At 39.9% G+C, this 144,179-nt stretch overlaps 4 protein-coding genes and 1 long non-coding RNA gene across 8 annotated transcripts in view; 2 read left to right on the forward strand and 3 right to left on the reverse strand.

Annotated features, from left to right (window-relative positions):
• Positions 1-3,570: 3,570 nt before the first annotated feature.
• LOC148427587 (contactin-3-like) lies at positions 3,571-65,351 on the forward strand. Of its 3 annotated transcripts, XM_088407623.1 has the most exons (24): positions 3,571-3,762; positions 3,853-4,033; positions 9,200-9,336; positions 13,156-13,291; positions 20,989-21,164; positions 23,548-23,643; positions 23,722-23,925; positions 24,536-24,638; positions 24,917-25,101; positions 26,164-26,300; positions 27,822-27,951; positions 28,835-28,985; positions 29,242-29,369; positions 36,033-36,202; positions 37,192-37,309; positions 42,997-43,155; positions 47,945-48,094; positions 50,708-50,778; positions 51,558-51,792; positions 52,763-52,872; positions 54,206-54,392; positions 56,390-56,502; positions 57,684-57,852; positions 60,682-65,351. In XM_088407623.1, the coding sequence occupies exons 3-24, from the start codon at positions 9,282-9,284 to the stop codon at positions 60,777-60,779; spliced, it is 3,081 nt and encodes a 1,026-aa protein (XP_088263749.1). In that variant the 5' UTR covers positions 3,571-3,762; positions 3,853-4,033; positions 9,200-9,281; the 3' UTR covers positions 60,780-65,351. The 3 variants fall into 3 exon arrangements, with proteins under 3 accessions (XP_088263749.1, XP_088263748.1, XP_088263750.1); XM_088407622.1 differs by having other exon boundaries at positions 3,571-4,033; XM_088407624.1 differs by lacking the exons at positions 3,571-3,762; positions 3,853-4,033; positions 9,200-9,336; positions 13,156-13,291; positions 20,989-21,164 and having other exon boundaries at positions 23,557-23,702; positions 23,796-23,925.
• Positions 65,352-75,175: 9,824 nt separating this feature from the next.
• Positions 75,176-78,350, reverse strand: irx7 (iroquois homeobox 7). Its single transcript, XM_088407008.1, has 2 exons — positions 78,020-78,350; positions 75,176-76,297 (listed from the first exon to the last, which is right to left on the reverse strand). The coding sequence occupies exons 1-2, from the start codon at positions 78,224-78,226 to the stop codon at positions 75,596-75,598; spliced, it is 909 nt and encodes a 302-aa protein (XP_088263134.1). The 5' UTR covers positions 78,227-78,350; the 3' UTR covers positions 75,176-75,595.
• Positions 78,351-78,715: 365 nt separating this feature from the next.
• LOC148427589 (uncharacterized) lies at positions 78,716-100,499 on the reverse strand. The gene is made up of 10 exons (XM_088407023.1): positions 100,152-100,499; positions 97,831-97,892; positions 97,052-97,267; positions 94,401-94,457; positions 94,094-94,195; positions 91,757-91,768; positions 87,491-87,577; positions 86,810-86,882; positions 86,639-86,734; positions 78,716-86,561 (listed from the first exon to the last, which is right to left on the reverse strand). Exons 1-10 carry the CDS (start codon positions 100,282-100,284, stop codon positions 86,386-86,388), a joined length of 1,014 nt encoding a protein of 337 aa, XP_088263149.1. The 5' UTR covers positions 100,285-100,499; the 3' UTR covers positions 78,716-86,385.
• LOC148427590 (uncharacterized) lies at positions 98,929-108,273 on the forward strand. 2 transcript variants are annotated; one of them, XR_015864293.1, is made up of 4 exons: positions 98,929-99,221; positions 105,226-107,130; positions 107,421-107,690; positions 107,958-108,273. It is a non-coding gene; the product is annotated as an uncharacterized LOC148427590 (long non-coding RNA). The 2 variants fall into 2 exon arrangements; XR_015864292.1 differs by lacking the exon at positions 98,929-99,221 and adding an exon at positions 99,827-99,882.
• The window catches only part of plekhg5b (pleckstrin homology domain containing, family G (with RhoGef domain) member 5b), a 48,496-nt gene continuing 10,608 nt past the window's right edge, over positions 106,292-144,179 (reverse strand). The window contains 19 exon segments of the mRNA XM_088406875.1: positions 106,292-106,798; positions 106,801-107,101; positions 107,322-107,479; positions 107,557-107,672; positions 107,874-108,006; positions 108,079-108,198; positions 109,127-109,264; positions 109,344-109,493; positions 109,924-110,034; positions 110,125-110,325; positions 111,451-111,546; positions 112,517-112,690; positions 114,984-115,175; positions 122,466-122,632; positions 123,471-123,607; positions 124,676-124,767; positions 126,447-126,507; positions 126,590-126,689; positions 128,518-128,659. Of these exon segments, the coding sequence (XP_088263001.1) occupies positions 106,292-106,798; positions 106,801-107,101; positions 107,322-107,479; positions 107,557-107,672; positions 107,874-108,006; positions 108,079-108,198; positions 109,127-109,264; positions 109,344-109,493; positions 109,924-110,034; positions 110,125-110,325; positions 111,451-111,546; positions 112,517-112,690; positions 114,984-115,175; positions 122,466-122,632; positions 123,471-123,607; positions 124,676-124,767; positions 126,447-126,507; positions 126,590-126,689; positions 128,518-128,659 (3,096 nt within the window).

Consider the following 144,179-nt stretch of genomic DNA (forward strand, 5'->3'; position numbering starts at 1 on the left):
CAAAGTAATTAGTTACGTTAAAATATTAATGTATTTGAAATGTATTGCGTTACAGTACTATGCATTACTTTTATATTACTCTCATCACCAGAACTGGAAAAATGGATTTGCCATTCTAAATGTAGCTCTTTACACATCCAGCGAAAGTTTGGTTTAAGCCTAAAACCAGTACAAATCATTTTTTTCTGTATTGTATTGTAAACCCTTAAAGACAAGATACATTTTTTTGCTATTTGAATCCCTTTCTAAAATAGCTTCATAACATAGTGATGCTTTGTTTATTCTGTAGGCAAAGCCAGTTTGTGCATGTCAAAATTTCAACGTTAATATTGAAATTCAAGTTCAGTCGACTATAGGTTTGGGACAGATGTCACAAAAATAGAAGGCTTTGGTGGGACTAACGTTAGCCGCTAGCCTGCATCATTGTTAAGGTGTTTAATGTACTGTTTTGTATGTGTCATCTTGATACACATTGATCAAAACTATGTATGGACCAATATTGTCCATATTCAACCTGCCCTTTCATCTCAGCTGTCGTCGATCAGCAAGAAAACATTTTGCCCTGGACTTGGCTCCTCCAAACTCGCTGTGTTTTGGGTGAATTGGGAGGGGAGGGGGAACACCACTTTGAAGCTAAAAATGTGTTGTAATGTACTGTTTTACTCTCATTTGTAACAAGCACAATAAAACTAAATTCAGCTACAACATTACAGCAAAAAGTAAAGCATTACAGTAATTACATTTTTTTTGTAATTCATTACTCCCAACTCTGTTCATTCATTCTTGCAGAATTCTTACGCTCGCTCTTGTTTTTCCATATTTTCTCCATCTAACCTTATTTTCTTTATTCCTATATCCGAATAGAAAATCTGGGAATGAATGGAATGGTTCTCTGTGCCGATTTTCAGTCCCTTGCGCAACATATTTCTGGATTGTAGACTGCGTAAGGAATACACAGTTCACCTCAAGTGATTGCAGTTTCAAAGTCTCTGGCCTAAAGAAACACAGAGTAGCCAAAAACTCACGGTTCACTGTTTTCGATAAGCATCCACTGACATCTTAGGGTGAAACAACTCATTTCCCACAACAACAAAAAAGGAAATAAAAAGAAAACCTTCTATCACGTTCTGCCTCACTTTAGTAACAGTCTGCCGTCTACACACCTGTCCTGCTCAATCCTTAAATCTCCTGTCCTTAAATATCCATCGATCCACTTTTTTTAATCGCTTGTCCTCACAAGGGTTGCGGGCTTGCTGGTGCATATCTCAACTGTCTTTGGACAGTAGGCGGGGTAACGCTGAATTAGTTGCCAGTCACCTATCACAGAATTATTGGTCTTTTGTAAATCAATGTTGCTTTTGCATAAGTCAGTATGAATTCTTGATTTGATTTGCTGTACAGGGAAGAAACTTGCTGTATGATCCACAGTCTCTCACTTGGCCCTCAGCTCAACTTACATTGATTATCTTCATCCCAAACTCAGGATCCTTTTATGTGAGCAGTGTTTTGTTGGTATAGCGTCATAGAGAAGCCGGCTGACATTTCCTTTAATTATACCTGTTATTTATTCATGCCCTTGAGCATGGACGCTTGTTGTGAAAATCTTCCCCCCAGAATATTTTAACACTTTCCTCCTGAGCCCTGTGGAGTAACCAACTTGATCACTGGCGTTGCTGTTAAATTAGGATCGAGGACTTGTACTGTGCTGTGAATGGTAGGCGCACAAAGAATTGGTTATAACATCACATACAGTGTGCCCATTTTATATATATATATATATATATATATATATATATATATATATATATATATATATATATGTATCAGTGGCGGTTGGTGCATTTCACACTTACACCTTCAGTGATGTTCAAATAAATACCCTTCAGAAACACACGCACATATTACTGGGCTACAAAGGCTATTTTCCGTAGCATTTAAACATCAATAAATCCATATCGGCAAATAAAACTTAACATTTTATGTGATACTGCCAAAACTTTAAATTATTAAGAATAATTGAAAATCATTTTCCAATGAAGTTTTATGAAATCCACCAAGAGCAGGCAAGCTTTAACTAGATTGTATGCTAAATTATAAATCACAGTTTAATATAAAAACATCGTTTTCTTTACCATGAATTGAATATGAACAAAATAAAGTTACATAAACATATTAAAAATGAAAATATAATTAAATAAAATGGTGGCACTCACCAAAACGGCTTTCTCTCACCTCTTTCAATACAAATTCCATTCTTCTTTCTTTCTTCAGAAAGACTTCAATGGCTTGTAAAGTTTGTCTGTGTTATATATATGTGTTTCATTTTCAGTAATAAATCCTTTTCTATAGACATGGAGGCTAATGCTGAAAGTCACGTCAGTCCAATCTATGTTTTGCTCTCCTTCAGCCATTGCTTGTTAAAAATAAAAGCGAGCAGATTTGATTTTTCTGCTAAATGTTCGTGCACTGTACACTACGCATTTAATGCAGACCAGCCAAACAACACGGCATAGCAACATGTTTTTGTGTTTTTTTTTAAATAACTTAATTTAACAACTTCAAATTTTCAACGTTAAACATGGTTGATTAACACAGCACCACCTCCCTGCTGTGAGTATCCAATCATGTCACGTTCAAGGTGATGCTTCGAGACGGTCACCTTATGACTTGATTGGCTATTGAAACTGTCTATTAACTATATGGGCCCATTCACATACATCTTTGCGTGCTGCACAGAAGCCCACAACTGTCGATTGCAAATGCCCTCAAATGGGTCTGATTGCAGATAGATTTCATACAGCCTGGCGACACAAATTAGCAGAATTCTAATTGGCTAAAAACCCTAACAGTGAAGCATACAGTGTTAGTAATCGGTGATTTCGGTCGCACATGCATACATGCGTACCACTAATGTGCATGCCTGCAATGTACAACACTGTTGTAAGCTTGCAATGTCTAAAGTTAATCAGAAAACATGCGGAACAAATTTTGATGACAAAATGGCAATTTAAAAGGTCAAATACAGGTAAAATACCAGAGCTTCTTGGACGATGTATATGCACTGTGCTCTTCGAGCTGGGCTGCGAGGTATGTCATCATGATAACGGCGATTTAATGTCTCCTACTTACACCACTCCCCAAAATAAGTTGGCACTCGTGTTCTTCTCAATCGCTAAAAAAATCACTAAATTCACTAAAAACCATTAGCAATCTAATGTTTACACGTAGCATACTGCAATTTTGTTTTCATATTTGTTTTGTAAAAGTAAAAGGTAAAAAATACAATAAAAAGTAGTCCTGCATATTTGATTTTCATGGAGATGTAAAGTGAAACATTAACTACTCAAGTATAGACTCAAGTATAACTGAAAACACAATTGAAGTTTCCACTTCTGTGATTGCCAAAGACTGAGAGTGTCGATAGTTGGTGGTAATGATGTGAGATGACGCAGGATGGCGCAGTTTCACGCCAGGTGCCTGCCTTTCCCATCAGCACCTTTGGGTGGGTTCACGTACACCCATGCTTGTGCTGCTGCTGCTTGTGCTGCCACTCCGTTGCCTCGCTGCTGTGCTGCCTACCTCTTCCTTCCTCCTCGCAGTGCGAGCTGACTTGATGCGCATAATAAATCACCTCTGCAAGATCGCCCCCCCCCCTCCGCTCCCCTCCCTTTTTTTTTTTTAGTCCAAGCCCGATTTGAAACCTGCGCGCGTTGGATTGGAGACCACGGAATGATTCCAATGTGATACAGCGCCACAAGCAACGTGGGTGTTGTGCGTACGTGTGAGCTGTGCGTTTGCGTGTTTTCCTTTTCATTTTTTTTTAATTCATTTTTGTGCGTATGTGATGAGGAGCGGAGGAAGAGGCAGGAGCTATGAAGCTCGTGCCATCTCGACTCAATTTCACCTGTATGAACGACCTTGCCATTGTGACCGAAATGTTCCTAAAAGGCTTTCCATGGAGGATACACGTGTCATGCATTCCCTGAGAGCAGAATCTGCTCGCTTCACGTCTCAAGACACTCAAAGATAAGCGGTAAGACACGCGCGCGCACACAGAAAAACGGCGAGAAAACAGTGAAACCTGAAAACGGTGAAACCCGTGCGCGTTCGTGGCTATTGTAATTGTGGGTGTACGTTCAATTATTTACACTTTGGGGTGTCTTTATATTTATTGCACCGACTGAGGCTCGCCAGCTCTTGTCTACCTTCCAGATTTGCCTCAATCGATCAAGTCACAGGCTCATGAATTGCATCATAACGATAATACAGTATCGAATAGTTTGTAAAAGGCTAGAATATGATGGCATGCCCCCATGCTGCCAATTCCTCCACATGGAGTTCATTTTTGTGTTGATTTAGAAATGCACGTGTGAACCCTTTAGTATTTGCATTCACTGCTGTTGTTTTATTCAGCTTTGTATTTCTTTTTATGTCAGATCGTGGAGCATGGAGTTATATTAGCAGCTGAGTGGTTCAGGCTACTGGGGGGGACCTGGCGTGATGGTACACTGACTGCAGCCTCACTTGTGATCACTCTGTCAAATACGTGGCAGGAGCCCAACAGCAACACATTTCACGCCCAACTCAAGCTCAGCAGATTGCATTACAAATTATTATATGCTTGGTGCAATGAAGGACCATGTCGTAAACTAGTGGATCTGTTGCAAGTGTTGGCTATCGAAATATATTCCATCGCAATGATAATTATCCAGTTTTGATCGATACTGTCGGAACTACTCAATGGTATTTGCTTAACACCGTTGTTCTTTTTTTCATTGAAGAGTTAATTTAATGAATGATTGTGAGTTACTATATTGAAAAATAAAGCAGTCCCTTGTGCTATAATTGATAATAATACTGTTTTAATTGATTAATATCCATGATGTTATCGTCAATCTTGTAATATTTGCATATTTTCTGCGCAAATACATGGGTGAGACAGAAAGTGCAGCAGCAGGCACCATCCCATCACCTCAGATTGCGCAACACCCTCCTAAATGGATTGAGGAGGCTTGTAATTGGCAAGTGCCTGTTTCCCTGTCTCTTCTCCTTCCAAATATAATGTTATGCATTTTGTGCATTTTGCCATTTGTGCAAAACCTTGATTTCATGATTTTAAAATAGTTGATGTTTCAAATTAGATTGATGGCATATTCAAGATAAGACGAGCTACTGAAAATGGAATTCGTGGTTTGGGGGAAGAGCATGGGTACAGAAGGAATTGATTATACGGCACCACTGAAATTTTAGTCTTGGGTTGAAATTGTTCGTCTTAAATTTCTCTTAGGTCCACATTCATACTTCTTTGATATCTATTGAATTTGATAGCCCCCATTATACTATGCAGAGATACCTGACTGATTAAGTAAGCCTTTAAATGGAACAGGAGAGATGGGGGAGAGTAAGCAAAAACTAAATCAGCCTAATTTTTCCAGTGCAGTCGTTTTGACTGGCACTTTGTATTCAGAAATACTTTTGGTAAACACACACACACACACACACATACTTTCAGTAGGTAATTGCATACTGGTTTGCCATCATGTCATCTGAAATAGCTGTGATGAACAGAGCTTAGGCCTTCAGAGTCAGTCGACTCCCACTCTTCTAGCGGGGCTGTTTGATCAAGTCTCACCCTACCTAGATGCTGGCAAAGAGGTGGTTTTTGTGTCATCGGAAGGAAGGTATACACTTCTTGCCAGAGAATTATTCACACCATGAAACTTTCACACCGCCTTGCATCGCCATCATCGTTAGCACCATCATGCAGCGTAAACTGAGAATGCGAGTGGTGTGTGCTAAGCGTTGGCAACCATGCAATTGTGACATGCTTCGTGAATCATTAGTCTGCTTCTGCTAAAGCTAATTTCAGTAGCTGAATTTGACATTCGCATTAGCGTTTAGTAGAGGTGCATGTAAAGAAAGGACCGCGTTTAGCCACCCTTATCAAAACCCCACTCCAAGTGAACACATGCAAATTAGGCGGGGAGTGTATTACCCAGTGTGCCCTCCACGCATCACTCCTCAGTCTCTATGTGCCAACCGACTGTACATTGTGCTCCCATCGCTGACTTACAGCATGCAGGGCTCTTTTCAGAAAGGAAGGAAGCATAGAAATCCAATTTGGCTGACTGAGAAGAGGAGGGGAAAGAAAAAGGCCGAAGCACACATGAAAGGTGGCAAAGAAAATCCTGGCTGAGACTCCACGTGTCTGACTTGACATCCAAGGCAGCTGACAAACAATTAGACCCTCTATAAGTAGTGCTGTGAACCGGGCTCTCTCGGGATTAGACCACAAATGAGCCGCACATCACGGCGTATGTCTTCTAAATGGAAAGTGAGTGCATGTGTAGAGGCACAATGTTGTTGGCCTTGTGTGTGTGCGTGTCTGTGTGTGTTCCCTGACATTTTAGCAGATTGGTGTTGATTGTTCTGTGGGCCTTAATACATCATGAACCCCTCCTCAAGACATTAATCCATTCTTTGTGTTCCAGCACCGTATGAGAAAAATGAGTGGGCAACCTGTTAAGTATAGGCGCTTACCAAAAAATGCACACCTACTTGCTGTCTACAAATGGGCATTAACCGATTTTTATGAAATTGGTTGTGTGGAATACCTCATTGGTCTTGAAGCAGTCCAGGTAAAATGAAGTGCACTATTTGATACGCTGTCGGTTTAGCTTCAACTCGTTTGTGATTGCAAACGCCGTGACATCAAACCTGGGAAGTTGCGTTGCATACAGACCTCCACCATTGAGAATTTGGCTCAATCCAACAGGTAGAAAATCACGGGTTAACCCAATCGCAGTTCAGAAGTAATAAATAATCCTCTACTCAGTAGTTTACCCAGTAATAAAGTAAGGAAATTCCGCCCATTTCAATGACCGACCATTCTTTAACATTCCTGTTATACTTCAAAAACAATGTTTCACAACTTTTGAGACAAAGCAAACATTTTAAATGGACTTGTTTCATTAATTCCGGGACCGAAACTCAATGCATTCATTCATTCCTAACCACAATTGACTCCAATTGTTTTGTTCTGTGTTTTTAAGAATGAAAAATAGCAAAATACTGCAGAGAAGACCAAACAGAAAAGTTTATAAAGAAGTTACGTAGTTTTCCAAAGTGAAATGGACCCATTCACTACCGCTGACGGCTATAGACGTCACAAGTCCATTTTTTACTGGGCCGGCAGTGGATTGAGGGCTGTACAAGTCAAAAATGTATTTTAACCAGGCGGGTAGTTAATGAGCTAATGTATGTACTTTATTATTTATGTGGTGGATATGTGCCTTTAAGAGGCCTGGCCTAATAAGTGGAATCAAAGGCTGGAGTGGAGTTAGCCAAATGAGTGTTTTCGTTTTGGATTTGCATAATTTACAGAATTACCCATGCAAAAAACAGCTGACAGTGCGTTAGTGACCAGGCTGTCCTTGCGAGGCCATCATGGTAGATTCATCGCTTCAATTTTTCTTCCTTTCACTTGACATGAGTGCCGGTGTATCTGGAACTTGCTCATGCCTCAAATTGCGGCTCACAAAACAGAAAAAACAAGTTAACTTCTAAATTGGAACACCTGTAAATCAACGTACCGCTGTACACTGTATGGTATCGTATGAATAATAATAATTCCTCCCATTGTTAATCACGAGTTCCCACGTCATGTTTTGTTCTTATTGTGGAGAGTTTTTGTTTGTTTGTTTTGTTACTTTGAATGTTGTTGATCATTGATTCACCCGATTCATATTTGTTTTCCTTAATAAATAATTTTTGAGACCTGTCTGATTCTGGCTCAGACAATTTATTCCACAATGGGCAATTCATTTGTGGATCCCCTGGGTGCATTCATACTTGCAGTTCATGAATGAATGGGGGCACATTAAAGCAAGAGATTATGGAAAAGTTAACCGGGCATAAAAAGTTTACACAAAATAGAGCAACATCAACAGGATAAAAACAAATAAGGACCAGACAGTGTAAAAGCAAGAATAAAATACAGTTAATTACAATGAATAAATAAAACAAGTCTCTAAATAAACATGATGTAAAATCAGCAAGACCTATGTTTAGGGGCCTCTCTGCGATTGGAACCTCCATTTTTGCTGTAATAAATCATTTTCTATCCAGTCTGGTGAAACTGGATGATTTCCCGCTGCACACCTAATGATCCTTCCTAAACATTTTGCACAGTGGTTGTGACTCACTTTTTTAAAGGCACATCTTTAATTGAAACAAGCAATTCCAATGTGACATGAATTGGCACCAACATTCCACATTAACATGCCCTCTTGCTGAAAGGCACAGTTCATGGGCCAATGAAAATGTTGCCATATGCCAGCCATGCCCTCTAGGCTGTTTGAATAACGCTGATGGCTCTACGCCCCTGGAATTGGAATATGGATCTCAGACAGAGAAACACTCCAAAGGCATTACTGTCATAGTTTCACTTGCACACGTTAATTCCACAATCAAACGGTTGCTTTTTGTAGACTATCAAACATCGTCGGAGCTGCCAGGGTCCCGCTTGCAGTCGTCAATGTGCAAAAACAGAATCTCGCGTCGGTGTCTACACCCCACTCTCTCACCTTAATACAGTGTTCAGGCTTTTTTCTTGCGTGTATGTGTGTTTGACATTTTGTAATTGCATCATTACTCACTCCATCTGCCCCCACTCCACTCCTGCCATAAGCAAGCGCATGGCAATTTGCAAACACATGCTCCAAGCAGACAGACACTTGTCCTTGATTACGGACCTAGGTGGAGTGGGCTCCTCATGGGGCCATCCGGGTCCACAACAGGATGTGGGGAAGACACATTCTGCCACCGTGGCTAGGTCTACAGTAATTGATTGGATAGTACCCCATTGTAAGGGCCAAGTCTCCTCAGGCTGCCAGAAAGTGAATCCATCCGAGTGACAGATGAGCTGTGTTGTGGGTTGCTCCCCTAATAGTCTAACATTACCTCAGGTTCCATATAGCTGCGGTATCCCCCAATAAGACATCTCTGGGTGCAATACGGCCGCAACTGAGACAGAAAATACACGGTGATGCATATCATCAAATTTGAACTTCTATTTCATTTTGGTCATTCTCTGTGTTTCCAGATTAGGTCCCAGAAACACACGAAACTGAGCGCAACACATAAAAATGATTGGCTGCTGCATTTGGCATTTTAAAGTAAAATGATCTTTTTGAAACAGGTCAAGCGTCATCTCACCAGGATCACAAGTGCCATTTCAAAGCTTATTGGATGAAAGTGTCATTTGCCCTTGGTTGCCAAAGATGATGTTGCCATGGAAACAGATTCTACTTTTATCGATCATCGAGTGTTTGGCAGGTAAGCCACGCTTGTATTTTTTTTATAGTAGTAATGATTCTCTCCCGTTTAGACATTTACGGCTGACTGATGCTTACTGGGACATGAAAATCACGTCATTCTCTGAGAGGTTGAGCCAACTGGCTTAACTCAATGTGGCGGGGGGGTTCCTCTGTACTGATTCACAAGAATTATTCATCCACTCATCTTCATTCCATGTCGCTAATGAGCAGATATTTACTTTTGTGCAGTATTCTAGTTTCACCTCACACTGACAAATTACAATATCTCTTATGCTCAATTAAAAAAAATATATTTTGGCTGTTCTTCTTATTGTGAGGGCCTATAGTATAGATTGTTTCGGATTGAAATGGAAATTAAAGATATTACACTTAAAGATAAACTGCAGCCAATGAAAGTACCATCTATATTTTGGTGTGAAACAGCCAAGCAAATCATACATGGCACACCTATGTGTAAGGGCATCTCAAGATGAACCTAGTGAGGCTATTATAAATAATGTCTGTAATATCTGTCAGGATAAAGATATTTGCATTTTTTTTTAATGAAATAATGCCTAAGATACAATTTTCCTATTTTCGAGATGCTTTTTCTTTACTGCACAGACTGCAACAAAATTAACAGTGTGCAAATGTAAATAAAAAAAAAATAGTATTTAGAAATCATTGTCTTATTTGCCAATATTCTAAGATCCCTTTTTTCAAATGGAAAAATCAAATAATGCCACAGGTGAATAGAAAGTTGTCAAAGCACCCTGTATTTCTCCTGTAGGGCGCCAGAAATTGAGACTTTGGTATTAATTCAGTTTTAATTACTTTTTGTTTACCTGATGAAAAACAAAAATGACCACTCAAGACCAAATAACACACTTCAATCAATCAATCAGTCAATCAAGTTTTATTTGTAGAGCCCTAAATCACCGAAGTCTCAAAGGGCTTCACAGATGAAAAGAGGTCATGTGGAGGCTTCTTTCAAGAAAAGAAGTCAAACAGAGACATATTTTCGGTGTAAGGTACACAACAGCATCCCCTGTCAAAGCTCCCAGAAGGGGAAGGAAAAACTCAAGAAGCCCAATTAGGAGAAAATCAGAAACCCCCCCTTCCAGGCCCACAGGTTGAAGTGGATGCTGCATGTACCAAATACAGAGAAATAGATACACATTTCAGACCAGTACAGGTAAACAATGTAGATTACACTTCTATTTAACTATGAATGACCGACTTTTATAATTATTTTGATAATAATCATTTTTTTTGTTCAATACCTGCTGACATTCTAATCAACTGTTCATACAGGACGAAGTGGTCAGAACCACAAAACATACTTTTGAGTCAGCTCGGTTTGTTCACAATTGATCCATTCAAACGGCAACTGTCAGGCTGTTAGCATGAAAATGGGCAGCATCATTTCTATCTGTTTGCATTTTAAAGTCAAGCCAACTGCTCTCGCAAGTTAAAATTGTTCAAAACTTAGATGGTGAAATAAATATTTTGGATTTTTGAAAAAGCAGTGAACATTTACTTTCAGGCCAGATTTTTGTGCACTGGCAGCTCGGTGAAAAGTGGTTAGCACGTCCGCCTCACAGTTCAGGGACCCGAGTTCAAAGCCACCTCGTTCTGGCCTTCCTGTGTGGAGTTTGCATATCTCCCCAAGCCCATGTGGGTTCTCTCCGGGCAGGCGGGATATCGAACATGATAAATTGTCCTTAGGTGTGATTGGGTGCTTTAATGGTTGTTTGTCTCTGTGTGCCTGTAATTGGCTGGCAACCAGTTCAGTGTCCCCTGCCTCCTACCCGAAGTCAGCTTGGATAGGTACCAGCAAGCCCGCGACCCTTGTGAGGATAAACGCTCATGGAAAATGGATGGATGGATGTGCAATGACAAAGAAAACGGCACCCTTTTAAGATGTTCGCCCCATAGCCGAGGAGCCCAGAAATAGAACGCTACTTCATTTTGCTTGGTTCTAAAAACAATAAGCCGAGTCTCAGGGACCTGATGGTTCTGAGAGTCTCATAGGGGACTTAAACGTTTTAAAACTATTTAGGTAGCGCTGTGTTTAGAAAGGTGCTGCTGCTTTTGCACGTTCAATTAACCCAAATAAGGTATGATGCAGTGCAAAATCCAGTAGCTTTCTAACACTGACAATTAACATTATTGTCTTTTTCAAGGCAAATGTTTTCACAGTGCTCTTTGATTAGATCTCATTGGGCTTTGCTGCTAGTCTCGTTGTATAGTAACACAAAAATCAATGATGCTTTTAAGTATCAACGTGAATATGATCGTATATACTATCGGGGAGCTCTACAGTGGTGTTTGAACCTCAAGGATGCTCAGCCACTAGTCAGAATGTTAATCATCTAGCAATTTGCAAATAGCGTTTTACTACAACAAAACAGCAATGCTAAAAAGGTCAAATTGAGTTCCAATACATAACATTTTCGCAAGGAAAATCAATCATGGAAACATAGCCAGACTTTGCACCTCTTCAAACCTCATTTCCATAAGACAAGTTTCATTGTAGTTCACAATTCAGACTGCACCATTAACTTAATGAAACACTCCTTCTGGTCACAAAAATTACAAATATCATTCACCCCAAACTCTGCTCACAATATTTACTGTTAATGTTTAAATTCAGATTTTATTAATGCAAATGCATGTCACGATGAGCTTAACGCATTTTGACTTTTGAAGACTACAACGCAGCTAAGGTTTTCACTTTCACATTTTCAGAAAGGCCTACCATATTTTTTTTTGTTGTATTCATTTTTTTTAATTCATTTGTTGGGAAAATAATTATACTTCATGTTATGCGTAAATGACATATTTATACAAGCAAGAAAAAACTGCCTATCATGTGCCCCATTTAATGCACATTGTGTGGGACACTGTACAGTGGACCCCCGTGTACCAATGTCCCTGATTTACGTTATTTTCATGTTGCGACCTGGAATACTGAGTTTTTTCATCCCCTCTTTACAACATGTTCCTGGATTTGCGACAAAAACAACTGTCATGACCCTAGAGGGTTGGCTGTATTTGTGTTGTTTTGCCTCCATCTGCTGGCGTTTTTAGGTAATTGCACTTTTTTACTATTGCTGTCTAACTGCTTCCATGCAACACGACTACAATGCTGGTCTGCTATTAGTCAGTCCCCTCACGGATATGCTGGTCTGCTATTGGTCGGCCTCACTCGTTTCAAAATGGCGGAACGGAAACGCTTTTTTTGATTGTGAGTGGTTACAAAACCGTATTTATAGCGCATTTTACTGCTTAATTCAGAGTTGAATGGGTTAGCCATGGATCCCAAAATTGCTAGTAATGTTAAAGAGAGAAGTAAGAAAATGATTTATATGGAAACGATGCTGGAGATAATCAAGAAATACAAAGCTAGCCTAGCCTAGGCTACCCTTACTAGGGAATATGGGCATAAAAAGCGGCACTCAAAGGTAAATAAATCCTTTCTATATGATTTATGATGTTTTTTGATTGTATACATGTATATTATATATACTGTACATAGCACTTACTATACTATTTTGGTACCAGTTTTTAATATGTATGTACAATTTTCATGTTAGCATTAGCTATTTAACATGGGTTTGGATTGCCCGTCATACGACGAATTCGCCTTACGACCCCAACCGCGGAACGGATTGATGTCGTAACACGGGGGCCCACTGTATTACGATACCACCAGTTATGCAGACTCAAAAGCACTATCTAACTCGAAATTCCTGAAAATACTGTAACTATTAACAATGAGTTCAATAACATCCCGTATAGCTAACTCAACATCCAGTCTTACTGTTCTTCACAGATAGTCTGGACAGCGGGTTGTATCATGGCCCAAGATGGAGAATGGAACCAGGTGATCTGTTTATTCCGGTGGACTCCATTGAGGAAGAGGCTACTCTGACTTGTGACGCCAAAAGTACCCCACCTCCTCAGTACAGGTAGGAGTACATTCTATTTTGTAAACTATCTGTCAAATTACATCACTAAAATCAATGTTGAAGGCAGGATTAGAATGTTTTCATTTATCCAGCTCTCCTGGCTGTCAGTGGCACAAGAGGCTCTAGTGTATGCTTCGTCCCTTCAAGCGCTATCGCACCGCATCATGGAAATGGTTCATCTAAACTCGGCCGAGTGCGCTCAGAACTTAATTTGTCCTCTGTGCACCCAAGAATAATTTACAAGATAAACTAAAAGCACAGATTCAAAGTTGAGATATTTCACACAGGATTTGAATTATCCCTGAGTGAATTAACGCTCTCCTGAGTATTCTGTCAGCGTGCTATGCATAATTGTTATAAATTAAGGCATTTTGTTTCTTTATCTATTTCTTCTCTCTCGTTAGACAACTAATGGACTTAATTTTTGGACCTGTCACAGTTTTGCATGTAAAGGCTGAAAGCATTGCCTTTTGATTTTTGGAGGTGTTCATTAGAAAATGAGTTTGTCCCATTACCCTAATTATTGAATGTAAGAATACGACCGATGTAAAAATGCGCATCTGTGTGTCAAAACTCAGCTTATGCGGCTGGAAGATACATCCTTCCACGAATGTCATTGAATTAAAAAAAATAAATCTAATTTTTAAGTTACTTTTTAAAGCATGCACCCATACTTTTGGCCTTCATCTTTGGGGGAAAAAAAAGTCATGTATTTGGCAAATTACTGTACTCTTTCCTACCTCACCTTTAATACAACTTAAATGTCTGATATGATTGTTACATATCATCACTTATGTTGAATCTGACATCCCCAAGTTGGCCCCAAGCTTGTTTATGTGTTTTATTGGGTTTTTTTTGTCGTTTGTTTTCTTTTTTAAAACAGTGTCCAATCCAACAACCTAGTGAAAACTGCTTTCTTCCCTCATTAAAGTTTGCTTTAAATATTTATTACACATTTGAAAACCGCAACTTCGTTTTTGTGAGACTCCCCCATTTATCCTGACAGTATACTCTATGGCTGTATACTAATAAGGACTTTAGTAACAATACAGCTTTAATCTGAAAATAATACAACCTCCAAAAGTACCTCTAAATTGATGAATTGGTTATTGTAACATTATGACTTCCTTCCTTTTCATTTCTATGGCATTTAGTTGTATACATATTAGTACTGTAGTGAATTTATGAGGGGGTCCTTTCTCCCCCGTAAGGGATCTCCAGACCCAAAATGCTTGAGAACCAATACGCAGGACTATAAACCGCGCTGTGCAATGAAATGCCGCAGCACAGATGAGCTGAATGATAGTGGAAAGCATTATGTAGGCTCATTATTTCTCACTGTGTGCCCGAGACGAGGTATCTCCATGTAGTGATTAAAGGTGAATGGAGCACGTTTCTGCGTGGTGTCTTGTCAAGCTGGCTGTGCAAGATTTTGCATGCCCTCAGCACCTCTCCACTTGGTCTCTTGAAGTGTAAATGGGCTTCTCTTGCTTCGGCGCCCGCCCCGCTTTCCCTTTTTTTTTCCCTCATTCTCTTCCTTTCCATTTGACAGTCCTGTCACTCAGGCACCCAGATGAAGTTTCCTCAATAGGAAAATAGCAGCAGCAATCTTCTTTTGGGTAGGGGGAGGCAAAGTGAAAACACAACTTGCAGGAAGGGTCTCTTTGCACTAGGTCTAAAAGTCATTCAAGATCAGTTCATTCATATAAAGGGAGCAAATTTATCCTAAGGTGACCCCGAATTTGCTCAATAGTAGAACTAACTTTAAGGTGCAGTCTTCTGCTTGCAATTGAAACATCAATTCAGTAAAGTTTATGTTCTCATCAGTACAGTGTCAGTCTTAAAATGTGCATTGTATATTATTGACTTGCAGTAGTACATGCATGCATACTTTTTGGGAATAAAACTGTCCTCATTGATGAGGCCTACTTTATTATTGTATTTTACATTGGTCATGATTGGGGTTCTTGGAGAGCTGAGTATTTTATAAGGGGATAACTGGGGTCGAGGCAGTTTGAAAACCGCTATTATTTAGACAATTTTAAGTGGTACACAAAGAATACCTAGGTTGAAACTTTTATTATACAGTATAAAGGGGTGACAGAGAATAGCACTGTATTAAGTACAGGAACAAAACTTTAGCTGATCAGATGTCAATAGAAAAAATCTGGCTTCTGCAAAAATATAAAACAGGTCATTTGGTCTTTTCGCATGCCATGTTGAGGTCAATCTCTCGGAAGTAAGTTATCTTGGGGTGACATGGCTCGGTGGTAGACTGGTCGTCTCCCAGCGGAAAGGCCGTGGGTTTGATCCCGACCATCAAGGCCATGTTGAAGTGTCCTTGAGCAAGACACCGAACCCCCAGTTGCTCCTCATGATGTGTCATCAGTAGGTAAATGACTATTTAGTGTAAAGCGCTTTGAGTACCTAAGGTAGAAAAGCGCTATATAAGTCGAAGTCCTTTTACCAAGTCCGTTTTAAGAGTTTAGTGAGTTAAATGACCGACACTGCGGAAAAAAACCATCTTTATTGGCTATTATTTTGAATTATGATTAATTTGGGGCATTTTTACAAGTGAATTTATGTTGAGTGTTCACAGTATTTAATTGGAGTGAGCCAAAAAAATAGATTTGCATCAGAATCGCGATTCTCTTTTATTACTATTTAGATGATATACAAGGTCATTAATTCGATATTAAAAATAAAACAGCTTCCTGTCGGCTTCCGCACTACGCACACATTTCATGCTTTGTCCATACTCTCAATTTAGCTGCTCATTTTCACAAATATACTGAGAAATATTAATATTTTTCATTTGGGCAACAGTTTTTCCACATATTTTTGAACTGCAATTTCCTGTGAAATGACAATGTATCTTGTTCTTGTTTTGTTTCATAATGTTGCATACTATAAAATAGATACAGTCTATAGATATCTTCAAAGAGTAGCAGTTGTCCACGTCATTTCACTTTGAATCCGAAATCGATTCTGAATCAAATCCGGGACCCCAAAATCAGAGTTGAATCGTGAGACAAAGATTCCCACCCCTGATAAGCATGCATTGACATTCAGCGGTTTGGATTTATCCCACAGAATTTCATTTATTTTGTAAAGGTTTTGAAGGTGAACCTTTGAAAGCTTCTGGAATACTTGTCCTTATGTTCGCCACACATTTCATTTCCCCTTAAAGGTCGGAAAATAGACCAATGCGGATAAAGAAAGAGATGGGGTTTTTTTACAGTGGGAACACACATGTATGTTAAAGGGGCTGTTCTTGATCTTCTACTTAGTACGTTTTTGGATGGCGGCTCGGTGACGCAGTGGTTATAACCTCCGCTTCACAGTTCAGGGACCTGAGTTCAAGTCAACCTCGCTCCGGGCTTCCTGTTTGAAGTTTGTGTGTTCTCCCCGAGCTTGTGTGGGTTCTCTCACTCCGTCTTCCTCCCACACTCCAAAAACATGCATGCCAGGTGTATTGGACATACTAAATTGTCCTTAGATGTGATTGTGTGCGTGAATGATTGTTCTGTGCCCTGCGATTGGCTGGCAACCAGTTTAGGGTGTTCCTCGCCTACTGTCCGAAGTGAGCTGGGATAGGCATCAGCAAGTCTGCGACCCTTGTGGGGATATGCGGCTCTAGAAAATGGATGGATAGATGGATGCATGGATGGATGTTTTTGGATAGCTTGAAGAAAGATGTACAGGGAGAGATTTTCTTTGAATTTTGTTTTTCAAGAACATAAAATTAAACTTTTTGAGTGTCTCTTCTGGCTCAGGTTGCACATGTCGTATTATATATTTTTTAGCATTACCACTTAGTATGAAAGAGATGCATTAGAAGGCTCAAAGTAGTGCAGAAGCCATTTCCGCATTATCATATGGATGTCTCTCACCAAATGCTATTTTTGGTCATATTGAGAAGTCCAAGGTGGAATAATGTCATCATTATGTAAATCTAATGTAACAGAAAAGAGGTGGTTACAAGTGATATTGATAATGTCTCGAATGCTATTTGAAACCTGAGTGTTCTGTTCCTCTTTAAAAAGCAGAGGACAGCTTTGTGTATGATACGCTAAGATTAATTTTTAATGGTCCCTATGGAGAAACAGAGATTGTTGCCTCAGCAGGCAGTGATAGTTGAAAGACAGATTCAAATTGATAGAAAGTGAATACAATTGCAAGACTGCTTTATAAATTAAACATGTCCAAGTTGCAAATCTTTGGCCTAATTGAGACATACCTCCCCTGAATGGACTTGAAATAATGGGGGAAAAGTCCTTAATAATTTGTCCTAAACTGAATTTAAAACAACAATGGATAAAAAGGAGAATAGTCTCGCTGAAGTTGCTAGGGCAACCGCAGATTACCTTTATCAATGATCTTTGAAGGTGCTAAAGGCAAACTATTCACTGAGTAGGAATACCATTTTGCAGGGTAGAATAGCACCAAATAGCATATCTCCCTACTTTTCTTGTTGCTGGACCAGCCGGAACACCTCTCCATTATCGTGTTATTATTCAGACGACTTGTGTTGGTGTTTAGTGTGTACATTTATCATCTGACATTTGGTCCATTTTACAAGATATTCCAGAAAGTTATTTAGGATTCCCTCAGTCATTCTAATACGTGTGAATGTGAGTGCTCAATCCAGTGTGGCATAAATTGCACTTCACAGGGAGAGCGTTGAACCCAGTAGTATTCTTTTTAACACTTTACCAAAACCTTTACAGTTCTCAAATGTGCATATTTATTAGGAGTAGGAATGTTTGACTGTCTAAGGATTCGATTCCGATTTTAGGGTCTCCGATTGGATTCAGAATCGACTTGATTCAAAACGATGCGATTCAGTTAAAAAGGATGTTTGCCCCAAAGTGCAAAGAATCATCATACTACAGTCTGCTTTGCAAGATAGAATATCAAAGGGAAACATTTGATTTTGCATTTATTGAGTTTTGATTTTTAAGGAACATGCTTGAACACTATGAAACAAAATGAAGTGCATATGTGTCACTAAAAAAGGTAGAACAACATACATTATCATTTCACAGGAGATTGCAGTTCTAAAATATTACTGTTAGAAATAACCCCGAGACACGAGTGGTTTGAGGACCCCGACACGACACGCTGGGTTCAGCTTCAAGGATTTATTAACAAAAATCGCACGGCAAGCGTGGGGAAAAAGGTGCAACAAAAGGAGAGACCGAACGGGTCTAAACGATTAAGTAGTCTAGCACAAGGGGACGAGGTCAGCAGGAGGACAATCAAAAAACTAGGAACAACAAAAAGCCCGGAGGAGTAGCAAAAGGCAAACGAGCAACGAAGCAAAAAGCACAAGGCAAAGTACAAAACATAATGCGCGACTGCGGAGACTCGGGACGAGAAAACACTGGAGCGACTTAGGCTTCAATGAAGAGTGGCTCATGGAATAACCCGGCGATTGTCCTCCTGCGCCGGCCGTCTTAAGTAAGGCCTTGATGACAATGGTCGTCAGGTGCGCGGCCAGTGACCCCGCCCTCTCGCCGTGGCAGGAGGACCTCGACTACAACAAAAGACATGATAAGCCAGGGATGTGACAATTACGTGGAAACAACTGTTGCCCAAATGAAAAATGTTGATGTTTGTCAGTACATTTATGACAAACAGGATATGAAAATGAGCAGCTAAATTTTGAGTATGGGCAAAGCATGAAACATGTGCAACTGCGAGAATATCGGGAGCATTATATGTTTAGTATAGTTAGTATTTTCATTCGTTTACATGTACTGTTTGTGAATAGTTTGTGTTTGTGTATTAATTTAATTACATTGTTTCGTATTTTGTTTTATTTTATTTTGTGTACATGAAGTTTTGTGCTGTGTTGATTGCGGACCATTTGTTTTCTATTCTGTTAGAATGTTTGGTTTTGGTTTGTGCATTTAATTCGCAATATTTAAAAGTGCATTTACTGTAGAACAGGGATAGGTGCCTGTTAGGACTGAAAGAGTAAGATTAAAGACGTGACTGAATGTTATTCCTGTCCTTGTTAATCTATTTAGTGGGAAGGCAGCAGAAATATTTATCACAGAAAAGCCACTTTTAATGCTTACACAATCAGCAAATCTGTGATGGTCCAACTCCAGCAGCAAAGTGAAATGTTGCACTCACATTTGTGGCTTTCGTGCTCATGAGTTTGCAAAGCGCGAAAGGACTGCTTGAGTGCTTTCAATAAGAACGGTTGATTTCCCTCCGTTCTTTGTATTTGTGCATCAACTCTGTGCGCATTTTGCGCACCGGCTTGACTGCGGAATGGGCTGCATGGTGACGTAGCCACGCCGCTCCTCCGATGGAAGCCGACAGGAAGCATAGTGATTTCATTTTAAATACAGTTTAATATCGATTTAGGGACCTACATCGATTCAAATCACGGTAAATGAGAATCGCGATTCTGATGAGAACATATATATATATATATATATATATATATATATATATATATATATATATATATATATATATATATATATATATATATATATATATATATTTTTTTTTTTAATTGTTTAGAAAATATCTATCTTTAATCTTCCATTTCAGAAAAATAATATGTCATCATAGTATAAAACTAAAAACAATAAATTCTAATCCTAATCCATGCATTGACATCTGGCTGTTAATAAAAATAGTTATAACTTTGTGATATAGGGGAGATTTATTTTTTTAAATAAAGCATGACACTTTTTTAAAATAAACATTGATGACATTTTTTTTAAGACAAAAAGATTGTTTTCATAAATATTAACTGTGTGCTTGAAATGGATATTGGTTGGCATGTCTGCCTCACAATAAAAAAATACTGGGTTCGAATGACCTCCAATCGGGTATTTGCATGTTCTCGTCATTTGCGTGGTTTTCGTCCCTGCCACGTTGCAAAAGCCGCCACGCAAGTTTGGAAAACTCAATTTATCGAAGGGGACTTGGAATGGTTGTGCATACTGTATTTGCCTTGTGATTGGCTCTTGAAAAAATCAACAGGAAAGTGGACTCCAGCTCACCTTGTTGAGGATAAAAAAGCTGAATATGGGGATTTTCTCTGAATTTTACAACTGTATTATCTTTCATTCCCAATCTACTGTGGCCATAATACCTTTCACATCTGTCACATTTACAGTATAAAGTAGTTGCTTAAAGAGAAGCATCAAGATTGTGTTTGTCGAACTCATGGTAATAGCCGAACCCAACTTCACATTAAGCACAGCAACCTAAGCATGAGTCCATATTTTTGTTCTTTTGTTCAATATTCAAGTGAAAAACGTTCCCTATTCAGCTTCTGTAAAAACAGTCCTTCTCAAGTAGTGGGTCTGGCCCCCTGCTAGGGTTGGGGCGGATGACCCCGGGTAAAAGGCTTTGGTTTTTTCAAAGTACTGTAAAGTGTAATTGCAGTAAAATAATGATTGGCATCATTTTCTTTTTCAGCTTGTGCTGCACTTGCAACCTGTATTTTCTTTTGTTATTTTAAAAAAGGATACTGTTTTAGGTATACTTATACAATTTTTATAGGTAATAATCTCATATATACACATACAAAAGCCTTTTCTTTTATTCCTAAAGGGCACTTTGCAGAATATAATTGAGAAGCACTACGTTAAAGCAACTTGCTTAGTTGTAGGAACTGGATAGTGCATTTTTTTCAGGGACTGATGATGTCTTTGCCCCCACAGATGGTCACTGAATGGGACTTTCATAAATCTGAGCCTGGATCGACGGCGGCGTCTGTCAGGAGGCAACCTCATTATAAGCAGCCTGGACCGCTACCAGGATGTAGGCGTCTACCAGTGTATGGCCTACAACACTGCTGGAGCAATCCTCAGCAGGAGAGCACATCTCAAGTTTGCCTGTAAGTCACTCTCTGTCACTTTGTGTCACTCGTCACTCAGAGGTGGCGCGGGTGTCGCATTGAGTCAGCAAATAAGGCAGAGGCACATGCAGCAATTATTTGCAATATTTATCAGACTGCAACCACGGTAGTGTGAAGCCACATTAAATGTTAAGGTGTATGAGGGGGCTTGAGTGTGAAAACCTTTGATTCATCATTTTAAAACTCATGATGAGGAAACAACTCAGATGACTTGTTTACCCAATCCAAACTGTGTTATGATGGAGACTCGTCGGTGACGAAGACAGCAAATAGCATTTCATGTCCAACAATCTACATAGGGTGGCAAATACCATGATTTACCAAGAATAAGTTATAATCCTATTTTTACACAATGCAGTTATGTGATAATGAAAGGAAACGACTGTTGGAAAAAGGATATTTACCTCTTATTAAAGACTCTTCTCATGCAGCTCACCTATGCTTCAAGCCATAAAGCTGTGCGCCGTTGGTTCTGATCAGTAAGCTTTTAGCACATCCCCTTCTGAAGTTTGGTATTATATGTTGAAAAGTGATTAGTTGGAAACATGAAAATAATTTGAATTAGACCAACCTTGTTTTTGCAGAAACAATATTGTCATTAGAACTTCTTAAAATTCACCGACGGGGCCGCTGAAGAGTGGCTTAACTGTTTTTCAATGCAAATGTAGTGACTTGCTGCTATTAATCCACTGTTGCAATCGTCAAGTATTATAGTAAGCAAACTGTATAATTTCTATGTGATGTTTGCAGACATTAGAAGCAATGGTTGTTTAACAAAACCAAATGATTCAAAATTAAAGGAACTTTCAATAGAAACGAAACCTAGCCTATTTTGCATAGCTACATTCACTTGGTATTTTTTGTGAGTTAATGGGAGGGAGGCTGAAAATGAAGATGCAAGGTTGTTTTCTTTGTTGGTCCAAATTTTCATCCTTCCAAGATTACTTTAATCACAAGGGTAAGTTGAAACAGTTCAGTTAGTGGTGAATGAAAAGCTGAATAATTATTTGATAGCAACATTAGCACAGAACCAATTGGGTAAAAGCATTTTCTCCAAATCTCATTGTAGATTCTTAGTCATCCAGGTCATTTTAATGTGTTAAGGTTGAATCAAATCAACTGGACTATTCTTGTTTGTGAAAGGCGTTTCACCCTTTCATCCAAAAACCTTCTTCATTTTCAAATTTTTAAGTGTGACGTCTCCATACATAAACATCGAGATTGTGCCCATGGTGGCTGGCCGCACTACGGTTGTTGTTTTTGTCTGGCGTAGCTTGTGACTCACCATTTTGCATGTCAACTGGCCGTTCATCAGCCTGGTGGCAAAACAGCTCGTTAAACGGCAGTCTTCATGGGAGGGATGTTAGTACACAATTATTATCAGACGATAGGTGATGGCGCAATCCTCCTTTCTCCAGAGATATAAATATGCAGGGAGACTCCACACTTTTAGAATCGAAGAAGCCTTAGTTGTTAGCTGTAAATATCGTGACTTAAGTTTGTTCATCGTCATTATAATGGATCTACATTAAAAAATAATATATACCGTTGTGTTTGTGTGTATACAGTAAATATATAACATCACATTCATTGCCAAAATGTCCTTCACAACTAACTTGGGCGATTTTGGGCGAACTGTTGTCGCAAATACAGGACGAGACACAAAAATTGGAACTCCAGCTATTTTTCAAACTTTACATTATTGCTCCCATTACCCATCAAAATCGCAATTTAGGATCTCCAGAGTTAACACTTCAAACAGGGCGATCTTTATACACGATTTATTTTGTGCACCAGTAAAAAAGAACATATACGGAGATAATCTTTTGAAATTAAAAATAAATAAATCATGTTTTATTCCTCACTAAAGAATGGTTCGGTGAACGCGGATATGAAACTGGTAGGGAATAACGCAATTTAGTTCCTAGGATCACTAGAACACGCAAACCCCTCCACCACTGCAAGGTGGCGGCTCACGGAGGGTACTAATCTTATTTATCGACCTGTATAATATACAGCACAGTATATTTTATTGGTTTGCTACATGGCAAAAAATAGTATAGTGAGGTATGGTATAGTATCATTTGGCATGGTTTGAAAATTTCTTACGTTGGCTTCTGTCTACAATTTATGAGGGCATTTGAAGTTTTTGGTTGGAGTAAAGTCTTTAGTGTGTCTATCTGTCTCGCTCTTCCTCGTTTATGTGTTGCTCAGGCGTGGCTGAAGTGCACTTCCTCCACAATCCTTTAATGGATTTGTGTCGGTGTGTTGCTCAAAGCTTTTACCCTGCCTCAGATCCACTCATACAGTCTGGATGTCAGATCCTGTCATCATGTCCCTTTTGTCTTTTCTCCCACCGCAGACTTGGATCATTTCAAAGTCCATACCAGAAGCGCTGTGTCCGTTCGAGAAGGACAAGGAGTGGTGTTGCTTTGTGGAACGCCCACTTCCTCAGGAGGTTAAAAAACAAACCGTGAGATCAAATGAGCACGGCAAAAATGTTGTATCATGACCAATGTATGCGCTCCTGTCACAGATCTTACATATGCATGGGTCTTTAACGAGTATCCATACTTCGTCCAGCAAGACAATCGCCGCTTTGTCTCTCAGCAGACCGGAAACCTTTACGTCGCCAAGGTGGAGCCATCCGACGTGGGCAACTACACTTGTGTCGTGATGAACAGCATCACAAAGGGCAAAGTTCATAGCTCACCTACATCTCTCATTCTCAGGACAGATGGTAAGGAACAAAGTCGTCGTACGGCGTCATTCTTTGACTCTCCTTTCAGATCTGAGAGCTTTTTGTGTTTCTGCTGTTGTTTGGCACTTCTCTCGAATTACTAAGTGCATATGCTTTTAAATAAATACTGTAGTCGCTTGTCCTATGTAGGGCAGAGAAACAATGGTCGTCATTTGCCTCCTTGCTCACATTAAAAGCTCTCCCTGGTGAATTTACAGGCCCAGTTCTTTTCTGGTGCACTTTCACAAAAATAGTGACTAAAAATTGGCCTTGAAATGAATTAAACATAAGCCATACATCGCTGGACCATTACATTGAGTGTTCCGGTGACTCGACCAGTTACTTTCCACTCACTGCGCAGTACATGTCTTCAATCCTGTCACAAGTTTAAAATAGACACAATGTCCGGCATTCAAAATCTATTCCGCTCACGACCAGATTTAAATTATTCCACATGACATTGTAGTGAATGCTCTCAAGCAATTTTCTACATTGTGGTCACCCATGTGTTTTTTTCTCCCTGTGTTGCTTTTACAGCCTGTAATTCAAACCATATTACTTGTAAGTTCTCAATAATGGAAGAATGTGATCTTGCGCTTTCTCTTCACAGGAGTGATGGGTGAATATGAGCCAAAAATAGAAGTTAATTTCCCAGGCAATGTACCCGCCGCAAAAGGATCAACAGTTACGCTGGAGTGTTTCGCTCTCGGAAAGTAAGCTGGATTCCTCAACGCTTGTTTTCGTCCTTCTCCATTGGAGGAGAAACTAGTGGATAAAGAAAAGTTACTGTGGCAATTATATTTCTTAAAAGGTAGCATTTAAGCCTTGACAGGTGTGAAAACTTGAGATGTAAATCAGATTTATTTTGTTTGACGGTTTCTGGCCCATTTCCTTCGGCTCTGTCAAGCGCTTTAGTGCATTGCTATTAAACAGTCAACAGTCTCAAACTTTCAAGGGAACTTAAATTTGAGTCTTTGCCGTCTCCTTCCAGTCCTGTCCCAGAGATCACCTGGAAGAGGGCCAATGGAGTTCCATTCCCCAGCAAAGTCAAAATGAAGTATGCCAACGCAGTGCTGGAGATCCCCAGCTTCCAGCAGGAAGATACAGGAGGATATGAGTGTGTGGTTGAGAATAAGATGGGCAAAAATACAGCCACAGGTCTTCTGACTTTCTATGGTAAACTTCCTTTAATTTCCCATCAGAAGCCAACTTTCCCCGAGTACAGTAAATCTACAGAGATTTTCTTTTTTTCTTTTTTTTCTGGCAGATAGAGGAGTCATAAGTATGTCTCAAGTCCTTAACCTTGTAATTTCAAGCAGGTCTTAACCCTCTACTGGGTACAGTGACCACTTTCGGACGATTGTCTTAACAGGCAAAAACAGCTTTTATTAGGATCAGATTTTTCTATTTTTAAGTCCCATACAGGCAAGAATTTTCAGGAATTTCGAGTTAAATAGGGGTATGTTAGAATACGAACGCATTCGGCAGTTTTGCCTATTTAGACTATAGGCCAAAAGCGTCCGCTGTGCGCAGTAAAGGGTTGAAGTTACTGTGGCAAAATTCAAGCAAGTCCTCTCTAATTTTCAAGCAAGTTGCCAAGAAAAATTAGTCATTTGTATATGCGGAGTCACAATATACCGGGAAGGCACACGGGAATTTGGATTCGGGTCCCTGAACTGCGAAACAGACGGGATAACCACTGCGGCACCAAGCTGCCCTCGTGTGTATTAGTAGATGTATTAAATTATTGGAAAGAATCCCATTTTTAAGAGTGGCTGATAGCTGTGTAATGTTCTTGCTTTAATTTTGTAATAGGGTCAGAGTGAGTTACAGTTAAGAATTGTAATTTGGTCATTTAAAGTCCTAAAACCTATTTTTACTGATATCGTCTGAAATACACGTTGTAATCTTCTCCTATAATAGGCCCTGCTGAATTTCATTTTATGCCAGTTATGTGTGTTTTATTTTGGCCAGCATACGTTTGCCTGTAAATTTGAGAGTGTAGTCAAATGGTATTGACGTGGTGCTGAACACGACCAAAGTGACTTGTGCCAATATGGTGTGCAAAGAAATGGGAAAAAACAACAAAACAAACGAAAAGCCTTACGTGCAAAAGCTTATGCAAATTGCAAAGAGGGTATGCTCTATCTGGGCATGCTCTCATTTGACCTGTTTTCATTGCCGTGACACAATTTTATCCCATCCAAATATCGAGGCCTCGTGTTTGTGTTCTCCCAGCCAAGCCTCAGTGGATTCAAACCATAAAGGACACGGCCCTGGCCATAGAGGAGAATTTGGACTGGGAGTGTCGGGCCAGTGGCAAACCTAAACCTATTCACACGTGGCTGAAGAACGGCCAGCCGCTGCTCTCCAGGGTAAATGCGCATCTTGTCTTCACCATTTATTTTCCGCATGTCTTAATGTTCCCCTTCAACCCATCCTTTGATTTTTTTTTTTTTTCAACCTCATTGCTGTTTTTCCATGTGCATTTCGGGGTGCAATGAAAAGAGATTGTAAACATGTCACCGAGTGATGAGCCTCCGTTCCCTCGGCAGTTCACACAAGAATAGATCACTTAGAGTGCAGCGCCGTGGTCCCTCGTGAGGTTACTTCCATTTCATCTGAATGGAGTCACTCGTAGCTCTTCGTTATTAATGCCAAATATTTAGGAGTCGTTTGATTAAGGGACAGTGATCTTAATCTAATTTGAAATACACCTTGCTACCACGGCCTATGGAAGCCGATGCAAGAAACGCAGCTTTTAGCTTGATTGTCTTCAGCATTATAGAGATTTATTTATGAGTGTTGAATAACGCCTACTGTAGGCCTAATTTAATGAGATTGACCTCAACACAGCCTGTCTGATAGAAGCATTTATTTCAGGTGGGGATGTTGTTTCTTCATTTAACTGAATGTATTTCGCGGTATTTACAAGATAAGCAAAAATTATTATTAAAATCTGGATACAGAATCAGAAACGATCAGAATCGATAAGAAAGAAAGCCAGATCTTTATCGACGATGTAGTTTTGAATTAAGTAGAGTTGCAGTGCAGATCGCGTTTTCACATTTTACAAACACGCTAACGGATAAAATGAACAATTAGTGGTCAAGCCATTATGTCTTCCCAGTAAGACTGTCCGAGGATTTCACGACCACGGAAATGCAGGCCAATCACGTTATAATCACATCTGTACGGAAAGATGAAACAAAAATGGGAAATCACGATTACATTGTGCCTTTAGTCTTTATACTGGCTTTTGTGATGGGGGGGCAAAGATCAATCATCGAGATGATCTGGAGAGATGAGTGATCGTGGGATAGGGTTGAAAATCGGGAGTGTCCCATGTAAATCGGGAGTGTTCGCAATTATGCATTTACATACACCATCGCTGGGTGGGAAATTTAACCATGCTGCCTGCATAGACACAGGAACCACTAAATCGTCGATAAATATGATTATATAATCTACTTTGTATTGTATTGTATTGTATTTTGTGTTTGCTATGTTAGCTGAAAATATGAACAATTTTGGAGCTGCCTGTATTTTCAATTGAAAAGCACACGATAGCTAGAGCCCAAACATTGCTCGTAAGGCGTTTCTTCTAACGAGATGTGTTTAATGAAGCCGAAGACTCACCATGGATTATTTCCGTGCAAATATTTCAGTGAGTGAAGCTGCTGAAAGCGGGACCGGCTTGCATATTTGCAATCACAGAATACATGATTGTGGGAGTTCAGTGGGATCCATTTGGCAGACGCAAATGTGTTTTATTTGTTATTCTGCTATTGATCTGTGCCCAATCAGATGCCGATTAAGATTTGCCAAAGTTCGCTGAGCAAAGCAAAGGTTATCTTAAGTGACAGGCAATAATTACTTTCTTTCATCCCTCACAGGATAGGATCCTTGTGAAGGACGGCACTCTCTCCGTATCTGTGCTAGCACTTTCCGATGCCGGAATGTACCAGTGTGTGGCTGAGAATGAGCACAACATTATATATTTTGCTGCTGAACTAATGGTTTTAGGTAGGGTGGCATTTATCTCTCCCTTAAATCATCAAATCATTTTCGCTTCAAAATTTAAAGGTCATTTTACTGACATTCTCAAAGGTTGTCCGGCTTAGTGGATAATGGGGTCTGTCAGGAAGTTTCGTGGAGGTCAAACACATTTAAAATATATTTTCCGATATTTACCTGCCAAATGAGAACAGAAATGTCACAATATGATTATTTCAAGGGCCACGCTAATAATTTGTTAGAGGAACCTTTCAGTTATTCAATTTCACTACATTGAACAGACATCGGCGGATTTCATTTCATGCACAGTGGATCCTATGAAGTTGAATACGATTCATTCCGTGATGCCGATTTACTTCAATTTTTTTCTCGTTTCGAAAATATTATCCCCACAGAAAATAATGTACTTAATTGATTTACTTTCATGCAAGTGTACAGAAGGTATTCATTGTAAAATAAAATTATGAATATGTAAATCTACTCACACTTAGTAAAGGAGAAGAATCAGGGACGTGTTTCCAAGTCGATACTGTCACTAACCGGCGGTTTCAATCAGAGCATAGGAACACATCTACATCATCATGTCCCCTTTAACCTATTGACACTCAATATTATTATTTGTCAAATAAAAAACAGGCAGAACCTATTTATAAGTATTGAATTTAAACGCTCATATTATACACAAGTATCTTGTGGGATTCTCATTTAGCAGAATTCCTACAAGATTTGGCATAGGGATAGTTGGAATTCCAAGTTTAGATGAACTTTTGGGTATCGTTAATGAGAAAATTTGTGAGTTAATTCTCAATCGTACCACTGTTGGAACAAGGCTCCACTCTGTTTTTGGCTTGCAGCGGCCATTTTCTGAAGTCTGCTTTTTGTTCCCTATCAGCCTCTCCTCCAGACTTTACAGGAACTGTCTTGAGGGCTTTGCTTAAGGCCAAGGCAGGAAGCACAGTGACATTGGAGTGTAAACCCCAAGCATATCCCTTGGCCAGCATCTTATGGAAAAAGGGAAACCTTCCTATTCTCACTAACAACAGGTAAGTACAGAAGCTTGTTTAGTGTTTCGATCACTTAATCATCTTGAAAATATTCTCTCTCGCGAGGATTCTGAGAAATTCCCTGTAGAAATACAAAAAGTCAATAAAGCTGATTCTGGCATGCGAGAAGGGCCCAATGACTAGCCTAAGATCTTGGACTCCAGTCGAGACTTTTAACTTCATTACATGATGAAATCATTCGGCGTTAATTGATGTTGGCTCAAAATCTGCTGTGTGTGCCGTTACACTTTCCTAGGATCACCCTTTCACCAGATGGAACGCTGAGGCTTACCAATGTGAGCAAGTCTGACGCGGGCAGCTATACCTGCTTTGCGAGGAATAGATTTGGCATGTCGAGTACAACTGGAAGGCTCCTTGTCACAGGTAAACTCTGATCAGTTGCAAAATGTTGGTGAATTGCGCAGATCGGTAGGGATTGTTAATGGTACCATAATTCCCCAATAGAGATTCACCCCAGCACAACAAATCTTCGTAGATATTTTCCACTTTGACTTTTTACTGGGCGGTGATGAATGTTAGCACAGTTAGTGGAAACAAGACTGTAAAAAATAAGTTAGTGTTGTTGGGTGTTTTAGGGGTGTCCTCGAGGGCCACTATTCTGCATGTTTTGGATAGTTTCGTCCTCCGGTGCATCAGATTCAAGTGATAGGGCTTGTTATCAAGCTTCCGCTGAGCTTGCTGATTAGCTAATCGCTCCAGAACGGCAACATGAAAAGAAATGCAGGATGGCAGCCCTCGAGAACCGGCTTTGGACACCCCGGGTACTGGGATGGGGAGCATCAACCACAGTCTTCATCTGGTGATACATTATCCATTAAGCATTTGACTTTTGCAGGTTACTCTATAACAATACCAAAATGTGATACCCCTTGATAATCCTTTTTCTTTTCTTTCTTTCTTTCTATTTTTTTAATCCTGCCATGTATTTATACGTTCAATCAATCAGTCATGCCTCACTACACGGTGTGTGGTTCCTGCTTCCGTCTTAAAATACACAAAACATTTCCACGTAAAAATGTTGTGGAGACCTTATTGTCTTCAATTTAAATTAAACCATCAATTATAAACTCATCAGGAATGCAAGTATAAGTGTGAAGTTTAATGAAAGATGATAATTGTTTATTTTCAATTTGCACATACCTTACAAAATTCAAGCTGTAAGATAAGGATGCTTATATAATGTAATAACAATTATGCTGCAATTGACATCCGATCTGATTCATCCACTAATCGCAGCTACGATGGGTGACTAGGCATATACTGGCAGCCATTTGTGGCAGTCCTATCTCTGATACTACACAACCCTTCCCCTGGAAAATTAGGAATTAATGAGAGTTCATGGCGTTTTTTTCTAAATTCAGTGGGCCCCCGGTTTACGAACCCCCTGTTTAATGTATTTTTCATCTTACGACCTGGACCGCGGCGTTTTTTTGTCCCCCTCTTACGCACAAACCTTTCGTCTTACGGATCATCCAACGTGCCGGTCAGTGTGCCCGCACTATTGTTCTCACTTTGATGCATCAATGACAACAACTTATCATTTGTTTTTGGTATTGGTCTTATATGGTCACAGTCACGGTCTCAGTCACGGTCTCATTCACGGAGATGCCGATATGCTATTGGTCGATTAAGGTCACAGTCACGGACGGTCTCAGTCACGAAGACGCGGATATGCTATTGGCCGGCGTCACGTCAATCGCAGAAATTCCGAGATGCCATTGGCCGAACGCCTTCATCTAGCTTGATGGCACAGCTGGTCGGTGTGTTGAGAAGACTTTGCAAACTTTATCTGTTAGACATGGCTTCTAAAATTGCAAGTGGCGGTAAAGGAAGAAGTGAGAGGATGATGACAATAGAAACGAAGCAGGAGATAATTAAAAAAATACAAAGGGGGCGCACGTATAGTTAACCTTGCTAGTGTGTATGGACGTAACCGCTCGACGATCGGTACAATTCTCAATAACAAGGAAGCTATGAAAGCAAGCAAGTCTTCTAAGGGCAAGACTTTCCTTGCCAGGGGACGGACCTCGGTCAACAACAAAATGGAGAGGCTTCTACTAGTATGGATTAAAAAGAAGGAAATCGCCGGTGATATGTTCTTGTTTAAGAAAATTTCTGGTTTAAGAAAAAGAAATAAAAAATTCTGCGGGTTGGTCTCTGCTCCCCTCCGCCTCCACCCACCACCAGCTCAAGTCACGTCGCCCCAAAGGTAAATGTCATTTTTCCTTTGTATATTTATGTTATTAAATTTAACTGTACAGTAGATTATGTTACTAATTCTTAATATGTGTATAAAGTCGTGATGTTTTTACCTAAGGTTTTTGCACGCGTTGCACGCATTCACTAATTAACATGGGTTTGGATTGCCAGTCATACGACCAATTCGAGTTACGAGCCTAGCCGTTGAACGGATTAAGTTCGTAACATGGGGGCCCACTGTATGTGGAAAGGTTATTCACTTTGATAATCTGTATAAATGTCCATCATCTATGACGTTATCCGTCTACCTGTTTCCCATTTATTTTTGATATTCACCGATTAAAGTTTTTTTTGTGTTCTTTCTTTGTGCCACCGTGTCATTAGTTCATTCTTAGCCTTAATACCACACATTGACTCAATAGTTCAATGTTCTGCAGGTTTCCTGCTAGGTTTCTGAATGTGCTGCATGCTGTTGTCTGCAGTGAAAACCTGTCAAGCCCCATTGTTCTTTTAACATTTTGCCAGGCTGTAATGTAATAGGTGACACAGGGCCATTGACCTCGACATTGATTGTAGCAGAGGGATATTCTTTGTCTTTGTTTGTCATTTTCTTTTTAATCCTTTGGCAGGCTCTATAAGGTGCAGCTTGAGTGCAATTGCTCTCTTTGTTGTCCTTCAGTTCATTTCAGTAGAATTGACTTGCCTTTTAAAACTCAAGAGGCAAATCTAAAGGAACAAGAAAGTATAACATACTTTACATCAGAAGTGCTCAACTACCATTCCACAGCTCATTTATCGTCGTTCCTTATCCTCATAAGTGTCACGGTCATGCATGAGCCTATCGCAACCGTTTTTACGCAATATGTGAGGTACATCCAGTACTGGTTGCCAGCCATTCGCGGGGCACAGAAACATTTATACACACAAGCACACTCAAGGACACTTAGCGTCCAGAATACCTACTATGAATGTTTTGGAAACGTGGGAGAAAACCAGAGTACCCCAAGAAAACCCACGCAGGAATGAACAAACACCACACGGAAAGGCCAGACGCGGAAACAACCGGCCACTTAAACAGATTAAAAAAATGGTATATATGTCAACCCCCCACCATTTAAATGATCTTACAAGATGCAATATTAGTAGGGCTGAGTCACTACATGATTGAGAATTATGATTGTGACGAGGTTTACTTGTGGTTCCAAATGTGACAAATCTAAAGGCTTCAATAAACCTCAATTCATTCTCCTTATGACCCATATACAAGAGGACATAAAAAAATAAAAATAAATACAAAAAAATAGCCCCATGGATCTAAAGACATTGGACTGAAATGGCCGTAACCAACCTGAGATTATACTACTGGACAGCCAACCGCTGGATAACAAAATTTTGGCTGCAGTTTGACACGTTTTCTTGCATATCTTAAACGAGAGGCCAACTTACATGGCCTATTGTCACTTTCAGCATTACTCAGTCCCTCTCATTGGATGACTTGCTCCTCATCACACGTAAAATGTTCTTGGTAAAACGTCCTGAAAAATATGGAATCAATTCAGATGTTGTTTTTGTCTGTAAACATTAGCTTTAATCAAATCACATTTTCCCTTCAGTGTTGTTTTCTGGGTGCATTTAATTACAGTTGGAGTTTTTGCTCTAAATCATTCAAAACCTAGATGGTCCGTGTACGTTGCGTTCATTCTATTTTCAATTCTTCTTGGCAAATCAACAAACAAATGCTGCGGTCAAGCCAGCCTCCACTCGAGTCGACAAAGTCAAGCCAGGCTCAGCCTAATTTCTTCCATCCTAGACATTACATTAATGGTCCACCGATGAGCAGCGCACGTCGCCTTCATGAGCTGTCTGTTATTTTTACCTTAGTATGCTGATTTGAAATGAAGTTGTTTTAATTCATCGTACGATTCATACTTTTTCACTCATGTGAACTGGTCGCATTATAACTGACAGTTTATTTAATGTCATCTCTAACCCGAAGTGTACATTTCCATGTCAGTCAGGCAGTAGCCTTTCAATTAGCAGGTGACGTGCACCACTAGTCTGCACATTGCCATAATGCCTAGGATGAAAGAAATTAGGGGCGACTGTCTTAACTTTGTCTTTTCATGTGGAGGTTTTCCTACTATCAACTATCACCTGCCCTTAAAGGAAAGATGTCATTTTTAAACACACATTGATTCTCTTCACATTGTGTGTGTGTGTTTTTAACCTCCAAATAAAGTGCCCTGGGAAAAAGCCCTGGGAGAGGAGATTCCTTATCGCAGATATAGTCACCATTAAGTACATAAAGAAAGCACAAGGAGAAGCCGTAATCAATTTTAATCTCAACAAATCTCAATAGAACCAATCATGAATGATATTTATTATGTGATGCGGGCTTTGCAGAAAGATATGCATTTATGATAATTGCAGACACTTTTAGGGTTGAAAAGTCTGTGAGGCAAGGCTGTACAATGTCATCACTGTTATACTCCTACAGAACCCCTTACTGTTCTGCTGTTAAACAAAAGCTTAATGAATAAATGACAAGGATATAACTACCGGAAGTGATAGTGAGTACAATATTTCAGTATGCGCATGACCTAACAGTGACTGTGAGCAATAGAGAGCATATACAGGAGGTGTTGGCTGGTTTAGATGTGAGAATCTTCTGGGGCAGCAGGGGCAAACTGAAAAAGGGAGAATAGAGTAGAGTAGAATTTAGGATTGAAAGAGACAGAAAATTAAACTGTTAGTTGGATGTTTAGGGATAGAGAAGAATGGCGGGACAGAGATAACACTAAACAAAATTAGAAAGTGATGTAGGATACTGGAAAAATCAATGTCTGACACTGCGGGCAAAGATTGTTGTGAATGTGTTAATGGTTGTATGTGTGAACGGTGTTTGTAAGTGGTGGATTCTGTAATATGGGAAGGGTGCAAGAATTGCAACAGAGGTGATATGAAAAGAGTCCAAAGAAGCTAATCAAAATATTGAGATGAAAAAGACACTCAGAGCGAAAACAATGATGAGATATCTCAGGGAGAAGAAAGCTCAAGTGAGAAAAGTATTTTCCAAGGACGCTGTATCAAGTGTAGAGGTTGCAAGGAAGAAGATGTGTATGTGGAATTCAAGAAAAGCTTGATTGGGAGTGGTCAGAATTTTATGGAGAAGTACTGGGCGCATTGGGAGATAAATACACCAAGTATGCATGTGTGTATGTCAGTCAGTCAGTCAGTCAGTCTTTTTAAATCGGCATGTATCTTTTTGAAAAAAAAAAAGCACCCTCCAATTGCTGTCAAGGCTTTTGGTTATATTGGATTCATTTGAGCTTTTGCCAAGTTCTTTATTTCTGCCCGCGTTGATTTTGATGAACAAAGTGACTCACACATGAAGAAGATAAAAGAACAAACATTTCGTTATGTCTCTTCAAGGCAATATTTATCAACAGGGCAATTACACAAAATGTCTATTTTTTTTAGAAGTGTTAAGTCGGTCAGACGTGGCAATATTAGTGTTGGCAGGTAGCTTGTTATCGCATTATTTTTCTTTCGAAGACCGGCTGATCAGTACCTTGCTTCATGTATTACAAAGTGTGCACTTGTATACAGCTGCTGTTATATCACCACTGTTTTTTTTTTAGTTTAAGACAGTCAGCAACACAAATCAAATGTTCTATGCAGGGAAATAGAACATAGAACACTTTCATGAAATACTGGAGGCCGTATTTGCTTTGGAACCACAAAATCCATTTAACTTTCACAATAAATAGTCTGCCTGAAAACAATATTTGAATACCTTTTTCAATTCAGGTATAATAAAAGTGGGTTAAAAATAAAACTTGCAAATCTGATTCCAGTATGCACATGTTTAAGCTGGCCCCATTGATGAGTGTGTAAACATGGAGACAATGAATGAAAACAGTTTCTAATTGAAGTTAAAGATTTATTGTATAGGTAAACATACACCGAGGCATCCAGCAACTTAATACAGTATTATTACGTAAGCTTAGGCCAGAGGTACCAGGATTTTCAAAATGAAAAACCTCAAAACTAGAATTTCATAAAAATCAAATATAAAGGGGCATCGCTGTGAGCATAGGGATGACTTCAAATCGGGATAATAACCCACCTTGAGGAAAGTAGAAGTACTCTGAGCACTCCGGTGCATTCATTGATTTGAACTCACACACTTCCATTTGTCTCGTATGCCCTGTCTGAGTTTGAAAGCAATCAGATAAACCACCTTGAAGGAGAAGATTAATATATGACATTTGTTGCCATTTCCTGGTGGAGCGCTGACTAATTAAGCGAAACCGTCTCTTCAGGGCAGGACTTTAACTACCCGTAAGACACTCGGTCTTGCTTTGACCTTGTGGAGTTACAAGAGTTCCATTTTGTATGACGGAGTCATCAAACTTGATGACCGTGCCACGACTTCATGCTTTGATGAAAATGACTTTTTTTCTAATGTAGTACAGAAGGTACATGGTTCAAATTTTCTAGCAAAGGAACATATTCTCTATGAAAGGGTTCGCTAACCTTTATGAAATTGAAAGCTACTTTGATACTGATCAATGCAAAAGGCTACCGGTTTTTTTTTTGCACTTCTGAAATAACGAATGTGCTCAAATTGTTTTGTTTTTTTGTGTTATGTTAACAAATAATCACTGATATTTACCAATACGGTTACACCAATTATGGCCATAATATGATTTGCTGCACCGGGGTGGTTAATGGGGAAAAAAAAAAGAAAAACAGTCTGACACGCTTCTTCTGAGGTGTAGGTCTTTGTGATCCAACTTATTTTTTCTTTGGATTTTTCACTAGATCCAACCAGATTTACTCAAGGTCCAGTAGACATGGAAATCATCGTAGGCGAGAGCATCGTCTTACCCTGCCAGGTGACCAGCGATCCGGTTCTGGACGTTTCCTTTTCATGGGCCTTTAACGGACAGCTCATTGCAAACGATGATGGTCACTTTGAGCTTGTGGGCGGGGTGAGTGACCTTCGGTCGTCATCCTTTTCAGAAAGTGTGAATGGGCAGTTGGAACCTCTTTCCCACCCTTGCTTTCACTTCATTATATGCTGTTCGTTTGAAGAGAAAGCTTGACATTGCGCTAGCCCTTGAAAGAAAAAAAAGGGCTGCTCATGTGATGCTACTTGTTTCTTCTTGAATAAAATCGATAAGCACTGAGCTAGCCAGCCCCTTAGATTTCAGTTTTCTCCAATGAGTGAATTTGTGTCAAAATACACCTTTTGTTGGTCTGCTGTTCATTATTATCGTTCTCATGCAACTCGGCTGCTCTTTCCCTTTGAGGAGTTGTCTGTTGCTTGGAAAGTGGAGACAAATCATTAATGGTGTCTTTATAAAGAAGGAGAGTGTGGCAAAGCCCCATACAACAATACGTTTTCAGAATATCCTCACATGCGTCGAGAGTAACCATTCTGTATGTGTGTGCATGTGTGTGTGTGTGTGTGTGTGAGAGAGAGAGAGAGTGTATTCCTTATTTGAACAGAAACTTCCAAAAAAAAAGCTTGATTCTCCCCAGCACAGAGAGACGATTAACTTAACTTTGCTACTTCAAGGAATCTCATTTCCATAATTAAGACATGTTGGCACAGTTGCCACAAACTCTTTGCCAATGCCAAGAAGAACAATCCCCCCACTGATTTACCATTCGTCCTCACTAATGTATTCTGTCATATTTTCACTTTTGTCTATAACCCAACAAACCTGCAATGGTTCAAACATGAGCCATGCAACAAGGTAATGATCATTAATGATATTACTGTATATTACTGTATTTGTGACCTCTCTTTAAAGCAGACATTTAAAGTAAAATATCTGCAGCATCTGCATAACTTTTTTGGAGGGGGGGTGCTTGCCTCTTTTATTGCCACCACCCGAGGTCTACCGATTAAACTTGCTTGTCACACGCTCGGTAATCTTTCACGCAAAATAAAGATTTGTTTCTTCCTTGCCAGAGAGCTGCAGGAGATCTGATGATCAGGAATATTCAGCTAAACCACACGGGCAAATACATTTGCGTGGTGGACACAGATGTGGAAAGCCTCTCAGCTGTGGCTGTATTGATTGTGAAAGGTAAGAGAATGTCTCCACTGCTCTGGATGCACTAATTAAAATAGGGTTCAGTACGAAAGGTCTTTTTGGAAGCGCTGGAAGGCAGAAATTAAGCATCCCAGCCAACTTTTAAGTGTGTGATAGCTACAAATTGAGTAAGGACAAATATTATTTATGCCCTGCGTGTGGGCAAACTGCTTTGCGGCAAAAAAGATAAAGCACAATTTACCTTGGCGGTGACACGTTTCTCTCGGGGTGTGTATCGTTCACTCTGGTTTTCTAAGATCAAATAGGTTTATTTTCATCAAATGAGTAGATAGAGGCTAAACTGCCTACATTGTCATCAAGATTACTCCCTAGGTTTTTGTGCAGTTTTTGTTTTGACTTTCACTCGACTTGATGACAACAAATACAACAGGCTTGCTTGTCTGCCAACCGTCTTTCCTCTATTACAGCCAATTGTCTGCACGCATGACTGTAAGCGCATCATTTGTCATAAACTACATCAGGCTGTACAGACAATTTTTTGTTAAGTAGCTGATTGGTAGGGCAGTTGATTGAGAAGATGTTGGCTTCTCAATTGGATCAATGTGCCAAATCGCAGCGCAAATTGACAAAACACAAATGAGTTGAATGCCAAACAGGTGGAGGGAGGATGGTCAGTGAGTGAAAAGGTTGGAAACATGCACCTGCGGGCCCATCACTAGCCCAAGATATAAGCAAATTAAGCAGGCCCCTTAGGGTCACATTTTTTTTCTTTTTTTAAATGTTACATCCACATGTGTTTTTTTTTTTTTTTTTTTTTGCAAATTTTGAGATAATACACAAAATGTATGCACAACTTTTGCACGTTACCAATTGTTATTATTTTGCGAATACCGAGAGAGGATACTGCATGAGTCATCATACGAGAAGGTCTCCACTACAAGATACTCAGCCAGTTGTCAACAAACATGATCTTTACCAGATTATCAATTGAGCTTTTGTGGTCTCAATTGTGTCACAGCAAAGAAGATTGTTTACGCTGGCGACAAGAAGACCACCATGTTGTTTTCTGTATTGGAATGCAGGTTGTTCCTGGTGAAGTCCTCACTTTAAATCAACTTCTTCTTGACCCCAAATATACCGACATCTATGTGCTGCTTTTTTTGTACCTACAATATTGTGAAAAATCAACTCATGCCCAGCGAAAAAAAAAGCCCTTATTAAATCAAATCAATTCAAATAAAAATAGGTGGATGGAAACCCACGTATAATCTTACATAATTTCTGACCAAATTGTTCAACTACAATGGTATTTTCTACCTTGCTTCAGGTATTTTTCTTCAATTATATCATTATTTATATATTTGCATGCTATTTCTTGATTTATTCTATTGGTATCTTTTCTCTATGTTTGTCATTGCACTTTTTTCACAAAAATAACAAAAAAGATTGTGTTTTCAGGAAATAATTGGGTTATTACGTTGGTACGTTTTGTTAACCAAGATAGCATTCTGTGTCCCAGTTAGTACTTTATCACTTTGAATATTCAGTAGAAGTCGACAGGCAGCTCCTGTTGCTGAATTTGCTAACATTTCTGATAAGAACATAATTGGCTTCAGTTTGAGGCTTTGTTTATTGATTCTCTGTTAACCTTATAAACCAACTCCAGTTCCACATCCTGCATTTTTAATGTCTCCCTCTCTCTTCACGCCTGATGCAAATGATCAGGTCAATGAAAACATGACAACGATCCTGATCATTTTAATCAGGCGTTTTGAAAGGAGACATTGAAAACAGGTCGGATACATCACCTAGACGTTATAAACTCTACTGATAGCATTTTCAGTAACATTGCAACCTTCCTAAACGCGTCAAAATTACTTTGCCACCGTAATATTATTAAAAGACTGACTGATCAAAACATTGATTGCCACCTTTAGTTTTGACCATCAAGATGATTGATGCAGTTTTCATTTGTCAATTGCATTCAAATAAAACCATGCACTTGCGCAAACACAGAGTGTTCTTGATTTAAGTCTGGCAAAAACCTTTTCTATGGCTTATAGCAGTAGTGTCTTTGTTGCTATTGTTAGCTGTGGCTGCATTTCCAGCCGCGTGCTTTGCATTTATTTAGTTATCTAATCTTGAGCTGTTTCCGTGCTAGACAAGCTCCCGCTCACAAAGAATGCATCTCACTGTATTTTTATCAGGTGCCATCTTGGCATTTTTTTAAAGTTAAATTTACCATTCACCAGACTGAAAACTCTCAGTTGTTCTTCTGTTTACACGTCTCCCTTCTCCTTTTGAACTTTCCCTCCCACTTACGACAGGAGCCCACTCAGAATCAGGTTCTGTCAAACACAACGACAGCCAATCAGTGTCCACTTCAGGATGTGTTTGACCTTTGTTTTCAAACCTTTAACAACTCAAGCACAAAAAGCCCAAAGCATGAAAATGTGTCTAATCAGCATACAGAAAGCATCTTTTAGCTGCACATGGACAATTCTTTTCTTATCAAGATAATGGGCATTGTTGACACTACATGGCATGTACTGTATACGGTACATATACTCATTAATACGTTCATTCATTTTTGAGGATGTAGGTGTTTGTAATTTAAAACAAATGTCCAGTGTCGGGTTACTGAATCATTTGAAAGGTACAGTAAATATTTTGGAGTCAAATTGCCTTAGTTGTAACAGCTAAGTGAACAAAATAAGGCTCGTTCTTAAAAGAAACAATGAAATGCATGTTTATTGAAGTGAATCCTGCCTGTGACACTGCATTATTTATACAGAAGATCCTGCTGATGGCAGCTGTCACCAATGTGTCATTCCACACGCATCAAACGGCTTCAAATGTTACGCAGCAAACCATGAAAGTTAGTGGCAACCAAGCGATGTGTCATTTCAGATATGGATTTCCAGTACAGCTGGCAGCGGATATGTTGTGCGGAAACCATGCCTTCAACCTTGCGGGCAATAATAATGATAACAATAAGAAAAAGTAAAACGCTTTTCATTTGAAAAAAAAAAAAAGATTCGAATGCAAAATATCTTTACAATGCACACAATTGGATAATTACTCTCTGGAGACAGTAGAAATCGGCAGTAGCTCACTAAAATATTAATTTTACAATCTAACGTTTTAAAAAAAATCTACAGCAGAAAAAAAGCCATAATTGAAAGCTTTTGAGTACATCCATAGCTATAAAAATATTTTAGGAGCATTATTACACATGCTAACACGCTCAAAGTGCATTTCAGAGCACAAGATTAAAAGATTTAGAATATGGCCACAGAATTGTACTTAAATTGAGTAAATTTGATTCAGCAGCGGAGTGACAATTATTCATTCATCCGTTACCTTGACTGCTCGTGCTCATGGGGGTCGTGGGAGCACTGGAGCCTATCCCAGCTGTCTTCAGGCAGAAAGCAGGGTACACCTTGAACTAGTTGTCAGCTAATCACAGGACGGTCAACCAATCGCGCTCTCAAACACATCTAATTGCAATTATGTGTGTCCTGCATCTGGTACCTACCATGCATATTTTTGGGAATGTGGGAGGAAGTACATCGAGAAAACCCACACAGGCACGGGGAGAACATTCAAACGCCACACATTCATATCCTAACCTCTGCCCTGTGAGGAAGAAGAACAATACAGTATAGTCGACGTTAAGAATCAGCAGCCTTTTAGAAACTGAGACCTACTTCCTTAGTACTAAGTAATACAAAGGGCCACCAGTATATGTGGAGACAGCGATCATGTTAATAATTTCTCACAAGAATAATGGCACAACTGTAGTAAATATGTAAAGCATATCTCGATATTTTTTGTCACCATTATATGTTAATTTCAGTACAGGTACAAGTATTTGGAGGTTTCCTGATTTTTTTTTTAACTCAATTTTATTTCAACACAGCACAAGGTGAAGTTTTGCAATATTGTCTCTCATAGCACTGAAGGTCAATGATGTTTTCACTTAGCACTCCAGAATGATTAGTGCTCCTTCCACAGTCGCTCCTAATTATTCTAACCATGTGAGTGGTTTTGATACCAGTCTAGTTAGCACTTCACAAACACTACACTGTGGCATGTCGGCCATTGGGAAGGTCATTGTTTAAAGGCAATAACAACATATCCTATAACCGTTGTCTCTGTCCTCAAAATTTGGTGGTTCGTTGATCAGCTCGCACAGGTTGCAAGGTATGTTTATTTCTGCCGCATGTATATATATATATATTGTTTTGTGAATTTTTATTAGCAGACAGGTCTGGCACAACTGTCAGAATGAACCGACTGAGGCTGGAGGTAAATTGCAGCAACTTTATTGTAAAAACCAAGACAAGATTGTGCAAAGCTACGGTGGTGCTTGGTGCAATTTTGTCACTGCTAAAGCACTGCAAATTAGTTCAAAATGAAAGAAATGCTGTAACACCAACCGACATCGCACAGGCAGTTTCCAGACGAGTAAATTACAAACAAAAACAGGCCCAAACAATACAACAGACAAGTGGGATACAGAAATCTGTGAAAAAAAATTGTAAACATTTATCCTCCTACAAATGTATTCCAACATAATACAGTATTTACAGTTGGACTCCGCTAATTTGGGGGAATTGGAACCAGGCCGGCGCGCATGGCAAAAATCTACTTATGTGATATTAATTGTTTTTAAGTGTTATATCATGATTTTACCAGTCCAGTTTGCCTTGGAAATAGACTTTCCTAAATGTAGGCCCTAAACTGAAATGAGTTTGACCCCTCCCAATCTAGAGAATAATCTCCTACTTAGCACTCAGTATAATACTTTTTGGGGGACAATTCTCCATTGTTTTTTTTATTAGCATGACCATAAATTCATATTTTTCTTATCAAGAGCAGCTAATGAATTTGACTAAGATCACGATCTCTGCTTAAAATAAAAGCGTATGCCACCAAGACAGAAAACACAAGTATGCAAATACTGTAGCTAATTGAGGATGCAGACTGAGTGTACAACTTCAATATACCACAGAATCTATTGTTTGCTTGTTAAAAAAGATTTAACCCCTTTAATAATTAGAGTCTATAATTTGCTTCTGTTTAAGAGCCACTTTACAGCGTGAGCCAGGTCTCGGGGCGTTGTTATTCTGCGGTGCACCTCATAGCTCTCCAGTGGTCTATTATTTCTGATGAGTTGACACCTTCATTAGAACAGGAAACATTAGATGAGGATGAAACACTTCCCTAAAGAAGGAGTAATAGAAATGAATGATTAAATGCGGATCCTTCTCAACTATGAGACCCTTTTTCATCTTTACCTTTTTTTTTTTTTTTTACGTGGCTCCCGGCATCTACTCGCATCTGCTGTTTCATCGATCAATTACCAGGAGGACCATGAAAGGGAAGTATTGCAGCTTGAGTGAAGATTGGGGTATAAATTGTGAATTCAATTTGAATTCTTTGTGAAGGGCATCGCCTCTCTTCGAACTCAAAAGTATTATTTAAATATTTCCCATTGCTAATATCGATTTAGAGGTGTTAAGACTTTCGGCTATGGGTTGACAGTCACTGGGAGAAATATTTTATTCATGCCAACACATTCCTCAGAGCTGTGTACATGCGCGCATGTAAACCCGTGTAGTGTAGTACTGCCTTTTGCCGTGCTTGTGCGCATCTCTCATTGCGTGTGTGTGTGTGTGTGTGTGTTTGTGCGCGCGCGCGTGTGATTGAGCCAGGCCCACCCAGCCCGCCAGAGTCTGTAACAGTGGAGGAGGTGACAGATAACACAGCGCAGTTGGTGTGGACCCCCGGACGAGACAACGGGAGCCCCCTCATCAGTTACATTATTCAGACCAGGACCCTTTTCACTGTGGGCTGGCAAAGGGTTAACACTGGTAGGAAACCCTTCAAGTAACCATTCATTTAACTGCACACATTTTCGGACAGCTTGTGGCCCTCCGTCGGGAGATTCAAGAGGACAGTTGGATGTCAGCTGCACAGGGAATGGTTCTTTGCTTAATCGGTGTGGCGGTCTGGGGGTTTTGGCAGAACCACCTCACACTTGTCAGTCAAAGTCTTCTCATCATCAGGTTGTCACATTATTGTTTAAGGAGCCATATTCAGCAACTAAAGGGTTCTCTCTAAATCTGGGGAGACATATCCTGAAAATCAGGAAAAACTTAGCATTTCACCTACCTTGCAAACCAACAAAGCCCTGTTGGTCAAATACCTTTTGAAAATTGTTCTGCGTGATCAGAGGTGGGCATCTTACATGTTTTGCTGGTCCTTAAGTTGTCGCTGCGCCTTCCCCTTTCAGTCATTTTTTTTTTTCATGTCGAAACTTGTCATTTTCGGTCACTTCCGTCGTGACACAGCACTCATTATAGCCTGGCGCTAAACGACGTTAATAAATGCAATAGAAAAAATAAACCACATACATTTATTACATAAGCCTTTTGGCTTATGTAATAAATGTCAAAATAGTCAAAATAAGTTGAACCCTTTAAGCTGCAGTAAGTCATTATGCATATGTGTGAACGCAATTCAAACTAGACTGCAATTGGCAGACATGCCTATCGGATGGTATTCTCGCGCTTTGCAAGATATTTTAGCTCCGCAGGTGCCTTTGTCTGGCCATTTAATTTAAATGCTTGGCCAACCATTGTAGGTGAGGGTTCCATTAAAAACGTTCACATTTGTCTAAATGCCATCTGTCACACACACACTACAAGTAATTTTACTGTGCAAGATTATACTGTGTTACAGGATATGTTAAGCAGATTTTGTCTGCTCGAAGAACAGTCAAGGCCAACAATTGCAAATAATTTAACCTTTTTATTGTTTATGCTCATAAATCATTGGTGGTCAACACCGAGTACAGTCAAGATTAATCAGGGCCTGAAGACTTTTACGATGAGATGTGAGCTAAGAAGAGCCTTGTTTTTGTAATCCCCCAAATCTAAGACACACTTTTTTTTTCCCCCAAAATGAGAGCCAACAGTGTAGCTGCAACCTATAAACGGTAAATTAAAAGTGTGATTTTTTTTCCAACACCATTCAAAAATGGTTGATCTGTCAGCCACATAAGCCGAGTTTTGACGAGGCACAGACGAGTGCTTTTAAATTGGCCGTATTCTTATTTACATCAATTACCGCGGTGTTAGCAGCAAGTACCTGTTGCAGCTAACGGCACCTCACGTTAGCTGAGGTTGTTATGGCATTATTGTCAATCAAAGAAGTGAGCAGGCCGAACCACCGTCTGAGTCCATCCTTGTTTACAAACAGAAATATTACTAAAATGGAGAGGATCATGTAAACTTTATGACGTCTCCAGCTGATTCAATTAAGAGTGCGCCAGTTAGAGACCACGGTAAGGTATTCTTTTTTACTCGTTTATTCATCATGGTCTTTTGGCATATACAGTGATCCCTCGTTTTTGGGAATCCCTCACGTGATAAGTGAAAAACCGGAAAGTAGCCTCGGCCCCATCATGTTTGGTCAGCTACAAGCTTCACTCTAATTAGCTAATATAACTGTGGCTTTCCATGAGACTACAAAGGGCGGGGAGGGATAACAGCACAGTTACTGTATAAGGTTTAATCATTTAACGTTTGAGTAAAATATGTGTACTGTAGTAGTTTGACGTCCGAGGAGTGCCCGTTGCAATTGCATTTATAGTTGCATTTATAGTTAACTCATTCGTCTGGCATGCGGGAAACCTTAACAGCACTTCCCTCTGCATTACGGCTTTTTTTTCTTTTTAATCCGCAATGCACTGAAGGTGTGATAGGCGAGGCGCAAAGTAGCAAGGGATCACTGTACACACAATCATAAACTTGATGAAACATGAATGCTGTCCAACTACCGGTATTAATGGTAAAATGAACTAAAGCCACATCACGTGGAAAATGAAAAACAACTGCTTCAAGCGCATCCGACGTTACCCTGGTGAGACGTTCACTGATCACTCTCAATTCAGGAAATAACTTAACGTGCAACAAATATATAAAATATGGATATGAACACAAGAGAAAAATGAAGCGTTTACAAAAGATGATTCCCTTATTTTTCGGATTATAAATCGCGATTTTTCTCATAGTTTGGCCGGGGGTGTGACTTACTGTATGTATACTCTGGTGTGATTTATGTGTGAAATTATTAACACATTATTAAATCATTTCACATGTTATTTTCACACTAAACCGCAAGAGGGCGCTCTAGATTTGTGTTGATAATTTCAACATTGCCGCTAATTCATAAAAACAATTGAGAAGGGCTGAACTAAAATGGCACGATGAGTCTGACGTAAGCGACGTAGAAGAGGAAACGACGCATCGTCTACCTCCCGAGTTGGGGGAGTTGTTTAAAAGTGACACAGAGGATGAAGATTTCATTGGATTTAGTGATTTGGAGTGAAACTGATAGTTTGGTAAACTTGTTAGCATATTCTTTATGCTAGAGTTATCTGAATAACTCATATATTCGTCGTTACTGACATTACCAGTCATGTCAGTCATGTAATCTTAGTATACAGTACACTTATTCAGCCTGTTGTTCTCTATTTTATTTTTGTTTTAAATTGCCGTTCAAGATGACATGTATGTTTTTGGTGTTGGATTTTATCAAATAAATTTCCCCCCAAAAAAGCGACTTATGCTCCAGTGCGACTTATATATGCTTGTTCCTTCTTAATTATGCATTTTTTGGCTGGTGCGATTTATACTCTGGAGCGATTTATAATCCGAAAAATACGGTAATTGTTTTTTGCTATAGTTTTTACATTGTTGCCAAAGTGTCGATGAATCTTATACATGGTAACATAGAAAATATCAGATTTTGACCCCAAAATTAAGGATGCATCTTATTCATAGGTGCATTTTATATTTGGGGAATTAAGGATTAAGGATGCAGGGTTAAATTGAGTTCCAGGAATTAAATAATTTTTCATTCAAAAAACATGTCATAAAAGTTTAGATAAAAGTATCATTTGAAATACTCGAATATAAGTTCTTAACAAGCCTTTAATGCAGAATGAAAAAAGAACTCTGACTGAGCGGTAAGTGTTATGTTATGTTCAATTGAGGTTCCCAGGAATAAGCCAAGGTTATTTTGAGCAGGAAACAGCATACATACGAGGCACATATACTGTACAGACAAACAACCATTACTCATAGCACATATTCACCCACGTATATCATTGAGTTTCTCATTTCTTTCAGACTGAAAGGAAAGGAAGTTTGCAACACAAAAGAGAACATGTTAACTCCACTCAGACAGGGTGAAGGTTTGGATTAGAATACAGAAACCCGTGATCTCAGAGGTAGATGTTGCCACCATACACATCACTTGGCTGGCCTCTCATTTCAGCATGGTTAGTTGATTAGAAGTACTATTATCAATTCAGAACACATGGGATTTTTTTTAACCAACGGGAGTCTTTGTACCCCCAGGCCAAAATGCATATGTAATAAATGTGTTTTTGTAACTTAAATTAAAATGGCAAATTCTGGGGCTGGGATCCGTTTTGATGACCGCATTTGCGTTTCTGTCTTGAAAGCTTGTTTTTTTGCTATACATTGCAATGTGATTATGACAACGAACTGGCCCTTGTGATTGGAACGTTGGATGCTATCTCTATCAGGGACCTTCAAAAAAATGTGGTGATGAAATATCATCCAAACCAAGACTGCATTCCAGCGCCTGGTACTGTGAAATCTAATCTCAGTACCTTGCTTGTTCTAAGGATAGAGTTGAAGAACTTTGTCTGTGTTGAATCCTGCCGAGGAAAAAGATCCAACGAATTTAGGAGTAGCCTGAAAAGACAAGGAAATAAAAAAGATAATGTCCCTGGATTGTCCCGGGTCTAGCTGCGTGAGGCAAAAATAGAGAAAAGCAGAGCTTGAACTCTGCCTACAGGTACCTAATCGGGTGAACACAGCCTCACATAATTGAAGCTCATAAATTCACAGTTGGGGAATAACCAGCTGCTCTTCTGCACTGCAGACTAATCAATCTGAAATTCCAGGTGACCGTTCACCAGTCCAGACTCCAATCTGCAGCTCGCCTCTCAATCATCCAAATTGTTTTGAGATTATGGAACACACAGTTGGCCAGAAAACCTCCATGTCCGTGGTCATTAAAAGTCCTTTTCCCTCTCCAGTATAATGTTTTCAACATCTCATCAGCATCAGTGGAGATCCCCCTAACATTAGCACCATAAAATGTTGGTAGTATTCATCAAAGTTTTATCCCTGATGACCAGTCAATAATAGGGCACAGGCGGACAAGCAGAAATTCACCACATTCACATTTACAGCTCCATTGAAATTAACATGCTGTTGATGGTGTATGTTTTAGAAAAGGGGAGAGGCTCAGGGTCCTTTGGGTAAACCGACGCAAGCATAAGAACACACAAACTCCACATAGGATGGCCTGAGGTTCAAACCTGTATCCTTTCTGTCTGTGGGCCTAGATGTCGTGCTAAAAATCATCCCCCGCCATGCTGCCTGGATGTTCACTAGAACAAAAGTTGTTGATAACTTCACTAAATTAGTCAGCTTTATGCTTTATTATAATTGAACGTTATTCAACTTATGAAAGAACTCCATCTTGTCTTATGGAGATTTGCTGGACTTTCCTTGACAATTTCCGTGAAGTATTCACCTTAATTGTGTGTTTTTGTAGTTCCAGAGACAATTGATGGGAACACGTTGACAGCCACTGTGGTGGACCTGAACGCCTGGGTGGAGTATGAGTTTCGGGTATTGGCTCGAAACAGCGTCGGCGTTGGAGAACCCAGCCCTGTGTCAGTCAAGACAAGGACAGAGGATGCAGGTACTTCATCTTTTTTCATTTGGCAAATTGAACTACAAAATACGGAACATTTTTTAAGTCTTTCAGTTTGTTCGGTTATGAATATATGCAGTTTCCTTGTCGATTTTTGTTTGCCTCTGAATTTGCTTTATAAAACACATCCTCCACTGCAGTGTTTTTCAACCCATTCTGAGTCACAACACGTTTTTTACAATGGAAAAAACCTTGCGGCACACCACTAACCAAAGACGTTACATAATGATTTTCTGTACAGTATGCATAATTATAATATCATTTCTCAATATTTATACTTAGTGTGAAACTTGAGCCTGTTTAGATGAACACAAAGCTGATATCCTGGCAGGAATTGAAAAAAAGACACACCAATTTCTTCTTCAACAGCTCTCAGTCTCTTTCTCTCTCTCTCTTTAGTTTTTATAGCAGTTAGGCTTGAAAAGCTCAGCTCACACAGACATCTTTTGGAAAATGGGAGCAATGTCAGAACAGCTTTGTTGGCCAGAGCAGGGAACTCCTTGGCAGCAGTCGACCAAAAACTGTCCAAAGGAAGATCAGCAAATCATAGTTTTAAACCACCATCCTGTTTCAGTTCAGTTAGTTCCTCCTGCTCTTGTAAGTCATGCCCTTTCCCGAGCTGTATGCGTCTCAAACCCAGTCAGAGCATTCAGTGGAGGCTGAAGAGAAATCAAATGTAACTTCTCCTCTAGAATTTTCAGATGTTTACCAATTACCTCTCACAGGGCAGCACTGTGATCTTGCCGTTTCTCTGCGAGTGGGAACATCTCCAGGTTGGCACTTTGCATCATGTTGTCAGGAGTGCACCCTTAAACGTAATCCATTTAATTGATCTGCGCTTGTAAGGATGACTTCATGTCAGCCTCGCATCCGTGCGTTTAATTCATTCAGATGAGGAAGTAAATATGCCAGGTTTGCGCGCCACTCATCGCTTGCAAACAGATTTGAGTAATCGCTAATCAGACCTCCCATTTCTCCGAAACACTTCAAGTTCCTCCCGCAGTTCCTACACACGGGTCAGCACCTTGCCGTGGGACAGCCATCGGACACCTGTATGGAGCAATAAGGCATTATGATTCGCTCCCATTTCTTCACACCACGACACAAATATATGTCTTCTCAGAGGTCGTGTCTTTACAAAGTTCACAATGTGCACCACATCGTTTAACGCAGGAACCAGGTCATCTATAATAAAAAAACAGTGCGTCATAATGAGATCGGTGTTTCTTCCCTTCGCTCCGCTAACGAAGCCTTCGTTACGCCCAAACATGGCTGCAGCTTCATCAGTGCAATCGATTCTGCAATGTTCCCACATAAGTCCTTCCTGGTCAATCTATTGCAATGTGACCCGAAAAATTGCCTCTCCTGTTGTTGTTTTTCTGGCAGTGCCTTGCAAAGTTTTCTCTAATGGCATCTCCATCCATAAAAAGCACATTGGCCTAAAACATCATGTCTGTAGACTCAAACGTGGCTTTCGATTTCTGTAGACATGTCATCAATAGGTCTGGCAATCGTGTTGTGAGACAGCGAGACTTTAGCAATGTCTTTAACCGCATCGAGGCCGAGCAGCTCGCTGACAATGGCTTTGCAGGCGGGTGGTATTAATGTCTGCCGCAGTGTGGGACATTTTGCATTTAGCAACAAGTTCAGCAACAAGGTAACTAGCTTTGAGGGCTTTCTCATTTATCTTTGTAGTTTTTCTAAAAAAAAAAAGCTGCCTGTATAGTCCATCAGCTTGTTTTGAAGCAGCGGGTGTTTTGTTTGGAGATGGCCTTGTTTGGCACCATAGAGCTGTTGGATAGCTTCTCGCCACACACAAGACAAAATGGAGTAGGTTTCGTCTCATCCCTTGTGAAATTCCTGACGATTATGACATTACGCTGCAAGTCATTATTTATTGCGGCTCCGACACTCAACAATGACATAATATTTGAAGATAATGATTAATAAATGTTATAAATGATAAATGTTATAAATATTTGAAAAAAAAAGCAATGTTCGATCATTTCTCACGGCACATCCGACGAGCTCTCATGGCACACTAGTTGAATACACTGGTTGAAAAATACTGCTCTCTGTTGTACCTATATGAAGGTCTGATGTTTAAATCCGTATCCTCCAAAACCTCCACTGTGCTGCCTGCATTTTACTATAATAAAAGCTACATATTATTTCATTAAATGAATCGGCTTTAATTTGTTTGATTAATGACCCCTGTTTTAATATGGGTATTTGTTTTGTCGTACTACTCGTTGACTTATAACAACCACTCAAGCAATCATTTGTCATAGGCAAACCTTTGAAATATATTTTGTTCAATTTTATTTGATTTAAACTGAATGGGATATGAATTCAAGAATGGCAAACATAGAGTTTCTCCATGGCGATACAGTATTCAGATCTTAACAAACGTCTTGAGTCTCATCAAATCATATTATGGGAGTCTGATTCAATTTTGCCCCTATGAATGCATAGAAAAATTGTATTCTGGTTAAATGTTTACCCTCTTGAAGCATTGGCAGATGTCTTTGTTCTCTGAGGGCTCTTGATCTTTTTCAAGCGCTCCGTATGTAGAGGTGTTGACAATTCTCTATCGTGTAGTCCCTGATGCAGCGCCTGGCGATGTGGGTGGAGGAGGCGGAAGCAGGTCAGAGTTGGTCATCACATGGGAGGTAAGTCATTGATCTTAGGTTATTCATTTTTACTTCATAGACCCAGGAAATGTGACACCAACTGCATAAGGGGTGTTCAAGGCTTGAGTTTGTTTACCAGAAAAATGTGTGAGCGAATCCTGAGCGGTGTGACCAACTGAAAGAGATGGTAGCACCGATGCCACCCGAGCAAAAATTAATGTAGAGCCCTGAAATGTGTGATGTACCCATACATGTATGTGAAAAGACAAACGGAGAAATTCTGTTTATCTACTTTGCAATAAGGATTGTTATGTTTTTAGGATTTTCTTTTCAAGTGTTGGTATTTAAGAGTCGTAATTTGTACTTCCCTTGTAAGACAAACCTGATATTTAGCCCTACTGCTATATTCTTATTATTATTTGGAGAGAAAAAAAAACACTCAATAAGCTTTCTTACTCTTGTTTTAATCACAAGATCCAGTGAGCTGAATGTTGATTTAAAAAGGCGAATTCGGTTTAAAAGGAAAATGTTCAGACCTGTTAAAAAACCTGTCGAGCGCTTCATTCCCATTTTTATGACAGGAGGGCTCATGTATTTGCCAAGCACTGTGTTTATGGAGAAAGAACATTTTCATTTGAAAGATACACTGTTGTGAGCTTAGACACTTTTAAAGCCATTTTCTTCATTCCATATTGTCAGGTGGGTCTCAGAAGCAATTTGAGGGTCACACGATCCGATGGCTTCAGCCCAAGGGCGGGATGAACGGGAGTGGTTTGTATATGTTTTAATATCACGATAGTTTTGTGTTTCAATCTCAGCCTGTCCCCGAAGAACTACAGAACGGCGAAAGCTTTGGTTACATCATTGCTTTCCGTGCTTTCGGAGAAGTCAGCTGGACCCACGTGGCCACCTCTGCCCCAGGCGCATCCCGCTATGTGTACCGCAATGAAAGTATTGCACCCTTCTCTCCGTTCCATGTCAAGGTTGGCACGTATAACAGCAAAGGGCAGGGTCCCTTCAGCCCCGTGGTCACCATCTACTCTGCAGAGATAGGTAAGCCGAGGAAGACCGGAAGAAAATGTTTGCGAGGAAGCCAAACTTTCTGAGTGCTTGGAGAGAGCAAAGATCTTAGGAGTGTTTTGAGAAAACCAGAAGGCAGGCAGAGAAAAGTATTCATATTTTCCAACACAAAAAAATGGATTGGAAATATCACATTTTTAAACTCCAACTCTGCTGAAAATCGTATTTGAAATGCTGCCAAGTAGGCCACCACCGATATGGAATATAGCTTTTTATAGGCTGATTCCGATTGATCATTAATCAGCCAATTGATTTTTAAAAAGTCAAACAAGTACAGTATGACTCCTTTCCTTCCAATGCATGGGTCGCCTCGGTATCCATTCCTTCTAAATAGCAGGGGTCAAAAGTAGATGTATCGTAAAACAAAACAAAAAGTCCTTTTTGGTTCAGAGACGCATGGTACAATCAATGAAGTTATAAAGACCTTCATTCTTGCCATATGTGTTTGTGTTACAGGTAATAGAATGGGTATCATATTAACCACTTTTAAGCTTCATTTATACTTCACCATGCATGTTCTTATGTTTTTTTCCTTTTAACCAAATTGTGACTTTAGGCTGTGCGTAAAGTGACATCCAGGTTCATTTCTTTGTTTTTGCTTGTAAAAATGAAAATGTGCTTTGTTTTGAATGGCAGGTCTGCAGATTGACCTCATCAACAAATTTTATGATGTACTGTATATATAAGGATACAGGGTTATTGTTTGCATTTATTTGGAGTATATAATGACACCGGTGTTACTAGAAAACAACTCTTGTGAATGGCTAGGTTACATAATGGTATATAAAAATGAACATAAATGGCAAATATCTACAATTCAGCCAATGTTTGAAGCACCAATTTGATCGGGCGGCCAATGACTAATGTAATGAAAGACGTTTATTCTATTGCGCTGATCTAAGAAGGCAGTGACGCTATGTCCGGTTTCTATTGTCTGCTTCAGAGCCAAGTGGGCTGCCAGTGGGAGTTTGGGCCAGAAGTGTCTCAGCCTATGAGATCCAAGTAAATTGGCAGTCTCTCTCCTTCACCCCAGAAAGGGTTCTCGGCTATGAGGTACATTCTACTCCGGAACGGAAATGGCATTCAACGTAATCCAAATATTTCTTGTCAACCTGATGGTTTGTTACCCTGGAAACGGTTGGTTCAGCTGAGCTGCTGGTACGGCTGAAATTATATAGCGCTTTGTACCAATCCAGGAGTCATCGTGACAGCCTTTGCACCGAAACTAAAAGAAAATTGCCAGCCCGCACTTTGCATGGTGGCTGCCAATTACAGGGTTACACGGTTACACCGGCTAGCTTGTCAAAATGCTGAGAAGCCCCATGTAAAAGTGTTCATGCTCTCAAAGATTTTGGTTCGGCAACACTTCAAATTGGTTGCACAAGTGTAGCAGCTTTGTTTCCAGCCACAGTACCTCAAAATTGTGTCTGGAATTCCGTGCATTGCATGTTTCAGTGCATGCAAACAAAAAAAATCGTTGGCTGGAGGACCTTGTTCTTAAGGGTGATGTTTAATCCAAAGGTGCAGAATCCCATGCTGACATGAATGATGATGAATCATATACTCTTTGGATTGTAGAAAAAAAAAGACATTCATTTTTCATTAGTCTCTGGAGATGGGATTCAGAAGTCTGACTTCTAAACACAGATTCTCATTTTTAAAAAATGAATAAACATGAAGTGAAAATGAAATGTCCATCTCGTAAATTTTCTTTTGGTACCATTTCACATCTCAAAAAAGATGAGCGTACCAAAGGGGCAAACGTTAGTTTTATCACAGTCTAAATGTATAAAAACATCAGGATGTTTATCATTTAAGTGAAATGCAGAAAGCTCTTTTTTAATAATACTTCTTTTGCACTGGACTGTATGTATCCCAAATTCAAATCACCGAAAAGGTCATGTAATTTCTGGAAAAAGAATGTTATTGAAATGTTGTTTTGATTAAAAAACTAGTTTCGATAATTGAGTTTCGGGCCGTTAGAGATTTGCTTTGGGGTTGTGACACGACCCAATTGGACAACTGCTTCCATCTTATTTAATGGTTTAATATCTCAGAAATGTAATGGCACAGTTCTGTGTGTTTGTCACGGTCGTTTTCTACCCAGACATAGTGCTCGTCTCTCCGCTGGCAAAATAAAACGTAAAGTAAAATAAAAACTGCCCGATCAAAGGTCTCAGCGGATCGCTCGAAAGCTGTGATCTCTCTTCAGAGGATGCGGTCGGTTGTGTTCGTTTAACAATACCACATGCGGACAAATCCAAAACAAACAGTCTTAATGGTTTTGCGCCGCCTGTAAAATGAAATGCTTTCCTCCGTTTTTTTTTCCTGTGATCTCAAGTCATCATAGTTTGATTCAATCATTGTCTATCCGTGCCCCACATAGGTTGTGTACTGGGAAGACGACACAAAACCAGAAACCATGGGAAAGGTTCGCGTTCCGTGGAACCTCACCTCGGTTACAGTTAGCGGCTTGGCAGGACACACGCAGTATTTCCTGACCGTCAGCGCCTTCAACACAGCGGGCACCGGCCCCTTCCTTCCCGCAATCAATGTTACCACAAAAAAACCTCGTAAGTCTTCGAGACACCCTGCTGCTCTGCCGCTCGATTTTGTTTGCGCTCGGATGATTATCTGGAGGTACAGACTGCGGAGGATGCCGCGTCTTCTGTTTGTCCCTCTGTGTTGGTGTTCGTTGTTCTGCGCTATGTCGGGAAAGACAAAGTCAATTACTGAGTACATCCGTTGCATTCCCGGTGCACCGACTTACTCAATTTGCCCATTAGAAAAGTGTCCGATTTGCCTGGACTTTCCCCATTCACTCTTGTTCCCCGCTGCTCTGCACTCACATTTGAACAGTTTGGCCTAGTTGACATCTACCATGACTTTCATCACTGCATTATTCCTCACTCTGTTCCAGGTTAATAAATTGAGCTGTTCTGGTTATTTAAATAGTACATCTTGGCCATGGAAAAAGAGCAGTAGCACACATGCGCACACCTTGTGCATTAGAAGTTTACTTTAATTATTTCACGTACATTGTATATTGCACATGTACGTGTGTGTGTGCATGTGTGTGCGTGTGTGTGTGTGTGTGACTGCAATGTTTGTAGCGGTTGAATCTATTTCTGTTGTGCCTGGTGACAGTTAACATGAATTCCCGCCGGGATGAATCACCATAATTATTACCGTATGTCACACTCATTCATTTATTGCTGTGTCTTAATTAGTGCTGTCAAGAGATTAAAACTTATTGAGGGATTAATTAGTTAGGGTCTGTAATTAATTGGTCTGATCCATCTCTTTTTAATCTCACCTAAAATTTCCTTAGAAAACCAAGGTTTTTCTTTTTTTTATACATTGTGTTAATGTGGCAGATCAAAAGAGTGAAATACAACATCAAAAGGTGACTTCCATCAGTTTTCTCTAACATACCAAAGTGTTTGTCAAAAGATAAAATGGCTTTATTCCTACAATGTACAGTATCTGTGATTTTATGTTGAAGGGGAAATGAACTCAAAAGCATTCTTTACAATTATATGTTCTATACAGACCCAATAGTTTCAAAACGATATTCTGATTATTATTACATAATCAAGAATATTACATAATCAACATAATGGGGATACAATGAATTAAGCAAGAAAATCCATTTGTTTTTACCCATCTCAGGGGGGCAGGCATTTTGTCATCGACAGTCAACAGAAAATGACCTCACAGTTACTCAGAGCTCTTGTGATAACCAAATCATTGTGAGAATGAAATGACTAAACTCAGAAAAGCTTTCGAGCTGTTTGTGCCATTTTCAATCCACAGCAAGTGAGAAAATGGCCACCTACTGAGATCAATAAAAATGGGTCAATTTCACTGCTTATTCCCCTGATGCAATATTAATCAGAATTCTGTGGTCAGAGCAATGGGGATACAATGAATATGTTAGTTGAAAAAATATGCTTTGACTTCCCCTTTAAGTCATTGTAATATGGGCTGTTTGAACATTAATAATGCTCTTAAATGTAAGGAAATTGAAAATTGTCCTCATATAAGCTCACTTTCAAATGTATTTAAAAGCAAACAATTTGTAATGATTGTAGTTTAAAACAAGAGAATAGAAATGAAAATGCTTAGCAAAGGAAGTTCAAGCATCCATCCATCCATCCAGAAGGTGGCTTGACACGCTCCCAAGTTGTGTACCAGTTTTGATATAACTTTCCATTGGTTCCAGCCGGCTGGGTCTCGTGCCTCTTTGTGTTGCGATCGCGTAGTCTGATTCCTCCAGTTGATTTGTTGCCAAAATATTTTAGTTTGGGATCACACAACTTGCTCGTTCACTCACTTGCACTGCACGCGAGTGTGTGTCACTAGGCTTTGAATGTAAACATTTTCAAGTTCTGACAAATATACATTTAATAGATGTATATTGTTCTTTAGGGTCTGTATCGCAATGATTTCACTCAAGCAAACATGGCGTTTTATTTATTCTCTCTTATTTGATCCTTGCCTCATTGGGAATGCAGTATGTCTCGCCATTTGTGAGGGTTTCTAACGTTACAATTGTATGACGCCACAGCGCCGTCCCAACCGCCGCTGGATATCGAATGGACGCTAATTGGGTCCCGACTTTCTCTGTTCTGGGAGCCTGTGGTGGCACTGGAGTCCGAGTCAGAAGTTACAGGTTACCAAGTGAGTTGTCAGAAGCATGAACACTGCCATTTGCAATGCTCGACAAATGTTAAGGCTTGCACCTAAGCTGAGGTTTAGGCCACAGGGAGTGTTGCTAAATTAACATGGGTTCTGTTTCTTGATTTTGGCGCAAGCCGCATATGTTCAGTTCCTTCTCGGTATCTGTGTTGTTTGTCTCCTCGTGTGCCTTAACTGGTGACTAGTCTGGGCAATAGGCAGCCTTTTGCTTGAAACCAGCTGGGATAAGTAATTTAATGGATAAAATCTGTTACTTTAGGTGATTAAGTGACAAAGTAATCCATTATTTGAGGGAATAATGTACGAAAATAATCAATGACTTTCTGTAATTACTAAACTTGATTAAAGTGAAAGTATAGTGTCCTTGGGATTGAAATAGTTAATTACACAAAGTATATGATTACTTCAATACTAAATTAAAGAGTGTCTTAGTACTTAAAGTAGCAGATTACCTAAGTACTTAACACATTCACTGCTATTGACAAATCTGCTTGTCATTTCCATTTTTTCCAACTGGCATGGGTGGAGGAGGCTCTCACTCCGCTCCACTGTAAATATCTTAAAGTGGTAAAAACATTACTGATGCATAAGTAGGTGAAAACAACGGCCCATTTTAGATACGCAAACAACGCACTGTGCGAGTCCACCGGGAGAAACGGTTGGAATATGAAACTTATCTTCTATTGCCAATTATTAAAGATGGGGACAGAAGTGAGAGTTATGCTGTCATTTGGTGGATTCAGTGTGTGTATTATAATTGAACACATTTTCATTTAGGTATTGAAAATGTCAAACAGTTCCTTAAAGGTTGGCAGTGAACGAGTTAATGACCTCCTTTTGTTCCAGCCATTTGAGCCCCTCCTTTGGCCCCTAAACTGAAAAACATATACATGAGTACCCGGTATTGTACGTCTGGACTCTTAAAACAAAAACAAACAAAAAGACACACAAACAAAACAAAACAAAACAAAACAAAAAAATATATATGACTTTGGGATCCAATGAGTTCATTACATTGTCACATCAATGGTGGACAAAGATTTGAAATGATATGCCTTGGTCTGCGTATTGTGTATCACAAAATCCTTCCATTTGACTATTTATTTCAATAATTGCGTAACTAAGTTAGTAGCATATAACAGACCTGACATTTTCCTTTTCAGTTGTCTTACAGGAGAAGTCAGCTGAAAAATGTAAACACGTTCACAACAACCAATTCAACAGCCGAGGTGACCCTCCCTGAGGTCGACGATGAATACATCATTCACATTCAGTCCCTGAGTGAAGGAGGCCTGGGCCCTCCTTCAGATGCCATTCGAGTCCACCAGCTTAGTAAGCGCCGACTTTCACCTTTAAGTGGTTCAAGGAAACTGCCTTTGCGCTAGCCTGAAAGGGAAACATTGATTGCGATGCTTTTATTTGCCTACAACAAACGCAAGGTGCAATTCGGTGATTTCTGTCTTGTAACGCAACCTGACCGTGACATGAGGATAATCTGGGTCCTCATTCTCAAAGCTTTCTATTTTGCTATTGCGCCGCCCTCAAAATGATGTCGGTTCACACCTCTTCAGGGAGGAAATTTGCTCCTGAGTTCAAACAGCATTGGCTTCGGTGCCCTTAGCGAGCTCAAAACGCTTTAGATTTGCCTGAATATTGCTGCACAATTCATCTCTGTCGCTGCTTGACTTCCCCCATTACCGCATGGAATTACTGTCCTCGGGGTCTTGCCTTCAAGTGTGGATGCTCATTTGCATATAGTAAAGCTACCTCACCTAACAGCAAATGAGAGAAAAGGGGAGCAGAGACCACCCCGCAGAATTTATTTACTTATTTTCTTAAACGAGAACTTTTCTCAAACTAGAACATATCACGGGCGATTTCCTTCTCTTTAATCCATAATAGAAGAAGCCTCTCCATTTTGTTGTCGAGCGAGGTCCGTCCCGTGGCAAGGAAAGTCTTGCCCTTAGAAGATTGCCGAGTGGTTACGGCCATACTCACTAGCAAGGTTAACTATGCGTGCGCCTCCTTCGTATTTTTTTTATTATCTCCCGCTTTGTTTCAATTGTCATCATCCTCTTACTTCTTCCTTTACCGCCACTTGCAATTTTAGAAGCCATGTCTAACAGATAAAGTTTGCAAAGTCTTCACAACACACCGACCAGCTGTGCCATCAAGCTAGATGAAGGCGTTCGACCAATGGCATATCGGCATTTCTGTGATTGACGTGACGCCGGCCAATAGTATATCCGCATCTCCGTGACTGAGACCGGGACTATGACCTTAATCGACCAATAGCATATCGGCATCTCGGTGACTGACACCGTGACTGGGACAGTGACTGGGACTTTGTAAGAGCAATAGCATATCAGCGGTACCGTGACTTGCGAAAGTAGTTAATTTTGTTTATGCAGCAAAGCGAAAAAATTAGTGCGGACTCATTGACCGGCATGTTGGATTGTTCGTAAGACGAAAGGTTTGTGTGTAAGAGGGGGACAAAAAAACGCCGCGGTCCATGTTCGTAAGATGAAAAGTTTGTAAAAGAGGGAGTTCGTGAACCGGGGGCCCACTGTAAGTATATATATATATATATATATATATATATATATATATATATATATATACATAAAATCCTGATTGCTAAATGAGTACTGCAAATTTACAGTGTGGCATGGGAAATACGTTTATAGACGCTCCCTATCATAGATGCTTTGTTTCATACTGTAGATTAGATAGAAAGCCCGGCCCGCGAGCAGCGATTGCCGTTCAAATTTTCACTGACCGCAGCCTCTGCTATCAAATCAATAATATGCGGTCCACCAGCACTATTGACCAAAGTAGAAACTACTCGTGTCCAAAAAAGCTACCATATTTTCTCAAAACTCAAACCAAACACAAATTAGCTTTGTATGATCTCATCCGCTTGCCATACAGTACATGCCGAGCTGAAAGAATCGTGCGTAGCAGGCTATGACACAAATCTTTGTTGACAGAAATGTTTAAATGCAATATGTACAGTGAACCCCCGGGTTATGGCGTCCCTGGTTTACGTTTTTTTCACTTTAATAAGTGGAATACTAAATGTTTTCGTCCCCTATTTACGGCATTTTCCTGATCTACTGCATCAATAACAATTCCAAAATTCAAACTTGGCTGTCAGTGCGCATGCGTATGACTGCGAATCGCACCACGCTCATAAGGCACTCCATGCATCACTGCATACGTCACCAAGATGCTGGTCCGCTATTAGTCGGTGTCACGGCATCACTAAGATGCCGGTCTGCTGTTGGTCGGCGTCACTGTCACTAAGGTGCCGACGTGCTAAAGAAATAAAATTTCATTTTTCCTTTATATGTTATTGATGATGTTATTTCGTTATATACAAGTATGTTTTATATAAGTAGTACTTACTATATTATTTTGTTAATAATTCTTAATATGTATATAAAATTTTGATGTTTTTTTACCTGGGGTTTTGCACACATTAGCTAATTACCATAGATTTCTATTGCCCACCATACGACGATTTTGCCTTAAGATCCGAACTCCTTAACGGATGAATTTAGTACGGCGGGGGTCCGTTGTATTTTTGCAGCATTGGAAAATGTTAAGAATGTTTGTAATCCATGTTAAAACAAAAAAGCACAACTGTCGCTTTTGTTACAATGATTCATTTTGCAATAAATCATTAAAATAGCTCTCCAAAGCCAAGGTATGCACTTGGCTGTGATTCACGTCGACAGCAGCGAATCACCTGCAACTACAAACCAATTTTATACCTTGATGTGCTTCGCTCATAAAAGAAGACGGGCTTGCATATCTTGATAAATAGGTTGCAACACAATTTTCCCATTCAAATTGGTTCTTGTTAGACGCCGAGCGGAAATGTGTGCTCTAATGAATCAAGCCACAATTGACTGTTTAAATGTGTTAAATGACAAACATATACCGCCGGCGGCTCGTCTTACCTTTTTATGCAGAACAGCACATTACCAGAGTACCTAGATAAGCCAGCCCAAAAGAAATATGTAGAAAATCAGTCGTTTCAACCATCTGTTTTTGCCTCTTTTCCGGTTATATCACTGAGATTTTGTATGGAAAGAAGAACTGATCGGCTCAAATAGCTTTTTAAAGCTGATTTTCTACCCTCCGCATGTTTTGCAGGTATGAGCGCTCGTGGCTCCAGAGCCTTGAATACGAAGGCATCGCCGCCCTCCCTGCTCCTCGCCATTGCAATATCAACGTTCAGGTCGACACTGTGATGCGTTTGCTGTTTTGAACACTTTTACCTGTTTTATTTTTTTCCCGCCCTTTGCAAAGTGTGCTAGTTTTACGAGTGTGAGGTAGAGGAGCACAAGCACTGTCTGACTCCATTTTAGCCTTGTTTCTTCTCTACTCTGGAATGATGCAGATGCCTTACTTTTTCATTCACGTGCCACAGTAGTTTCAGCCTTCCTATGATTACGGTCTCACACACCGGCTTTCAATAATGAAGATCTTTGAGTATCTCGGCAACCCACGATGAGAAGTGACGTTTTGTATTTTGGGCCTTTTCCTCCCTTTGTCTGAATTGGCGAGCCGCAGCGCAATCCTTGGAAAGCGGCCGTGCCTTTCAAGCCCGTTTTGAGTCAACTTCATCTTTACTTGCTCGTTGGCGGTCCCGTCCCAGACTCCAACTCATATACGTCTATTTACCTTGCACGATTTGATTTTGGAGCGCTCCGTTTAGCATGAGAGCTCCTCAAGGTTTTTCACAGCAGTCCTTGTGTTTTCCTGCAAACTGACGGATTGCATCTGCAGAGAGTTTTAGTCAGAGAGGTCTACAAGTACCACGGCAGTGCGAAAACAATCAGACTTATACTTTGGTTCTGGTCATTACAGGTGAGAGGATTACCGCATCGCAAGGTAGCAACTCGGTAAATAAATTAAAAGATCGCAATTGAACATAATTACTAAATAATTGACTAAATCATGCGCCAGTGATTTCTTTAGCTCGTCTGCACTATGGGCTAAATGCCACTTAATAAGCATTTATTTTCTGTTTTGTCCAGTAAATGTGTTTCAGATTGTAATCATATTTTTGGTAGAATGTGGATATTTGCTCTCATATGTGGAACCCAAAAGAGAAATTAGACAATTAAGCAGGCAGGTTTTTCCATTTAGTTATCATCACATTAAACTAACTTGGACAGTTTACATTTCCAACACTGGCGAAAAAAACTGGCGAAGTACAGCCTAATGATCAATTAACCGATTCACATGCCTTAGCACCACCATAATTCTGTATAATACCATAATTTTGTTTCAAGTTCCAAACCCTCCGACTTGAACAACCTTCATTCTGTCTGTAGTTTAAAATCAACCACTGTTTTCTTTTTAGCAGAGTGAGAAAGTTTTAAAATTCCAAAATAAAAAGTTTAAAATCTTTCTAAGAGGTTTTACCCTTTTTACCATTTTACTTGGTTTAATTTTAAACTTTTCAAGTTTTTATTTTTGAATCTTAAAATCTTTTATCTTTTATCTTTTATCTTTTATCTTTAATCTTTTAAGTCTCTCACTGTCTGATAAAAAGAAAACAACAGTTGACTTGAACCCTCCTGTTATGTTCCGGGTCAAAGTGACCCATTTTAAACTTTGAAGATCAAGAAAAAAAATTGTTTTCCTCACGAAACGTTCTATTTGAGTAAAAATCAACAAATAATATGAAAACGGTTCATCTTACATATTTGCAACCACACACACTACTACATAATTATATAATATAGATACTGTCCGGGTCAATTTGACCCAGCAATCAATCTGGAGGTCAAAGTATGTCAGAAATGCCCGACTCTTTCCTTCTTCGCGACTGTAAGACATGGTTCACACAAATCACTCACACACAGACACACACGAGCGCACGCGCAACTCCCCGGGCGTTATGACAATGAGAACCACGTACGTTCTCACGAAACGACGTCGCCCACAATCAGTGGACGTTCAAAAGGGAGTGGTAAATCCTACAAGAGTCTCTGCGTGGGCGTCCTATCAAGATTTCACCCAGCCAGGAAGACCCTCACTAAATGAGCAGCAGAAGCAAAGCGATCAAAGCCCAGGAGCCCAGATGGTCTCTGGCTCATCCACAGTTAACATTTCAGCTTACTCTTGCGAAAATGTAAAAATTCTCCAGAGACATTGTGGCTCAAAATATAGTCCTGTCTGTCTGAGCATCCCACAAACTGGCTGTTTATCCATCATTTGACTTATGGATCCCAGCCAGGATGAGGAGCCCCGAATACGCATCTGCATGAGCATTCTTCAGCTCCTTTCACTTTTTACCGAAGACACACCTCCTTTGTAGATTAGTCATTTTCAAATATTTTCTGCATTGAATGTGGCACGACCATCTGAAAAGCTGACTTCATGTTTTATATTTTGTTTACTGCAAACAGTTTTGATGCATGTCTGAGGATGAAGGCGGCTGTATTTAGTATTTTTGACATGAATGTCTTGTTTGAACAAATAGGAATAACACTTTCCATTATCTGGTTCAGAAGTGATAAAACATGACAAAAACATTTTGAACATTTTTTTCTTTGTAAAAAACGAGTACATTTTCCTTACAGTTTAACTGTTAGAGGTAAGGAAACATTATTACTCTTAATAATGATTTAATAGTTAGTAATTGAGTTCATAATAATAAAATATCAACAATGTTTGTTAGGATTTTGGAATTCTTTTGGGTAACTAAACCTGACTGGGTCAAATTGACACTGGAACACCATTGTTGTTGCTTAAAAAAAAAAAAAGGACTGAACAGGAGGGTTGAATTTCATAAGAAATTGTAAAAATAACACATAATGGCTGGACAGACCTATAGTATCGGTTTGTGGAAACAAATACAAAAGTGATGACATTTGGGCACATTACACCTGACAGCGGTGATTATCATTAGGTGCATTTTTTTTTTTTTTTAGTTTGACATTGCCGCTTTTCACTTTTGAGTCATTTCCTAGAATAGTGACATGCATTTTGGATGATTTTCTTTTGCGAATTATGATGGAAATTAGCCCTGACTTGACCCCCAAAGGATGAATAAATGACAGCACAATATTGCATGTCTGCGGCAAGACTTTGGCACACGGAAATGTCGCATTTCCATTAATAGTCAAGTTTCGCGGATAATACAAGGCCGCGAAAACACTTCACAGTTGTTCTATTCCCTTTCTCACCTTCCCAAAGAATCATGAGGCCATTTATCTTTCAATCACAGCCGCTTGCATTGTTGGGCAATGTGTGGAAAGACTTTCAACAGCAGATGCAAGGGAAGGCTACGTTTCACATGCCAATTATTTAATCGAAAAAAAAAAAGTACTTTTGCAAGCATTGGTTAGTTGTCAGCCACGGATGTAATGGCACTTTCAGTACCCTGTTGATTTGCCCGAGCAATTTGAAAATGTCTCTTTGGGTTCAGGGAAAAGGTTACAAGGCTTCTCCGCTTTCATTCCTGACATTTTTGTTCAATTAATAAGACGTACACCCAGCAGATTAATCAATAGTGAAATCCATCTCGGCAACAGCGTTAGCCACCGAATCAGTGTTTGCGGTCCGCAGGAGAAGTTTCAAGATCTGCCAACGCAACAAACAAAAATTACGGTACATGCCAGTCCGATCATCCCAATGGAGCTCGCCAGCAGCTTTTTAGGAAAAATGTATGTTCAGCTGTGTTTATCACTTTGTGAATCTGTCCGTTGTTGTCTGTTGGATTGGCTCCTTTACAGTATGTGCTGTATTTGTCGTCTTTGTTTGTTGTATTCAAGCCAGCCGCAACCTGCCTCATCTTTGAAATGTCCTTTGAATGGCCCGAGAGGTTCCAATCGGATATATGACGCGGTCGTGCGTTCAAACACTGATTTGATGAATGGACAATGCCGACAGGTGTGGTTTTTGAGAAGACGTTCAATCAGATGAATACATTTGAGCGGCGCCGGATGGAAGCGATGGCCGAATATGTCGGTCATTATAAGAAATCTCAATTTGGAATGTCATGGTTCACCCAAACAACGTCAAATTGCAAAGCATATGCTTAAAGGACATGATGTTCGCATTGTGTTTTTTTTTTCCCCGTATGCAGTTATTTTGTGTACATTATTACATTGAGGAATGGCATTTTACTACTGTTTACACGGGAAACATATCTCAGTTTTTTTATGATTATACAGTATATTGAAAATGGAAAAAAAAATATGTGTTCTGGTACTGCAAAGCAATGGCGATATCTTTGTTTTTGTAAAGTAGCAGTGCTGTGGCGATGTTTTAATGACTTAAGTGTAAGCGCTGCCAAGCCCTTGCGCTACGTTTTTTTTTTTTTTTTCTGACCTTGATTGTTTGAAGTATTGTTTTCTTTAGCGATTCTGCGCAAAGGTCAAGTGTTGCTTTAAAAGAAATAACATGATGGAAAAATTCTGTACATGTTGAGATTTGACGCAACGTCCCGCAACTGAGGCGAGTCACTCGGAAATTGGCGGTCCAACTTGAAAAATTCATGATCCGAAAGTAACGTTTCTTAGGCTGATGCCAACACAGAGAGCCTTTCATTTTAGATCTGAGGCAAAAAGCAGCAAAACTGATTACAATGCGACAGCATATCAAGCGACACCCCCCCCTCCCCCCCAAGGAAATGCTTGGCCTTTCTGTTCACTCTCGAATGTGATCTCTGTGAGATCGTGGCAGTCGCGTTTTCACATTGAAAAGTCAGTTGCTGATCTTGATATGCTGAAGCTGTGCATGTATAATATTGTTTGGTGCATTTGTGTTTTCTAAATGAGGCAGTTAATAAAAACAAACAAAATCAACTCAGATTTCCGACTGGAATTGTATAATACACCATACAACGCTGTAGAGATAATGTTTCATTTTCAGCATCAATGGCTTTATTGTCTTTTACTGCAGGTCAAATATAAGTAGTACCTTGGGGGGGGCAAAAACTATAAAGTGAACAATATGAGGCCATTTTTGCCATTTTTTTAAATTACATGGCACCTGTAATATCCTATTCATTGGTGGAAAAAAGACATTGATCTGAATGTGGCGTTGGTTTAGAAACTGATCTCATAATATTTCATGACATGGAATTCAATGCATCTGCATTGTAGCATTTTTCATTGTTTGGTTTATTTCATTCTTTGAAGGAAGACTATTTGGAAAAAAAACCCACACAGTTTGATAAATAAGGGTAAATAATAGCAAATGAATAATTTGGGAGATTAAAAAAATGTTTAAGAGTCGTATGTTGATTAAAACTGAAATTGACATGCAGGTTCCAAAATGACTTTTGTTTGTTTGTTTTTCTAAGCACATAGTTTTTTTCTGTCCAATTTAGTCAAGCCAAACCTTACCTCTTGAGAGAAAACAAAGTGGGTCTAGAAACCCTCCCACTGATCGCTGTTCATTCCAGTTCAAATCAGACAACGCTATCAAATGCGTTTATATATTTTGTGGGCAACGTTACTTTTCTGTCCTTCTCGTAACGTTCAAAACGGTGCGCAGGAGAGATGATTTTTTTTTTTTCATTCGGTGTTAAACTCAGTGTTAAGTAACCAGACACGGTGACCCTCATGACACCAAGAAGCACCACTTTCTTAGCGCAGCAACTGAAGTCATTTGCTACTGTCTCTCTTCAACCGGCCACCTTGAATTTACGCCACTTCCATGGCTGACATCACATTCACTCTTTTTCCGAATTAATTCTTGCAGCTGACTTTGGAAATGCGCTTCATAGCAACTGTAGCCAGATTCATTTACTGGTACACAGATGAGACTGGTTCCCTCGCTACAGTTTACCCTCCTGATAAGCAAATTCCACTACGCTGTCGCTGCCGATTGGGGTTCAGTTCGATTTGTTTGTTGACTTGATCATTTTTTTTGTTTTGCAGCCACAAAATTGTTTAAAACAGCCGACAGACCTAAGCCAACAAAAATGCGTGTTCCCTAGAATAGTCTTTCGCCGGCTTATGGTTTAATTTATGGTTTAATTATGGTTTAATTTGACCATAATAGATTACTTTGTTGTTGATCTGTTTGTCCGCCATCATTTCTCAGAGGAGTCAGACCCACCCGGTGAACCTTGGCCAGTACCAAAATGGAGCGGCCGGGAGATTAAAAATTTTAAACTGGCAACAGAACCCACAGTCAAACCTGCAAAAGAAGCCACGGGAGAAATTCAATCAAAATGCTTGAATGAATGGACTTACGCCGTTGTGGTGTTGAACAACACGTTTGTTGTTTTGGAATTCATGAGAAGCTACAATGCAGGCGTTAAATAAAGATTTGCGCTTGGTTGATGGCGCTCTACAGTCCTGAAACAAATGTATTTGAATACCAAAAAAAATAAAAGGTCAATTTTCACAAATACCCTATGTCCAAATTGACTCATACTAGAGCAAGTACACAATTTGATTAAGGTCCGGAATTGCTGGAGTCCACATCGTTAGCGCTTCAACAAAAGAATGACACGGAAGGCTACTGTGAAATATCGATTTAGGCAGTGTTGCAGAGATGCTTTTACGATAATAAGAAGTGGAGAACCCTGTTGGGAGATCAATGAGGAGAGGAAGTGAGGAAAAGAGAAGTTTCTCCCCACACACCACAGATCATCCATAACGAGCCGGGGCGTCGATACTTAGCAATGGCTCTTCACCTTCTTGTATTGACCACTGCACCGCCATGTCAGGAAACTTTCTTTTGCAACGCAGACAGTAGGAAATGTTTAGTAACATCTGCACACCCTTGCTTTTCTACCCCCATGTATTGCTGACTTGCATCTTGAGTTGATTCACTCTTCCGGGGTATCGGCCGAGACGTTGAGATCGTGTATCGCCTCTCATCAATGAAGATGCTGGCAGTAAATCGCATCCGTCTATTTGGCTCGTTCTCGTGATAGGTCGGATGCGCCAGAGGTGCAGTACGCTCCGCACTGTCGCTAGCTGGCAGACGAATAGCCATGAACACTCACATTTAGAAGGGTCTTGGCCCATTTGGTGTCCGTGCCTTCAGTGAAGACCGATACCAAGTCACAATTTTACAAAGTGTGCAGAAGAAATCAGGCTAAGCGGTCAACTCAAAACAAACTTTGTACTACAATTATAAGACAGGTTACGGTCTCCTGTAACCACACTGCGTAGTTTTTGTTTTTTGGTTGTTTTTTTTTGGTCAGGCTCTCCTCTTATTTCCACCCTCCACCATCCAAGCTCCTGTTGCCTTCATGGCCCCCACGCACAATCGGAAAGAAGTAAAACTTGTCAAATATTATACAAGGAAGCTACACGAAATGTTCCGAACGTCCAACTACTACTTACGTTTTTGCTAGTTTTTCAGTTTGTGTTGCTCTGACCAGCCAATCAGAGGACACAAAATGCTGACATCAACGAGGGCGTCTTTGAAAAGAGGAATTTGAAACGTGATTTCAATCAGCAACACCCTTGCTTGGGAAACGACACATCTCTGGCCGGTCTAGGAAATTTAAATGGAAACATTTTTTTCACAAATTGTAAAAAATAAATTAAATAATTAACATTTACACACACACACACACACACACACACACACACACACACACACACACTGTGGATGAAGGCAGTGCATCCAAGAGAAATGCTACGAAATGAAAATAATGTCCTGTTGGGAATAATTAATTCATTTATTAACTATATGGAACAAATTTAGGTTGGATATGTAGGTGAGTGCTTCTGATGGTGTTTAAGCCAGAAAGGAGACCTTGCCGGTCATGAACGCCCACCCCTGCATTCACATCTACCGACAATTTGGTGACTTCAAAGTAGGCACGAGCACAGAACAGAATAAGCAAATTGCACATAAAAACGTGGATATGAATGCAGTACCTCGAACGTGTGACAAACTCGCGCACCGCAATTTCAGCGCAAAGCCATGAGTGTTATCCAAGGTTCACACTGCCCTCCTGTGGTTAAAGCATGTAAGTGCAGTCAATGTTGTGTCTGAAGCGCATCTTCACTGACCAGAGAGCATGACAGAGTAGTGCAAAATATGAAAGATCACCTACAGTCGACCAATTTTTAAAAATGAAAACATATCTGCTGTACTAATGAATGACTTTTTATTCACGATCATTTTTACCACCTTTACTTTTTGTCTTTTTTTTTTTTTTTGCGATTCATGCCACTTTGCTGAATTGCGCCGCTTCAGCATTTAAAGACGCAGGGTGGAATATTTAGCGGCCATTTACCGGTGTTACCCGAATGCAGCACGCGCACTACGGCGTCACAGAGAGACCATATTTGGAAACATGCGCCCAGCGAGCGAGAGTTACCGAATACACCCAAAAATTACAATCTACCATTGTTTCCAGGGCATAATAGCTTGAAACCTACTGTGCAAATTTTGGGCCAATCTGTCAACGCTGATTAGTTACCCCAGGCCTCCGCGCACATAAAGAAAACGAAAACCTAAATATTACCAGTCAAGTAGAATGCAGGACAGATGTGCAGGAAGATTAACGGGGGGCATGAACACAACTCATGCAGCGGATAGAATGAAGCCACAGGCTAAAGCATTTCCTGTTGTATCGCAATGTCTTTTCAGACTTTTTCTTTTGTGTTTGATGGATGGAGCCAAATGTGTAGAATTACGAGACATTTTAGCTCCTAAACCGATCATCGATCTTTGCATCGCATAAAACGTGCTGCGTAGAGTGGATGTATTTTCTTTTTCTTTTCTTTTACGTTTGAATTAGCGATTGACGTACAAAATAGAACTCGCTCATCTGCACACTCGACACAACCTGACATCCAAAACAACTCCTTAGCTTTCCGTAGCAAAAAACAAACATGACTGCCCCCATCTGGATAGATGTACGGAGTAGACCTACGACTATATATTAAATATATGCTGGTTGGACAGAACATATTAATTTACACTTTATTACATTTATATTTGGTGTTCAAAATTATTGTCAGTCTGCATATTTCATATTGTCACTCTCAGTTTTATTAGCAAGTCAATTTACAGGTAGACTACACTAAAGCCACGTGGATGTACGTTAGCTCATTTTATTCACACTATTTTACACGATCAATTTGCAGAAATAGACATTTGAATGCATTAGTACAGTAGTACAATAAGCAGCTAGAGGAAATTAATGAATGGGTGGATGTTCACATTTTCAAGGAGCCTTTCAGAGCACTTTTGTAAATACCGATGAATATCGACAATAATTAAAATAGGAAATGAGAAATTTGAAATATAACATAATATGACCTGTAGTTTTTACTTAATTCGTAGCACGTCTTTATTTTTTCATTCATGTTTAAAATTTTTGACCTTTAATTTTTCATTGTTACATTACATGGGATATTCAACAGCAGCCTTTCGCTGCTGTCTGTTTCAATTTTGTGCTTGGTGGGCTTAGTCTTCTCAGTCTGCTCTTTAGCAGGTCAAATGCATGCTCCATAGTGTGCAGTTTTGGACTCAGGCTTAACAGTGCTTGATGCGTTTACTCTGATCGATTGAAATCCGTCTGTTGTTCCAGTACTTTCGCACGCATTACAAGTTTGTATCCGACCCACATGTACAAGTGATGAAAGTGGAACTGCTGATCATTAGTGACAAATCTTATCCAGTACTTCTGGTGATTAATATATGATATAGCCTGACATGTGCAGTACATTGCTTTAGAAAATCTCTAGCGCTAACCAACCTGAGCAATTGCATCCAATTCTCAGGGGATCCACCTGTATGACGCTGAAGTCGTGAACAGAAGCCAGCAGCCTGCCATGCCTGCAGGCGTTCAGCCTCCCAAGATTGTCATTTCCAGCTGGAATGGCCAGATTGGATGATTCGCCTCTCATCGTCCAGATACGAGTAGCCGCCTCTCACTTGAGTTAATATGATGCTTTGTAGCGATCGGGGATCTGGCTCGAGAAGAATAGCCAAAAATTCAAGGAAAAGTTGACAACAGGAATACACCGTTTAGTCCCAAGATTTCTATTCAGCACAATTCACCGAAACCACTTCCATCATGTAATATGCTGTTCACATTGTGCACTACCAAGAGATATAGATGTATAGAAGAGGTTCTATCGACTTGTTGAATTGTGGTGGCATTGACTGTTCCAGACTTCTTCTTCCAGACTTTTAGAATTTCTCTTGCCGCTTTTACGAATCCGTCGAAGCTCTCGATGTTCTGGCGGCGTTGGTCGCATTTATTCACCAGCAGCGAGAAAAAGGCTACCAAGGCAACATGTGAGGACTTTACCACTGTGGAATATTTTTGGCTTTTGCTTCTTTCCTAAGTCTCAAATGCTTTTCCTCGATAGGTTTGTACAGCCTTATCAGTTTGAACTGGATCTCCTTGCTGTTCCTGTTCGTCTTCTGTTCAGGACCGAGCCCAAGGTACTTTGGAGTAACTTGAGATCACTGATGTTGGTCTTTGATTCCAAACAAATTGCATCAAACAAGACACATTAGAGACTTTAGTCACTGTCACACTCCCTCTACGACTCACTGCTAAAGAGAAAATCGCTTGAAATATCTCTTTTTGTTGGTCCTTACGTCCTGTTTAAATATGGTAAGGATGGCTGTGAAATCCAAAATATCTAATATTTTCAGAATGTGAATTATGTATGCGTACTGTATACATGTGTAAATGCATGTTGGTGTGTCCCCCCTAACAGCCAACAACTTATGATGCCCATAACAAAATATTGCTGCTTTCCTTTCCTATTCTCAAAAAGTTTGATGTGGGCATGTGTAGGGTTGTTCACATACATTTTGGTGAGGTTCATTCAGGATTTTCGTACATGATGCAATCACAGGCACAGCCACTTTACATGCCTTTTTTTCTTGAATGAAAAAAATGAAATGAATGAAAAAGATGAAAGATTGACATGGTTTGTAGTGCCATCAAAATGACTCCAAAATTAATCACTTTCATCACATTAAATGACATGTATTTTAAAAATGGAGTGATCATTTAATTCCTTATTTAACTTAAAATAGTAAACGTAATCATATGCATGCTCAAAACTGGTCAACATGGCGCTTCACAGTTCTCATCAATTTGACGCTTATTCATCTTAAACTATTTGAAGGGATTCAAATGGCATTGATATTGGTATTTTTCACATATTGCCTTATTGAATCAAAAACAAGGAGTTTTCAGTTTCAAATTCCACTTCTTTCAGAGGGACTTGTGCTTTTGAGTGTGCGTCTGTGTGAACAGCTCGTGTGAACGAAAGAGATAAACTGCTCCGCCATTTAAACACTGGAAGATCCGGACAAGTTGTCCGCATTGGCAGCGGACCTCAAGGTATGTACATAAGCCATTAAAAACGGATGGTGTTCCTCACGGTCTGGTAAAGCTGCCAGTCTTCCAACTGACATCCATATCAGCACAATTCATACAGGAGCTTCCCGGGAGGCAGACGAAAATCTCCACTCGAGATCATTGACACCACGGAGAGCCGCAGTGAGATGAACATCCTAAAGGTTCATGTTCTCGCTCTCATGTTTTACATTTCCGACGTTCACGATTCTCACTCTGTTCCTTCTTCCACGCAGAAATATGCAAAGCCAATATTCACAGATGAATCCTATGTGGAGGTGCAGAGGAAGCAGGAAAGAGCTTTAAACACCCAACAGCTCACTGCCTTTGGACCAGCGCTCGCCCGGAGGGACAAGCTGGCTCGGCGGGAAGATGAAAGCTGTCGTCTGGAGACGGCTCTCAGGCAGGTTTTCGCAGCCCACGTGTTGAGTGAAAATCTCAGTGTGCTCTTCTCGGCACAACTGATGTTTTTTTTTTGTTTGTTTGTTCTCTTTTTGTAGTTATGTCCTGCCCACCCACATGATGATCAAGATATCAGAGGAGCTGCTCAAGTTGACTCACGATCAAGATATCAGAGGAGCTGCTCAAGTTGACTCACTCTCCTTCTTGAACAAGGATTCCTTTGTTCAGTCAGTTCTCACCACGTCGTGCCTTACGTCTGTGTTTTATTCATAAACTCGGTGCAGTCTTTTGTTAGTTTCAACTCAGAGAGCTTCAAGTTATCATCGTCTGCTCAAACTAACTCTGCCCCACTGCTGTCAAATGGAAGGTCAAAAAGGTCCTCAAAAAATGCCTCTCCTCAAGGAAATAGAATGAGGAGGAGGGGCTTTTCGAGGCTTTGCGTCATTAAGCCAACGCCGAAAGTCGGGCGTTCCGTCAGCAATTTGTCCTTTTGGCAAATTTTGGCTCAACTCTTGAAGTGCTCTTCAAAGATAAAACAGCTTACATCCATAAAACTATATTGAGCGTTTAAGCCACAGTAAGATGCATTTTGAATCCAAACACTGAATATTCGGAAAATGAAAGTGAACACAATGATTCAATGAAATCCTATTACACATAAAATAAAATAAAATAAAAATTAAATTGTACCTAAATTATTTCAAGGAAAAAGTGCCTAAATTTCTGGCAAATGTGTTGAACCCAAAAGGTTAATATAACTGAACCTTACTTAGGCAGTAATTTTTTTTATGAACCAACAAAGAAAGTCTGTGACCCACACTTGGCTTGCTGGTGCCTATCCCAGCTGACTTTGGGCAGTAGGCAGGAGACAACCTGAACTGGTTGCCAGCCAATTACAGGTCACACAGAGACGAACAAACATTTACACACCCAACTACACCTGTGGGACAATTTAGTCTGTCCAATAGACCTCCCATGCATGTTTTTGGGAAAGATGGAGGAAGCCAGAGTGCCCAGAGAAAACCCACGCAGGCTCGGGGGGAACATGCAAACTCCACACCGGAAAACCGGAGCCATGTGGATTTGAACTTAGGTCCTTTTAACCGTGAGGTGGGCGTGCTATTCGCTGTGCTACTGAGCTGCCTTATTTAATTCTACGGTATATTTCAGTAATTAATGAAACATTTATTTGATTAATGAAACATTTAAGGCGGCTTGTGACTCCAGAAAATGAATGGATGAATAATGTCTTCTTGAATTCAAACAGCTTATGATTAGAATCAAATTTGCCAGTTTCATCTGTAAAAGGAGAGATCTGGTTAGGGTTAGAAAAAAAGGAAGTAGCTTGGAGTCAGAGTTAAAAAAAAATACTCAAGGGATTAAAATAAAGTCCCCAAAAATCCAAGAAAGAAAGAATGAATGAATGAGTGTGAGCAATAAACTCCAAATGCGGGTGGGAGGCCCGGATAAATTGCACAAGAGAGAAGCGGCGAGAGAGTCAATGGCAGCCTTTCACCGCTAGGGGAGGCTAGCTTTCCGTCAGCAAAAACGTAAATGGGTGAAATCAATATTTATCATTTCATCCCGAGGGTTCAAAGGTTTTATTCATGCTCTCTCTGTCTTTTGTCTCTGTGTGAATAATTTTCAATAATTTGCAATCCTTCATTCTTGTCTGTATAGTACTGTTACTATATTATCATCTGAGCCTTTCGTTTCCACAGTCTGGAAATGGCAACATTCCATTGCATAGACCAATTTCTGTATTATATTTTGGAAATACCAAATACCAAAAATGTTCTCGCCTTCAAGAAGGATTTCAAAGTAGGCTTAAAGTTTTAACAGTATCTAGCATAGCTTTGTTCATGGACACATGGACATATGTGGTCGTCCGGCACAGGATTCAAACCCTTATCCCTTTGGACAAACTGGATAAACGATTACCAACAAGCTCAAGCCTTGACGAGGAAGTACATACAATGATGCTGCATGAGATGTAGGATGTGAAATGCCTGATTTAGGATGTCTTACAAGGCTTTTGTTTTTTTCTTATATGTAGTCATTATTTAAAATGCCCATATATACTCTAAAAAAAGTATAGTAAGTAGTAGTAAGTATAGTTTTTAAATGACTTCATTTTGTCTTTTTGTTTTTTCTTTTAAAGGTCTTACTCACCAGCAACCAGCAGTTACATTCCCGCTTTGGTGATTAATGGCACATATATGCTCTACTACTCTTTTTTTTTTTAGGTATCTTTAGAGGTCTGCAGACTTTTACAGGACCAATGTAGAAAGGGGCCTGTGCCACCAAGGTTCTCAACTTTTTTGGAGTCGATCAATCAATCAATTTATTTTTGCATAGCCCTGAATCAGCGAAGTCTCAAAGGGCTTCACAGATGAAAAGAGGTCATGATGAGACTTCTTTCGAAAAGTAGAAGAAGTGATGTGCGAAATCTTTTTTTCAGTCAAGTGCGGCTTAACCAGTGCAAAGCATTTTGGGGTGTCAAAAAAAAAGATTTAAACCATGCCATCTGTGTCAGATTTAGAACATTTATAAGAACTAAATTCAAACTTTAGAACCTTTCCAATTTCATTTGTATTGGTCCACAAAAAAAAAAAAAAACAATGTAAAGTGTCCTCTTTTGGATCATAGAAAAGATCTGTTATCAAAAAGAAATAACTTCATTACTAATACATATTCGTCCCCAAAAAAATAACAACAAGAGGCGGCATGTAACAAGTTGCCTTGAACCATTCTAGTATGGTGGGAAGAATCTGGGTTTTTAAACTAATGAAACATTAGTTTCATTTGTTGAACATGGAATTCATTTTATGAACTTAGATGTTCCTGACACATTAATTCAATAATTATTTTTAAAGTGTGTCTTGTTCGTTTTATTTAAAATCCGAGCACCCCAATTTGAAGCACTGCTTTATCTTATTTGATTGTGCATGTGTATCTAAATGTAACTTTTGATTTTGATTTGATTTTTTGGACATATAAACAATACAAAAGGAAATAAAAAGAATACGTTTTAAAAAACTAAAAGAAAAAACCAAAAGAGGAAACAAGACAGTTTTTTTTTGTTTTGTTTTGTTGTTTTTTTTTACTCTTAAATCTGGTTTAATTCAAGTAAAAAATATTCCTCCATGAGCAGACAAAAGGAAACATAATTTACAGGTTTGTTGGAAAAATATCTATATCTACAATTATTTACAATAAAGACATATCTTTGGTCTGGAAACACAGCTCCAGGGATGAACTCCAATCCCTGTCGTCTGAGAGGTTAAAGTGCATCAACAGTGGACATTGTCTAAGGGTTTCGGAAGGTGGGGGGTGTCATTAGTGAATTTCGCGGGCAGTGAAGCAGGCGGGCAAGAGGCGCGCGCCTCCGGAAGCCCACTCGGCCCACATCCTCCCCGCGGACTGGTGGGCCTGCTCCGCCGGTTTCTTCGCCGTCTCCGATGTGGCGGTTTCGGCCAGCGACCAGATTTTGGGCTTTGGAATGTCTTTGCTCTCTGGAGGTGAAGGCGTGTGACGGGCGTGCGCGTGGGCTGTCTCACCCGCATCCTGCAATGCCACCCCCGCGCCCGCCGCGGTCTCCGACGCGCTGTCGGAGCCCGGCCCCGCCGTCTCTTCCTGGTCCACGTCGCACCTCCTAAGAGGCCCCTCCTCCTCATCCTCATCCTCGCTCTCCTGCTCCTCGTCCTCCTCGTCGGACTTGGACCTGGAGGCCCAGCTGACGCGGTTTTCCTTCTTGAGGCGGCGCCGCGCGTTGGCGAACCAGGTGGAGACCTGCGTCAGGCTCATCTTGGTGATGATGGCCAGCATGACCTTCTCGCCCTTGGTGGGGTACGGGTTCTTCAGGTGCTCGCCCAGCCACGCCTTCAGCGCGCCCGTGCTTTCACGAGTGGCCACCTTGGCCCCTATGCGCCCGGGCTCCTCTGCCGGGCAAGGTCGGTAGGGCGGGAAGAAGGGGCCCCCGCGGGCCAGCAGCGCGTAGTGGTAGGGGGAGGTGGCGGTCTTAAGGTCAAAGGTGCTGCCCTGAAAGAGACACAAATCCGTTAGTGACATAGGCTAACACAAAATGCATCGCCATAAAAGTAGCGTGGGGTCATCATGGTTTGGCATCTTGCTGGCAAGCAGCTATGTTGAGATGAGTTCAGGAGCAAAATTCAGACAAAAGCAGGTCATCGTTTTGAGGGGTATTCTCATTCTTGAGCGCACCGGTTAGCACTTCTGCCTGACAGTTAGGGGACCCGAGTTCAATTTCAGATGGCTCTGGCCTTCCTGTGTAGAGTTTGCATGTTCTCCCTGAGCCTGTGTGGGTTCTTTCTGGGCACTCTGGCTTCTTCCCCAATCCAGAAACACGAATGGAAGGTGTATTAGACATATTTATTGTCCTTAGGTGTGATTGGGTGCGTGCATGGCTGTTAGTCCTGAATGTGCCCTGCACTTAGCGGGCAACCAGTTCAGGATGGATTTATACAGTACATAATATCCCTAGGAAGGTACTCTACAACATTTTTTTATTCATTAATATCATTATGATAAAAAAAAAACAATTGAAAATTATAATGACACTTTTTGCCAACAGGACCATGCCAGGCACCATATGGAAAGTTAGCCAAAACTTTGTCCCCAGCTCCAGTTCAACCAATTGAGTGACTGTGTATTGTCAGAACACAACAGATGAAAAGCCTATCATGTTAACTGCAGATTGCTGGGGTTTTGGGAGATACTTATTTGAAGAACATTATCAAACTAAACAGCTCTCAGCTTCTCTGGCCTGACAGCATAAACTATATTTGTACTTTGGCAAATTACGTGCATTGAAAGTGATCTTCAAAGCATGCCACTCGCGTTCAGAGCAAAACAATCAAAACTCTGATTTATCATACAAAATATAAAAAAATATATCACTGGATTAATAGTGTAGGAAGACTATTCATTCTGAGGGACGCATTCCTGTTTGCCTATTTAGAAGAAAATGTTTTCATGCAGTTAGATTTAGGCAGATTTATGACTCAATTAAAATCTATCAATTCTACTAGATTTTCTTGAATTAACAGTGAAATGTCGTGTTTCTGCATCCGTAGAACATTCTATAACTACGTGAAGCACTTTGCAAGTCCCAATTTTTCATTGCCATAAGACATCAGACAAATACATTTGAATTTATTTCTTATGATTTCATCAAACTCTGCAAGATTTGATTTATTACATTTAATGTTCCACTTTTTACTCTTGGAAACCACAGATATGGAGATCCCCCACAATTTTACCACTTTTCCTCCACTATTATTTTTTACAGGCAGTTCCAAACATTGTGCAAGGTAACAAAGCAGGCATAATATACACCCTTTAATGTGGATATTTCATATATTAGACCTAAAGTATCTTTTTATAACGCTATAATTAGTTTTCTGTAATTGTGACAGTAAGAACCAATTGCATCAAATAAAGAATGCAAAGACCACCTGTGCAGCATTATATTTGATTTGACTGATGAATTTTGCAAAAATCCCTGACAAACACTCCATCAGTCATACCTTAAAGTGATACTCGAGAAAAGGTAGAGGTATCTTAACAGAAATTAGTTTTCACTAGAAGTCGCCTAGATTGTAGAATTAAAAAAAAAAAAAAAGTTATATTCAGGTATCAGTGACATGCAACTAATAAGCCTTGAATAAATTGGATTTAGTGGCACTTAATTCAAACTTGCCAAAATCCATGTACATGAAAATTCTACTCCATTCGACTCACCATGTGTGCGACGTGTCTGTGGTGGTGGTGGGCCCCCGCCAAGGGGATCAAGTTGTATCCATGTAGTCCCGAGTAGGTGACGGGGAGCCCAAGGTGCTGCTGCTGCGCCCCCAGAAATCCGGGCCCATGGCCGGGGGGCCCCATGGCCATCATCCCCATGCTCCGCTCCACAAAGTAGGCGCCAAAGTCGGGCGGCGAGGCGGGCATGTTTCCCTGCGTGCTGAGTGGTGAAGAGAAGAAGAGTTGTGAGGTTGCTGCAGGACGTGCGTGGGCTTATATCCCGCTAGTCGCTCGGGGTTGGTGGGAGGGAGGTGGTGGTGGACTTGGGGGGGGGTGTTGACTGACAGGTCAAGCTTTCACTAAATCCCATCAAAGCTCTGCTGTTCCTCTTAGTGTTGCGCGCCGCAAAAAAAGGCAATATTTTATGGGAGTTTTTTTTGCGTGCGTAACGCTATCGTTACGTGTGCATCCATCAAGCAAGTAAAAGTGTCAGTTTTAGTGACATCAAATTTTAATGTTGAGGAGCACTTCAATCCATTCATCCTTCAAACAGTAATGGGAGTGTATATTGTATTATCAACTCAGATTGTATGCATTGTATGTTTCATGCAAGACACATGCATTTATATGAATGCCAAATATATAAATTGATAGTTTGTGTTCCTGTTTTGTGATTTGTACTTTAAAACATTTCAAACATCTCAAACGTAGTCAAATCACTGCATTTCACACACACACAGCATCTTATTTGCATGATATGCCAAATTTAAGTGTATGAATTTGCTGCACACACACGTTATATTCTAAGTATTCAAACTTTTGCGGGGTAAACATTGTGTGCCTTTTGCTCGGCTATTGTTGTCTTAATGAAAGCAGGTTAGGGGGAACAGGTGTTGACTAATGTATATGATAATTGTCAGATAACAGATGTTAATGAGCGTGTGTATGTGCGTGGTTGCTTGTGTGTGTGTGTGTGTGTGTGTGTGTTGTTAAGGGGCAAGCTTGCATTTCTAAGAACGCGCCCAAAAACCGTTGACGTCTCATGTCGACAACTTGCAGCGATGTTAGTTCAAGGGGTGATTTGATTTAAATGTCTGACTTTAGGCTTAACCCATAATATACACCGAGACGTAAGCTTTACTTTCATTATCATTTTAAATACTATATCGCATGATTTAGCATTTCATAAAGCACATCTTCAACATTATAGTGGCTTACAAAATATAAGATACACTGCAGAGAAAAAATATATATATTGTTTTGATTAAAATTTTGGCCAATGCTGCTAGAGGAATTTGTTAGTTGATGGCAATATATGCTTTTTTGGAGGGTGGTACTTGATGTAAAACATTTAACAACAAGCTTAGACAATTTCACATTTTCTAAATATGCCATATTGGAGGTGCGTTTATTTCTGTGGTGTCACTGCCAGATGGTGATGCATGTGCTGTTCATTTTGTGCAATTTGGATGCCTGGTCAAGCGGGTAGCTTTATGTGTGATGTGAATGTGAGCGTTAACCAAAAATGATGTCTCTTGAATGGACCTGGACAAAGTAAAAAAATACAAGGAGGAAGCAAGGGGGGTCAGAGCTCAGCATTAAATCAAATGGGGAACCTGGAACTTCAGCGTAAATTCAAATGTAAACAAAGCCAGATTGTTAATGTGTTACTTTGAGAAAAAAAAGAGTGAAACTAAATTTGGAATTAGACACTTGGACCTGCAGGCCAAATCCAGCTTACTAGTGTAACATGTTAGTAGTAGACAGAAAAACACAGGACGCCGTTCATATGATCCCGTAGTAAAAAAACATGAGTTGGTTCGAAGGAACGGGGGATTTATTGGGGTGCAGCCCAGAAAGCCCTTGAGCAAATTTGCACAGAGGCAACGATGGCCGAGCGGAGCGCAAAGAGAAGCAGAAGATGAGAGGGAGGCTTACAGCATCAGGAGAAAACATCTCAGGACAAACAAGCTCCGGGCGGTGGCCTTTGTCCCGAGCTGGGACTCTTCTTTTCATCCTCTTCCTCTTTCTGACCACAATGCAGGTGTCGGCGCTGCTCCGACGGGTCAGAGCAGCGCTGTTTGCCGTTAGGATGTCGCTCGTTTGCACCGGGAAGGGGGGAGTGACCAAATGGAATCTTGATTGTTTTCCCGGCCTGATGTGATAACATACGTGATAGCTCAAAGGATTGGGGGGAAAAAAACTGTTGCCTCTGGGAAGACCAAACACGCTGATAAGACGTATGAGAAAAGTTTATTCAAGTTGATGAATCACAAATGTACTTGGTTATCATACAATTTGAAGCTTTAAAGGGTCAGGGTTTTGGAGCAGACTCGCCAGTTAAAAAAATGAACCCAATTTTGTGTATAATTAGTGTACATTGAAAATGCCTCGGGTAAAAGTAAAACAAAGTCAACATTTTCTTCATAAAATTCCGATCAACATTCAAGACATGGAAAATGGACCTTGGCTGTTTTCGACGGTGTTATTGAATCCATGTGGACAACTGCTGACTGTGCAACCCACCTTAATATTTTTGCTTTTAGCTGCTACAAAGTCAGAATAATGAATGTATCTGTTTGCATTTTGAACACGCTATGATGTCATGCATGCTACTTCAATTGACCGTGAAGAGAATAGCAATGCACTTTGCCTTAAGCCCTATATCTTTTATTTATTTTGGGGTCGCAGTAGTAGTAATAGTCGTAGTCATGTAATACTACCTTAGCAATTGACCACTGGGTTGCCATCGAAGCATTGTGCAGCCCAGTAAATACTCAGAAACCTTGGCTTCTTTGGCGCAAACGAGAACGTGTCTTGGATAACACCAATGAGCCATTCAAATTATGTCAATAAAACCGTTTTTGCATCATATTTGTGTAAAGTCTAACCAAATGACATTATTACTCTTAACCAATGAAATTGAATTGTGTGGAAGGTTTTCAAGAAGAGCTTTTCCTTTCTCACGTACGCACATATCGCTTATCGCCAAATATGGTAATAATGCGTCACCAAGACAACAAGTTTGGAGGTGTTGAAGCCCGTTAAAAGGTGGCTGACAAAGAGTTTCACGTTCTCGGCAGGGATCGGCGCAACCAAAGTCTCGACGACAATCCGCAAGGCTGAGTCTGGTTTATTTTTTACGGGGGCCCGCTTCACACTCCGGTCGTTGGATTATTCCTTTGTGGATGCAAGCATTTCAGGGAAAATGTGGAGATCAGCCTTGTGATTTTTGTTGGCCATCAATACTTCACAGCAAATATCCAATTGAGCTGCCTAATGGGATTTTCCTGGGGCAACAGCACAAATGAGGAGATGTAAGCAAAGTGTGAATGTTATCAAGCCTTCCCACTTCTTTACACCCCGTAACACCCTCCTCTTCTCTCCACTCTCTGTCTTTTGTTATTGCTCTTATCAGTACCACTCTATCATTCTTTCAAAATAGTAGCGGCGTTGGAAGCGCTTGCAAATGTAAGTATGTCTTTGTTTGGGGCCGGCCCGAGGTCCGCCCCCTCCGCCGGACTCCCTCCAGGGTGCGGGCTGATTGACGGCCCTCCGCTGGGTGAGTGACAGGCGCCATGGGTTTGCGAGGCGATGGCCGGCCCTGACAGATGCAGCCGCCGCCGGCAGAATATCATTTCAGAACCAAACGGGAGGTCCTGAGAACACTTCTGGTTGACAAATTGAAGTGTTACGAACAAAAGCGGGATTTGCGCTACGCCAAACGAACAACGCGACCTTGGGCTGCTACGCTCTGTGAAATTTCATTTAAATTCAACTTAGATGGAGAAGTTGATTGGGGCTGTGTCAACAGGCTAAGAATAATTAGCTTTAAAAGAAGGCATTTCTAAAAGACATCATTTACAGACGGCAACATTTTGTCTTTCACAAGAAGATGTTAACGCAATCACCATTCACACCGTCCTGCAAAAATGAGTGACAACACTAATATGCATGCAAGGCCAGTGTAGTTGGCAAGGTACAGTCATTTAATTTAAAGGGATATGCATTCGTCCGTTTTCAGCAGCGAAAAGTTATTAGTTGATAACTAAATAATTTTTCATGTTGAATGAACATATTTAAAAACACATTTTGCCACTTGCTGTCGACTGACAGAGCATCACATGTATAGTACTAAGGGCTCTGGTAACAACCAGTCACCGCTCGGCTTGTAAACATCACATGATCAAACCGAGAAACCAGATTGGTGCTTACCTGACCCTTGAGCGCATGCGGCGTCATTTTCAGTTGACAGTAAGAAGTACTTGTTTTCAAGGGTGTTCATTTTACGCGAATAATAACTCAGATATCAAAATAGTTATTATGGACAACACATTGAGTTTATCCTGCCGCAAAATAGTAATTTTTTTTCTTGATGATCAGAGAAACTACATGTAGAACATTCCACGCCAGTATTATACTTTTGTCTATAATGCACTGTCTGCTTTCAATTTACACAATTGCTGTACAAATGATCAACCAAAAAATATACAGAACCCAACCAGTTATTTTATTCATTAAAGATGCTCTTTTTTTTAATTGGTTGAATTTAAAACGGCACAAATATTGTATCAAGCAAATAACTACTCGGCCACAGCATTCAGAAGTTTTTGAAGGGTTTGGAGGGTTGTTATCGTTTGAGGGGGGCACAAGTGATTTAAAAAAAAAAAGCTATGACAAGAATCAATAAAAAGCATATGTGTTTGTCAAAGGTGTTCATTTACTGACTAATGGAATAGAGCTGAAAAAATATGAATCATTTACTGTTTTCAGAGAGGTTTAAAAATACCATGCGCTTTAAATACATGAATCAAGCATGAAACTTGAAATTCTGTAGAAAATTGAGTTGTGTGTAGTTCTGTTTTATTTTATTTATGATATACTGTTTCACTGTATATAATTTCCCTAGTATTGGAATAAAATGAAATAAATGAGCGAAAAATAGGGATAGGACTCAACAAGTTCTTGAACTTCTTCCAACTCCTTTTGAAGACATAAACTACTGAACCGCTATATCCACTGATGTTTTTCCTCTTTTACTATTTTTCTTTTTTTTTTATTTGATTCAAGGAATGCGACCATATCAGAATCTGGTGGCATGATGACCTTGTGCAAAACTACCACAGTAGCACTGTATTTAAATTACAGCTCTAAAATATTTTCATTTTAAGATCTTAGCAATTTTTCTAGATGATATAAAGTTTTATATTCAAAGTATATAATACACCATATAGATGATACGCCATTTGTTACAATAACAATCATTTTCCATGCACAATAATATTAAAAAAAAAGAAATATAAATGCACCCAGCGGCGCAGTGAATAGAACGCCCACCTCACAGTTCAAGGGACTCGAGTCCCAAAAGTAGCATAAGCATGTTAGCTGTGTCAGCCTAGGAAGTTGGCTGCAGTAGCTAACTTACAGTGGTTCTGAAGACAAACCAGGAAGAGGACGTGATTGGCTGCGGCAGCCAAACAGTATGATACACATGAAGAGGAATTTCCCGCTGAAGGTCGCAAATTGCCCATTGAGGCAAACGATGCGGGAGGGAAAAAAAACTTTCTGGTTTTGTCAGATTTGGACTGTTTTAAAAAACCGTGACTTTAAGAATTGTGATATATTGCCATTACGGGTATCAGCCCATGCCTATTTTATTCTTTTTATTTCCTATTGTATTGTGTTTATATGTTTAATAAATCAAATTGAAAATGTCAGTGCAGTGTTGAGACTTGTGTGCAATTTGTGTAAACATAGCCATATTAGAACTTAGAAATGAAGGCACATGAAAACATGAGTTAAACAAAAAAAGTGGTTTTACAAGCATTGCATTGAAATCTAGTGCTTGTGTTCACTCAGCATTAGTCAACAAAGTTCCATTACTCCTAAATTGTAGTAAGCATCAGTTTACAGTATATGTCCAGTTTTAGAAAAACAAAATGCAGTTAGTCAGACACGTTTGGGCAAAGAATCCACTCACTTGATTATTTGGATTTTTGTTTCTCGTATGTTGTGAATCTCTCCGTGAGTGCAGTCATATATGGTATAAGCGGTGACTATCAGCAGATACTGCAGTTGAGGAGCAGCACGTGTCAAAAGAAAATGGCTAACGGATCCTGTCAAATCCAACAACGATATGAAGTTGATGCACACGTGTTCTCTCCGGGCACTAATGAGGTTATTGGGCATCTGTGACATGACATCTACATTCGGGGCCTATTTGTGAGACAATGGCAACGAGGAAGCCCAGGACATCGGGCCCTGTGTTTTCCGAGTGGAAATAACAAAGGCGAGCTGCGCGCCGGCGGGAGGCTACGCTCTCATGGAAATGAGCAACCGAAAGGACAATGTAGCGCCTAATCTCTTCAGAGAGAGGAATCGGTTACACAGCAGTATGCGAGCCTCATTGCTTTTCACTGGAGTCAGCGGGCTATAGAAAAAGCAGCGGTCACTCCACCCCCCACCACACACATACACACGGGCGTCGTGTAGCCACAGGCCTTGCTCCTACAAACACCAGAAACAAGGTGGGCCCCCCTCACCAAAAACAACAGAAGGCATGGAATAAATGGGGCAGAGGGTGCTACGGGGGTGCGAGGCCTCAAAGCATGGGATTAGAGTTAATGTGCCTCCCTGGGTTATAATCTCTTCAGAGGGGGACTTTGTTTGAGGGGCTTGAGGCCAGTAAGATAAGTATCTATTACAGAAACTCCCTCTTATCCCGCCAACATCAGTGCTTCAAAAATGAGGCACAAAAACACTTGCCCCCGTTCCCCCTTGGTGTCGTCTGATATCCCAAGATCCCCTGCGCAAGTGTTGCCCTTTTAAGCTAATCAGGAATTAAGAGCTAAAGCAGTATGGAGAGTTAGCAGGGACCACATTTACTCCATCCGCGGCCCAAAAAGTCAGGTAGTTAATGGACTGGCGAGGATGGTATTACTCAGGGGGCCGTCACGCAAAACTTAGCTCTGTTGCTACGCTAACACACTGTAGCGTCTGAACAGTTCACTCTACAGTAGACACGGTTGACACTCGATGCGACGTTACCTTAACCGAAGAGTTTGCTTGTTCTTGGTTTTGACAGAGGGTGGGACGACGTTCTCTTGGAAACTACAGAACCCGTTGCCGTAACGGGTTTCAAATGACGATGGAAATAAGTAGCTATGCACCAATTTAACACGCAACTGCTAGTGACTGACAAACATTTTTTTGGGTGGGTAAATTGTTTTTAATTTATTTTACGTGTTTGCATGTGCAAACATGTTTGCATACAAATATGTGTGTTCACGTGTGCGTGTAATCTGTATACAGCCCATTTCACATTTTTAAAAGACAATAAGTGGTGATCTTTAAGATAAAATAGTACCTACAAATAATATAGCTACATTTAAAAAACAACATAGTCATGGCTGTTACAAGTAACAAATACAAATTGCGAGTATTGTCTTCAAACATTAAAAAATGAGGCCAAGGGACAGAATTTCCTTTGAAATTTAAATTGGCAAAAAATAACATTGCAAATATCAGTGGCGGGGTAAAACTAGCGCTTAAACTAATTAAGGCACTTAACCATCAGATGTCAGCCCGAAAAGGTTAATTAGCATAACAAAGTTTGATAAAACCAACGTGTGGACTCTAAATGGCAGCAAAGTGACACCTTGAGTCATTCACTGTCAACAAACTTGGGCTGGTGATTAAAAAAAAGTTTGACCTCCCCCCACCCCTTTCTACATTCTGTAAAAGTCCCATGAGTGGCTTGATGGGTTACAATTTGGGACCTTGTCGCATGTCTTGGCACTGATGGACACATTTTAATCTACGGATTGCATGATTTTCATGAATAGTTCTAAAAACCAAATCACACACAAAAACACCTCGGTGCACACAACATATTCCAAGCTAACAATGTCCGCTTTCATCTAAGTGCATGTGAAATGAGCATAACAAAGGCCTAAATGAATAACATTTGAGTGGTTTCCAGAACAAAACAAAGCTCACTAAATTCATTGTGGTGGTTTTGTATGAAATGTGCAGTTACTTAAAACTATAGTGATAAAAGCATTCACTTTTTAGGTAGATTTTTAGCTTTTCCCAATAAAAGCTTTTTTTTGGTTTTAGGGCTTAAAAGTGCCAACAGAAATACATACAAGTATTCTTAACTATAAAATGAGCTATTAGGCAAGTGAGCTCAATATGTAACAATTCGATTTCAAATACTGCTTCGGTCACAAAATATGATTACATGTAGAAATGTATGAAGGATGTTGGTGTCCTGTGATAACCGACAGTTTAGAAGAAAGCAAGAATGGAGCAAAGTGTTAAAGCTGATTTCAACTTGCAGCACGGTCCTGAGGGTCTGCGATGCCTCAGCGCGAGAACTTCCTGGGCCTGAAGGCAGGAAGGGCGAGCTGATGCGAGGCCGTCCTCTCTTCCTCGATGGGTGCCAGGTCCTCGGCCGAGCCCCATTTCTTCCTGGACTGGAAGAGTGATGTCAACTTCCTGTTCCTGTTGCGCTCTCTGGCCTGAGACACTTGAAAATCCGCTGTTGTGAAAGACAGTTGTACTCGCTTCACACATTTCGAGTATCTTGCTGCGGGTGTGAAAGTCAAGGACACTCACGTAGCTCACAGTCATCCTCCGGAGCGTCTGCTTCTTTAGGGTGAAGATAATAAAAGGCAAGATGACCACTGTAATCCCTCAAGTTTTCCTTAGCACCTGATGGAAAAATGTCATTGCATCAAAGCCAGTGGAGTGCACCATTATATTATTATGACTGTTTTGTTTAATTACCGTAAGTCCCGACAAGCAGATCAAGAATGTTCCGGTGTCCATGCAGCGCTGCGATGTGTAAAGGAGTATAACCCTGCGGAAAATGAGGCGATGCGGATGAGTTAGGAAAACAGCGACGGCGGTCCTGGGTGCAGAGGTAACGGGAGGAGTGCTTTTGAGTACCTACCCCCTGGAGTTTCCCGGCGCCCCAGGCGACCAACGCAAACGGCGAGGAAAGAAAATACAAATGAGAAAAGCTCGTGGAAAGACAAACTAATGATAAAAACATAATTGCAAGGTAATTTGTCAAAAATGGCAACGTTTCAGAGCGGCGCATGCTTGGACACAGACACCCTGTTTCGGGAGACAATTAACGTGACAAGATGTGATGATTTATTAGCCGAGCGCCCGCGCTCCCACGGGGGATTTGCACAGCTGGATCTTCGCTAAGATTGCCGAGGAGAGCGACGTCACAGAGATGCAGTCTCGCCCGCACGTCAGCATACTCACATGCTGTAAAATCAAGATAGAGCGAGACGAACGCATCAATTATCGGACTGCAAAGGAACAGCGTATTTCAAAAAAACTCCAAGGAACGTTTTGACAGGGATCACTGATGGAAAACTACTAAAGAGAAGCAAAGCATTTTTACATCTCGCTGGCACCCAACAATGTTGACTGACAAGAGCAAGTGGAACTCACTGATTTGGTGTTGACATCGGCGCCAGCGTTCGCGATCAGAGTCGCCATGTCCTCGTTGCCGTGCTTGGCGGCCCAGTGCAAAGCTGTCTGTGGGAGACGGCAAAGAAAAAAAAAGTCCTCAAATGATGTGTTCAAGGAGACAATTTTTGTTCAGGCACTAACCCAACATGTGTCACTGCTGCTAATCAAACGCTGAATCCAGCGTCCAGGCTATAACCGCTGTTCAGTGACTGTCATTCAAAATACAACAGTGGTCATTTAAATAAATTGTATTGATTGTGTGGTGTTTTTTTTAATATATCAACTTTTTGAGCAATTCCAAGTGTAGTAAAAAAGTCCTTGCATTGCTCACATCATCATTGCTTGAGAAAAAAAAAAAAAAAAAACAAGATTTGCAAGAATGACAGGTGTTGTAAAATGAGCTCATCAACAAATTTCAATACATAAATTTAAGAGTACAAACTTGTGGTATGGCTTCATGTGTAACAAATAATTACACCTGTGTTCCTTCTATGCAATTGCTGTGGTTAGTGCATATAAAGGTAAAAAGTCAAATAAGTCAAATAAATAAGTCAAATAAATAAGTCAAATAATTGGCAAATATTGGCCAGTATTTAAAGTTCTATTGTCGACCGATTCAATCTGTCGGGTTGAACAACAATAGTTGGACAAACTTGTCATTTTTTTATGTCACCTAAAATGTGCTGATTTTGAAGATACTTTGAGAATTCTGTAAGATGTGAGTGAACTTTTGCTCGGTGCAATGTCTCTACTTTGGCACATAAGGAGTTAAGGCACACAATCAAATCGTTCATCAATCAGAGGTTGGACTCTGGACCTGAATCTCAATTCTTTCCCTAATTAAGATATTTTGGACAATTGACCAGAGTTATAATACTTTGGGATCTTTCTTTATGGTTACGATAGTTAGGTTTACATTTCGTTTGGACTTTATTACGTTTTTTAAATTTGGTTAGTAGAATGTCCATTCATATTTCTCATACAGAAAGTGTATGACCGTCCACATAATTTTAAGGCAACCTGTGCGGTGCATAATACTGCTTCTAAGGTTGAATGCAGCACAATGTACAGTATAACAATTAATGAGACACATACTGTAGTATGAGCGTCTTTTAAAAAACATTTAGTCATCTGTCCATTATTGTAAACAAAAAGTCCTAATTTGCATGCTTTCAAGCCATCGCTACCAGTCTGCAAATTCTCAAGGTGTCCTACGGACGTGTGGCCATTAGACTTTCAATGTCTGTCCATTTATTTGTTGGTGTAATACATTGCCAGCCAGTGCGGAAATCAAGTGCCATAAGCCCCATGCTTATGTGACTTTTGTGACCATCCACCACACATATAGGCCTCCTTTATTACGGCGCTTCTGTCATGCTGTTTCGAAACATTGCATGCCAAGATAGAGCCGGCGAGGCAAAAGAACTTTGGTATTGGGCGCAGCTGCAACGGAGAAGACGAATGGAGGGATGGTTTCCTGCCATCTAACGGAGCCTAATTACAAAATAACACAGTGCTGTGCACACGGTAGGGGGGGGCCGGCCGCCTGTCACCACACGCAAGATTGATGATGTTGGTGTGACCCGCAAAGGGGAGCCCCACCTAGACACGACTGTCAGCACACGTCAAAGCGCAGTAACAACCCTTTGCAAAGGTGCGCCCACATGTTGGCATGCAATGTGAAAACAAGAGTGGTAAGTATGTAGCGGGGAGAAAACACGCACACACACCTCCACCTGTCGGACTGTGATCTCCTAAGTTTTTTCTTCACTCTTTAGAGTGTGTAATTATGGGCTATCAACAGGTGTCAGCTAAATCACCACAGACCATCCTGCTGAAAGCTCTCACGTCGGACGCTTAAAATGGAAAATCAAACACAAGACACGTTAGAATGACTCATATTTTTTGAACGTGTAAATAACCTCAAAAGTGAATCACGCTTGCTATATGGAGATGCTATGGAAGTTCTTAGAAGGACATAAATTCATCAGGCCAGGTTGTCTTGGGCCAAAGTGACGTTATCCTAAGAGTATTCTCCCTCAGGGCGACGACATGCGTGCTCCATGGGAATTGCTACTCGAGGTACTTTGGGACTAATAGGAAAACGCTAAGAAACCCCTTTTCTTTAAATTGGACAAAACGTATGTAAAGATTAAGTCATTCAAGACTTGAATCCACATCATCTTCTCGTCATCGCTGGCATTCATGTAAATTGTAATTTTTTTCATTATTTATGACAAGTGCTCGATAAGTTAAGGAGAAAACGACAACCTGACATTGTGATGTCAGTATGGATTACGTAGTAAATTGTCCATTAGCACTCGAAAGTGGTCAAGGAACAGACTAGCTTCCCTCCAACAAGTAGTTGCAATTTTGATGGTTGCGTGGAGGAGGACTCCAAAGCCCAAGTCTTTCCAGATACATATTTTCAATTTTTTATGCTTCCTAAACCAATCCTCACCACTTCATGGTCTCACAACAAACACACCAAAGTTTTGTCGTATGTTGACAGTTGAAACTTGGCAACGATAATTGAGTGCTATTCTGCTGGTAGATGTAGATGAGTTGGACATACTTGTTAAGGCCTTTATATCCTCGAGCTATTCAAAGCATACTTAAACTGTAATCCATTCACATATTGATTAATGGAATATCATGAAGGAGTCATGAGAAAGTAAAGTAACAACTCATTCAAACTACAATGACACAGCACCAGGAGCAAACGGGGATTCAGTATCTTGCCAAAGAATCATTCCGCATGGTTAGAAGGAACAAACCGAAAGGTTGAGATGAGCATTCTAGCAACAGAAGCCCTGTCATCCCAGGTTTGCTCCCTCTCTGGTCCCATTGCTGTATTTCACGCAACTATTGTGCTAGGAGGTGTACAGGAGACAGCACGCCTTAGATGTAGTCTGCATTTAGTATCTCCATCTCTATTGTCGGCCCGCTGTCACAAGACAAGATTGATTGGCCAAAGCGCCGTTTGTCAGGAGTCTCCTAGTGGGAAAGAGTGACTGACGAGCCTGAACAGGATATGGCAACCCTCGTTTTGGGCTCTGAAGTCCCAAGCTACCCCCGTCTAACGGAACACTTAACCGCCCACTCCTGCTAAAAAGGCTCAGTGGAGGAAGAAGAAGAAGAGTGATGAGCAGATGATGTACTTACAAACTGTGTGGCCCAGGAGGAAGAGTGAGCAGGTCCCAGCAGGGTGTGAGGTCCACGTCATGATTGGAGCAGAGACACAAGCACATAACATAAGGGCGCTTTTAAATAAATTCACCAATTGTAAGATAAATATTTGGTCAGAAACAGGAAACCCTTCATTCTTCCTGAAAGTAATCCCTTCTTGAGTCTTGGTGAAAGTTGTGATTTAAAAAAAAAAAAAAGACAAACCTGTCATGCTAATCTGGTTTTCCTGTGTCATGTGACCTCTTTTGCCTCTGGGTAAAGTACGTGTGGATACGCTGTCTGTGCAAGAACAATTTCCCCAACACCAACCAGGAAGCAAAAAGGGAACATCAAAGCAAAGCAAAGGAGACTTAGCACCTTCCCAGGGACACAAGCAGCATTGTTCTACAATTAATCCCAGCCTGCTCTATTACTTTCAGATTATCTTTAAGTAGGTGAAGTCTTTGTGAGGAATTAAGACTCTCCTTAATCCATGACACTCCCCCCCCCATCTCCATACACTTCAATGGCGGCTATGCTATCTTGTCCGGGTATGGACCGCGGGGGCTTTGAAGGTGGTCCGCAGTGGACGCAGGACAGTGTGAGAACTGTGACACTGGAGAGGGACAACAAACATGAGCTCAAATCTTTTAAGCGCACAGGGAGACAAATAAAAGGATTTGGGTTTTCGAGGGGGGGCGCACAGGAGCTAAAAAGCTATCTTTCATAATCCTTTTGATAGTGGACCTTTGAAATGCATGATCTGGATGTTTTAACACAGCCTTCTCGGAATTCCATTAAGAGGGGATGAAAAACTCAGAATGACCATAGGAAAGTTACACAAGCAGATCGCAGGTCCGAGGGCAGGCAAGCATCACATTCCAGGCAAGTATTCGGGATTCAAGAGAAAAAAAAAGGAAGGACTTGTAAGGCATACACAGTTTATGAGGACAGAAACTTACCCCCTATGGTGATAATCGAGGGCACGTGGACAAGAAAACAGATGGAAAGTATTAAAATCATCAACATATAAAAGCAACACATTGCAAAAGGAAATGAATCAAATACTGTACTTACTGATGTGAAGTCCTGGTTTGGGCACAAAAAAAAAAAAGACTATGTTAGCAAAGCCTTGACGTAACATTGGTTTTATATACCTTATTTCTCCGAGTACAAGTCAACCTCGCGTATATGTCGAGCCCTCGTAAGGGAGACAAGACTCGCTACTTGTGCTCGTAGCCCAGCTAGTCTTGACACACCAAAGCCGCTACTTTGCTGGTCTTCTATCCAGTCGAGCAGTTTCTTCTCCAGTTTTGGGCAATGTGAGGTATTGCCCCTGTTTCCTCGCTTCAACCTGGACATTTTCATTAACTTGTCAAGCTCCTTCCTCCAATCTCTGACTACTTTTTTAGAATGTCCAAAAGCAATTTGCTGCCTTGCATTGTTATGATTCATAACATATTTTGCTCCGTCAATTTTGAAGTGGGCTTCATAGGACTTGCTTTTCATTTTCAAAACGTGTCATAGTCCACAAAAAAAAAAGTGTCACGCACCCTCGTTGTCGACAACAAAGAGGCAAGTAGGTGGCGCTTGACGAAAGTGTTTCTTTTCCGGGCAAACACTCTAAAATGAATGCATACTACTATATATGGAATTGGAGGTAAGCAAGTATATATAATAATTTTAAGCCTTGTACATGACATGATACGCCTTATTTCGCAGTCAAATAAATGTTATTCAAACACAGATATGTGGAAATAATTGGTCTGACAGTTATAAGTTGACCCTCCCTTAATATGGCAGTTGAAAATGAGGGGAAAAAAAAATCGAATTGTACTCTGAGAAATACATTACATGATGTGTCCTGAAAATTGGCTTCAGGTATATCCAATTTTGAGCACCGACATTTGAAAATATTTCACCATGTACAACATTCAACTTGGAAGCAAACCAATTACCTGTTGTTAACGCTGAACAGCAAATTTGAACAGAATGTGAATTTACATACAAACTAGGGCTGCACGATCATGGCCAAAATAGTAATCACGATTATTTTGGTCAATATTGCAATCACGATTATTCATCATGTTTGGTCAAACATGACTATTTATTGCACTTTTTTTTTTAAACAAGCAGTATATACTGTATAAACAAGGCTTGATACTTAAAAATAATAATAATAAATTAAAATAAATAAACTAAATCATAATTATGGCAAAAACTTTCTGAGTGCAAAACATTGAAAAAAACAAAGCCTACATAGAACCAAGCACATACTACAACAAACCTGTAAGAACACCTACAACAGAAATTCCAGGAGGAAAATCTGGCCAGCGCAGACACCGCGCAAAGTGGCGTGGTTGCAGAAAAGACGTCATTTTGACGCGTGGAGCCGCGTCAAACTCGCGTGGCGCGTCAGGCATAAACCAAGCTGCGGACGTTCTTGCAGGATTTGCTTGCTTGCTATTTCTTAAGCTTAATGTCTAAACCTTGTATTTGCCACCCTGGTGGTAGGATGACTGAAAGTGCTTGATTTGACATGTACTGGTAGGCAGCTGTTTAAATGTTAATATCATTGATTTTCATCTTACTTAATCGTGGCGGCCAGTATAGTGATCGCGATTAAAATTTGATTAATTGTACAGCATAATACAAGCAAAATTATGACTATTTCTAATTCTTTTTTTTTCCCAGGTTTTCTATCTTTTCTTGGGTGGTTGGCAAATAATTTTATTGCAGGACCGCCACCTTTTTATTAAAATGGAGCCTTTGCCACAAGAAGGTCTAAATTCTGACACAGTGCTCTTGTTGGCCAGCGTCCATGCGTCCCCTTAACCAATCATATTTTCACGTTCACTTCCTGGTTCATCCTCTTGATGTGAGTCACACTCTTTGGCTGCCATAGCCAGTTAATACTTTGATGTTACTTTCACGGAGCATTAAATCGGATATCGTTATAGGTAGGACTCGAGCAGTCTAGCAAACACAAGTGCGGGTCAAGAAGGCAAACTAACCGAATGCCTTCCCCCGTCCAAACAAAAGAAATCGGCTGGTTGGACGCCAAAGTTTTTGATTCTGACCATTTGATGCTGTAAACATGATTAAGAAACGATTTGGAGTGTGAGCCCACTGTTTTTTTGTTTCTGATTAACCCTAACCCTTGCAAAAAAAAAAAAAAAAAAAACAACGATCATTGCAGTGTCTTCTGTCGCCATATTTATATGTAAACTACATTCTACCAATTCAAGCAAGGGTCACAATATCCTCTTTTTATTTTGTTTTTGTTGTTTGTGTTATGTTGACTCTCTTCCCCAAACATGAAAATTATTTGAATAATTTGTATTGATCTGCTCACTACAATTTATTCCTGTGCTAGGTTCAGCTGTAGCCAATTGTTGTTATGAAAGATGCTACCTTTTTGTTGGCAAGTGATGGGTCCTGTCGAAGCAGCTGACTGAGGCTAGGAACCCGAGCGCCAGCCGCAAAGTAGATCCACTCTTTTTCTAAAGGCTCCAACTAGCATGGAGAGAGAATGGGTTATATGCAGATTTTCCCCCATTTAAAAAAAAAAAAAAAAAGTCTCTCAAAAGTTAACCTACTAACAGTGCCTGACAAGAGGCCATAAATTGAAACGATTCACATGAGGCAGCATTTTTGACATATTGACAACCTATCAACTTCTACTTGGAAAATGAGAAAAAAGTTGTTACAATGGACTTACTGCTACTGAAGCAGAACCCATGCTTCCTGTCGACTCCTCATCCTGCTCAGACTCCCACTGAAAGTAAGGCAAACGTCAAAGATGACCAAAAGTATGACACAGTCAGCCGTAACCAACAAAGCATACACACACACATACACACACGCACACCTAATAACGCATACACACACACACACACACACACAGGGATGTGTCACACTGTCTTGACGTCATCCTGCCACTGACCAAAGGGTGACAGACATACTGTAGCAAGCTTACAAGAGAGTAAGACAGACGTTTCACACATGAGGGTAATGAATAACAATCCACTTAACAAATAATAATAAACTGGCCGTCTGAAGTGTAATTTATTTTTAAAAAAAAACAACAACAACAAAACACAACTGAACACCTCTGCTGAAAAGACGCCACCTTGGCAAGCAGTCACGTGTTAACGGCACTAATGTGATGCATGGACATCGAAAGCAACATAGTGTTTTCGCGTTTTGCAAACTCATGTGACTTAGGAAAGCCACGCGAATGGGTTTTGACCATCACAGATCTGCTGATTGTGACAGATAATGTTTCAAACATGCAGAATGGCACACGTTTCATGCTTTGCCTATACAGTTCTCTTAACTTAGCTGGTCACTTGAAAAAGTTTATTTTTATATCTTGCTTGTCATAAATGTACTGAAAAATATTATTATTTTTCATTTGGGCAACAGTGTTTCACATATTTTCGTATTGCAATTTCTTGTGAAATAACAATGTATCTTGTTCGAACTTTTTTTTTTGTAATGATCCTGATGCATTTAATTTCTATTAATCTTACTTTCTACTATACTATTAAGAGGAGCATTTGTCCACATGCTGTTTTTGTGGAAAATAGCATTCATCCATCTTCTAGAGCCTCTTATCCTCACAAAGGTCGTAAGCTTGCTGGTGCCTAACCCAGCTGACTTCGGGCAGTGGGCGGAGGACACCCTGAACTCGTTGCCAGCCAATTGCAGGGCACATAGAGATGAACAACCATTCACACACCCAATCACACCTAAGGACAATTTACTATGTCCAATACACTTGCCATGCATGTTTTCGGGGGGTGGGAGCCAAAGTGCCCAGAGAGAATACATGCGGGCTTGGGGAGAATAGGCAAACTCCACACTGGAAAGGCCGAAGCAAGGTGGAGTTGAACTCGGGTCCTGAACTGTGAGTTGCTGATAACTGTGATCCACCAAGCCACCTTGGAAAAGGGCATGTTCCTTACAAATCAAAACTTAAGAAAAAAAAAAAAAAAAAAAGACTGGGTTTCCCATTGTTAATGCCTTGCAAAGCAGACGGAAGTAGTGTGATATTCTTTGCGCATCTATAGATTGACGCAGATATCTTTTTTAATTTAATCGAATCGATTTGAATTGAAAACAGATTCTGAATTGAATCAGAGACCCAAAAATCATTATAGATTCGAAGCGTGAGATTCATACACCTAATAAATACAAGTAGTTGATTGACCACATTCACATTCACTGCATTTCCACTTCAGTTAGATTTACATATTAGGATTGACTGGTGTGAGCTGCAAGGAAAAAAACTTTTAAAAAGACAGATATGGCTTTAAATGGACTAGAAATGCCTGGCATGTGAGAGAGAAAAATGTACAACCTATGTTGCATTGGAAAGTCAATGCTTGTACATATTACATACTACAATCACTAATTGGACAAAACAGAGCACAATGTTCTGACTAATATGTTGAACTAACGCATGGAATATGATCACACAAGATACATACAGACACACACCTTCATTAAAGTGTAAAACGGTATTATCTTCACTGTGAATTTCTTTAAATAGGCACAAATGTTTATTATCTTTCTAATGAGGTCTAACATGTTGCTGCTAAGCATAATAACAGGGGGCTTCATTTAAAGTCAGTTTGTGCTACCCTTTGGCTCCCACAGCCCTTCCACCTACTCACTTAGGACTCTGCTACCTCAAGAAAGCAGCCAAGTAATTTGGCACCACCTCGTGGGTGATGGCGCTACTGCTGGCCTGCATCAGGGTTCTTCCTGAGCATAAAAAATTGGAGACTGCAGCCTCCATATCAGCAAGAGCTGACACCATGAAAACTCTTTTCAGACCAGTGTTATTTTTAACCAAAGTGTTTGGATGTGGGCTAGGTAGATCCTCAGAAATAAATAAACTCAGCGCTTGCCAATGGTCCAGCCAGGATATGTTTGCACAACTTGACCAAACAAGGAAACCTGTTCTGCATGGTTGAAAGTTGTGGTATTGCAAATAATTGCAAAACTCTTTCTGTGAGATGGAATGATACCTGGCTCTCCTTCCACTTTCATGTGTGTCATAATATGTTGCAAAGCATTCAAAGAAAAAACATGGCATTATCTTACATTCACAAACACAGGTAACGACAGCCCTAATTAGCTCTGCAAGACTTGCTCATCACCAGCCAAGAGCTCAATCTCCACCTCAAGCCAAACATATCTGATAAGCAATTACGTCACCACACACTCCAATACATTACTGTGGAGCAGTATAGGGGACAAGTCATATAGTGTGCACAAACTAAGGGGCGTCTCGTATTTAATCACGAGCAAACAGGATATGAGCGCCAAGTGTAAAATAGAAGAAATTAATTTTAGGTTCACCTCTATAACATTGTCTGGCTTGCCGCATGTTGGAATCGGTTCATCCCGATATTCCCTCTGCTGGGGGGTATGAGCAGAGGCGTCCGTCACCTCCCACCGTGCCGTCGCAGGCGTCGAATGTCTATGTCCATCCATATCAGGCACGTTAGCTTTATCTTTTTCTCGCTCTTGCAGCAGCTGTCTGTATTTCCTTTTGAGGAAAAGATATTTCTCACCCTGTTATAGAGAGACAGAAAAGGTTTGAACAGTAAAAATGATGTCGTTTTATATTCCACCCCAGCAGCCTTTTAAAGTGGTTTTCCTTATAGTTAGTTGCACAACTAATCAATTACCGAACATAATGGCTCATTCATTGCGAGGCCTTATTTAACCTTCGATTTTTCGGAATGCCAGCCTTCAAACAACAAATATTCTCAAATGGATGTAGTCCTTCTTTCAATTAATATTATACAAAATAGAATTTGATTCATCAATTAATAAAAAATAAATCAATGCCTTAATCACTTATTACAATAATTACTTGGTGCACTAATGTGCAGTTACAGTAACGGCTATAACTGAGTGTGCCATGTTGAGCTGCGTGACAACTTATTCTTACGTCGCTATCTGTAACCTCAAAATGTTGTATGTAGAAACCATCATAAACTGAGACTGCCTGTACAGTGTTAAATGGATGATATTGTTGTGCTGTGAAAATGAATTGAGGGTTAAAAACTTGATGATGACAGAGTTTCACTGAAAAACACAAATGATCACTTAATTACAAGAAGAGTACTCACATTGTCAGACTTGACCACAGCAATTCTATCAATAATGAGCTTGAATTCTTCTCTGTATTTTGCTGCGAGGACAAAAAAAAAAAATCACTTCAGGCTAATTTTGTCATACACCACCCACAATGTTATATAATAAAACTGTATGTGACGCTGGAGGAAGAAATCACACAAAATAGTATTGACCAAGACAATAGTATAAAACAATACAAAACATTCAATTCATTTTCTAAAGGGTCCTCATTTGGATCATGGGTCAGCTGGAGTTTCCCAGCTAATTTTCTGCCAGGGGACCAACATGAAGCTGCTGCTTCTTAGTGTCGCAATGTGAGTGTGGATGAATGTGAAGCGTTGTAAAACTTTTGGCAGTGTATGATGCAGATAAAGCCATATACTATACACTATATTGTATTTGCTCTGCATTTACAAAGAGCACTGTGGCCAAGTTTTCATTGCCAAAAGGTACCCCCCCCCCCCCAAAAAAAAAAAAAACATCTGACGAGTCAAGATACACCAATATTGGAAAGTGTGATCGCTTGGTATGTGTTTGTGTGCATTCCTTACTAAGTGGAAAATTAAGGAGTTTCCTCTTCCCGGTGTGGACACAAAGGATACTAACTGATGGTCATCCACACCGACAACAACAGGAAGCAGAAGTTCACACGTGCTTCACACAAAATTACATGCTTACGACAGCAAGTAACAATGTCCATTTATCTATTGACGAAAATTCAATTCCCACGCACCGCTTCGTTCAGTACCTTCCGTCAACGTGCACCACTTCCTATACCCCCCTCCCCAAACACACACATACACACACACACAGACACACGCACACACACAAACACACGCACACTTGTTAGAGGTCTAAATCCCATCATGCGTGTGGACTTAATTGTGATTAATAAACGATCATCACATTTACAACACGGGAAGCTGGGACCACATGCTCGGGCAGACATTTCACTACATGGTGGGAAGCACTTCTTTAATCACCAGAGGGCCACGTCAGATGGCATTGACGTCACATCTGGAACATGTGGCCGCAGCGCAAGGTCACCCTAGATCAACATTTGTTAGGCAGATTCACATGTTTCCCTTTCGATAGCAGATTCAACTTTAAAAAAGAAAAAAAAAAACTTAAGGGGTATTGTTTTGTAAAATACTCAACTAACTATGTTGTGGCATATAAATGCTAATTCATGCAACAAACCTGTTCCATAGACTAAAAAACAAAATAGAAATCAAAAAAGGTTCATGTTAATGATCAATTTCCCTATCAGTTGTGAAAATTGCAAGCATGTCTTCAATGGAAGTACAGGAGCCACTAAGAGAGACAGACTGTGCACCAAAGCTCCATTTGGTTTGGGACTACGTTTTCTCAAAAACATGTACAGGTACAGAATGTTTGCTTGTTTTGTCTTCGTGTATGTTAGCTAAACATTATGGCTTGCACACAGTCTATAGCTAGCATGATAGCTAACTTTAATTCCACAGTGAGCTTTTCATTTCCCCATCTTCATTTCTGAATAGAAAAGTCATTCAGTCACTCACTCATTTGATTTACACTAGATCTCTTTGAATCATTGAAATAGTTTAAATGTAAGTGAAGGTTGGTGTTTTGTAGAAGCAATTTACTTGAAGTAACGTATTATTTTTGACTGACACTTCATAGTCAAACTGCATTAAAGAAGAGTTAAAATAATGTTTTACACAGTGTCCAACATACCTACTATGCATGTTTACAGAATGTAAGAGGAAATCAGAAGGAAAGCCCATGCAACACTGGGAGAACACGCAAACTCAATAATGTACGAACCAGTGTTTGACTTTGTCTCTTGGACTGACAAATGCAAGGATTTGTTTTTGTATGGTGGTAATGAAGAGGGCTTGTTTTTTTCGTGTTTATTTTTCTTTTTAGATGAAGGAGAGGATGCAGCGCCTCTATTTTTTTTTTAGCATCTACACTTTTACCCCGCTTTAATAGACGGTGGAATGTGACGTCATAGTGTAGCTCATGTGCAACTCGACGGGATTCACGTACTCCACGCAGTGGAGGTAATGACACCATTCCTAATCCCACTCATAGCAGTTTGGAGGGTTTTATTTATTTATTTATTTGGGGGGGGGGGGGTCCTAAATAAAATTCAAATAAGAGAGGGGGGGGACACAGCAACAAAGGTTTTCAACATGAACGCGGAATATAAACGCGGAATCTGAATCGAAAACATAATGACAACCGTTTTGTACAGGATAATGAACTCCATCGCGCTTGCAGTGTGTTAGCTAACTTTGTTTTGCTATGTTAACGAGACCATGTTACTTACCACGCAACTGTACGTCACTGTGGCCAATAAAGGGCTTAAAAGTCTTCAGTATGTCTGCATTTCTCACTCTCCCTGAGCTGCCCGCAGTGGAGTAGAAGTAATCCAGCAGCGACTCCTCACTCACATCGCTCATGTTAGCTGTAGCGCTTATTTGGTCGAATTTAAGGCACTTTGGACGCTGCGGCTACTTTAAACGCTTTTTGGCGCGTGCTTTGTTTGACGCAGCCTCACCCGGAGTGGTGTGCTCGACTAATTTGCGTCTCTTCATGTCAACATTTCACTCCACCCAAGCTAGCGAGTTGATCGGCGGGGCCGCTGTGCCTCCTCTTGTTTCATTTTAACCCCTTCCTGATCATTTAGCATCTTCCTTACCGCTTCTGCGGAGTACTCGGTTGTCCAATTTTCTGACAGCGGCCTTAAACGTCTCGCTCTCTGAGGAACAAATACACATCCGGTTCCGAATGTAAACTTTTGGTCGACTCTGTGAAAGAACATAAACGTCTCAGTTGGTTAACATAAATATCCGAAAAAGAGTATGCACTATTTCTGACGTACTCAGAAACTGATGATTACTAACACATACACGTAGTGCAGGATTTTGGCTTAAAAATGTGGATGTTTCGAATCAACTCATGTACTTGAATAAAAAGTTGATTAACCGTACTAGAAGTTTCAGGTGGAAAAGCAGAAAAAAATGTTTACTATTCTCCATGTTAACTTGACACAACTGCAAAAAACATTTGCTTGAACATAGTTTCCCTTCTACTTACATGCATGAAAAAACACGTCGTTTAAAAGGCAAGTTGGTGAACGCTGTGTCGTGCTTGTCCAAATCTGTTGCCGTTGTCGTTAATGTTCCCTGGTCACATTTACCACCTGTTGCTAATGTCCCTGTTTTATTTTAGCCTTTTAAAACCCCAGGTTCTTCAAAATTTCCCCATCTACCTTCAACTCTATTTAGATTTTACATAAGGGCCCAAATTTATGGAAAGTATATATATATATATATATATATATATATATATATATATATATATATATATATATATATATATATATATATATATATATATATATATATATATATATATATATATATATATACACACATACAACTAACAGCCTCTGGATGCCATGTGGGCCACAATTTACAGTTGTGTCCACGCACTGATTATAGATGCAGGTATTAGACAAAACACACTGTCAGATTATTTGTGCGGCTGCCCCGTAAATATTAAATGCAGGAGACTTACTCATTAATCCCGCCATGGCTTCTCTTTGAACGAGTTCCATTTAATTTGATGACTGATTTGTGCGTCCATGTTTGAGGACAGGACAATATTGTAATTACAGTAAGCTTCTTACTACTGATACAATTATTGAGGTGAGCAGTTTACATGGTGGCGTGAAAAAGTGGGACCTTATGCTCTTTCAATTTCAGAAACGACACAACTTTCATGAGGATAACGAGATTTGATCCTTTAGCATATGCCACGCCTTTGTGCGCTCCGCTCATGCCAGAGAGCAGCTGGCCACACGTTGATCACTTTGATGCTAGCACAAGGCATTGTGGGAGCACAGCTGAGCCAATGTCAAAAATCATTGTTCTATTGGTGAAACTAAATCCATCCATTTTCTAGAGCCGCTTATCCTCACAATTGTTGCAGGCTTGCTGGTGCCTATCCCAATTGTCCCAGGGGACGCCCTGAACTGGTTGCCGGCCAATTTCAGGGCACACAGAGACGAACAACAATTCACACAATTCATCACACCAAGGAACAATTTAGAATGCCCAGTACACCTGCTGTTCAAGTTTCTTAAGTGTGGGAAGAAGCCGGAGTGCCCGGAGAGAACCCATGTGGGCTCGGGGAGAACATGCAAACTTCACACAGGAAGGCTGGAGCGAGGTGGATTTTGGTTTGGACCCCGGACAGTGAGGCGGACATGCTAACCGCTACGTCACCGAGCCACTTATTGGTGAAAATCAAAAAGTAAAACCTTTTTTTAATTTCACGAAGAACTAACGTTTTCTAACGTGTGCTCAGCAAAAGACAGTGAACATTATTAGAAAGACTCAAAAACAGCATCGGGATCAACGTCCACAAGGCCACGAGTAGGGGCGCACAGAATGCATGTTGTATTGCAGTGCAGTATGTAAATTTGGTTTACAATAGAGATTTGGGCTCTTATTTAACCAACCTGCAAAAATGCTTGCTATTTATATCATATTAGGCACATCAGTGTAAAAAGCAGACATTTTGAACTTCAAGTCCGGCAAGTAAAAACCCTGCCACAAATCAGGTTTAGCCACAAACACTTCTACTCAACTTGCTTTTCGAAGAGCTTGTTTACCTTGAGCAGAATCACCAAACTGTGGTGGGGTATTTAGTTTCTGGACCTGAATTTTCCATCTCGAGGGAAAAGAGAGCACAAAGGAAAATGCATAAGCCATGCTAACCACTCTGAGTAGCAAAACACCAGTTTTTAGACGCTACAGTACACCTTTGGCTGAAAAATGTCTTTGTAGACATCAGTTGATTATCTGACCCACATTAAATGGTAAAATTCATAGCTGGCTGTTTGTTTTGAATTGTATATTTGGTCACACCAGTTCTGGAACCTTTGTGACACCTGCGCGTAAACTGTGTATATATCTTCAAACATGTATGAGAGGCAGTCCAGATGCTGCCATGTGTCCAATCGAAGGTCAAAGGGGGTGCAGCGCACAGTCCTGATGGAGGCCAGATGTCGCGCTCGCTCCATATGCCGCCTAAATCATCACAATTGTAAACATGCTCTAGTTCTCTGTCCCCCCCCCCCCCCCAGGACTGGATGTGCCCTAAATCCAATCAGAGCATCGCGACTGAGATGAGGTTGATGATGATTGGGAACCGTTTCCAGCGACCCATAAAGTCGAGCTGAGAAGAGGGTATTTTACATGGGGATTGTTTGGACAGACAATGGTGTCTACCTGCTTTTAATCCGCCCTTGCAAAGAGTGCAGGACCGGGGCCGAGTTTAATAAAGGAAAGTGCTCCCATAATCGGGATTTGTCAAAGTGCCCCCTTTGTGTTAATCGGACATTTTTTTACAGCATGCTTTGCGACATCTGCCGCAGTAAGTGTTGCTAACCCTTTTGCGCGTCCCTCCCCATCTGCATGTACAACATTCTTGGAAAGACATGCCATTTTAAGGTCATGTTTTTGAGGTGAAAGTGTTTCATGTAGCAAAACAGAATGAGAAAAAATGGAATATGCTCCACCCTGATTAATTACTTAGAAGAGGCTAATAGGACAAGGATCTGTAATTACTTCCACACCAAAGCTGCACTTTCATAATTAAAAAGACAGTGAGGTATAATAAAATAGTTCTAAAGTAAAGGATTACAACAGTAAATCCTACATGGTCCAGATGTGAGAATGATGGGTGGGCGGGATTCTGCGCTCCAGATTAAGGGGCAAATCCCGCAGGCGGCAGCGTCGCCGTGGTTCCCCCCTCAGATTAGTGGCTCGTGTGGACTCAACATGCTGTAATCTGGAGATTAGCTGATATAATGAGCTGTAAATACAGCAAGGCCAGTCACGCTGCCCCGGCAAGATGACCACCTTAGCCGAGTCGCAAAAATGACCCGACGAAGGTCGTTTACTATCAGTGCGATCACTGTAGGTCAGGTTAAAAGTCTTGGGACATGTTCATGCTACGGGAAGGGATGGATAGTCACCACCCCCCCTTTTTGTGGTTTTGATAGATTTCAATCTCCTGGAAAGACTGCATCTAAAATGTCGTGACAAGTTTTTCCTCAAAGGTTTATTCTTTCCAACAAAAGATGCCTTGATTGACCTTCCCTTGAACACTAGGGACAGTGCCCCCCCCCCAAAGAAAAACAAACAAACAAAAAAATATGGCCTGTTCTTTCACCACCTGTTGTCTGAGTTCAAAATGTTTTAATGCAGCGTGGGTCCATTAAGGTGGATTACACCATGAAAGCAGGGATTGCAACACACGTTTGTATATATATATATTTTAATTCCATAAGACACTTTTTAAAGTCAGGAAACAGATTCAGTTGGCAGCACGTTGGTGGCTGACAAGGAAACTCATTTTAAGACTAGTCAACAAAAAGGAATGTACAAATGTTGGAAGCAAAACAATATGAACATACAGTATTTATATTACAAGGAGCATTTGGAGCGTACTGGGGGGGTAAATGATATGAGAATGAAATCATAATATTATGTAAATAAATACCCAATGATATAGGGGGAAAAGCCCCAAGTTGGATTTGTGGATGGAAAATGTTGATCTTTTTTTGTGTGACATTTTTTTGTAACTTAATCCTCAATGATTTCTGATAAATTTATTGTTTTAATATTACGATTTCATTTCCTTAATATTTTTCCTCTCATAGCATTACAACTGCAATTTTGTGACCACTCTCGCAGTAGAGCATTCTTCTTTTCTCTTCAGAGAGACATTAATACTCCTCTGTACAAAAATAAATATTAGACATTAACAGAAACAAAAACATAAACAGACAACATCAACTTGGTTTGGAAAGCTAAGTGTTAAAGAGCGTTTTATCTCCCGAAAACAACCGGAGCATTGGGAATATTGGACATTCTCTTCCAAACAAATGTTTTCAATCTTGTTACAAAACCAAAAACACGATCAGCAAGAAAAGGGCTAGCCAAGTGACTGCCATGTGTATGTGTGTGTTTTTATATGTCATAGTGCAGCAAAGCGCTCAGAGTCCTGTGTGTTCCTCCATGAGCCCCCTCCCTTCTGAATGGGCAATGAATTCAACCAGAAATAGAAAGAAGAATGCCCGCAGTTAGGAGAAAAATCGTGGGATTTGTCTTTGGTTGTGTGGTCCACCTTTGGTCATTGCTCTTTCAAACACAAACACCCAAACTTGCACGCACGCACACAAACACACACACGGCACAAGCACTCATGGGACTGTAAATGTAGTTTCACTCGTCATTCTTCTTTTCCTAAACAAATGTGCAATTACCTTTCTTCTTGTTGAAGCAAATCAAAAAGTCACAACATCCACTCTGGGTCTTTTGTTTCAGAGGTCGGGACCCCCGCACCTCCTCTCAGGGAAGGAAAGGTCGGCGACAACCCTCTGTGGTGCTTCGTCTTCCGCAAAGTGCTAGCAGTGAAAGAGTCTCTCTGGACCGCCGCGCCCCACGAGCCAACGGGAGGGACGGGGGATGACTCAAGCGCGCTCATTGATGACCACGGAATGGCGAGCGCGCATCGGATGCCCGGAAGTGTCGGGGCGGCGCGGAGAGAAAGAGAAGAGAAAAAGAGAGTGCAGTGATGTCTCCAAGAACACCTTGTCTTTGCTGGTGGTTACACCTCCCTATGAATTGAGAACACACAAAATCAGTAAAATAAGCTCAGCCGCCATTTCCCTCATAAATGATCCTGTTCGGATCCTCGAACTGGCAAAGTGCTTTTCTTCAAGTGTCAGCCTTAATTTCATTATGTCAAAAAGCATCATGAAAAGGGCTGTTTAAATACCGATTCTAATTGATCCAGGGAAGTAAAGGGTCCATTTACAGAATAAAGGGCTGTTATGAATTTGGCCGTTCAGCTCCTTGTTTGAAAACATCCGATGTAAAACGTACTGAATCACTTAAAAATTAGACCCTTTCTGCTCAAAGTTTGGACATTGATTTAGGTTCATGAATAGAGGGGATTTGAAGCAAAAAAGTGGAAGAATGGACCACCCCGCCCGCCCAAAAATGTATTTGCAATATTTTGATGACAAAAGGACAGAGGTGTCAAACGCATTTTTGTCACAGACCACATTGTGGTTGCTATTATGACGGTAAAACTATGCACAGTTCACGTTTAATTGCATTTATATTCTTCCATAGCCATATAAAATGGATGGATAACCAAGAATAATAGTTGCCCAAGTAACCATAAAAAGGGGTTTGGTAGCATTAAAAAGTGCGACAAAATCTGAGGGTTTTTGTTCGTTAGATATTACTCTGTTGTCCATTTTGTTGAGCCACAGAAAATGATGTAGCGGGCCAGATGTGCCCCTGGGCCTGGGTTGGACACCCGAGCCAGTATAATGTCCAATATTATTACATTTTTGAGAGTAGTGCCTGTATACAAGAGCACTTACGATGCGGTGAGCGTAGAGTTGAGGACCAGAGTGGTGCGTATTCGATAGAGCTGTGCTAGCGTCAGTTTCTTGTGCTGCTGCGCTGGCGATTTGCTCGCAATGGCCGACGTTTCACCCAAATCGCCGCCAGCCGTCAGCTCGGACTTCCTAGTAGCTTCTCCAACTGCGACGCCAGGACCGCCCTCCTTAAGGAAGTCTTGGCGGAGATCAACGGGAAAGTCGGCGCCGTTGCTCCCGAGCGCCGACAAGCTCTTGCTGCGCGGCAGGGAGGATGCTTCTGCGTGTGATGGTCCGACGCAGTTGCGCGAGGGTGGAATTTTGGCGTGGAGGCGCTGCAGGAGGTTGTCCTCGGAGCGCGATAAGACCAGAGCGGGTATCTTCTGGAGGCAGTGGAGTCTTGACTGTACATGAGCCCGCCGTCGAGGTTTGCACGGCTGGACCACCGACAACTGCGAGCCGAGCGATGTAGAGTCCTCCTCTTCATTCTCCTCTTCCTCCTGTTCCCCCTCTGCCTCTCTTTGGTGCCCTCTTCTTCACTTTGCGGGGGCTGAAGTTCTCTGAGAAGCGACTCCGGGGAAAGTGTACCATAGGCGCTGTCCATCGAGAGAGAGCGAGACTGAGGGTCCAGCTCGTCACCATCTGCCTCCTGATCCACCTCAGAATAAACGCCGGAGGAGGTCCTGGCGAGACTGGTGGGCCGCTCATCTTTGGTTGTGTCGCCGTGTTCCTCTAGGGTAATAATGACTGCAGAAGGTGGATCGTCGAGTTCCATCACTGACAACGTCTCGGTGGAACCGTCCGACTGACTGAAAATCAACAGGAGAAAATATATCAGGTTCAATGAACGTACATACATAAACACACACACACATATATATATATATATATATATATATATATATATATATATATATATATATATATATATATATATATATATATATATATATATATATATATAGGGTCGGCGCCATGTCCTTAGGCTTATCTAATGCAAACGACTCCCATCCATCTTTCCCCTACTACCTTATGTAATGCTGATCTTTGTGCCTCAGACATGGTGAACTCGCGTTGGAGTTGCTGCTCTCGTCTTCCTCATCCCGCTCTTCTTCGCCCTCTGTGCAGCTCGTCAGAGAATTCTGCAGTCGGATAACTTCCTCATTGCGGAGCCTCTGGAGCTGGTTCTGGTGTGTAAAAAGAAGAGTCAAATGGAAGTCACCCCATCACTGCACGTTGTGGAAGAGATGGCCGGAGAGCAAACCTGGACGTTGCAGATTGCCTCGATCCAACTCCGCCCCTGGGGGGCGCTGTTGGCTTGGAACGTGTAGGCGGCCACAGCGCTTCTGAACTCGTTGAGGTAGATGAGAATGAAGGAGCCTTCAAAGATGTCAGAGGGTAAGATGTCAAAAAAGAGCATAAAGAAAAAAAAAAATCTTTATTTTTCAGATTTCGCTTCTCACAGGTATTTTTTGTGGCGTAACCCCCGAGATAATTGAGGGAACACTGTAATATCCATCTACTAATTCATTTTCTATAGCACTTGTCCTCAACGGCGACGAGCATTCAGTTGTAGCTCACCAGTATCTTTCAGCTCCTTGCAGACAATGTTATGAATCAGGAGCGGCTGCCGGATGATTTTGACCTTCTCTACTCTCTTCACAGGTTTTGTGATGAGCAGCAGATCAGTGAAAAGGAAGCAGTAGACATCCATCTGTAATGAAGATAGTCAATCAAATAAAAAAGTAAAGCAGAACAATTGAAAGCAGGAGAACATGATCTTTACCCGGCTATCTTTTCCCTCTTTCATCCTGAGAGCGCCCTCCATGTGAAGCTGTCGGGTTTCCTCAGCTGGCGTTCCTCTCATGGGAGCCATGAGGTCGAAGTGATTGAACTCCTTGAGGATCTGAGTGTGAACATGCGTGGATTGTTTGTCAGAAAATACTGCCCCCTGAACAATTCACACAGTTTTGTGATTACCCTAACCACAGTAAATGTTTTGTGGGTTTTGCGGTCACTGTTTTTGTGTCTTTTCATCTAAGGTACACCACACACAATAAAAAATGGGTGAAAAGTGGAAAAAGAGGCATTCAGTTTTATATAATTAAAAAAACAAAAACATCCCTCCCTTTAAAAAATAAAATAAAATCATCAATCAAACGGAATGTCATGATACCATAGGTCAGGGGTCAACAATGTGGGGGCTGCAACCACTAGCCCCCAAAGATCACGTGAGTATTTCACAGGTCTTTTCTGCAAATAGCTTACAAGTGATATACAGTAACAATGTGATTTTCTTGGAATTTTACAATGATGCATTTATTACATTTACATTCCATATTACACTTGATTTACAGCTTTACAACAGCTGTTCCTTAATTTTTAGAAGTCATTGACGTAATGGGTGTCTACACATAAACTGGTAGCCCTTCGTATTACTCAGTACCAAAGAAGTAGCTCTCACTTTCAAAAAAGTTGCTGCTCCCTGCCATTGGTCCTTTAAGATGTTCAAAATTGCTGTGTGTGTAGCTTGGGCATCTCTATGACATTTGAGTGGGTGCTCAAGAACCTTTGATATTTGAATCCCAGCACCGCCAAAATTCAATAATGTATGTTTTTAATTTTCTATGCATGTTCTTTATAATAGCCCAAAAAGCTAAATGTATTAACTACAACATTTTGTTGTAACCATATTTTAACAAGAAAATTACAGCAATGCTCCTCATCTCAAAAATGGTTTGTTTAATCCCAATAATCCCCTGCCTTCGAACCTTTGACCGTAGAATGGCCCCTTGTGTGAAGGCTGTCCTGGGCTCTAGTATTTTTGTCCTCACCTTCTCCACCTCCTCGCTGCTGCCCTCTACTGCCTCATAGGAGTCGATGCGGGCAGAAATGGTGGCCAGCCTCTGTCGCTCTTGACGCTGACGCATGTGTGAGTTGATGCTGTCAATGAAGCTCTCCACTGAGACCACCTAGGTCAAGCGTAATCATTGGGAAGGCTGTAGGCTTCTTTCATAGATGAAATAATCGTGTAATCGCGGTGCTACCTACCATGCTGCCGATGACATCTCGGGTAGATAGCTCATCTGTCTTCTTGAGGACGCTCTTCAGCAGGAGGGGATATTTGGTCAGCCGCTGGTGAGGTTTTGCCAACATGTCTGCCAACTTCAGACGGTTGCACTGTTTGTGTGTCTCTGCCCACTGTCACCGGAAAGAAAGACTTGTTACAAACATCCATTCATCCATTATCTGTAGCCCGTTATTTTCAAAAGGGTCGCTGGCTTGCTGGGGCCTATCCCAGTTGTCCACCGGCAGTAGGCGGGGAATACCCTGGACTGGTTGCCAGGGCACACAGAGATGAACAAATATTCACGCACCCAATCACATCTAAGGTCAACTTAGAGAGTCCAATACACCTGCCATGTATGTTTTTAGAGTGTGGGAGGAAGCCGGGGTGTCAGTAGAGAACCCAAGAGGGCTCTGGGAGAACATGCAAACTCCACACAGGAAGGCCCGAGCAAGCTGAATTTGAATTTGGGACTCTGAACTGTAAGGCGGACGTGCTAACCACTCTTACAAACTACACACAGGAATACATACTGTAGCATAGGAGGCTATCACATTGACTCACGGTCACATATGTCCTGAAGAGTTCATTGTCCCTGAGAAGCGCTCGCATGTTCTCCATGCAACTTTCCTCCTCCATGCAGTAACGGATGTACGGCTTGAATCTCGAGGCAAACTGAAGACAAACGCAAGCTCAGTTCCGCGCAATATTTAAATGCAATCGGTGATTATGAAAATGTGGAGCCTATTGCAAGCTGCTACTTACTGTCCTGAATCCTTCCTGAAGGTCGGTGGGGTCAAGCAGAGCCCGGGCCTGCCTGGCCTTGTCTAAGAGGGGGAGCATAACCTGATTCCAGAGCGCCGTGTGCAGACGAACAATCTCCTGGATGTTGCTGAAGAGCCGCGGAGGTTCCACCTCAGTGAGCAGGCCACTTTCCTGCAGGTTGAGCAGTCCGCACAAGAAGAGCTGCAAACACATAAGCAAATCAACGACTGTATCATCCCCTCGCGAGATTAAGTGACTATAGAAAATGGATGGAGGGAACACAATAATTCATTAGCATTCTCACAAAAGCGCGTTGATAAAACATGTCTTTAATTCCAGCAGAATTGTTTTTTGTGGGGCTGTACTAATTCTCTTGTGTGGACAGTGTACACCATTAATCATTCAGCATTAGCATGTTTAATTCAGTGGTTCTCAAAGTGGATTCCGTGGACCCCCAGGGTGTCCGTGAATTGATCTAGGTTATTTAAAAAAAAAAAAAAAAAAAAAAAAAAAAAAAAAAATATATATATATATATATATATATATATATATATATATATATATATATATATATATATATATATATATATATATATATATATATATACACGTTAATTTCATTTTATTTCATGTTAAATTGTGAAAATATTCATGACCTTTCAATTCAACCAGTGTAATACAGTTTTAAAGATGTAATAATTTTCAAATTTGTCAAAATGTGTTTTGTGTCTACAACTGTTTGCTAATGAGGCGACGTAGCCAACAAAGACAAAGCTGCATTTTATTTTATAATACCGTTTTTGACTAAAGAATTGGTACCAACATCTTTGGGGGAAATTGATACGGTTTATTATAAGAAGGCGTGCAATTTGCAAGTTTTATTTTGTAATCTTCAATAACGCTGAAAAGTAACAAATTCTCTATTCAAATGCTATTCAAATTGAATACATTTATTGAATTAAAAGGGCACTTATGTTTGGCTTCAATGATTTTGTTTTATAGATAGAAATTTGGACTGGCCTGGTCAGGTCAGACCATGGCCCAATACAGCGTACTTGTCACAGACCACTGGTCTCCTGTTAAATCTTGATGGAATTGCAATGCATAGCAATAGTCTATGCACGTGCAGTATGTTAATCATTACAAACAGCAGATAAGTACTGCATGATAAACCACTGTAGGTTAATTTGAAGCATTAAATTGACTGGATGATGCTTTCGAGTTTTCCAGTACAAAGGCCACGTGATCTTCGACGACTTCCAGCAAGCAATGTCTATCAATCTGTGACCTTTGTTGTTTTTACAGTGGCTGCTCCGTTGGACTCACGTCAGTGATGACTCTGAGTTTTTTAATGTAGGAGGCCTCAGTGTGCAGTAACTCCCATATTGCTTCCTGTTGGTGGAACTGTCTCCGTGTCAAAGCCTAAAACATACACATAAAGGACAAACACACACACACACACACACACACACACACACACACACACATACATGTGAGTGAAAGAGTTCTAAGCGTGAGGATAGGACGCAAATCAAAATATGTAAAATTACACTATATTATATAGTCATTGTACATGCATGTTGGCAAAGTGATAAACGCTCTGTTTGCCTAGCTTGGTTAGTCATGCACTTGTGCCCACAATATACAGCATTACAATCCTGTAAAAGTTTGTAAACAAACAAAATCAGATGACGTAGTATGAACCAGGAAGTATTTTTTTTCTCCCATTGCAAAATACTGTTAACAGCACCTTTATAAGCATTTAAAGTATGATGATTGCAGGCATTTTGATACTAAGTTTATGATATAAACTTCATAGCTTATGCTACTAAAATACAATAATAAAAATGCATACTATTAGGCAATAATAATATATACCTCTCTCTCTCGCTATATTTTTTACTTTTTCAAGTTTAACCGTTAGGTTAGATATGGACGCTATGGTTATGATGACAGCAGAATGGAATAAGGTACTGCATGCACATCTGCCTCACAGATGAGAGGTCTTGGATTTGAATCTAGTTTTATGTCCTCAGGTATCGCATTTCCATGTTCTTCCTGTGCTTTCAGCGTTCTTCTCCACATACTCTGGCTCCCTCCCACATTCTGAAAGCAAGTATGCTTGTTTAAAAAGATTCCAAATAACCCATCGGTGTGAATGTGAATGAGTGTTCGTAGAGTATGTGCTCTGTGATTAACTGACACTCTTGCCCAGAGTGACCTGGGATAAACTCTAGCTCAGCTGAGACCCCAATAAAGATAACAGCAAAGGTTTTGTTTAATGATGTCATCAATGTTTGTATTTTGACCAAAATGATAAGAAATACCAACTGGTGTGTAAGTATCCACCGATTTAAAAAATGACTTCCCTAATCAATTTAGTTTGGATTACCTCAGCGTTGTCCAGCAACATCTGCCAACTGTCCTCCAGGACCAGGTCGGGCTCCTGTTCGTCCTCCTCTTCCCAGGAGTCCTGGTGGAAGGAGAGCTGACGTGGCACTTTGGGTAGCCCAAACAATGTGTACGAGTGCAGTTTGCTGTGGAGCTGCTCCAGTCGGTCCACTTCCTGTTGGTCACATAATTCTGACACTGTTACAATGGAACATGATGATGCAGGCCCGTTTATGTTGTTATGAAAACGAGTTGTAACAATAGCCTTTAAGAAAGGGATTTAAAATGGAGGGAGGAGAACAAGGGGTAAGGGTCATAGCTAGATATTGAGTTGGTCAAACGGCTGCTTGTGTGTGTTTGGGGGCAAATTTAGGGGGGCAAAAGGTTCAGGTCCCACTGGAGGATCTTGGGCTCTGGAGAGGTTAAAGGGGTTGAACACAGGGTGAATAGACGCAAGCCCTCCCCTGATCGGTGGCTTGACAGATTGTGACATCTGTCACTGTGTGGGATGTGGGTGTGGGTGTGTGTGTGTGTGTGTGTGTGTGTGTGTGTGTGTGGGGGGGGGGGGGGGTATTTGGGTAGTATTTAAAACGTGCCTACACTTACATTCTCAAAGCTGTCTATACAAAATTCTAAATATTTAAACATTTGGAAAAGTTATTTATTTTCACATCAACTAAAATGGGAATAACAAATGAGTTTTAGGGCCATAAACAAAGAAAAACATTAATAAATACAAACCTTGTCAGACCAACAGGAAAGTGACATGGCATATATTAATCAGGTAAAATCTTGTAATATTTGTTCCAAAAAATTCTGGTTTCATTTTGTGCAAATATTTCTAAGGGAGTCACAATAATATCAAACTGTTGACAATGACAAGGGTGCTGATTTGTCAAACATTAACTTAATTGCTTTTGAAATTTATACTGCTCAAACGTCAACTCCTTAACATTCTACATCCAAAGGTTTACTCCTCTGCTCATAATGTGACTTTTTTTCATAAAATTACTGCTTTATACTTGTAAATTGCTTTTTCAACCTTGCAAAATTTCAGCTTTATTCATGTGGTGAGACATCCTAAACAATTATCAAGATGTTAATCAATGCTAAGCATGAAATGATTTGTTTTAATCTGATGCTGTGATCAGACCCTGTTACATTGTTGTGATGATCTTGATCAGCTGTAGCGAACTCCTGTTCCTGGAGCGCACTATTCTGCCTGTTTTCAATGTCTCCCTCTCCCATCACATCTGATTGAAATGATCATGTCACAAAAAAGCTCTTTTGAAGGATGATGATCCTGATCATATATTGAAAGTTGAAGTCCCTACCAATATTGTAGATAGAGGTAAATAACAACGCTTCCAGTTTTTGTTGCTACAGTCCACTTGCATTGGAGTGGAATGCCACAGTTTTCCACAGCTTGGTTTTTCAGACTAAATAGTCATTGTGTGAATTGTTTGACTTTGGTGGAGGTCAGCCATCTAACTGTCTATGATTTGGAATTTTATTAGACCACATAACGACATTTCCATCCCTCTACATCATTAAAAAAGGACATTGTTATAAAAATGTAAGTGCAACAAATGGACAACTATTTATGATGACTTAGGCGTTAGTTTGGTCCGTAAAATCCATCAAAATTCGTCAAATGTTGAGCAATATTTTTCAATTGAAAACAGATGCTTTCAAATGACTTATTTTGACAAACACAGAGATAATATATTTTATCAACTTTCATGGAGAACTAAAGAAATTGGTGAACATTTGCTGTTGACAAAGTGAAATTCTAAGGATTTCAACAATTAAGCTAAACATACTCTCTACATGGATAATTATTTATCAAAATAATCTATTTGTTAATATATGCATCAGTACACAGTTTTATCAAGTTTGCAAACAAATAAATAGTGATCACTACACGTCTTGAGTTAGTCAAAGGTACAATTAAAAATCTTCTTGGGATAAGATGCCCAATAGTAGTAGTACATCAATTAACATAGAAATACATTTGTGTTCATCAGAAATAGTTCAAATTCAAATAAAGAATCTAATTTGAACTGATAAACACAACAGCCGTCTACTGTTAAAATAGCAGCAGTGATAGAGAAAATAACCAGCACAAATGATTTCGTTTTTAACATGAGGGACAAGCAGAGCAGAACATTTCCTCTAACAACTAATTTCCAGAAACGCTGGCAGGAAAATGTCTAAGCCAACAAGATTTGGAGGGAAATGATCTCACTACCTGCACCTCTGACCTCCAACTGTTGCCTTACTACTGTTTTGTTATAATGTTCCTTCTTCAGTACACCAGGCCAACAAGTCACTAAAGCCAAACAGGAAGTCCTCACATTGTTACCCTGTTCTTTTTATTTTATTTATTTATTTATTTATTTATTTATTTTTTTGGCTAACATGAACGACGCTGCTATTGGTCAAAGAAAAAGCCAAGACAAGTTTACCTTGCCGAAGGAAGACGGTGTGGCGTTGGAGCTGAAAAAGCCACTGAAGCGGCTGGCGGCTCGATTCTTCCAACTGTCAGGACCGGAGCCGACGCCGGGCAGCGAGCCACCCATCTGCCCGAGCGTATCTGGTGTGGGAATATTTGTCTCCCCCAGAAACTCGGTCATGTTCTTCCTCCGCCGCGACTGACCCTGCAAAGGGTGGAGTGGGTAGGACTTAGCATGGTGAACTTGATAAAGTACATAATTTTGAAAATGAAAACCAACTCATTGTTCTAATACTTGACAAATTAGAGTTCTTATCAGTGAACCTGAATGTGATTCCCCTATACTGTGTAAAAACTGCCTACAGTAATTAAACAATCAATTAAAACTTGTTTTATTACACTGTGCTTCAAAAGAATAAACCATCAAAGGTCTCTATCAAGTGTTTACTTCGGGGGAAAAAAAAAAAATCAGTATTTTCATGAGAGAGGGAAATGACCGTCGTTGTCACTTTGATTTAATGAACCAAGTTTTGATACTAACTATAATGAATAAAATGTTTTGAGTAAGTTATTGAAAAACAAAACAAAGCAAAAAAAAACATTAGTCACTAACAAATGAACACAGGTGAAAATCAGGTAGCTATTCAATATTAGTTCATCATCATAAGAGGCCATTGTTTAAAAAAAAAAAAAGCAAACGTATGCATACATTTAAGCCTACTGTATCATTAAACCATTAAGTGTACCATCACATGGTTAAAAAGACACATTTACTTTTCTAGTGCTAATTTCATCCAAGAACGGTCCTTGGATGATTATCTCATAATTAGACAAACAATCCATGGGTGCCCCAGGACAGCGATGATAAATGAAAATGAAAGAAGTACCAGAATTGTCCCCATCCCCTGGGAAAACAAACGTTCCAGATGGATGAACGAAAAGAGGGAAAAATACAAAGGGGGGACACAAACAGGAAGTTGTCAGGGGAATTTGGCGTGAGAGATGACATCAGCAGGGCCATTAAAGAAGTCAGACACAAACAGGAGAGGGAAGGACGAACATTTCCTTGCAGTGAACGCTCATTACATCACAGAAATGTTGCTCGGTTCCAAGACTGACCAGTGACACCCCCCACCTCACCCCACCCCACCATTGTTACCCTGTCAGCATGCCCCGCCGTGTACCCTTCACTTTACGAGCACCAACCGAGCAAACAAACAGGGGCAGCCGTTGTATATGAGGAAGCACTTGTTTTTTTTTACCGCCGCACTGTCAGTGATGAGGTATCTGCCAGTGGTGGTGGTGGGGGGCTGCGAAAGAGTAGCCCCTCCTTACCAACACCTTCAAATGAACGCACATTCCACAACGTTGACAACAATTCCAAACGGATTCCTTCACAGACACAAACAAACACTAGCGACATGTCTGTGTTCAAAGCTGATTGGGTGAAGGGCTATGGTCAGACCCAAAATGGACTTTGTGTATAAACCAATGAGATTTCAAAACCATTACCAATATTGTTGGATTTACTTACCAAGCGGAGAATAATAGTAAAAAATATATTATATTTTCATAAAAACCAAAATAATATTCTGTTTTAGTCGGAATACTAAAAACCATCAGTGATGATGAAAAGATGACGTGCATGTTAAGTGTTGAGTCCCTTAGGAAAATACAAATGGCAAAACAGCCGATTACTTACCAAAGTAAGTAGTAAGCAATCATTCACAATCCTGCCAACAAATAATATTCAAAGTCGCTTTCATCTGATAAACATCTTCTAACATTTGCTTGTAAAGTGAGATAACACTGCCAATGGTCCTAATAACAAAATTAAAAACCTGACGGAATATACTGTTCAGTGGCATCTTCTGCTGTATAATGACATGATTTGATTGGATTTTCTGATGCAAGTTCACTGCTAAAAGACACTAGATTTCATTCTATTCCATTCATCTAAAGGCAACAAGGATCATCTAACCCAATGTACGAACAACAAGGAATAAAAGACTAACTAAACCTGATGACAGGAAAAAGGTGATTTTCTTTTTGAGGGGATATCTGAGCCAACGGACTACGGCCACACATAAGTGGAGAAATAAGTAGTTTTGCAGGGATACACATGGAAAGACTGGGGATCAACAAAAAAAATCAAAGAGGTCATAAACAACACTCGGATTTTCCTTAACTTTGTTTTGGAGGAAGATGAAAACGTTCCGCACAACAGAGTGAAAATGAGAACCACTTTGTTTGAATAAACAAATAGGCGTCGAACCGTCTGGTATCCAGCATGTTTTCAAAGCTTCTTTCTCAAACACACCAGATTCAAATATTAGTATCATTTTCAAGCTCCTGCAGAGCTTGCTGATGAGTTTATCTTTCAATCAGGTGTGTTGAGGAGAAAAACATGGAAAACATGCAGGACTGGAGTTTCACATTAAATGGAATAAACCAAGTGCCAACAACTTTGTTAAGATACAGTATTCTTTTTGGCCATGGATTAACACAATTATAGCAAAAAAATAAAAAATAAAAATCAGAACTATAATGTCTTGCTAATAAGTCAAAATTGATACGGGTACCTGAGTAAAAACCTACATTTATATTATGCCAATATTAATTTTGTCAGCAATAGTTGGTCAAGGACATCATTTTAATTATTCAGCTGTTGCTCTCCTAACAGTTGAACTGAATAAAATCTATTGGTTTGTGTTGAATTTGTGTTTCACACTTTAACATAACTATGCAAACAAAGTTCTGTAAAAATACCCCCCAAATTATATTGAAAAAGTTGAAATGAGCTTAATTAAATACTCACCATTGAAGCCAGAGGCATGTCAAACGTAACAAAAACCATCCTGACCCTTCAAATGCATTCATGGGTTGCAGCCCATTCTGGAACCGGCTTTTGTTCTCTTTCAGTTTTCTCGTTTTAAAAACCCCGTTGATTCGTCTACTCTGAGGCTTTCCGAAGAGGAGAATTTTTTTCATGAAAAAAATGCGGAGGCCCAGGCGGCGTTTCAAAACTCCTGGCTGCTTGCATATCATGCGGACACTGGCATGAAGTCATAGCAACTAGGAGGATCCTGCCTCATTGTGTTAGCCAGGAAAGGCAACGGAAGGCAGCAGACCCCTGCCCCCTCACCTCCCATCCAAGAGAAGAGGGGATTTGAATATTTTGAGGCAGAGCTTTAAGGAAATAGTTTGTAATGTTATCATACAAAAGATGATTTGGACTTACACTCGAAATCTTCTTTGTGAGACCCAAAATTACATTTTTACATTGTTGACATTATTTCATTCCATTTGCTTTGAAATATACTTATTTGACCCCTCCATAATCAACAGGTTTTGATCACTTGTCTAAATGCACCTGCATGCATAACCAAGAGCAGGCCTGACGCAAGGCAGTGACGTCCCAAGCCTTCACACAGCCACAAAGCCTCCATTTACAGTAGGAAAGCCGAGGGACCTTCCTGGTTAATGATATTATAGATCGCTCTCAGCCTTATCTTATCATGGTCATTTGAGGCAGTAACCTTGGCCGGGCAAACGGGAAACTCTTTACGTGGGAGAGGACTGTATGGTAATTCTCCTTGATCAAGCAGTTTTGATTAACGACCTATCCCTGAAAGCTTTAAAACACACACTAGACTGGGTGACAAAAATGTCACATGCACAACCAGGAAATGAATGTAACAACACATCCCCCCGCTGTGAACTCAAGCATCACACTGAAAGGGTGACAAACTGTGTACATGGTTTTGGACAAAAAAAATATATTGTTAGCGTGACTGAAACTTGACTTTAGAAGATACATTAAACAATACCACACTTGATCTCACACACACTTTGAATAACTGGAGTAAATGCCATGTAAATATCTATTAGCGATACTTGAATCTGAGCCGCAGAAATTCAGACTTGAAAGTAGACTAGTAGAAGCTGGTAGTCCAGGAAGAAAATCTTTACGTGAATCAAATATATGCTGGTGTAAAAAAAAAACAAAAAAAAAAACAACAACAACTGTGTATGTAAAGCCATTCATTTGTGGTGAGTTCAATGCATGCTAGGTTTTTTGTGTTTTTTTTAGTGTGCAATACAATGCATTGCAGTTACTCGACTGCACATCTATGGTCAACCAAATATTGATAGCTATAACTGAGTGTAGCCCAGCACTGCTAGTTAAAACTAATCGTCATTCATAATAGGTGGTATAAATAGAAGGGGAAGGGCACTGTCAACTGTCGACCCCCCCCCCCCCCCCCCCCCTTGTTTTTTCATTCGAATTTGGGTGAATTTTAAAAAATCGTGATGATAAGTCTACCCCTGACTAGTGGTTGCACAAATAATGACTGTTCAATTATAACACATTGTGCGTATTATTAAAATGCCAAAATTACTCTCCTTTTAGAGGCATTTCTACATCTTATATTGAGTAAATGAGACAAGACTGTGAGGCGATCTACGCATGCATGCCGATGCAATTGGTCGAAATTATGTAGCAACAATAAAATGATTTTTCAAGTTTCAATGCTTTATTTTTTGACACACCTGAATATTAATTTGTCTAAGAGTCATCATAACTATCTGACACACCGAATAGCTCCTCCATTTTATGGTATGAATATAACTCCCGAATGTACTGTACTCCACGATTGTGGAGATGAACAGAATATATTTATATTAATTAAAGAGTACGGGCAAAATACTCAAAGTCCTCCTCTTGGGGCAGGACGTCATCCCCAAAACGGAGAGGGCATTCCACCCTTTTCCAACTGAGGATCATGGCCTAGAATTTGGAGGTGCTGATTTTCATCCCAGCCGCTTCATACTCGGCTGTGAACCACTCCAGTGAGAGTTGGCGGTCATGGCCTGAAGAAGCCAGCAGCACCACATCATCCCCAAATAGCATTTGGAAATGCATTTTCTTAAAAGGGGACTTCAAGTGAAGAGAGTACAACGACAAAAAAGGCAGTCTCATCTATTCTCAAAACAATTGTTCCCATCTTAAAACCTTACTGTGTTGCATTTGTGCAGATCAAGACAATAAGCTTGATCATGTTTCACCGGGGACATGCACATTTGCATTACCCCTGGAGACTATTACTCCATGTCTTCACTCAAATATATGCTGTATTAAAACCCAAGCTAAGCCTATGACATGCACATGTTGCATCTTCTTTATCTTGCGTAAATGTAGATAAGTTTTAAATGACAACCGAGCAAGGCTCAATGCCTCACCTGACAGTCAGTTGCTTGGTTAACCCCCTGCGGTGGTGACTCTGGGATCGCCACTTGAAGAAGGTCCCAGCTGTGCCATGATGACAGGCGGCTAAAGCGCATTATTTAATCACTCATAAAAAACAAAAAAACAAAATAGAATCCCCTGACCAAGTCAGGGCTCAGAATAATAGCAGTAGCACTTTAAAACTGCAACCTAAACTGGCTGCCGCGACCTAATCCTGCAGGTACGAAGTGCAACAAGTCGAACGTCACACCTGTAGTCATCTCCACCTTAGGGTGTCAGGAGATCTCTTTTGTCCTGTAGCACACACACACACACACACACACACACACACACACACACACACACACACACACACACACACGCACTCACACACATATGCTACTCCACCCACAATACTCAATCAGTATATTTTAGACTGCACTAAGTCTGCAGATTCAATTCCGCAACAGAGAATCGAGAAAGTCCTTAAATATTTCAAGGGTACCGCTTGACAAATGTATCCCCCCCCACACTAAAAGATCAGCAAAATACATTTCGAATTTAACAGGCTTTAAAATTTCATTTCAAAAGAACAATCTATCACGTTTTTCACCATTTCTAATTTATAGTTACATTTACAAGACAACAACCCTGAGAAAAAAGGAATGTCTATTTTTTCAATTAAAAAAACTCAATAAATCAGCAGAGAAGTGATGTGATCTAAATCTATTCCCCAAAGGCAAGTGAGTGCAATTTTATCAGCAAAGCCTTAAGTTAATACACAGTATATAGACAAATAATATATTGTCTGTCTGTCTTTTTGTCCAGCTCTCTGTCCCCCTGCCTGCCTGCCAACACTTATAAACGTACAAATATTCTTGATTGTTCAACTAGTGGTTAAATGATGTTAATCCAACAGTTTGACATATACACTACAATGCATTATCCTGTGATGCAACAGGGGGTCTGATGCAACATAGATCAAAAAGAGTTCCTTGGCAACCAAAGTGTTTGTTTGTGTTTATTTGCTGACTAACTTTCCAGACTTGTTGCTACAACTGTCAGAGAAATATTTAACCGTTTATCCTTGCCTAACTCGTCACTGACATCAGCACCTAGTCAACCGCTGCATCATCAACCTCGCCTGTCAAGCAGTTTTAAGAGTGTATGCCTGCATTTCAAATGTTTCCAAAAGGAACAAGTAGTATCAAATACGTATGAAGTTGAGCTTTTACTTTAGTTGTCATTTTACATGGTAGTTTTATAGAGTGCCTTATTATAAAACACATAAAAAAGTCAACTTAACCCTTCTGTTATGTTGTGAGTCAAATTGACACACTATATCTTTTAAAAATTAAAAAAATGTTGAGAAATGAATAGAACAGGAAAAAAGGTTTGGTGTTTGATTAAACTTGAGTGGTAGGTTATTCACTTGTGTGGTAGTTAATTGCCCCTTTTCAGTCCAAAGACTGCCCCTCCCGCAATACAACGGGAGGTAATAGTAAGCCATGTATTCTTCCTCATGGCCAGTAGGAGGGGGACTTGCAGCAAGGGAAGGAGGTGCCTTGCTAATGCCACATTTTTTTTTTTTTTTTTTTTAATCTTATATATTGACAACTAAACAACTAAAAAAAAAAAAAGCAGACTAAACTGCCAAAATTAGGGATATTTACCAACAGTGTTAAATTGGTGATGTTTGCCGCTGGTGGGTCTTTTCATAAGGGAATTTGTATCTCGTTTGCCTTTTGTAAAACAAAATTAAACATATGGAAGACATTGTAAGATGTGATTTTTTTTAATCGAGCCGGCAAGTTAAGCATACAAAAATTATGTAAATCAATACAGTGGTGTAGGTGCGTAGAAAGCGCTATACATGAGTAAATTCCATTTGTGTTGCTACAGTTATACTTAGAACTAGAGGCTAGCTTAACCAAAGTACAAGAGATTTAATGGTAAAGCTAATCTGAAGTGACATGCTGGAAAATGGAAGAGAGGCGTTCATATTCAGGAAATAGAACTCCTGGCCCGTGTGACAAGGGTCATTAGGTCCCATCAACTTGATGACTCAACTGTCTTACTTTCATGCAACCAAGCCCCTCAGAGTGCACCTAAAATCCACATTCCCAGACATCCACGAGGAAAGATAGTCTTTGTATAATGAGGTCATCAACGTAGTCGCAAAGTCAATAAGGCATCATGGGAGTGCAGCAATAGAAGGTGAATTGAGAGAAGGGAGAGAATATGTGTATGTGTGCGATTACTCACCAGTGGATCAGTGCCTTCGCGGCGGCCCAGAGATCCGTGCTCCGCCCTTTCAGTCGCTGGTGTGAGGATGTAGGGGGTCTGACTTCCAGCAGGCTTCATGTTGGGCAAGCTCAATGACCTCATGTCCTTCACGCCCTGCTCCACTTTTAGCTCATCGCCTGGTCGTGCTTAAGGACAAAAGAGGGTTGATATAAAAATGTCTCAAAATCAATTTTATGGATTGGGGGGAAAAAAAGAAGTCTTAACAGCAGTGGTTGCTACCAGCTGTCTTTTCTCCTTCTTGCAACTCAATTTCTGTTGCCATTACATCTCTAAAACATTCATGCAGCAGCATTAAAAAAAAAAAAAAAAATCATATTGAATCACAGATCAAAGATGCTAAGAAACTGCTCATCAATTTTGCTGTCATTGTCCAATACAGCAAATGCTATATATATATATATATATATATATATATATATATATATATATATATATATATATATATATATATATATATATATATATATATATATATATATATATATTTACCTACTCTTTCTGGTTGTTTTGGCTGTTTTACATATTTCTTCACTGGTTTCAGTCCTTTTATCACTGCAGACAATCTTTGTAATAATTACACTGTTGTTCTGCTGCACAGATATAAATGAGACAAATGTGGGCCACCCCTCTTCCTAGCTTTATTCACTTTAAGGAGTTCACTCCTTTTCCGCTTCTAGTAGGAGCAACGGGTGTGAGAGGAAACTGGCCCATACAGATTACCCTTGTCATTGTAAAGGTCAGCTCAGATAAGAGTGCCCTTGTCAAATACACTACTTGGCACTGAATCAAAAGGCTCCTAACTTTCTATGAACAATGTGGTATTGTTGATGCCAGTGTCAAGAATCCTTTTTGGTTCATATATAACAAAGACATCTGCTTTTGAACACAAACAAAATTGAACAGTTTCGGCCGATACTAAAAACTGACCACCCATTTGACATGATGCAACAGTGGTGCCTTTACCTTTGACTTTGAGGTAGTGTCCACCAAATCGATAGGCCTCAAAGTTGAGGGACAGTGGCGTGTTGGACTGATCCAGAAACAAGTCGACACGCGACAGTTCAATGCCATTCCTTTCAAACACTGGACCTAGAACCTCTCTGGAATAAAGAAATGAAAGGAATGTGCTTATTCTCGTGGCTTCTTCCATTTGCATGATCTTTGATTAACTGATATTCATTTCAAATACAGTATGCTGAGTGTGGCATAATCTACTTTAACAGATTGATGAGTAATACATAAAATGTGATCAGTAGTGAAACTCAAGCAAAAAATTCAGACAAATGAAACTCAAAATCATTTTAAAGAGCCTATAACATGATATTTTCTTCTTTTCCATGAGATATGTGCATCTAAATTAGATTAGGCACACTGGCAAATTAATTTTCAAGTTTCATGGTACCGATATTTCTAACCAAGAAGTAAAACGCCCTGTTTTGCAGAGGCCGTGCCTCTTACCGTGTGGCTGCCTTGCCCCCTTCATGACGTAGCACAATGGTGGCTGGCCACAAAATAGGTATCCAGTCATTGTGTCGAGCGCTAACCCTCACAGAACTCGTGACTGATGGAATCTATTCCAACAGCATGAATACGGGGCCAAAAACGGGCATTTTACTGACATTAAAATGCAAAACGGCATCAATACACTGCTCTCACTAACACGCGTTCCTCCTATCACATTAGACCACCCAGTATTCATAATAATAGGTGAATTATTTACTACTGACGCTAATTGTCCAGCTGTGTGCTCCCAAACAGACATATTAGCCACTTGAGCATTTCTACAGTAAAACGTTGGAGCTAGTAAAGAAAATGTTGCCGTTTTCTTGGTCGACTCAGTACAAAATCTCTCCTGCTCAGCTCCGTAACCAAAACGAAACTAAGACATAGATAAGGTCGGTGTGTATTTTACAAATTGTCTCGCTCGAGTCGTTGTAAACACACTTCGAGCTGTTTACCTGCACACGCGGGGCCACTGCGAGAGCGCAGAATCAGCAAGGAATTCTTAGAAATGCGTTAATGAAGCAAAATAACACTTTGGGAGTGGGAAATCAATATAGGACTGTGGCTAAAAGCTCCAAAAAGTTGGCTTTTCATATTATGGCACCTTTAAATCATGTGTGTTGTGGCTAGCATCTCGAACATCAAACTGATCAATAGCACCTCACCTCAGGGTTTTCTTTTTCATAGCAGGTACTATTTCTGTGTTGATGTCCACATTGAGGTCAAACTTGAGACTGAAGCACTCTTTGCTGGGGTCCTAGAGGAGAGTTGGATATAAACACTCATAGTTTACACAGAAGATCCACTGGCTGTGCCAGACTGTTGACATAGTGCATGCTAGCTCTCAGCACCCCCACAAGGCAGCTCCTGTCCATTGTAGCTTTAAGCCTCAAAACAGCTTGGGGCACATCTCCTTGCCTTTTAACTGCCCGCTCAACCATATGGTTGATTTCTTTCCCTCATTTTAGTCTTGGTGGAGTAGTTAAAGAGCTAGCACAGTGCTGGTCGCCAACACGTTGTCTGTGGGCACTATGTCACCCTTAAGGACCACATGAGTTACCCGGAGGCCTGTTCTAAAAACAGCACAACTTGCAAGTGAGCTGTGTCATTAATAAAACACTTTTGTGTCACTATTTTTCTTTCCCAAATTCCACCTGCATGTGTATAGATTTTGTATTAAAATGTCTTTAAAATGAAAACAAAAAAATGTGTTTAACAGACGTAAAGTTAAGGTGAACCCTTCTTGTTCGAAGGTCAGTATTCTGCGCTCGACAAAGCCTATGCGTATGTGGAGAGTAAACTAGCGGGCAGTGAAGTTGGTGAGCGGCGCGCCATTTCCTCGCCCAAAACATTCCAAAAGAAGACAGAAACTTCTCATTTTCAAAGGGAATGGGAGGAAGAATTATTTTTGACAACCGTCAAAATAAACTGCCTGTGTTTAATTTGCAGGGCAACTGTAATGACAGCGAAGCTGCACTATGTTGAGCAACATTTCAGTATGTGTCATCAAAGCATTCTATGGTCAGAGAAGGTGAGTGAGCTAAAGGCAGCTTTGGATGAGCAGCAGTCTTAAAGTCCCAAAAAGCAATCAAAGGCTCAGTTAGAGCTACACATTTTCTGGTAAAGTAGAAAACAATATATTCAGACTGAGAAGTTTTCAAAGAAGCTATCATGATAGTAGCTCAAAATGTCACTCTCTCTGATGTCCAAATGGGGCATCGACGATGGCTAAATGATTGTTGACTATGTTTGATAACTTACTGACCGGGATCTTGACAAGTGCACGTGGTTTAACATCCAGCGCTTCGAGTCTGTGGCACCTATCTGTGTGAGTCTGTATTTTCTAATATGAACTTCAAAAAGACAGAACACGCCTCACTGATGCCCATCTGCAAGATTCACTTAGAGTTACGGTGTCAAGTTGAACACCTGACTATGTTATACTGGTAAAGAACATACAATGCCATTCTTCACACACACACAAAAAAAGAAAAGGTGAATTATGTTAAAAAATGTTGTTTCATTCAAGGCTGCAAACAATTAGTCAATCACCTGGTTGAATCTGAGGAACATTTTATTGTTGTTTGGTTGTGTGACGTGTAAATTGCCCTATACACTCTACTGTACATGAAAATAAAGTGTTGAATATCTCATCAGTTACCGACTCTTTACTGATAGTTAACTATATATATATATATATATATATATATATATATATATATATATATATATATATATGATTTTTTTTTTCCCTTTAATATTTTTTTTTTTTTTTTTTTTGGAGCTGGTGCCCTTCATGACCACCCTGGTTTCATGAAGGTTGGTGACCCCTGTCCTAGCATTATATTGTGCATAAGGGCCCAAATGTGTGCTTGGGTCTCATGAGTTTCATGGTAGTGCATACAGGGAGTTCCCTGTGTCGGAACAATTGCTTACGTCAGTGTGTCTCCTGCGTGTTTTTTTCTTCACAAGCTTCATACCCCCAGTTTTCTTCTCCCTACAAATATGTTAAAAACGTTTCAAGCAAATTTGACTCATAAAATTCCAACATACTATACAGTAAGAGGAGCGTCACGAACCCGCGGTCACTGCTCCCCTCATCTTCTTCTTCGAGGTCGGAGGGGGCGCTGGTGCGTGGGGGGCAGGATCGTGTGGACACGTTCCGAGCCAGGATGGACGCTAACAACAAAGGGGGGAAAAATGCTTACAACATATAGTAAACAACATGTAAAAACAACAATTGCACCAACACTAACTATAATATCAGTCGTACTGTGGAAAATGGTTTTGCAATTTAAAGGCATTTAGTCTATTCTAGTTTTTCTTTGAATAGACTTTTATTGAATTTTAGCAAATTTAGGAGGGACAACTCAAGAAGAATTAATATACATATATATATATATATATATATATATATATATATATATATATATATACATATATATATATACATATACATATATATATATACATATACATATATATATATATACATATATATATACATATATATATATATATACATATATATATACATATATATATATATACATATATATATATATATATATATATACATATATATATACATATATATATATATATATATATATACATATACATATATATATATATATATATATATACATATATACATATATATATATACACATATATACATATATATATATACATATACATATATATATATATACATATATATATATATATATATACATATACATATATATATATATACATATATATATATATATATATATATATACATATACATATATATATATATATACATATATATATATATATATATATATATATATACATATACATATATATATATATATATATACATATACATATATATATATATATACATATACATATATATATATATACATATACATATATATATATATATATACATATACATATATATATATATATATATACATATACATATATATATATATATATATATATATATATATATATATATATATATATATATATATATATATATCTATATCTATATATATATTTATATCTATATATATCTATATTTTTATATATCTATATATATATATATATATATCTATATCTATATCTATATCTATATATATCTATATATCTATATATCTATCTATATATATATATCTATATATATATATATATCTATATATATATCTATATATATATCTATATATATATATATATATATATATATATATATATATATACTGCAAAATTTAATTGTGTGGATATATATATATATATATATATATATATATATATATATATATATATATATCCACACAATTAAATTTTGCCAAGCCCCCCCCCCCCCAGGAAAGAGAAAACTCCCCCACATGACACACTGACTATAAATAAGATTATGATCTATAAAAAGTGTATAAGTATACCAAAACTGTATCCTTTTTAACATTAACAAAAAAAAAAAAAGCAATTTGAGAAACACTGGTCTATTGTAAATCTCAGGTCAAATAGTTGGCTGCATTTTGAGCTTCCCACTATAAGGACTGAGTTAGGGAGGAAGAGTCTGTCCTATTTTGGTCCATGGGGATGGAACGATCTGCATGCCCACTTGAAACTAAGCTCTCTCATACCTTTTGTTCATTTCAAGCATCTCCAAACTTGTCACAAGCTGTTCTTGGAATGAATCGACTGAATTGCTGCTTTTATTTTTCATGTCATTATTATTATTATTATTTCTTTATTCTTTTCTTCATTATTATTATTATTATTATTATTATTATCTTCCTTTTCTTTCTCATAATTACTTTCCTCTTTCTCACCCTTCTGAATTTTTGTCAAATTCTGACCTCACAGGTCATGTCCGCTTTCTTTAAACTCTCCTCCAGGACATCTTTGTCTGGTCAAGTTAATATACTGTATATCTATAGAAAAAAACAAAAAACAAAAAAAAACAAAAACACCAACAGACAAATAGATAGAAAATGTGTGCTACCTTGAGGTTGTAAGTCAAAGCGGGGGTGTCGGTCGAAGTGCATGTTGTCGTTCTTCTCCAAGTGGCGGCGTGAGTCACATGACTCACACAGGTGAAGGGGGCTTTTGCTATTCAGGCCTTGGCAGTCAGGATGGTGGCAAACCTGCAGATCATAAGTATGAACATAGAGAAAGAATGTCAAACCAACAGAAGTCACAGATGAAATATTATAAACACTTCCAGCAAAACCTCAGTTAAAATGACAAAAATTGCCAAGATTTGGACACTCCCACCTTCCCACCATCTGTCTCAGTCTGTCAGATTTCCACCTTTGCGCACAGATCTGAGATTGACTTACCCGTTCACAATCCAAGATGGCCACCTTAGAACTTTAACAGCGAGTGACCACAGACCAACAATGAAGTGGAAGCAGCTTTTTCAGAGTCCAGACAACAGGCAGCAGAAGGCTGCAGGATTAAGGAGATCTGTCTCAGACCAGACAGATCCAACACCCGCAACAACTAACCCTGCGACCTCTTCTCATCCCTCACCTCGAGGGGTTGTGGGCTGATAAGCACCAGGGGGCTCTTGCACGCCTTCGCCGTCATCACACATGCGAGGAAGATACAATGGAGGCCCCGCTAATGTATTTCCTGTCATTGTGCTTTTGTAGGTTCTGTGCGTGTGCGCATGCTCAACCGTCCAGCTTTTACAACAGTGTCATCGGTGACGTTAAGAGGCTTCCTGCAGTTGCCTTGTGCTTTGAGATAACGCCTGCAGTCAATCAGCTCTACAGCAATACATTTAAATAAAATTAAGTCATCCTGAATGCCAAAAATAATTTTGCCTGAGCAGGCCAGTGCAAATTTCATGAATAAATTGGACAAAATCAATAAATTTGTTGTTTTGAATATTATCCACTATTGTTCAATTAACAGTGATCTTTTTACTTTGCTGCTCACATTGCTTTGGGCATCAGAATAAATTCTTTCATATGGAATGGCTACAATGCCAGACAATATCAAGAAAATATCAAACGTAAAATATTCAGTTTAATTTTATTTTTATTAAAAAAAAAGGGGGGGGGTACATGTAACAATTATTAACTTGAATACGATATAGCTTGAATATATTCCCAAATATTACATTTTCACTGAAACATATAATATATCATGAATATACAGAGACAGTGCCAGTTCTGGCGCCATCAACATAACATGGTTCAATGTGGATTGACCGGGCTTAATGCCAAACCCAGGTAAATTTTGGTTTCCTCAGGTGTAAACAAAATAGGAAAATTATGAGTAAAATGTGCAAATGAGGATTAGTCAAGGTAATGCATTAAAATGTATGCAACTGTATACAAACGTATACATTTTGGGTTTTTACATTTTTGATCATTAAAATAGATGCCTAGTTATAGACAACCACAATGTATCCTACAATGTATTATGGCAAAAATAAGAGTAATGAAATATTTGCACCGCAACACCTTAAAGCAGTCTGTAAATCTTATTTTGTGCAGTGTTGACTAATCTATGACTTAGACAGCGAACAAAAAGGGAAAAAAGACATCCCCAAAAGTAATTTCATACCCACAAGTGTGATTCCAGTTAGTACTTTCTAACCGACTGAACAGGAAGTAAGGATATATCACTTCCGGTCAAAGAGGAAGTAGTCCATTCACGTCAAAAAGAAGAAAAGCCTCACCAAGGTAGAGTAAAATTTCATGAGTGCAACACTGTCTCGTATCCATGCTGCCCAAAGCTCCAATTGGCCACCTCACCAGGACGCGAACAGCCTGCCCCTGCCTCATTAATTAATAATCCCCTCCTCTCAGTGTCTAGTCAGGCATAATCACAGCTTGGAGGGAAGAGGAGGGGATGGGGGGATAAAACCGGGGAGAGGAGGACGATGAAGAAAGCCACTGAAAATATGAAGCAATACAAGAAGGGTGGGGAGGAAAAAAAAAGGGGGGAAAAAATTTCCTCCAGAAGCTTTTGAGAAAGCTTTCTTGCCTAATCTTGGGGCCTAATTGGTGCCTGTGCTCTGTCAAAACCATCTGACGGTCCAACAGAGATTAAACAGAGTTGCTCGACCCACCATGAGCCAGAACCTCCTCCTCCCTCCTTCCCTTTCTCGTGGCGATGACCCCTCCCTTCCTCTCCTTTCAAGCCATGCTCACAGGAAGGATCTGACTGAGCTAGACACAGAGCAAAAAAGTTATATTTAGAAGCTACCAGAGAAGCTCTCACTTGAGGCACCCGCGTCTAAAAACAATTTACTCAACTGCACATCACGTCCTTGAGGTGCATTGCATTTCTTTTGTATTTCATTCATTTCAGGGATTGTCTAAAATAAGCGGTGATGAGCAAAGTACATTGTTTAATTGAGTTAAAAGGACCCATGTAAAACTGACTTGAATCAAAGTACTGATCCTAATATCGACTCATAAATACAATAGTAATGGCTCTGAAATTTACTTTATAGTATAATTAAAAAAGGATTTTTTCGCATTTAAGGATCACAACTGTAATTGGTTTCTTCAATGCTGCTAAGAAAAATATTGTCAGTTATGCTCAATAAGGGGCGTCTCGGTGGCAGAGTGGTTAGCCTGTCTGCCTCACAGATGAGAGTCCCGAGTTCAAATTCAGCTTGCTCGGGCATTCCTGTGTGGAGTTTGCATGTTCTGCCCGAGCCCACGTGGGTTCTCTCACGGCACTCCGGCTTTCTACCCCACAGCAAAAACATACATGGCAGGTGTATGGGACATACTTAATTGACCCTAAGGGTGATTGGCTGCGTGGATGGTTGTTTGTCTCAGTGTGCCCTGAGATTGGCTGTTCATTATGAAAAATCTAGAGGGTGTCAAGAAACAGATTGTGATCAATTATTTACAGTCATAGTTAAAGTTATGTTTTTTAAACATGTTATTTTTTTAAATCTCTAATTTGATGTTTTCTGCATGCTGACAAGATCCATTTGGATTCATTGAGCTCCTTGTATGCATGGGAGGGTGGGGGGTGGGGGGGTCAAAGGTCAGGGCGTGGAGTGGACACTGATTGTCATTGTATTTGACATATTTTGATAGGCTCTTGTTGTAGGTGGGAGGGCAAGTGACAAACATTGAAAAATATGTGAAAGTTGTTGGGCTGTTGAGTGGTAAATTTAACTTTTTAAAATTTAACTAACAAAAAAAAAGAAAATAACACATCAACAGCACATTTGAAAAAGCTGGTGATATGCATTGTTTGTGAAAAGCAGCATGCTTACCATAAAAGCAGGTTTAGCGTACCACATAAATGTAAAACACCCAACTGCAACTGCAGCAACAGCTAATGTTAGCAACAAGCATCATTAGATTAAAAAAAAAAAAACAGTTTATAGAAAATGGATTGATAGATCAATTAATGGCAGGCCTTAATTAATTTGTTATTTTCAAAACTGAGCGGCACAGTGGCAGACTGGTCATTTCGTCTGACTCACAGTAACGAGGTCCCGGGTTCAATTCAGGCCTGCTCCGGCCTTCCTGTTTGAAGTTTGCATGTTCTCCCCATGCTCACATGGGTCTTCTCCGGGCACTCGAGTCTCCTTCCAATTTCCAAAAACATGCACGCGAGGTATAATGGACTCTCCAAATTGCCCTTAAGCGTGGCTGTGATGGTGAATGTTTGTTTGTCTCTTTGTGCCCTTCGTATGGCTGGCAACCAGTCCAGAGTGTCCCCTGCCCAAAGACGGCTGGGATAAGCACCTGCAAGCCAGCGTACCAAGTGATGATACGCAGCTATGGAAAATGAAGGGATGGATTTTTAAACGTCTTGACAGCACAAGTAAAATCATTAATATGATCAGTGTTTTCACATAAATGAATATTATTAATTATTCATAAGATATTTTAGCAAATTTCAGAAATGTGCATCAAACTGGTTTTCCTTTGTATTATTCCACACACAAGAAGTACCTGACTTTCAGAAAGGCTGAGGAGCCACGTTCTACAGTGTATATACTCCCAACAAATATAAACCACACACAAAACCTTTCCCTCTCTTGTATCTCGCGTGACATTATGCATGGCAGCGGATAGAAACGTTTTGAGTGACTCTATAGGCATATAAACATGTGCGTGTGTGTCATTAGAGATGACATAGTGCGAGCACATGCAAGTCTGCAAGAAGATAACTTAGGTATATCGAGATGATTCCATTTATCTTCCAAACACCACAAGAGCTATTTCAACATACTGTCGGACATATCTCAAAGAAGCTTGCGTGGCAATTTAACTGTTTTGATTTGTCTTTGCCTGATTTTATTTTATATGTCTATGCGCTACGTAAAAGCTTAGCCTGCAGGACAAAATATGGCCACCTTTTGGGCTACAAGATGACAAAACAAAACTGCTCATTAGACATATCACAGTTCCCGTGCTGTTACTGTATATGTACTTTAAGGTTGTCTTCTTCTGGAACAAAATATTGAGTTGCGTTGCCAACCCTTGCTTTACTGATTGGTTGGTGAACTAAAACCATGGTTGCTTGTGTCAGGAACAAGCTGATAAGCATTTTCTCGACGAACGCAAAGAACAGCACGTCCTGCCAGAGCACACCTTGCACTTATGTAACAGCATGCACCACAGTGTGCATGTTTGTATTTGTCCGGTCCAAGAAGGAGAGGCTGAGGTGGGGGGGATGGGAATGGGGGTACTACGAGCTATACTTCCTGTCACAGTTAAGGCGAGTAGAGCTTCATTTGATTCTCCTCCATTAATGTTTTGATGACGAATGTGGTATATTAAGGGCACATGGACCATGAAATGTGATGTAAATAAGGTACATTAGAGGTACATAGACTATATGAGATGTAGTAAATATTGTACACTAGAGGTAGGCTACATAGAACATTAAATATAATAGACATATGATAAATTAGGTAAAAAAGTCACACAGAGCATTACATTAAGCACAACATGGGGGAATGTTAATATTCCCTGCTATTTGTAACTATGGGCGGAAAGAGTCAATAGTTAAAGGAGAAGTTGACCCCAAAAATTTTAGTCTACGAAAATATGCTCTTTGCTAACCCGAAATATTGTTTTGGAACTGATTTAGTTAACACTTCATTCATTTGTGCTTTGGATGGCTTGATCGTTGTATTTTGGCGCCGCCTCTGGCCGCTGTTTATATTACATTTTGTAGTGAGAAGGATGGCATGGTTTTGAGAGCAGTCAATCGATGACGCACACATTATTTTGTCTCTGTGAAATGTGGCCCACGACTGTCTGTACGATGTTCTTTTTTAGGAAGAATGTTGACGTACTGTATGATAATATGCCCAAAATGAGTTTGTTTGTTGATCCCAACAACTTGTGACTGTGGATTACATGCTAGCTAATATTTGTTGGTATCTTCAGTCCGCAGTAAAAATCTCAAGCGTTGACCGTGGTGATAAAAAGGTTGGAGACTACTGCTCTAAACCACCTGATTCATCTTATCAGCTCATCAGCCAGGTCCACTGAAGCCTGTTAATGGTATATGGAATGGTAAAGTGACTTCCACATATATAGCGCATTTCTACCTTGGGTACTCAAAGCACTTGACACTAACTAGTCATTTACCTCCTGATGATGCAGCATCAGAAGCAATTGGGGGTTTAGTGTTTTGCTCAAGGATCCAGATCATTTGAATCAAGGGTTTCTGTTCTATGCGACCTCCTTAGTCTGAATCATATTACGATTTATACTGTGTTTATGGAATATCATGGCCATTTTACCATTTGCTCTCACCTGAAAATTACATCACAGGTGCTCAGGGCTCAGAATATGTCCAATAATGGCTCCACTGGGGAATGTCACATGACTAAACACAAAAAAACAGTTGAGCCTTTGTTCCCCAGGCCTTTTATATATATATATATATATATATATATAGCTGCTCTGATGGTCTGATATGGATAAAAACAGGTATATTTTGCTGTTGAATTCATATTCCACAAAGGCAATATTAATCAGATTATGGTTTTTAAATAAGTGGGGGAACATAAAACATTATTGTAGATAAAGGTTTTGTGTTGACTTCTCACCTTAAACATCTTTTGTCATTGACTTCTCATTTACATACTGTACAGTATATTGTATGTTATACAGTATGTTAAAAACAAAACCTAAACATCAGATATAGTAATTTTCAGTCACTCTTGAAGTCATCTCACACGTAACACAAAACTGGGAAGATGTTTATTTTTAGTTTATTGAGATGGCTGGTAAATAGGTAGGTAAGAAATAAATAAATAAATAGTTGTGCCAGTAAGTGCATTCTGCTTAAAAAAAACTGCTACACGTATCATTTTTATGGTGACTCCCGATCAGTTGTCCGCTTTCCACTAATAGAGTGCTAGACAGAGACAGAGTGCTAGTGCTATGACAAGGTCAGAAGTAATTTAGAGTTTAGAGTCTATATACTGTATTGGAAATGTCTGTACAAGAAGGGTAAACGGTGCAGGTGAGGAAAAAAAGCGCCAAAGATTTGTAATTGAAATATTCTACTTCGTTAACGATTTTCCCAGAGCTAGGTTATTGCTTGAAGTGGGCATGAGGAGAGACGATGTCCACCTAGATTTTGGTGACAGTTTCTGGCCACGAGATAATGTAATTTTTTTCCAGAATCCTGAGCACATAGAAAAAGGAAAAGGCGTTCTCCCCTCTTCCGGTGTAAAAAAAAACAAAAAACAAAATCTGTCCATGTATTTCTGTTTATTTATTTGATTTTTTATTTTTTTTTAATCTGATTGGATGATTAGCTGTAAGAGTCAAAACTGAAGTGCACAGTCATACATATTATACCTGGAGGTTTTTACCATTTATTATTGCACAAGGCACCATATTTGATAATGCAAAATACCCTGTTCATTAAGCGGTCTGGGTAGGCAAAATCAGATTGGAGAATTTGGCAAATCTGCACTGGTGTCGGACTTTGAGACGGTTTTAATAGAGGAACAAAAAAAACTGACACACCGGACAACCTGGAGTCATTTGCAAGAAGCCCAACTAAGTGTAAACTGTGCCAGTCCTACAACTGATGACTGAGACCTGCAGCGTAGCTTTAGTCTAAGTCAAGTACAATGAATCACATAGAAAAATTTTTTTTTCCACTTTTGTCAAAAGATTCTGGTCCATTTCATCTATAGCAAAAATTGTCAGTAGAGGAGATTAAACTGTGCCAGTTGCTCATCTTCGTCTGCTCATCAGCTGGAAAATGTGTGGATGGCTCACACATGGCCTGACTAGAACAGACACCACATCCATCAGCATGAGTTGTCAGAGCACAACTTTACAGAGTTACTTCATGTCAACATTTGCATGATGAGCCTTTGAGGTGTGTCTGCTCAATGTTACTTTCCACCATTTTTGCCTCCCGAGACTGTCTGCATTGTCCCTTTGGGAGCCAAACACCAGAGAAGGCGGCCCAGTACAAGCATTTTTGGGGCAACCTAAACATTTAAGCATTTGCAGTTCACTGAGCCCCGATCGGTGAGAGAGAGACTGCTGTTCGGCAACGGATTACGAAGATCAAGGAATCGGAGGCAGAGCAAGGCCCCCGCCCATGTCTTATTTATCACAAATAAATAAAACAAGCATGTGTTAAGTACAATACAGCAGAAGAGCCTGAAGAGTACTTATGCAAAATGAATGGCTGCCAGTCTGCATGTCTGCTTTACATTAAACCACTTGATTATGACCACCACATGTGGAGCTGCTCAAAGAGGCACTTGTGTTTGTTCTTCAAGGTGAAACCAAAATGACTTGTCCATCTTTTTAAGTTACGAATACAAACTAACACATCCTGGATGCTGGCCTATCTTCAATTTGCTTGGAACGAATCACGGAAACGGAAAATTATTTGTGACAATATTCTATGGAGGAAGAAACATATTACTTTGTTTGGTTTTATTAGTTATGCTTTTGGTGATACTCTCTCACTTCTATTAGCTTTACAATTTTTTTTAATTTAATTATTTGGCAAATTGAGGTATGTAGCATCTCTGCTGTTAGGTGGAATGAATTCAAGCCACTGGGCTAGTTCTAGGGTTCGGTAGAGTGGCAAGCAAGACACCAGTTTACTCAATTATGTACAGGACAATCAAAAGACACTCAACATAGCAAACATAAATTATAATGTGTGTGTGTGTATATATATATATATATATATATATATATATATATATATATAGGAGCATGTTTCTCATCAGTGAATATTTTTTTTCCTATTTCCATTCAATATTTATTTTTCCATATTTGTTGCTGAATGCTGTTGAATTCTTGTGGAACTGCTTAAAAGTAAACACAGGCAGTAGAAGAAAGCAACTCAGATTTCTTCTAAAATATGCCTGCAGTGTCAATTTTTTCGATTAATTCAAATTTATGATACGGAAAATTTCCTCCTCTGTATGCTGTGGCACATTTAGCCCTCTTGAGCTTCCGTAGCTTCCACACTCCTCGTTTCCTTCACACTCAGGCCAAACATAAGACTAGCGCAACATGGCTGCGGTTAAAGAAAGCGAACCGTTTGTTTCTGAAGGACAGGAGTTGTATCGTAAGTGGTTTGGAAGTCATTTGGGTTTGTGTGGAACGAGTGCAGCGGCAACATTGGTTTGAAGCCCATTACAACAAAATGCAACAGTGCAACAAACTTATTTTGGGAACTACACAGAGGCACCCACACAAGTTATGTAAAATGTCAAGAAAAAGACCGAAACCTCAAAGCAATAAATTCCAGCTAAAAATCAGCTTTCTGTGGAGGAGTCCTTTACACAATTTCCCCTTACAAACCAGTTAAAGGATCACAGTGAAAAGTGTAAGAAATAGGAAATGTGCTTATGTTACTTTGTATTAGTACCTGTAAATAAATAAAACAAATAAGAATTGAAACATACGATGGTTTTAACTTTTTTTCTTTCCAGTTTGGCTAAAGTGAAAAAGTTCAGTTTTATGTTTTAATTTTTTTTGGGGTGGGGGGGTTAGGGATTTTTCCCACTTTCGGAGAAAATACCCTCACAGGGCACAGATCATGCTACTGTAGGAAGGTAAGTGAGAGCCAGTGTGAATAAAAAAGGGGAAATATGTTTTTGCCGCTGCTAATACTACAACGGATCTTCTTCAAAGCAACAATTTGTGCGTGGGACTCCATTGCACTTTTATGGTTCATTTTGAGTGGTGTTCTCTCAATGCACTGTTGCAAATATTCTGTGTTGCATTTTAATTTCTCTCTTAATTTTCTCGCTCTTGGGCAAGGTGTAAGTAATGTGCATTGGCACAGCTGTGTGATTGTAGTGGAAGAACTCAAAATGTTCACTTATTTTCAATAAATAGTTGAAATCGTGACCACCTTGTTGGCTTTCTTGTTTTAAACTACGATTTCTAATTCAGCGTACAATCTTGTTAAAGCTTGCCTGTTCTTGGTGGACTTAATAAAACTAACACGTCTTCTAGGAGTGTTGAATTCTTCACAGATTGCCTGGCCAATCAATTGAGAACAGTACTACTTTTTTTTTTTGTCACTGCGGAGGAAGTTCTCTGACTTTCACACACAAGCGGGTGAAGGACACTGGCAAGAAGGAAAGACAGCTTTTGAATCCTCTTACCTTTTGTAATATATTGGAATTTCAAGTGTAAACTTCTATCTACTCATGTTTGGTCTGCTACTTGCTTCACTCTAGTTAGATGTCAGAGTGCCCACTTTGAGGGAAACTGCAGCTAATCATGATCCCGACTACATACAGCCAAAACATGAAAACGACAAGGGATAACGGTACAGTTACTGTATAAGGTATAATAATTTCAGATTTAAGTAAATGTGTACTGCAGTGCTATTTGTGTTAAAAATGTAAAGTCTAAGTACTTTTCACATTGTACAAACATACACGTGCATAAAAATTCATGGTGGGGGGGGTGACACTACTTTGCCTTTTTCAATTGTCGTGGAAGGGTTTCGGTCCCCATTAACTGCGAAAAACGAGGAATTATTGCACAACAAAATTAGCGGCACCTTATCTAAACTTTTGTTTGTTTCCTAAGTGACACAAGTTGTCATGTTTATTTTTAACAAAGTTGAAGAAAAGTTTTAGGTTTGCACTTCATCAAACCTATACTCGATGCTGCCCAATGCACATAATCACTGAGTAAGAAGGGTTAGAAATTTGAATCAGTGAAATCAAATTTTACCTAATGCACACCTGCCAATCAAAAGATAATTTCGGCCTAATTAACCAAGTACATGAAAAGAAAGTTAAAAAGGTGACAGTTCATAAAGTGCAACGCATGTAAAGATGTCTAAGATCAGGTGATTTGGAGCCCAAATCCTCTTTACTGACTAAAGAGAAATTATCGACTTGCTCTAAAGCAGGGGTCACCAACCGTTTGGCAATGGACAGCACGTCTTGGTTACTGATTAACGCAAAGATGACATTGCTACATATGAAATAACAAATTTGTGCAACTTCCTTTTAAATGATATGACTGCTTAAGGGATACTTAACATATTTAAACATTCTATAAATTAGCTTCATTTCTTTAAGTACGGTAGTTGTATAATTCAAAATAACCTGAATCCAGGCATATTTTTTTAAAGTAGTTTGAACATGTACTTAAAAATGTATCTGGGTCCAGATTATTTTATGATACAACCAATTAAAGAAAGTGAAACTAGCCTGAAGTCAAGCAAGCCTGCGACCCTTGTGAGGATAAGTAGCTAAAGAAGATGGAATGGATAGGTTTTTTTCTGAATGCAGCATCCTCATTGTACTAAATAAAGAACAAACAAACAAAAAATTGTTGAAAACACACAGTAAAATTGCTCAACATGCTATGATGATTCATAATTCAAAGTATCCTCAACCATAGCAACAACTTCTATTGACTTCTATTGAAACACATTGTTAAAAAAATGCATAATCTCATAAAATAAAAAATAAAAACATCTTTAGTTCACTGGACCATTGACCGATTATAGCTGTGTGTCTCATTAGTCCTTGTTTGGACAAAACTGCAATTTAAAAAAAACCAAAAAACAATCAAACAAAAATGATTCAACAAGTGATGCTCATACTCATACTAGTATTCCTAGTAAGTACTGTACTTGTGAGTCATTGTCTGAAAAGAGTTAAAGTCCTGCTTTCCAGCCATCATATGCTTAAGTGACGAATGATGAGAGAAAAGTAGAATTTCCGAGATTGGGAAATGGAAAACTTTGCTTTCAAAACAACAGCAAAAAGGTTCATAGGAACCATTAGATACATAACGTAACACAGCAGTGACCTATTTTCGAAAGGGCAGATGATACAGTTGGGTGCTTTATGTTAAAAAAAAAAAAAAAGAAAAAAAACATGGTGGTGTGGTTAAAGTATAAAAAATTGGAGTATAAAATGTGATAGGAAAATGGAATAAACATTAATATGACACTTTTAAAATCACAAGTACAAAGTGATGGATTGCACAAATGATGAAAGCTTGTGTTGCTATGGTAACAATGATTGATTGCACAAATGATGAAAGCATGTGTTGCTATGGTAACACTGACGTATGTGCTTCATTTCTTCCACAATCCAATGTTTGGGTTAGTCATTAAAAAATATTACTCAATTTAGTTCCTAGGAAGTAAATGAGTCCTCTTCACATTCTAGCTCAATTTATTTAGGACACACCGGGTATGGATAGACAAAACTTGCCAGCTTTCTGATACCTTAGCTATATTGAAATGAGTAGCCCCAAAAAAGAAACAGCTATTATTTTTGCATAGTAATAATTCCTGTGGTACAGCATTGTGATGCATTCTTAAAGGGTTCACTGAGTTAAAGTCTGATTATGTGACTCAAATTATGGACGTATAGTGGAATAAACAGAAAACATAAAAAAAAAAAATCAACACATCTATACATCTCCACGACACATCAACATTTGCAGCCTTTGAAAAAAGAAAAAAAAGAAAAAAATCACCAGAGAATCATCTTTGATCAAAATGATAACATCTGACTGTTCCCAGACATATCTGCAGGAAGCACTGCAACACTTTTGTAATGAACCCCGAAAACACACCATGGCAAAAAAATCTGTTTCAACTTGCAGCAATCTTTTCCCCTCAAAAATCTTTTTCCTCCACTTCCATAGTTCTGACATCAGACGGTTTCTAGTTCCACAACTTCCTCTTTACTCTGGCGGCATATTAATGTTTAGTTAGAATGTGTGTGTTTCCCCAACCCCTTTATCTTAATACACTTGTCATTTATCAATGACTTTACATTAAATGACAGTATACTGTTGTCATCATACAAAAGAAGGACACGCTTAAAAATGCTTCTTGATATAAAAATCCACTTTGCTCTGAATAACTAAACCTGGACCATCCAAACCACGATGGCAAAATAGGCGCCTCTTACCTGCAACTGGGGCCCAAAGTCAGGTGTAGCAGCACCAGTTTTCACATAAACAGCCATTCTATCCATAGCCCGAGGGCAGGCACACATAGACAAGGGGGATGGTGCACAAGACCCAGGAATATTCAAATCCCAACACTGACTGCTGATTTGGATATAAGCTGTTCCAAATTTGACACAGGGAAAGATTTGTTTGAACCTTTTTTACTATTTAGGAGAAGCTTGGCGTGTGCCAGGAGGGAGGCTGGTGTGTTGATATAAGAAGCAGATGTGAAATATGCACACGAGAGGAAAAGCAGACAAAGTGCTGTTCCCCTGAGACAAGGAGAAACAAAAGCTGCTCTAAAGTCACACACCTGTCTTTACTTGACCAGAAATGAATGGAAACTTAATGAGAAGTCAGTAGGAAGAAGTAGCAAGTAGTAAGAAGTCATACTACAAGAGAGTGCATATTCAATGATTACCTACCATAGAAAATGTCACTTTGCCAGGAAACATAAGCCTTGAAGTTTCAGTGGAAGAATTGATCAATACAGGCAAGATCCAATGAGGAAGTCCCAGTCACTTGTATGAATTTCTAGATCCACAAAAGTTGGCGGTTGATGTGTTCACTTTGTTTATGACAGCAGTCTGACAGCCACACATGCGAACATACGCGCAGAAAGTCACAGGCCCCTCCCACCTTCCATCCTCCTTCCCAATCACACCCGCACAAGCTTCACATCAACTTTTTTCAACTTACATTTTTAGTTTAGCTCACAACTTAGAAGGAAAACTCTTTCTTTACTGGTGGATAGCTGTGGCCATTTGCAGGTTTTAATTCGGTTGAAGAGTTAAAACTATTGTCACTTTTTGAACTAAAAGTGATAACCCAGAAAAACGTTTAGAAGGGAACATTGTCATACAAGGTGGAAAATGTGGCCGTCTGGTTGTCATGAAGGTCAGAATAGACTCTACTAATTGAGACAGACTAGAACTAAAAGTATCAAAGAAGACCTTGTTGACAGCTGTAATGTTCTAGTGGGTCAAAATTGAATTGCACAATCATAATTATTATACCTGGGGGGTTTGACCACTTATTGTTGCACAAGGCATCATATTTGGTAACGCAAAATACACTGTTCATTAAGCGGTTTGAGCAGTCAAACTATTTAAGGCCACACTTGATTTACTTTTGGTTTCACTACAGCATGTTTGGAAAAAAGCAGGACTAAAATTACTGAATCTGGTTTGGAGTGGTGCCACACAGGAAATAGGCATGGCCATTTTAATATAAAAATGACCGCTGTGATCAAGGTTAAGGGGGAAAAAAGTTGTGGATTAATTCCAATTAATTATTAAAAAAAAAAAAAAAAACTAAGCCATTTTTCACAGGGACCAGGATCAGCACTTGCACATTAGATTAAATCAAAATAAAACAATTTGGGAGTGATGTCATTCCCAACTTAGTAGGGCTCTCTTGTTTTTCGGTTTATTCCGAGATGACTCCACTGAAATCCCTCGGAATTAGCTAGTTCACAAAAACAAGGGGGCGCCCCAAAGGCAAAAGTGGGAGGGGGTGGCACATGTTAATGGTAGGGTAAAGGAGTGGGCAGTTCTTAATGCCTCACTCCCCACAACAGTTGCTCAAAATAAAACAACCTGTTGAACCCATGTCCCCCGCTGTCAGTCTTAATCGGAGGAGGCTACTCTTAAAAGAGGGGAGGGCAGCAATGCAATTACGTGAAGGATTAGACCCCACTGGTAATGCCATTGTTGGGGGAGGAATGAATAGTTGGGGATTGGGGGGGCTTGCCTCTTTGACCCCATCTTGGCGCTAACCCCCCAACCGAGTGTGAGGATAACAAGGACAAGCAAGTCCACATAAGAATCAAAGCACAGACACACCAAGAGTATTCAAGGCAAATATTTCCCCTGAGGTACTCCAATAAGTTTTCACATATGGCTGCTTGGGCCGGTTGCTAGGTTGCCTCCAGTTTTGGAAAGCAAGTGTGCTGGAGTTGGGCAGCCATAATCATACTTTCTGAGTTTGGGGAAAAAAAAAAAAAAAAAAAACTCTGCAGTGCCTCTGTCGTCGAGCCATGCAGACCGAACATTTCATTAGGCTGCAGTTTACATGAATTCAACATGATGGCAGGCTTTTCAGCAGGCTTGTTATCTTAACCACTCTTTGCTTGGGGCCTTCTATAAAAGTCTCTGAACCCCTACTGGTGGACTCATAAGAGAGACGTTTTCATTGGAGTAGCAGTCAGATAGCCTCATCCTGTTATTCCCTGTCTGTTGCAATGTTTCCTGAATCCTGACCAGGACACTCTTGAGAGGATGAAATGGCATAATTTGTATTTACCTTTCCCTGTTAAGACACTGTACAGTGGTAAACTTGCTCAGGGTGCTGTCTAATTCGGCAAATTGATGACTGCAGCATCAGTCAGAATTGCAAAATCCTGACTTCACAAAGAATGTTTCCAGTACTATTTTAAAATTTGGAACATAAAAATTTCCCAATGCTTCGAATGTATGAGTATGAGATCGCAGGCTAATTTGTGCAGCAGCGTCATTATCCCCATCATCCTCGATGACTGGAAAAGTACTAACTGGCAGAAAACCGAGACTAGTGTGTGGCTGACAAAGTGTGTGAGTGTCATGGAAAGCTTGTTGAAGCATGCTGAGGTCACGACTGAAATTAAGACGTTTTTCCAGTGTTACGTTTGTTTTGTTATGTATGCTTTAAATCAGGGGTGTCAAACTCATTTTGGTCACAGACAATTTTATTGATCCAACTGTTGATTTAAAAACTGTGTCCACTGGGTGTTAATTTACACAATATCTGGGCTTGAACGTTTTTGTCAACAATAGTTTATATTTCCATGTCGAAAGCAGAAAATGTTTGCTTATGAAAACGTTTGATGTGCGAATGTCTACTGTTTACAAAGACAATCCATTTCAATGTTAACAGCGGTGTTTTCCATCAAAAGTTTTCCTTTTCAGGCTCCAAAACAGGGTTTATATAAAAAAATAATAGATTAAAAGATAACATTTTTGTCTGTGCAAAATTAAGTGTTGTGTGAATGGCACATGAATGTGGAAATGAAGAAAATAGTAGCTTCTGCAGCTGAATAGGGGAAAAGAAAGAGATGAGAGACGGTTGACTTCAGGGGACAGCAGCAATAAATGCTGGCTAATACTTTACTTTACTTTTGTAGCTTAATTGGTTATGTTTACTACACCACTTCAGCAAATCAGCATGCCAGGGCAAGTTAGGT

Source organism: Hippichthys cyanospilos, chromosome 2, assembly GCF_059441005.1.
Source record: "Hippichthys cyanospilos isolate Australia breed blue-spotted pipefish chromosome 2, RoL_Hcya_1.0, whole genome shotgun sequence".
In the NCBI taxonomy this organism is placed as follows: domain Eukaryota; kingdom Metazoa; phylum Chordata; class Actinopteri; order Syngnathiformes; family Syngnathidae; genus Hippichthys; species Hippichthys cyanospilos.

Excerpts from the sequence above, each read along its gene's own strand:
- LOC148427587 (XM_088407622.1), top strand. The coding sequence starts at position 9,282 with ATGATGTTGCCATGGAAACAGATTCTACTTTTATCGATCATCGAGTGT. Across the intron at positions 54,393-56,389 it reads TGTTACCACAAAAAAACCTC|CGCCGTCCCAACCGCCGCTG; the intron begins GTAAGTCTTCGA and ends ATGACGCCACAG. Across the intron at positions 56,503-57,683 it reads CAGAAGTTACAGGTTACCAA|TTGTCTTACAGGAGAAGTCA; the intron begins GTGAGTTGTCAG and ends TTTCCTTTTCAG.
- irx7 (XM_088407008.1), bottom strand. The coding sequence starts at position 78,226 with ATGCCCGCCTCGCCGCCCGACTTTGGCGCCTACTTTGTGGAGCGGAGC. Across the intron at positions 76,298-78,019 it reads ACAGACACGTCGCACACATG|GGCAGCACCTTTGACCTTAA; the intron begins GTGAGTCGAATG and ends TGTCTCTTTCAG.
- LOC148427589 (XM_088407023.1), bottom strand. The coding sequence starts at position 100,284 with ATGAGCGATGTGAGTGAGGAGTCGCTGCTGGATTACTTCTACTCCACT. Across the intron at positions 97,268-97,830 it reads CTGTGGTCAAGTCTGACAAT|GGTGAGAAATATCTTTTCCT; the intron begins GTGAGTACTCTT and ends TCTCTATAACAG. Across the intron at positions 94,458-97,051 it reads AGCCAGACAATGTTATAGAG|TGGGAGTCTGAGCAGGATGA; the intron begins GTGAACCTAAAA and ends CCTTACTTTCAG.